General features: G+C 40.1%; 1 protein-coding gene across 2 annotated transcripts; it reads left to right on the forward strand.

The window, feature by feature from the left end:
* Positions 1 to 23,350: 23,350 nt before the first annotated feature.
* On the forward strand, positions 23,351 to 103,823 carry Pkib (cAMP-dependent protein kinase inhibitor beta). 2 transcript variants are annotated; one of them, XM_051164406.1, is made up of 5 exons: positions 23,351 to 23,445; positions 61,596 to 61,663; positions 84,507 to 84,611; positions 98,032 to 98,208; positions 103,116 to 103,823. In XM_051164406.1, the coding sequence occupies exons 3-5, from the start codon at positions 84,527 to 84,529 to the stop codon at positions 103,181 to 103,183; spliced, it is 330 nt and encodes a 109-aa protein (XP_051020363.1). In that variant the 5' UTR covers positions 23,351 to 23,445; positions 61,596 to 61,663; positions 84,507 to 84,526; the 3' UTR covers positions 103,184 to 103,823. The 2 variants fall into 2 exon arrangements, with proteins under 2 accessions (XP_051020363.1, XP_051020364.1); XM_051164407.1 differs by lacking the exon at positions 84,507 to 84,611 and having other exon boundaries at positions 103,116 to 103,811.
* The last annotated feature ends 40,356 nt before the right edge of the window (positions 103,824 to 144,179 follow it).

Consider the following 144,179-nt stretch of genomic DNA (forward strand, 5'->3'; position numbering starts at 1 on the left):
ATGAAGGTGCCATCTCAGATAGCGGAGAGTAATGCTTAAATTTCTTCTCAGACATTATCACCTCCCTAAAGTTCTATTCTGAAGTATCACTTCCTCCTCTTCACTTCCCTACATCTGACCCCAAAGAAGTCATGTGTGCCCAAAGCTACTTATGACTCACAATGGGATATTTTGGATGCAGGAGACAAGATCACAAATATTTAACTAAGAGGACTGGCTTTGACAAACTCAGAGCTAGAGAGGAGACACTCGCTGGGGCAGTGAGATGGCTCGATGTGCAGCAGCCTTGCTGTGAAGCTTGGCAGTCTGAGTTTGATCCCTAGAGCCCACACAGTGGAGGAGAGACCCAAGTCCCACCGGTTGTCCTCTGACCTCCACGTTCTTGTATGTCTTGGAGTTATGGGATAATGTTAATTTTATGCTTTTTAAACTTTTGCATCACATGGGAAAAGTTGGAAACAGCAAAAGTCAACCCAGATCCAACTAAATCCTTTAATGACATTGTTAAGTTTATGTTTTAGAAAGTTCCCAAACAAGTTTTCAAGAAGGTAGCCTTTGGCCTCTGAAATCTCTGGGACTCCTCAGAGGCCCCCCTTTTAGAAGGCTCAGCAAAGACATCATAGCAAAATGACTTAACGTCACTAGGAAATACAACGATAGTTTACTCTACCTTTTGTGCTTCAGGGCATTACATTTTTCAAACTTGGTTTCAGGGTCACTTCCTCCCAGGCCTCTCTCAATGAAGGATCTTCTAATCTGCTCCAAAATAACCCTCTTGAACCGCCTTGAAATCTGTTACTGTCACCATTGAGCAAATGAGGTGTGGGAACTTTGTTGGAATTTCTAGTTCTTTACCTTTAACAAAGAGAACGAACCAGGGTGTTTTGCTTTTTGAAGATGGCTCCATTAGGTCCTGGCATCTACTTGAATGCTTCTTTGAGTGTCTGCCAGCCAGAGGGGAAAGGAGCATGGCTAACACTGTTTTAAGTAGTTCCTTCTCCCTTCTGAAGGATGCTTAAGATGTCTCCTACATGGAGACAGCTTATAAAACTATTTCAACCTTGATGCGAATGTCAGCAAGGTATAAGAATACTACTCTGGCCCCTTTCAGTTTATGTTTTAAGGGATAGATGGAATATGACCCTCCCATAGGCTATCTTTAAGCACCAGGGAGCCACACCAGTACTCTCTAATGGAGGGTGGTGAAAAAGAGGACCACAGAATCCCATTTTCTCAATTATCAGCACCTGGACTTGGTTGTCTCCTAGGTATAGGTTTCCTTGTCTTGGGGCTTTTGTTTCTAATGACAAGTCACTACTCCAAAGACGTAACATCACTCTGGGAAGTTTTACCTTCAGAATTTTATTTATACTGAATATAATGTTCTAAATACTTCAGAAGCATTGATAAAGCCTCATGTGCTTATCAGATATCTATAATATCTCAGCTTGCCAAATGGATTTGAAAATCTCTCAGTTGGCAGTGCCATCCAGCCTGCCTAATCCCATGGCCTTGGCAGATATGTGTATACTGCACTAAAAGCATACATTCAGATCTTAGACCCTGGTGCTTATGAATGCGATCTCCTTTTAAAAGAGCTTTTAAGGCAGCGATTCTCAACCACTCTTTCACAGGGGCGACCTAAGACCATTGCAAAGCACAGATATTTACATTTCTATTCATAACAGTAGCAAAATTACAATTATGAAGTAGCAGGGAAAATTTTTGGTTGAAGGAGGAGTCACCATAACATAAGGAACTGTACTGAAGGGTCTCAGCATTAGGAAGGTTGAGAGCCACTGTTTTAATATAGAAGTAAGGTATGTGTGTCTAGATGAAGTCATCTGAGCATAACAGACTGGACCTTACAAGTGTCCTTCTATAAGTGCAGAATGTGGACAGTAGAGGAGAAATCTGGGGAAACATGATGAGAGGGGCAGAGAGAAAATAACATGCATTACAAGCCAATCTGCATCAAGGGTGGCTTATGATTGAAAACCAAAAGAAGTGACAAAAGAAAGGCTTTTCCCCCAGTGAAGAGAGAGAGAGAGAGAGAGAGAGAGAGAGAGAGAGAGAGAGAGAGAGAGAGAGAGATCCTGTCAAATATGCTAGTTTAAACGAATGAGGTTTTAACAATTTGTTATGGCAGCCCTAAGAAGCAAAAATGCTTGCAGAACCAGAGTGGGTTGTTGGTAACTGTTCCCAACTTCCACTCAGCTCTCAGACAGCACTGCCCCAGACAGGACAGAACCCAGAATGCATTTGAGACCTTACACAACCCTTCTCCTTGAAAATTTTGGTGTCCCATTAAAACGAAATTTCCTATTATAAGTGGCAGAAGTTTCATGCTGCTTCGTGCTTCACACCTCCTTCCCCGTCGCTCTCTGGTATTGAACTGCTAGCCACCTCTCATGACAGTCTGTCACCCATTTGGGTTCTCCCTCTCTGGATGTGCACTTTCTCCCTCAGCTGCGGTCTTCCTTCAACTCCAGCTCTTTCCTCTACATCTGGGGATGTCTCTCACACCATGATCTAATCGTACACGCACAGGCACCGTTGTTGGTAGCTCTAGTGTCTATGTGGATACCTTACTCCGCATCTCCTTGGTCATTGCCATAGTCTGCCAGTCTTACCACAGCTTCTCCATAAATTACGCCATCACTCTTCTGGGTAAACTTCTGCAAATGCCACCCAACCTTCTAAGCACAGCCTTTGTTTTCTTGTCTGTATAATTTAGGGAAATCCCAATGCTTTCGTTTCTCTTCTTTCTCCACTTTCACCTTCGCCTGTTTTCTATCTTGTCTTCACTTTACTGCGTATCCCCTTTGCTTCATCTACTTTAAGACCCAGCACCCACACTTCCCAACTGTCTCTCCACCATCTCTTTACCACATCTCTTGATACAACTAGAAGCCAAACTGAGCTTTCTGTGTTTAAAGTCACCATCTAACACAATTTAAGGCGGTCGTGGGGGAAATACTATTACCTTCAATTCGTGGACTTGAACTGTCCAGTGGCAGCTGCTGCAGACCTTCAAGTTGTCCACATGGTGGCATTGGCATCATTTAGACATAAGAGGACACAGAAAATCTTCCATCTTTTTTTTTTTTTTTTTTTTTTTAAAGTCGCTGCACGTAAAAGCAAACAAAGAAGTCTGTTTGGTCATTTAAAAACTGCTCATTAAATAAGGACCTGTCCCAGGACCCCCATCATTGAAGAAGAAACCTAAATTCTAAAAGTTGTCCCCTGACCTACATATACATGTTGTGGCACCATATTACTTATGGTAAATAAATAAGCAATATAGTACAGTATTTTTTAAAAAACTTTTCTCTAAGCATCTATTTTTTGTATTTCTTAGGTGTTGAGGACACCATATCATGAGATTTACCTTCAGATAATTTTAAATATGAAGTACTTTTTTTTTTTTAATTTTTTTTTGTATGTAGTACTTTAAAGGCTTATCATTGGGGACTAGTTTTTAAAATCAAATTTGTTTCTAAATACAGGTTTTTAAAAACAAAACAAATTGTGAGTATAAGGACTACAGTTGCCCAATTATAAAACTTTGGTTATTTTCATATAATAGCTCATAAGTTCAGATATTTTGCCTTCACACCCCACCACAGATCCCTAGTGCAATTAGCTTTAGAATAACTAGATAGCACATGTATTACACTGTGGACTAATACTGGGACTCAGAACTGTGCCAAATAGTCATTTTCAAGCTATGTTTGTAACAGAACAATGCTTGATCTCTTTTATGGATACATTGTGACTATGTAAATGTTTTTGGGGGGAGGGGGGAAATGCACTTATCCCAACATTTAGAGAACTCACATCACGTTACCAGGATGTAATTTAAACATGCCATTGATTCTGAAGGCAGAAAGACACGAGTTTTAAAATAAGCTTGGATCTTTCAAAATGAGATTTATTTATTTTTATTTGATGTCATATGTGTTTTGCCTGTAAATATATTTGTGTATTAAATGCAAGTAGTGTCTTGGGGACCACAAGAGGGTGACAAAACCTTTGGACTGGAGTTTCAGCCAGTTGCCAAGTACAACAAGAGTGCTGGGAATGCAGTGCTGGTCCTCTGCAAGCGCAGCAAGAGTTCTGTACTGTGGAGTCATCTCTTCAGCCCTCTCTTAACTTTTAAAATCAAAGTTGTACATGTGTACTGGTGAATACACACATGTGCATGGGGTACATGTGTCAGGCAGATTACAGTTTATGGGAGTTGTTTTTCACCTTCTACCGTTCAGGTCCTGGAAATCAAGCTCAGCCCACCATCTTTGGCGGTGAGCATCTTCCCCCTTTGAGTCATCTCACAGGCCAAGGTTTGGATTTTCCTTTTTCACCTCATGCATCTGATGTAACTTTGTTGAGTTCCAGTCTGTTATCTGCAAATAGAGACATTACTTCATGCATACTTTGTAGATACAAAAGTGAAGTTTTTACCTGCTTATATTTTAATGTGTTACAGTCTTTCTGTAAATAAGGCCATTCGGAAGCAGTCACTGGGGAAGTGGTATCTGAGACCTGGAGTATCTGCAAGCCAGATGCAGGATAATGCAACAGCCCGGAGCTGAAAAGACTTGCAATGCTGATGAGGGATGCTAGACATCAAAGGCCGTTGGGACTTCTAGAAGAGACCACCTCCTCCAGAAGCCGAGAGCGGTCTCCTTAATTTTGTTAACATCCTCTTCCATTTCCTACAACTTTTAAAGGGCATAACAACAGTCCTTTAAAACAACAATAGTAAGAACTTTATTTTTCTTAGACTGACAGTCTAAAAGGGAAGCTTGATAGACATTGATTTCTGCTTTTCATTACACACACACACACACACACACACACACACACACACACACACACACACACACACACACACACACACAGTGCTCTGCACAGCGCCAGACTCCAATGTGGTAAAAGAATCCGCGAATAAACGCCAACATTCAGCTTCCAGGTGCAAACAGAAGTACTTTCTCCAAACATCCCTTCTTAGATAAAGTGCAACCTCCTGTCACCAGGACCCCAAGCCCTGGAAAGGCACACCAATCCAAGAGAGGGATAACAGCACCCAGACAGACAGCCAGAGATGCGCGACCTTCCCGCAGTTTTCTCCAGCACCGAATCCAGAGGGAGCTGACTGACTCAGGTTCTCTGTAACCGTGCATACTGAGAGCTTTTCCCTTAGGAAGCTGGGAAGAGCCACTGTTGCATTTGTCCCCTGGGGCTCCGCGGTGGCCGGTGCTGCTAGCAGGGCAGGTCCTGCCGAGCGGAGCCCTGCTCCCGGGGGCGGGACTGAGCCGCTCCCTCCGCCCCACTCATTGCCGCCACCGCCTCAACCTAGCGCCCAGACGCCACCGGGTCCCACAGCAGAGGCGGCGGCAAGCTCCAGCCGCGTCGCAGCTCGGTGCCGGTGCCGCAGAGAGGCCGGCAGGCGGCACCGCGAGGGACCTGGCCCAGCGCCGCCCGCATCTCCTGCGCGCAGCTGGTACGTACGGGGTAGACTGCGAGCCGGGTGTAGCTAGAGTGGGAGGATGGAGGGAAAGGACTCGGCAATCTGGGAGACTGAGCGGGCGAAAATGTAAGCGCAACTTTGCCGTTTTCTGTCCTGTCTGAACACACGGAGGAGGAATTCAGAGCAGATCCCGTCCTTCTACCTGAACCAGGTGCGCCTGGTAGGTCTGCTCATCGGCTTTTGCCTGCTTCGGCACTGTAAATGGAATCTCTGGTTGTAAGTTGCTGAGCCTTTCTCTGGTCGCGCCATCAACGCCACGTCGTTTTCCTTTGGCCTCGTTTTCCTAGCGCCTGGCTGCCTGGAATGGCCACCAGCGCCTTAGAAGTCTGAGTTCCAACCCGCCCTAAGCGTCCAGAGCTGTGACATTAGCCAAGTCACCTCCTCTTACCGGTTTTCCCCCATTCCTTGATAAACTATGCCTGTGAGGTAACCAATGACCACCACCTGGTCGCCCTGAAGCTATTTCAGACTCTCCCTGCTACTAGGACTCTAGCTGATTAAGGAGGAGGGACTCAAGTGTCAGGTGGTCCCTGAGAGGCAGAAGAAACCCCAGTCCCAGTCGAGGCTGGTCCTGGCTGCTGTTACTGCAGCCTTTTGGGAGTTTCTTGAAGGTGCCTTCTGAAAAGGGTGACCCAGTCTTATGGACCTCTCAGATCCCACAACTCAATTTCCTTCTTTAGCGCAGCTGAGAAGATAGTGGCATTCTGTCTGAGAGATGCTATCAGAGTGCATTCCTGAATCAGGAAAGCGCCCTGAGGAACAGGTGCTGGACCCAAGGGTAGTAGTTAAAGTAAACAATGCAGTTAGCAGCGGGGCTCTGCTGGACCAGCAGCAGGTGACTAGGATGCTGATGACTCCACTTAGACACATGATCAGTCAGGAAAGGCATACCAAAATGAAGCACTCTCACCGGTGGTTGCATACCGAAAAAATATTGGATTAGACCTACTCTTGAGGGTTGTTTTCTCTCTGTATACCATAACCTTTAAAAAAAATCTTGTCTATCCGCTTCACAGGATATCCCTACCTCCTCCTTACTGATGTTTAAAAAAAATTTCCTTGAATTTAATACTCAGAAAGCTCAGAGTTTGCCTTACTAAATGAAAACTAGTGACCACAACTCTGTGACGCCAAATATTGCACCTCCAAAACACTGTGTCTTGTGACCGCCAGACACTGATCAGTGTCCGTCAACTGACACTGTCTCCAGGGAGCTTATTTTCCAAAAGAAGCATTTGACAAGCCCAGCTGATTTAATTTTAAACAAAAGTCTAATTTTGGGGAGACAAAGGCTCACAGAATAGTTTTAGTAATTTATTAATTTTTTTCTATGACTTCACCAAAGTATCACAGGTGAGGGGTGGGAGAGTGGGATGGGGCAGGGCGGGGCGAGCGGATTACTCAATCTAGAATATTTTAGGATGTGCCAAATTCCGTTCTTGTTAAAGAATTTCCCCCTCCTCTTTAGTCAACGTGAGCATATGTTTAAGTTAATGATGGTTCCACTTATTTTTTTTAACAGTCTTACAATCATTTAAATTCCTATGCCATTTGCATTACAGATTTAGAAAGTAAATTCATTGAGATATGGACTATAAATTTATACATCATAAATTTTACCCTCTTTAAAGGTAAAGGATTTTTTTGTTTGTTTTGTTGTTGTTGTTTTTCAAGACTGAGTTTCTCTGTGTAGCCTTGGCTGTCCTGGCCTCACTGTGTAGACCAGGCTGGCCTTGAACTCATAGCAATCCTCTTGCCTCTGCCTCCCAAGTGCTGGGGTTAAACCTGGTGGCAAAGGATTTTTAGAAAGCCATCTATCAATGATTTTTAGAACTTCCACCAAGATGCATTATTATATCCGGTTTTAATCTTCAACAATTCCACCATGCTTATTTGTAGCCTTCTATTCCCTTCTAGGAAATTCTGCACCTCCTTTTCAGGCTTATTTTTTTCTAAACTATATGTTTTTGGTTTCTGGCTTCGTTCAGCGTATGATTTTGCTGAGAAGCTGCATTGTACTATGCATCTCCGGTTTATTCCTTTTTCACTGCTGAGTAATTTTCCATTGTGAGAACATACAGTATCTTGTCCATTTTTCACTTGATGTGCATTTGGACATTTTAGTTTTAATTATATAGTCATATGTTATTTGAGAAGATTATAAATCCATATAACGTGGTTGGATTGAGTCCAACTCCCTATTACTTCACTTCCAATTTCTTTCCTTCCACCCACTATTCGCTCCCAATTTGATGTTTTCTTTCTTTCTTTTTTTTTTCAAACTCACTGAGTCCACTTAATGCTGCCTGCATATGCATGGCTGTGAGACCATACAGTGAAGCATGGGTAACCTTCAGGGCACATATTTCTTTAAAAAACTGATTCCTTTCTCCCATCATCAGTTGCCAATACCTTTACAGCTAGGGGTAAGACTTCGTGACCAACTCCCCATTCATGCTGGGGCTTTAAGGTTTGATCTTGTAAAGATCTTGTGCCTGTAGTCACAGCCACTATGAGATTATGTGCAACTATTTTGTTATATCCAGAAAATACTGCTTTATTATAGGCACCACTGGCTCTGGCTCTTACAATATTTCCAATCCTCTTTAGTGATTTATCTCTGATCCTTGAGAGGAGAGGGTGTGATACATATGTCTCACTAAGTGCTGAGAACTCAAAGTCTCTTATTCTCTACCTGTGGATTAGTTGTGGGAGTTAATCACCTCCTACTGCAAAATGGAGCTTCTACGAGGAGGGTTGAGAGACGCACTTGTCTATGGTCATAAGCCTTTAAGTGTTGGTCTAATACTATATCCTTTCGGAATAACAGTAGCAGGTTCTCTTCTGGGGCCTATGACCTACTCAGCATCAAGTTCTTAGCCCCGTATATGGTAGCAGGCATGCTTTTAACAACGTATTTATTTACAGTGTGTGTGTGTGTGTCCAAGTGTGCCATAACATGCTTAGGAAGGTTGGAGGACAACTTGGGGAAGTTAATTCATTTCTTCTACCTTTGGGTCCAAGGACCAAACTTCCATCTTCAGGCTTGGTGACAAATGCTTTTTATCCACTGAACCATCTTCCTGCTTCTGCATTATTGTCAATTTGGGTTATTATGAACCTCAATGCTAAGAACATTCACATGTATAAGTGTTTGTGAGCTCATATTTTAATTTCTTTTTGGTAGATGTTAAACCATGAAATTTCTTGGTTTATATCTCTCTTTTATGGAACTCATTCATTTAACAGCATGAGTTTCAGTAAAAGTTTTATATGTACAAAAATGTAGAAAGTTCTAGAGGATTAAGTGTGTGTGTGTGTGTGTGTGTGTGTGTGTGTATCTGGTGTGTGAGTGAATGAGAGATAGATGATAAATGATTGATGGATAAACAGAGAGACAGACAGATGATAGAGACACACACAGAGGAAGCTTTCTTTCAAAGTTAAAGTTCAAGTACACCAAACTACTCTGAAAAAAATAGGTTACATTTTCCACTAATATTTCTTGTTCAAAGATTTATTTTAGGCAAATGAAAGTGAACCAGGAGGCTCAATCAAGACTAAATTTGTATTTAATACGAGAAAGAAATCCATTTGAAATTTGTACTTTCAGATGTTGATGACACTCAATTTTGTGTGCCTTGACACTAAATTTGGTTGCTTTCCATTCTTTTAGTGCAAAAGTTTCTGCTAAGGGAAAAATAAGATTCTTTCCTGAATATCAAAATAGCCGATGGGATCTACAATAAAAGAAGCCTCTGGCTGGGTGGTGGTGGTGCACGCTTTTAATCCCAGCACTTGGGAGGCAGAGGCAGGTATATCTCTGTGAGTTCAAGGCCAGCCTCATCTACAAAGTGAGTCCAGGATAGCCAAGGCTACACAGAGAAACCCTGTCTGGAAAAACAAAAAACAAACAAACAAACAAACAAACACCACCACCACCAACAACAAAAAAAACAAAAACGCCTCCAAGCCTCCTTAGCTAAAACATCATGCAAATGGTAACTAATTCTCTCCTGGTGCAGATGGGAAAATCTAAGGCTCCTACACTCAGTAATTAAATCTACAAAAATCACATATTAAGAATAAACTCAAGATGAAGCCTTCCTTTTAAAACCTTCCCTACTGGTACATGTTTTTCTAAATCCTGTTCATCTCCCACAGTACTATATACTTTGTATGTAGCTTTTCTGTGTTATTGTGAGTTACTGATATTTCACAAGGAAAGTTCTAGGCCACACTTTTGTGTATACCTGCAAAACCAAAGGGGGTTATTATTTTTCTTCTTCCTAGAAGTAGAACTGATTTTGATAAACAAAACAGAGTTTCTACTTTTTACTCAAATAAGAGAAGTGTTTTGTTTTGTTTTTTTCCAGCTCTCAATGGCAACTGGCAATTCTGTGCATCTGCCCAGGTAGGGTGACTGCTGTGGACATTATAGAAAATGAGGATTTGTGTTCCTTAGTTACTCAGAGTCTTAATATGACAGTATCCAGGAGATGAGTTTTTGGTTTTGTTTCATTTTGTGTTTTTTTTGTCTTTTGGGGGAGAAGAAGGTTCTGAGATGTTGAGATAAGACTGAAGTGGATTGAGATTTGTGTCTGTTCCTGAACAGGAAACAGCGATCTCATCTAGAATCCTGGATTAATTAGAAACAGTAATTTTCAGGCAGGAAAGAGGGCCAAGGGAACAGAGATGCTTCAAGCAGTATGGAGTCAGGACATCGTTGACACTTATGTGCTGGATGGGCAGGTAGAAAGTCCTCCTAGGACCCTCCTCATCCCTTCCCACTTCCTTAGAAGTGCTGACGTTGCTCTGCTGATGAAAGCAAGCACCATTTCTGTGAGGGGCATCATTTAGAGAATGACACAAAAGGAGACACTGAGACCCAGCGCTTATTTCTGACAGCCTTAGAAATAAACGCACAGAAGAAAAGGAGTCCCACACCCTTCCTCTACATTCCTGTAACCTAACCATCACACAGTTGCTTATTTCTGTATTAATTTTTATGCACTGAGCTTACATATCTCAAGGAGAAAAGAGAGCAATTTGTCTTTCTCAACCTCTCTGTCTCTCTCTCTCTCTGTTTCCATGTACACACATGTGTAAATAGGAACGGTTTACAGCTCAACCATCTATATTACTAAACCCTGTCTTGAAACCCCCCCAAAAACTAGTTATTACTTTATTATTTTTTTTAAATGAAAATAAGCACTTTTATTGTGGAGCCTTTGGAGCAAAGTGTAATATTAAACTCAAAATGATGAAATAAGACCCCTTTGCCTCCCTTTCCCAAAGAGGTCTTTCAAATCAAATAAAACAGCCATATTAGAGACATGATGAATTTTTGTTACACTCTGAAGGTTTGTAAGGCGTCTATCAAACCCAAAGAAGAAGTTACAAAAGGCGAAACCGTGTTGCCTCTCAGTTCCTCTGTCCTTGAAGGAGGAAGTCTCACCATGCTGTGTGATGAGGGACAGAAGAAGAACTGTGCACAGGAGTGACAAGTTAGATAGAAAATAAAAACCAACTCATTTGAGCCTTTCACACATCCTGGGGAGCAGAAAGTTATAGAGGTTTTCCACTCTTACAAGTCATAGGTAGGTACAGACTGTGTGGCACTTTAAAGCAGATATTTCTAACCGACAACTAAGTCATTCAAATGAGGAAGGCTAGATAATATTCTGATGCCGGAAATATTTGGAGTCTGAAAATGAAAATGGCCAGGCTGGGGATAACTGAGTTAGGTAAGGACAGAATGCATCTCAGGTTCTTAGTGTGCGATTGCAAGCCGGCACAACTTGTAAGTGTGGCAATTTGAGAACGGGAGCCGACTCGATGAGCATTCTGGGTTATGTCTTCTCCATTGTTTTCATCCTTCTCGGAACCTCAGAATGTGGCCTTATATGAAAATAAGAGCCTATCTTAGGTGCAAAAGATAAATCAGAGACGAGACATATGAGGCCTTTGTATAGACGCTCGGGAGATAAGCATTTAGTTGGTATTGGTATGTAGGAGAGGGTATGATGAGATCCCCTATGGTAAGAATGCAGAAATAGAAGATTAGAAAGTGTCCCCAGGAAGCCCGGGAGAAGCTGGAAAGAGACTTGTTAGAGCAACAAGTGCAGGCAGAGCTTTAGGATGTATATGGAGCTGCAGGTCATAGTTGTAAGAGTAACAGCAGGAGAGTGGTTAAAACAGCTTTTGATTTGACAAGAAGAAAGGCAAGATGAACGGCTTTGTGAGTGTGAGGAGGAGCACATAGGAGGCAAGGAGATATGTCACAGTGTTGAGGTGACGGTGGAGAAAGTTGGTGTCTTGAGGTGCATAGTGAGATTCATTTTTATTCAGTATTTGAAGAACTCATTTGTGGGAGAGGCTGTGAGTCTAGAAAAGATAAGTCATGGGATCGTTTTCCAAAGGAGAGCACTTACAATAAGGGCAAAAGTGGGAGTCGCAAACATACTGTGTGCTCTTTGACCTGTAACGGAAGCTTGAGAGAGACTAGCTATTACACATTGTCCATGGAAATGGCCGCGTTAGGAAAGGGAAACTACTCTCTGCCAGGCCTCAGACTACATATGTTCAAGGGCCTCCTTTATTTTTCAGATTATGGAGCTGGTATTTTGGCTGCGTCTTCTAGCTGAATAAATGAAGAGTATTTGTTCAGTTCATTATTCACACATGTGGTATACGCGGGTGTATAATGTGTGTGGGGGTATTATGTACACTCACCCACTCGTGTGCAGGTAGAGAACAGAGGTTGATGGCAATGCCTGCTTTTATTATTTTCCTTCCTGTCTTTTGAGGCAGTGTCTCTTACTGTCCTTGGAGATTGCCATTTCTGCTAGGTTAGCTGGCCAGGGAGCCACTGGGATAGGTCTGTCTCTGGCCTGTGTAGAGGGGTTACAGACTCACACATCTCCACAATTTCACGTGAGTGCTGGCGATCTAAAAACGTAGGTCTTGTGATTCTTGCTCAGCATTTTACCCACTGAGGCATCTCCTTAGCCCCTCTCCAATCCTTTAAAGAAAGTACCAGAGGCTGTTTGGTGCATAAATCTAAATCCTTGGCTCCCTGGAAATTGAACTGAATTGAAAGGGACAGCTCATCCATCATACTGGACATTTAAAAAGTCTAGCTGTGGTACACACTCAGCTGGCATTCGTAGTGGCAGTTATAAAGATGGCTACAAAGAAAGTAGAGTGACAATGATGGCGGTGCATCTGCTGTAGCCTTCCGGGTCACTATCCTACATCACTGCTGTAGACCAATTATCTCAGAGTCCCGTACGGAAGTAAACAATACGGAAATTAGACATGTCTGTACTGGTTAGAGGGTGAGCCTTGGCTTTCATTCCTTTGCTTTGGGAAGAATGGGAAAAGGCTTCAAAGAAAGCGAGGAACAGTTTCCCCACACAGTAGACCCCGAGCAGCTCTCTGAAATAGGGTACATGTAAAGGATGTTAAGCATCTAATAAATCCTAGCAGAACTTGTTTGACCTTTATAAGCCATTGTTTGGGGTTCTAATTTGATTTAAAGACCCCTGATTTTGAAAGTAGAAATTATTATTATTATTTAAAGCACTTGCTTTCACTTTCCCTTTAAAGCTGTGGACTGACACTTTTCCTTAAGTCTAAGACATTTCTTTTCCACCCTTCTTTGAGATAACCCTTCACATCTTTTGTGAATGGAGATGTTTGAACCATTAGCCATGCTTTAAGTATTATAACAATTTTCTATAATTGGGAATCTATTTCAAGTTAACACAAAGGGACAAGGGGTTTATGAAACATTAATACTCAGATTTTTAGTCACAGCTTGATGCAGAATTTAAATTATTTTGAAAGAAACCAGCATCTTTCTACCTCTTGATTTTTACTTCAGTATCAAGCTTTACTTAAAAAAAAAAAAAAAAAAAAGCTACCAGCTATTCTGTAATTGTTTTCTAAAGCATAAATTCAAAGAGAAAAAAAATGTATCTCTCCCTAGGGCTTTAGTACCTGTCTCTTGCTCGATCAGCTTGTACCATGAGCCCATCTTAGAAGCAAGTGCAGTGATGGAGGAAAACAGCCCAAGCTTTCTGGGCAGATGTGAGTCATGCCACAGCTGAGCAAATAGCTGTGATTAGGGACTTGTGAAACTTTGATTAATCTGGCCGTGGTCTCAGTGTCATTCTTGGAAACGAGTGATTCTGACAGAGTGTGAGCAGAGAAGGAAGACTCCTTAACGGAAATTTTGAACAAGGAAAATCCTTAATGACATCTTCTAACCTGAGGATGGATGGGTTAAAATGAAGTCAGAGGTGCAAAGGAAGGTCTGGTCGTTTTATGTGTGAAAACCATGAATATTATTAGCATGTAGGTTTCTAGTGACACTTATTTGGACTGAATAACAGTAACTTTTAATATCTTGATATTTTGTTGTATTATTGGTCTTTTAGATTGCAAAGTAAGCTTTATAGAAATCTTGTTCAGTATAATCCTCTTTAATTATCATTAATATATTTTATTATATATATTCTGCATTCAAATAATTTAAAGAGAAATAATAACTGCGAAAGAGAATCTTTCTCCTTTAAATAATTATGTATCTGTGGCTAACACTTGAGAAAATATGCACAAAAATTTTGGAGATAATAACTCAATAAGCTGCAAATTAAAAAGTTTGCTATGTAGCCACCTCTACTTTTAATTAGTCATGTGATAGCACACAAATGTCTTATTTTTCGAGACCAGTTTTTTTCTCAACATGATTATACCACTATGAAGAGATTGAGTTTAATTGCTCATCATAAAATCAGCACAAAAAACTGCTGGTAAGGGTTGTAAAAACAAAACAAAACAAAACAAAAAACCTTAATTGAGGTAAAAGGCTAACTAAACTTAAATAACCAAATGCCCATTTAAAATCATCCTCTTAGTTGCAGGCGTCTCCGTGTTTTTGTTAGTGATACATGTGAACATGAGACTCCGCCTTCTCTATAGGGTGGTAAGGAGCCTGTGTCCTCACAGCGGGTGATCAAAGCTAACAAACCTAACTGTCCATCTAGCAAAGAAACAGGAAGTGATGAGACACTTCAGAGACTTCAAAGAAGAGAAAGATAAACTTGAAGGTTAAGCAAAGAACTGCACAGAAGATGTAGCAACTGAGTGGTCCTTTAAGCACTCAAGGAAATTCCATGGGGAAACAAAACAAAACAAAAAAACAACAAAACAAAACAACAACAACAAAAAACCCCTCGAGTTAGAAGGTAGCAGGAACAAAGGTACAAATGCAGAAAGAAAAAAAAAAAAAAAAATAAGGGAGAGCTGTGAATATTCAGGATCCTGAGAAGGTTAAGAGTAGAAGTGGAGATGAGGCTGTTGTGGAGGGTTTTAAATACCAGAAAGAAGACTGGGGCTAAATTTGCGGCTAATGTTAATGAATATTGTGTGTTTGTGAACCTGAATCCATTTTAGCTGGTTGTTTATATGTGAACAAATCTATGAGTGATGTGTGTGTGTGTGTGTGTGTGTGTGTGTGTATTGCTAATAAAATGTGGTATTAATTAATATTAGCCACAAATTCAAACACAAAACTTCAGTCATGTATATGTATATACCTTGTATATATGTTCAAATGTACATACTATATATGTGTACATATAAACTTACATATGTATCAGCCTGAAATTTTTGTGCTAATTATGTGGCTATTGTAAATATATATAGTCTCTCTCTATATATTCTCTACATATGTATATACACATAGAGATACAAAAATATGTGTATATATGTACATATATTACATGTATAATATATGAGGCTGACTATAGTCTACATATCATATATATTCACACATATAAATCAGAATGAATATATATCAGATTAAATATATATGTGTATGTGTGGTAGAAAGTATTTTTTATAATTGTAATATTTATATCCATATATGATGGAAAGAAAATGATCATTGGCAGAATCTGTAAAATAATAGAGGATTCTGATCTATTGCCGAATAGGTAGAGATTAGTGCTATCAAGTGGCCGTCCAACAAAGGTAGTGCAGAAAGAGTGAGCTTGAGCTAGCTCTGGCTTCAGGCCTCAGCTCTACTACCTATTTGTCCTAGTTTCCGGCATTTCTCACTTTTGCTCCTTCAGTGTGTTCACATTATAGAGATAACAGCATTTGTTTGTCGTCACTTCCCCTGGCATCTCCTTCGTCTTGTGACTGTAATGTTATTGTAAAGGTCTGTTTAATGCTCATAAGGGTCTAGACTGGGTCTGGGAGGCACATGCGGATTGAGGACTAATGGTGGAGAATGAAAAATATTTACCTCAAAAATTTAAAAAGATATTGTAAAGTTTAACCTGCAACCCCAAAACAAAGGTATGTCTAAGGCACAACACTATCTGTACTTGAACATGGTGACTATAGATTAGCTCCAAGGAGGAGGAGGAGGAGGAGGAGGAAAGGTGACTGTGTGTCTGTGTGTCCGTGTCTGTGAAACTGAAGAAATCCCAAGCTTAACACAATCTAGGAGTGGGTTCCAAAGACAAAGGCTTCTTATTTTTTTTCCCATTAAAGGCCACAGAAATGTAGAGGAATAACTAAATCTGGTGGCAAGATTTTTTTCTTTGAAATTTCATATCCATCTTAAAATGTATATAATGTATATCCATTTTGTGTTCTAACCTATAAACATATCTATGTTATTTTGAAGTGTATCTATTTTAAGCTATACGGTACCATGCACAGTTGTGTAGATACTTACCACTCATTGTTCGCCTCTGATTCCACACACCAGTGATCTGGCAACAGCTTCTAACAGCACTGGTTCCTGAGTTAAAGACACAGAGCCTTCCCAGGGCATGTGCTTCTCTCAGTGAATTGCTCCTTCTCTACTGAAGAGTTGGGGGCATTAAGGGGAGAATGAGGACAGGTCCGAACACGTGACTGGATGGAGAAAGTTCTCAGGTTTACTCATAATGTGTTGCCTTCAAAGTGTAGGCCAGATCTGGAAAAATATGACGAATTTAGTTTTTTTGAGTTGTAGTGTGTGCAACTATGGTGACTTTGGGACAGAACATCTGAACGTGGGTTTAACTATACATAAAATTTTTTTAAAATTACATAGAAGTTGCTAGGTCAAACTAGAGTTCTGCACTAAAGTATTTTGCAAATTTAAAATTTCTCTCATCTTTCTCTCTTGCTCTCTTTCTCCTTCCTTTCCTCCCTCTCCTTCCTCTTTCTTCCTGAGAATCTTACTATGTAGCCACAGCTGGTCTCATACAATATGTCTTCCTCAGCCTCCCAAATACTGGAATCACCATGGTGTGTCATCATACCAAATTCCAAATATGTCAGGCATAGTTTTCCATGGACATTGGCATTTAGTTCTTGTTTCCAGACTTTTCTGTGAGCAGAAAGTACGTGAGAACTTTGGAAGGTGTGCTTTCAGTGTGACTTAATAAAGATTGGCTCATTTATTATTTACTTTAGTACTTAGACTTTTGTTGTGCCTTTTGCTTCAGTTGCTTTAGTTTTTCTGACAGATTCCGTAAGTCTCCAAGGAGAGAGTTTAAATCAAGGATACATTTTAAGTCCCCTTCACGCTGGAAACTAACTCTGCCCTGATTTTTATTTAGCGACAGCGGACAGCTTCCTGAGAAGTGTGTGTGTGTGTGTGTGTGTGTGTGTGTGTGTGTGTGTGTGTGTGTGTTATGTAACTAGTTATAGAACCAGGTGACCCTAGCATCCCATGAACCTGGCCCACTTGAGAGCCACTGAGCTGTGAGTACTCTTGGGAATAGCTGGGGCAAAAGCAGCACTGTTGCCTAGCAGTCCCTTTGGAGCCATCATAAGGGACTGTTGCTGAGCAACCAGGGGCCTCTTAGTGCCATGTCATCCTCCATGGAGTTTTAAAGCAGTGGTGGGTCCTCTCTTGACAAGATCAGAACCTCCCTCAGAGGCATGGGGCTGTTATCAGTAAGTGTCTGACCTTATCATAAAGGATGGTAACTTATATACTATGGATACACATGCCATTTATGGAATTGTTTCTAAGTTGAATTAAATATAAATTTGGGGAAGAGTATGTAGCAATGGCAGAGGGAATTCACACACAAACTTTGTGGCTTTTCTGTCCTTCAAGCTTGATTGTAAGAAGCCTCCTGGGCCAGCAGGATGTAGCTTTTCATTGTGCTGCATGGAATAGCTAATGTTCCTTGTTATTATTATTTAGCCAGGCAAATATTTACATTTGAGAAAAACTAGCAAGCTAATTCTAATCCTGTCAAGAGGCCCTAGAGAGTCAAGTACTTGATTCAACATAATTTGCTCCTAGGATTTGACATACAGTGTTGAGTTTTCTTTCTATATAGAAAGGTCAGAAATTGTCTTATTTTATTTTTAATGTTTATATAGTACATACGGTATCCTATAAGAGTTGATAAAATGTTGAAACTCACCAGATCTCTGAAAAGGGCTGCTGTGTCTCTGTGGAGCCATCTCTTTGACGATTCAGGCAAATGTCCCACAGACTAAGATTTAGCCCTGATGATAGGGTGTGATAATTCCCAGGCTCCATCAGGAGTGGAGTCCTCACTCTCCATTTGAACTGTTTTATTTTTTGTAAGTTCTTAAACATTTTAAAAATGCGTCCTAAGCCTTGCATACAGAGATCTGTTTCACACATATTCATTTACAGTGATTCGTGTAAGACCATACCATTAGAACACCACGGAGGTACTTCATATTATTAGTCACAGGCAAGTGTAGGGTGCTCAACACGGCTTCTATCCTATGTACATTTACATTTGGCAGGAATGGTCATCTGTCTTAAATAATTGTTGATGAAATGAGACATAGGGAATAGTTATGGCTTGAAAGTTTTCCATGTGACTTAAAATATATTATTTAAACTTTAAGAAGGTATTTGTCTATTTTAAATTAATGTTTAAGGTAGCACAAAGCAAAGGATATTTATGGCATCATATATACTTGTATATGTTATGAAGCATATATATTATACATATGTACATATATACTTTGTTCTAATTCATTTCCTTCCCACGCAGCTCCCAACCTCTTACTCCCTCCTGCAGATTCTCCTGCTCTCTCCAAATACCCCATCTCTGCTTTCATATCACATGAATTCCGTTTATCTCCTCTAATCTCCCTTAAGATATCTTTTTTTTTTTTTTTTTGATGGATGGTGGTGTCACACACCTTTAATCCCAGCACTTGGGAGGCAGAGGCAGGCAGATCTCTGAGTTCAAGTCCAGCCTGGTGTAGAGAGTGAGTTCCAGGTGAGCAGGGCTACACAGAGAAACTGTCTCAAAAAAAAAAAAAATTAAACAAACAAAAGGAGAGACATCTTTGTCCTCTCTCATAGTCTATTTTTTACTTTCATAACACAATGTACACAAATATATTTATATGCATATATTTGGATAGCAAAGTGTGATATTTGGATTTCTGAGGAAAGCTTATTTCTAATTCCATCCATTTTCTCATAAATGTCAAGATTTCCGTTTTCTCTATGTCTAGACAAAAACTCTATTGTGTATAAGCACCACATTTTCTTTATACATTCATCGTTCATAGACAACTAAGCTGATTCTAAAAACTATATACAAGGTACTTGACTCTTAAAGGCATTTTATCCAAGGTAGCTTGGTCTGTTCCAGAAAACTTAGTAACTTGGCCAAAGATAGTATGGCCTTAAAGTCAGAAAAATCAGTCTCCAAAGCCCATGCATTTGATCATTATTTCCTGCCACAAACACTAGTTGTTGTATGAGAACACTCAAGTCAGTATTTACAATGAATTTGGGGAACTAAGTTGCTTGGTTTATGATTTTACTCTCCTCAGTAAGAATCCCTTTGATCAAATTTCTTTGTCTTCATCAGAGCTCTCTGCATAGAAGAGCAGGCTCAGAAAGCATCTAGCACTCCTTCTTCTTCTTCTTCTTCTTCTTCTTCTTCTTCTTCTTCTTCTTCTTCTTCTTCTTCTTCTTCTTCTTCTTCTTCTTCTTCTTCTTCTTCTTCTTCTTCTTCTTCTTCTTCTTCTTCTTCTTCTTCTTCTATATAATAGGAGAGTATATTTTCTTTGGAGCAAGATGTGAATGAATGATAAGTGGCTAGAAAATAATTAGTGGGAATAAATAAGATTTTAAATAGTTTTTGGAGTCCATCCTTTAAAAATATTTTAGAACTTTGAAGAGTATAAAGATAATCATTTATTTTCAAGAGAAAAATCCTATATGTGAAAAGATATATAAAGGCACAATCAAAAGTCCAAAAATATTATGTCTCATGGTGTCCAATTTTAGAGTTGGACAAAGCTAATCTTAAATCCTGGCTTTGGGATTTGTTATCTGTGTGACCTTGAGGATAGATATATCATATCAAGCTTCGAAAAATACTCATTCTGAGATATTATGATGACTAAGTGGAATAAAGCGTAAATTGTTTGCCATGGCTCATGATACAAAATGTAGAAGCAACTTGCATCACTAATATATAAACAAAACGTAGTATACAGATTCTGGTATCATACAGCCTTTAAAAAGTAAGGGAATTTTGACATGTGCTGCCACATGGGTAAACCTGGGGAATGCCATGCTAAGTCACAAAAATAACAGGTTTGTAAGAAAATATAGTCTAAAGCAGAAAAGTGAAGATAATTACTGGGGACCAGGGAGGGCGGGGAGCGGGATGGAGATGGATGGAGATGGTTGGTCAATGGGCATAGAAGATAACGTTTTAGAGATAAATTGTACAACTATATGATGGGTATAATACTCAACTATTGGCCTAAGCTGATTGAGATGGTAATTTTATGTGAATTATTCTATAGTAAAGCACAGAATTACTATTAAATTAACTAGTCTGTTAGCATTAACTAGCTAGTTAGTATTAATCAACTAGTCTGATAAAAATCACTTATCCCATGGATATATTCATCTTTCCCCATTTGGTTTGTGATTCCCAGTGCCTTGTTTAAGGATTAATTACATAAAGCAGTAGAGGTTTCAAGGCAAGGGGACATTACATTTATTTCATCCAGTGTCAGCTAGACACCCATAAAAATTTTACCTGAACTCCAGCAGAATAGAATGTTCGTGCAAGGTCATAAATTAGAGGACGGAGAAAAGTGCATTAATGATCTTTTGTGTGAGCTTTTAGGCCAAACAAAAAGTGTCTTTGAGGTGAGGCCATTATATTGAGTATATAGAAACTGAGCTGGTATTTTTTTCATTTGGAAGCTAAATAAATGCCATGTTATAAATAAAATTTTAGTTAATCTGTACTTAAATGATTAAGGTATATATTTATTTAAAAGACATTTTTTTTAATCTCTCTGGGTGTGTGTACTGGTATGTGTGTGTGTGTGTGGTGTGTGTGTGTGTGTGTGTGTGTGTGTGTGTGTGTGTGTATGTGCAGGTGCCTGTAGAGGCCAAAAAAAGATAGCGGATCCCCTGGAATTGACGTTTCAGGCAGTTGTGATGGGAGTGCTGGGAACTGAATTCTAGTCCTTTGTGAGAACAAGTTCTCTTAATGGCTGAACCATCTTTCCAGCTATTTCTATATTAAATGTTTCTATTAATTTATTGTATCATTGACAATGTATTAAAGAAAATGGTTGGTACGTGTCTCCTAAATGATACTTTACTTTAGTTACAGTTTCTGCCGTTTTGAGTCCTGTTCTTATTTTACTTCTAACTGACATGCAACATGACGTTGCATGTGGAAAGTTATAAGCTCAGGTAATTAGCACATACATTATCCTATACACTTATCATTTCTGAACTGTGGTCGCTTCCCTTGCAGTGGGACATCAGAATCTTTCCTTTCTAATGGTGACTTTCTACCCGTTCCGCAGTATCTGTCCACCCCTGGTTCCATTGCCTCCTATCCTCTGGTGACTGCTCCTCCCCTCTGTACCTCTATGAGACCCACATTTTTAGATTCCAGACATGCGTGAGAACTTGAAGTGTTTGTTCTCTCCACTTTAACTTCAGGGTCTTTTTGAAACACAAGCTCACATAAACATACTGCTCTGCTTTGGACGTAGAAGCACGCTCTTTAGAACATCCCATCCATCAAGGGAAGCAGGAAGATGTAGGAGTGTGAACAGATTCCTTCCCAGGGCCCCGGGCAAGATCTAGTGATAGAAGAAACACATGTTTTGCTTTTCCTAGTTCTTGTTCTTTAGGGAGATTAACAGCTGCACAGTTGCTACTTCACTGTAGAAGACCATCCTTGAATCCCAGAGTAGTCTAGAGAGACAGGCAGGTTGCCAAGGCTCCGTCATTTACCTGAAGCAAATGTGATGAGGCTCCAAGTCAGTACCTGATAGATGGATGATTCAGAGCCAGTACTTACATCAGTCTTCGTGCCTTTGTATGCCAATGCCCTTTTGATGCTCTTAATGCCCATTTGTAAGCTCCAAAAAAGGAGGAAATGATGGAGAAAGAATCATCAAATTTCTTGAAAACCAACTTAAAAGAATGGCCAATGCAATGTATACTTTGTGAGAGAAAGATACTTAGTCTGAGAGTCATAGTAAAATATCATTACATGTAATTCACACATGAGAAATTAAAAGTTTGATTTATTAACATGAAATGTCTATGGAGGGTGGGTTAAAGGAAGAAAGTCTTGGAGCAGATGGATTGGTGAGGGCTGTCATAATCTTTGCAGGGGATGATGAGCTGGAACAAAGGTTGTGCAAGGGGGAAGTGGCCAGGCTTATGATGAGTACAGAAGAAATGAAATGGAAAGAATGAAATGCAGATCCTGAGTCTAGAACAACTGGGACTTGGGGCTGATTAACAGGGCAGGGAAGAGAAGAGAGTAGACAGCACTAGTCTCTAAACTCATAGTGTAAGACTGGGCACTCTCCTTGTATAACTATACTAAAGTTGGACAACACGGATGAGTAAAACATTGATGACACCAACTCTAGGTTTAGGACAACAGTGATCAGCTGATCTCTATAAAATTAAACAAAACAAAGCGTTATTTTTTTTTCCAACTGGGACTATCCTGTGTCTGTTCACATACATTGACTGTTCAAGTGAAGGGGGCCTATTTTCCCAGACTTCAGTTGTAGCCACATCTATCACATATGTATGGAAATGAAACTAATGGGCTTGATTTGTGTGTTATTAGCTGTAAAATGGTGACATTTTATGTAGAAAACATGAACGAATACAAACAGAAAAATTGTGCAAGTGGGTCAGCTTGCCTACTCACAGCAAACCTCCAGGTTAATGTTAGACACTGGGGGCATTGTGTGCAAGCTCGATTTTATTGGATTTTTTTCTCTCCAGAAATTCCAATATTGTGTGAAGTGATTGAGGAAAACAATGGCCTTCCTCCTTGGCATTTGGATTCAAAGACATTGTCTCCAGGGATACATCGCCTTTTCAACCCCATAGTTGAGGAAGGGTGCTGCTAATCTAGAGAATAGATTTAAAATGGAAATTTGAAAATATGATTTAAAAATGTGTTTTCATTTTAACTGTTTAGTAAGCTTTTCTTACACAGTTTGAGACAAAAACATAAGAAAGGTTGCTCAGAAGGTAATGCTTTGTATAACATATTCATATTACTTATTATTTACATGTATATGAATCAGAAACTACTTGCTCAAAAAAATTGTCCACATACTATAAGAGAAACAGAAAAATTATGACAAAAAAAATCTTTTTTCATTTTTAAGTGACATGTTTTTTGCTTTAAAAAACTACTTGTTCATTTCAATAACGGACAAATAACTAGAGAAATTTACCTTTATAAGTTTCCATCCCATTTTCTTTCCTTCAGTGGTCATGATATACTGAAAACCACTCAAGACAAATCTGGAGAGGGAGAAAACCATAAAGTCACTGAGACCACATTCAGGCAGCAAATATAAAGGTAGGTAAACTTTTTGTCCCGTTGGTCCTTGGATGAGGTTGTCACTGAGTGTATCGTCATTGCTATAAAGCCAGAGGACAGGGAAGAAAGGGTAGGGTGAGATGGCTTCAGTTTAGAGAGTCACTCAATATTATCTGACAACAATTTCTAGTAATAAGTTAATAGCAAGCAATACACACAGAATACTCGATATGCATATTTCCATTTGGTATCTCCTGGGGGCTGGGGACAGTATGAGAAAGAGTATATTTTGATATTTCTATTCTTTTTAGCTGTGCTTTCAGTGAAGGCCAATGACCCATTAAAATCTTTAAAAATTCTAGCATTTAACTCTCTAGAGTAGTTCATCATATTAACGATTATTCACCTTGAAAATATTCTTCTGAGAGACCACAGTAAACAACGCATGTCAATTATATCTTGTTTTGTTTGTTTTTTGTTTTGTTTTGTTGAGATAGGGTCTTGCTATGTAGCCTGGGCTGGTCTTGAGCATTTAAATAATTTCTGGCCTTCGCCTCAGCCTCATAAATGTTAGATTGCATAACTATTTTCAAAGAAATGCTCTTGATGGTGCTGACAGGTGGACATACGGCTCAAATTAATACATTTTGAGGAATGGGAAAAACAGGATCTCTAAACCACTTATGTATATGTGTCTTGATACAGAGACATAGATGCCCACGTTTAAGACATGTATTTGACAGGCATGCTGAAAATTGAAGCCACCTTCATATTGCAATCTTAATAGTATTTTATAATAGTGCAGTTTGCCTTGAGGCCACTCTAATCCTTAGTTCTGTGTTCTGCCATCTGGAGTGAGAAAGTTGTGCTTCCATTAGAGTTTACATGATGTTAGGAAGACAGTGAAATAGTCTTTGGCCTGGGCAGAAGTGGTCCACTCTCAGATCCCCAAGAGCAAAGAACACTAAGATAGTGGGAACAGGTGGAAGACACTACCAGGGCCTTAGCCTGTTTTCCTGGGTTTCTGGAGACGAGTGTGTACTTGCTTTTTATCTACTAAGATTCAAACTCTGGTGATTGGCTCTATATCTTATTGGAAATTTTAATGTCAGTTTTCAAACTTGTCAGTGAAGAATATCACCATCGTTGACATTTACTTTTTATAAGGAAATGATTTCAGTAAAATAATTTTGTGAAAAAATGTTAATTTCTACAGGAGCCATTCTAATCTCTACAGTGTGGAAAATTATAAAATTATAAATGTTTGCTTTGCACTTGAACAGTTAGAGATGATATGTGCGATGATTACTGGGTCAGTATAGTGGGCTGAATGCTCAAAATTTATAAACAGAATCCACTTCATTCTCATGACAGCTCTGGGAGGCAGTAAAGAGGGCTGTGCCGTCTGTAAGGAAGGCTGGCTGGCCAACTGCACATATTTAGCCAGTGGGTGGTGAGGTTGGCTATGAGTCTAATTCCATCTGCTGTTAAACCTATGTCCTTGGCCAGTGTGGAGAGCAAAAGCTAAAATACTGACTTGAAAGGAGCATAGCATCATACCTTCCTTAGACATCTAGCTTGCACTGCTGAAATATATACTTTTAATGGGCACATTGTTTCTCTACCCAGTAAACTCTGACAGGAGTAACATATTTCACAAATTCATTTTACAGTAAAACACTAAACTCTAGAATCCCCCCAAAAAAGTGACAAAAGAGGGGGAAAAAAGCCAACTTCAAAATATTAGCTAAAGAAATTACAAATCACAAAAGAAAAAAAATACAGTGAGTGTATGTGTAATTGAAATGTGATGGTGTTCAAAGTTGAAACTTTTATTTAAATCATTGTATAGTGATAGACCAAAAAATAATACCTACATTTTTGACTTTCTTTTTTTTCACGTTAACTGACATTTAATGAAACTGTATTTATAGAAGATGTAAGATCTCAGAGCAATATAATGATGCAAATCTCACAACCCTTATTTATTGATTTGTTACATGCTCTTTAGAAACAATCATAAGGTTAGCTCCCATTCAAGCTATAGTCATCTAAACTTTATAGTCAGCCTTTACCAGCTTAAATGCACTTTTGACTTTCTAACAGACTCCAAATGCTCATTTTAAGAAAACACACATGTATACCACTGAGTAAGTTAAGGTAGCAAAAGCAAAAGTGGGGGGAAGGAGAAAAGAGCTGGAGGTGACAGGAGATTCACAAGACCAGCAGAGCCAACTAACCAGAGCCCAGAGGGGCCTGCTGAAACTGAAGCACCAACCAAGGACCTTGCATGGACTAGACCTAGGCCATGCTGCCAATAGACAGGTTTCATGTGGGTCCTCTAGTAAGGGGAGCGGGAGGCTCTTTCCGATATGGACTGTGATGCCAGCTTTTTGATCATCCCCCCCTTGGTGAGACTGCATTGCCAGGCCACGGGGAAGAAAGCTTGCACAGTCCTGATGTCACTTGATGCGCTGGGGTGGATGGGAAGGGAGGCTCCTCTTTTCTGAAGAATAGGGCAGGGGAGAAGGGGGAGATGGAGGGAGGGTGTGACTGGGAGGAGAGGAGGGAGGGGGCTATGACAAGAATAGAAAGTGAATTAAAAGGAAACAAACTTAACACACACACACACACACACACACACACACACACACACACACACACGCACACACACACACACACACGATAGCAGAAGCTAATTAAAACATAGACTATTTCCAAGAAATCAGGGGGAAAAAAAAACCCAAAAACCTCTTAAAGGTTGACTGTAAAAAGTTTGATCACCTGAATTTAAGCTCACTTTATAAATTCTAATGTATAAAATAGAAAGAGAAATTATTATTACCTGTGTTATAAACGATTTGAAATTCTTTATAATGCATATTTTTAAAATTTTAACTTCTCAGAGGTACTAGTTGCTATCCCTTTCCATTTTAGGATCTTGGAAACTGAGACCCAGGGAAGCTAAACAATTTGGCCAAGTTCCCACAGACACTAAGTAGCAAAACTGAATTAGCACTCCTGTGCTTTAACCCTTGAGTGTTTAGTCTTAAATACTGTACATTGTTGTCTCTTAAAAGCTGTAATGTTGCCAAGTTATAATTATTTGGGAAAATAGATCAAAATAAAGAGTATCGGAATAAAAGGGCATAGTTTTAGGGTTAGAAAAGATAACTGGATCAAACAGTTTACTTTTTCACAATAAATAGACAATATGATAAAATAATCTCACTTGTAAATCCTGCATGCTTATAGATAGTAGCATAGGAAATATATAAGAATTAAATGACGAGAGTAACAATAGACTGAGAAGCATGAAACAAAGTCAGCACTGAGAAATGTTTATATTGCATTCCTGAGTAAGAAGAGGAAATGCTGTATAAGAGTTATCTACCCCATATTAACTTATAAATTTAATATAACTTAATTTGTAACCTTAGGAAGAATTTGGGGGAAAGCTTGCTATTGGAATGGAAGAATGAGTGGCTTGAGAAAGAAGAATTTTGAGGAAAAAAAAGATGGTTTAAGAATTTGCCACTTCTGGGTATTAAAACACATTAAAAGGTATAGTTAAGACACTGAGCTACTTTGCCCCCACTAAAATAGAAACTTGGAGGATTAGTGATGGGTGGAATGAGAAATAAAAGCTCTGTAGGCTCCTGTATTTGAACTCTTGGTCTCCAGATGGTAGCACTGTCTGGGAAGGCTATTGAGTCTTCAGGAGGTGCACCCTTGCTGGAGGAAGTATATCACTGGAGTGTGGGCATTGATGATTTATAGCTACACCCCCCACTTCTTGTTTGTACTCTGCTTCTTGTGTGTGGTTGAAACGTCACCAGTCAGCATCCTGCCCCCACTGCTGTACCTTCCTGTCACCATGCTCTTCCTGTCTTTGTGGATTCTATCCACAAAATTCTTCTCCTTAAAGTTTCTCTTGTCATGGTATTTTATCAGAGCAACGCTAAAGTGACTAATATAGTAGGAACTAAATTAATTTGAAAATCCCACACAGAGCAAATATATAAAAGTCACATATAATACAGGCATTTCATTTTGATAAGGTCTTGACTATTCAATGACATAACAATAATTGGTTAAAGTTTGGGAAATGTGAATTTTAATATAATGCATAAGTATTGAATAAAAATTGAGAAAAGAATAAAATGATGAGATAAATTGGAGGAAAATAGATTGGTGAATGACTTTGTGATATTGTATGCCATGGTATTAAAAAAAGAATCCATGGCTGAAGAGTGAAGGATTGAATTGTATTAAAGCTTCCTTATATGTAAATGAGCAGGAAACACAAACAGCATGACCCTAACAATGATTTTGTTTTGCTTATTTTGAGAGTAGAATTAATGAATCAGTTAAATTCTAATATTCTAAAAATATGATCCTTTAAGGCCTAGCAAAGAATAAGCCCATGGATAAGTTGGTTTTTCACACTTTGCAGCAAATATCACCAAGGACACTATCAAAGGATGGACATGTTAAGTCATAACATATCCATATATATATATTACATATGTATATATAAATTATATCTCACTTTTCTTCATATATATATGAAGAAAAATGAGAAATAATTGGAGGAAAATTGATTGGTGAATGCCCTTGTAATATATATGTTTATATCATGTGTGTGTGTGTGTGTGTTCAGCTAAAAGTAATAACAGCATTCCAAGCAACAACCTAGAAAAACAGCAAATTTCCATCAAAAAGACCAACTAAATTTGAGCTACAGTATTCAAAAGAGTGGGGGATTTTTAACTGGACATTTTTATAATTCTTGCTCATCGGTGCATATTTTAAAAGTTATTTGTAACATCTTTGAATAATTCAAGTTTTGTACATGTGAAACTGTGTCATAACTACTAAAAGTGAGACCATTCCAGTCTTTCAAATGCAATAGATAACAGCAACGGGTGCTACCATGATAAAGTTTGAAGAAAAACAGCCCGTGGCTTTTTATTGTAAAGTGCAGAGTAACAAAGATGGTTACTTCACCTCCGTCTAGAGCAGCTGTTCTTTTTCAAATACTGGGGCCCCAAAGCAAATGTGGCATAAACATACGCTGCAGGTTTTAAGTGTTAGGGCTCAGCAGGCAGAAGCACTTGCCACCCAAGCCTGACAACTTCAATCTCTCAAAGCCACAGTGAGAAGACTGAGTTCTGAACATAGTCTCCGACCTCCACGCACATATCACGGCACAGGGTGTACACACAACAATAGTTACATTAAAAGTTAGACAGGATAGAAGTATAAAAGCTTTCTAACAAGCAACAGCACCCTGCACTATTACAACCAATTGGCCCTAATAGTGAAAAAGGGAACACATTCTTACGCCTGAGGTCCTGTTGGCATACAAGCTGGATTCTGGAAAGAGTGACCAATTGGCCATGGCCTTTCTAGTCTTTCTGGTTGGGTCCATGTCTTTGAGCTAAGCGTTGGTTCTTGGCCACTATTGTTCTCCCTGAGAGCGTGCATGCTGATCTGTGCCTTTCTGCCAGCACTCTCTCAGCTGAATGAACTTCTTGTTCTTCTCCTCTGTGTTGCTCTCTTCTTTTTGGGCTTAAATTGTGCTGTGCTATGTATTTAGTCATATTTCCTCACCTTTCTTCAGTGGTCATTGTCCCTTAGTTGAATTTGATACTTTAATCATTGTAATCAACACTACAGTGTTTCCTTTTTGTCTGACATAGCTTGTTAAGGTTTTCGTCTTAGGGTTTGGCCAACAGCTGTCTTATGTATCTTCCTACAAGACTTTTTGGTACTCTGAAAGTTGAATCCATGACAAACATATCCTTCTGGTTCAGAAGACATGCTTGAAAAATGTCTGAATCACAAGAAAATAGGAAAGGAATGCATTATTACTGCCTTTGCAATACTCTTTATGAATACACATAGGTATTTTGTTTGTTTAAAGGGTGTGTGTGTGTGTGTGTGTGTGTGTGTGTGTGTGTGTGTGTGTCTAGTACCATAAGAATGAAGGTGTCCATGGAGACCAGAGGAGAATTTTGTTGGAGTTCATACTAGTGCTTATAAGTCACTTGAAATGAGTGCTGGGAACCAAACTTGGGTTCTCTGGAAGAGCATCATTGATCCATCTCTCTAGCCCTGGACAAAAGTATTTTAAACTAGGTATCTTTCTCTTTTTTTCTTTATCTTAGTAAGTACTTTTAAAACTTGCAGCAGAAAACTGTCTGAAAATTAAAAATAAAAACTACAGAAACATTTTTATCTCATGGGTAAGAAAAGAAAAGAAAAAAAAAAAAGACTACCATTTCATTTTAAATGCCTAACAAAATCAAGCACACGCTCGTCTAAAGATAACGGAGCCTTGCTAATCTTCACAGTTGCCAGACTGTCACTTTTTGAAGACTGTAAAAACCAGCAGTAGCAAAAAAGGTCTGTCAAGTAGCAATTTGTAGAATGGAAAGCGGAGAACAAAACAAGATAGACAACAAACAAAAGGGACGTGGTAGACACCTTTGTAGTAGACTAAAGTAGAAAGGGTCAAGTTTAGCAGGCTTTCTCTGCTATCAAAGTAAGTGCTAATTTACTATATGTAGTATGGGAATGTCTTTTTCTTATTCCTTCATCCAACAAGAAGTTTCTGAAACAGTGTCCCATTTGTCCCCTGCCTGGCACTGTTATCTGTGATTCAGCTGTGCTGAACCTAAGAACTTCTGACTGATGGCTTTAAGGAGACCTCGGGTAGCTTCAGATCAGGAGTGCCCAGCAGTTTCTATGGATACATGCTAACTACACTAGGCTCAAGAATATAGATACAGTGGTACAGAAGTCAAATGTAAGATTATTCTTCACACATTTTGTATATTTCTGCTTTAATATGTGGTATTGTGCCCATATAACATAATTACAATACAGGATTTACTTCCCATACTTTGAAAGTGATATTGCAGACTGTTTAGGATCAATAAGTTACACAAATTAATTGTTAGTTGAGCAAATCATGGTCATATCAATTACTAGTCTTTTTATGACAAGAATATACATCTTAGGAGCAACAGATAGATATGATTCTATAGAAAGATAAGGTAAAATAGTTAGATAAGGCCTTCAAAAGCCTCAGAGACATAATAAATATGGCACTTAAAATGTTTTTTATTATTTTAAAGATTCATTGACAATGAGACAGGTAAACTCTGGCAACACCTAGCCTACCTCAAAGAGGATGATGAGCATCAAAGAACCTCCTTATGGAGATGGCTTCAAGCCACTGGGAAAAATGTCCTCATTTCTACCACAGACAGAATTCTACCTGAGCAAGCTTGCAGAGTCAATGGCCAAACTCTACCAAGACAGGTTAAGCAAGTCCTCAATAGTTCCTGCCTCACAAATACATTTGGCAGATATATTGAGCCAGAAGGCTGAAGATGATGCTCCAACATTATAGAGAGTTTTGTGTGACTGTTCAGGTAGTAAACTGTCTCTGTCATCTTCTCATTTGGGAAGCTTCTAACCTGCACCCCCTGTGTACTCAAGTAATTTTATTCCTTCTCAGTTCTCTGATTGGGTTGAAAACCAGATAGTTTTACAATTAATCATTTAGGGGTTAAGATGTTTTTAGGTGTAGATAGATGTTTTAAGTTGATAATGACAAGCTGTGATGGAGATTGATTTATATTCAGAATTTTAGACACACCAAGATAGGAAAGATGTCTTCTTCAAGGCTGCCAAATACAAATAGCCAAAACACTAAGAATGTAACATTATATAATTCCTGATTGTTTCATGGTTCTTTTTTGCTGTAGGTAGTTTATTGTATATATGTATAATAATACAAATAAATATTAAAAATAAATATTTAATGAAAGGAGAAAATAAAAAAATATGTGAAAACAAACATCAGTTTGGTGTATTCAAAAAGCAAAGCTAGTCTGAGTGGATAAAATCAGAGGAAAACATTTTTGCTTTTTATTCAGAGAAGGACTAGAAGCTCAGACCACTAAGACTGAATGTAACACAGGAAGTGGATAAGTGAGACAAAAATACTGAAGGGGGAAGTGAGTGACTACCAGATGTCACAGAAACTAGTTCCAGTGTTAATCTAGACCATCTGGATGAGAAGGGATCCCATGAAGAACAGGCCACCAGGCTACTTTTGAGTTAAGCCAACGAACCTTCTAACTTACCTCAATCTTTAGCTAAATTAAACATCTCTGAGCCCTCGTTTCTGTAGTAAAGAACCAGTAGTGGCAAATGAGAATGGAAAGGTATGACTCAAGATGATGGTGAGAACCAAATAAAATGATTGTTAGCAAAGCAATTCAGAATGTTTAGATATGATGGGCACTTGATAAATGGTACTATTAGAATAAAGGAGTAAGATATCATCTTGGAAAGTACTTTTAGATTGCCTGCAGCAATCTAGAACGTGAAGATGACACCCACTTAAGCTAAAAGTCCTTTCCATCAGGCATTCGTGAGAACGAAATCTTTCTAAAATGTTTTGAAAAAAGCCTGTAAATATATACCAGTAGAAACTGTTCTATTTTGTTAGCATTCCCTTGTCTGTGATTAGTTTATGGTCAATTTTAATTTATTCTTAGCTCGGCTTGTTGTTGTTTTTGGATTATGCCAAGGGATCTAGATTGTCAACTCTAGTGTGTTAAATCAAAAGAGCTCTTGGACAAAGACTGTGTTACAACCCGTTCAAAGGCAGCACGCTCGTGCATGTTTGGGTGAGTTTGAATTTGCTGGAAGTTGGAGGCTGTGTGTGCTGCAATCAATTCCTGTTTATCAGTCATGCTGTGGCAATCAATCACTGAACAGTTTACACTGGTCATTGAGAAACCCGAAAGGACTCAGGTGGTTGAGCTGCTCTCAGATCATTCTAACAGAGGGCAAATAAAGCAGTTAAAATAGTCTGTTACCGTATTAACCCAGTGAGCTGTGGCTGGTGCTCAACAGTCTTGCCAGTTACAGTAGATGAGCCAATACGCCTCAGCGTTTTCCTTTCCCAGTCTGCCTTCGGTGAGCTCACTCTGTGTGTGGAACTCTCTCGATTGTCTTTAGGTAGGAAGTGCCCAACTTCATGATAGCTTGATTTTGCAATTTTTCCACTTTATGACGTGAAAGGGACACCCATTCATTAGCAACTGTATTCTGAACTCCGAATGTTAGTGTTCGCAGCAATGGCAGCATGTATTACAACACTGGCTATGACAAGCAGTAACAGTAAGTTGCAGCTTCCTGCCAACCATGCAACCATGAAAAGAACAATAAGAACTTTACAGTGACATTTCCACGCCTTAGTGTTTCATAGGTTAAATGTGCAGCACAATTTTCGACCTACAAGGTTTTCAACTTAATTTTATTGTAACACAAGCCCATTGCCAGTCAAGTCACTTTTGTAAATTGTTATCTTGGGACATTTAAGCAACATAAAGAGTAAAGAATAAAATCAACTCCTACTTCTGAGAAGGGGCACATTTCATTGTGATATTTCCTGACACTCCCTTTTTAATACGGTGCAACCGTTAGTCAACTCAGAAACATCATGAGCAGCGTACATTGTTCTCATGCATTTCTGTAATCGGCTCAATGTTTTTTTTTTTTGTTGTTGTTGTTTATTTGTTTTCTGTACTTTAGATTTACAAAAAGGATCTATTTCTTTATACGTTACGTTTTTAAGACCACTGAGGTTCTGCCTTCCAAGCTCTGTTCTCTTTTAGGAATTTTGCATCACTTAGTGAAGCAGGCATTTTGTCTGCTGTTCCTGTCCACACATCTGCTTACCTCTTAAGAGGGTTCATGACAGCTGGGTGTCATTGCTGGAAGAGTTAGAAGGAAGCATCCTTATGAGTTACTTTTCTTGTTGTGAACAAAAGCTGTGCATGAAATAAAGAGGGGTTTGTTTGGCTCACAGGTTTTTGAGTATGTTGCCCATCAGAGTTGGGGAGGCATGGGAGTGGGGACATGAGGTGTCTTACCAGAGTCGGGGGGCACAGAGTGATGAATGCTGATAAGCACCTCACTTTTGCCTTTTTGTTCAGTCTGGAACTCTGGTCCATGCATTGAAGCTATCCAAGTCAGGTAAATTTTCTTGGAAACTACTTCTTAGAAACCAAAAGGTGTGTTTCTATCGTCTCTTTATAACTACTTAACTTGACCATGGTGATTAACCCCCACAGTGTCCTAAATTTATGGGTTTCTATATTGTGAATACTGAAGCCATTTGAAGATGATAAAAGTTAAAGTAGATGGGAAGTTGAAAGTGTGACTAGATTTAGACCAGGCCAGATGAGTCATATGGAGAATCAGACAGTTAAGGAAGTGAGACCATAAGAGGTGAATTGCCTCTCTCACAGTAAACAGAGTTCTTGTGTCTGGGGTTTATTCCCAGACCTTTGCCCACAACCCACAACCTTTGCACAGGCAAAATGAAACCAACAAGCTTGATGTGTGACAGAAGTGTAACTCTGGAATCAGATGTCAACGGACCACAGGCCTGTATCTTGTCAATTGATTGGCTGTGTAAGCAGGAACACCTCAAAAAGCCATACCCAAATGAATCGAGCTGGCTGTTGCCAGCCAACTCACTTCTTGGCTTTTGCATTTGGGCTGCAGGGCAGAGCTCTCTGTCCCTCTCCTAGTTTCATGTACTGCCTGACTCATGGATCTTCAACACAACTCTATGTCTGACTCGAGGGGCCCCGGACAATTTCTGTTCAATAAAAGCTAGTTGATGCAAAATATTTTCAAGTCCACCATGATCCCAAAAAAGATGAACTTACAAATGGCTCTGACATTTTAACTAACCGAGCATGTCTGTAGCAATGTTCAATTTTTAGTGGGATTGGTTTTTAAAAATTTTTTATTGACCATTTTTTTTTTTACTTATGTAGCCAGGTTAATGATGGTCCTCTAGCTCACAGCCCAAATCTCATGAGGAAATAGTTCCATGGGATAATATCCAGAAAGCTTTTTTAGTCCATCCTTTTATTTATGATGTTGCTTATGTGTGAACGAATAGAATGTAATGGATCCGTGGAGCTCCCTCATCAAAATAATGAAACTGTCTGCTATTCTGATTTCAGAATGGCTGGTAACCATATAGCTTCAGCTTACCACGTTTCCCCATTTGACTGCCTCTTCTGCACCAGGAATCTGACCTAGCTAACCTCTTTCCTCTGGATGAAACACTCTATCTCATTTGTCCCAATGCAGAGGAGAGTAGATTTTGACAAATTGGAATTTACTGGTCATGAGAGTCTATAGCCTTCCTGGGGACTTCTCATCAAAGTACTGCCTCACAGTTGATTTGATTTGGGGTTAAGTAACAGATGGAACACGCCTATTTCTAGTGAGGTTTGGGTAGGCCAACATTCTTCTGGAGTCAGAACCATCTGTATCAGCGTAAAAAGCAGAAGTTTGTAGCTCCAACCCAGGTCTGTGGTTTCCTATAGCTGAAGGCCTCCTCGGCAGTTCTGGACAGTAGAAAGACACTGACTTTGTATCATCAATGGCACATGGTCCTGTGGCAAAAGTGTCTTTATTTCATTTTGGTTTTAAACTTTGACACTGGTAAAACTCCTAAGATTAAAAGGAATGTAACTAATTTTAAAATTCAACTCACTTCAAAATTGTTCATGATTCTCCAAGATGTTTTTGCATATGTATAAAATAAATAAAATCATTGTTGTTGACCAGTATGTTAAAAACAGAATTTTAAAACACTAGTGTATTCTGCATAAGTTAAATAGCATGGTAAAGATAATAATCTGTCATGGGTTAAGTATCAGGTTTAATTTAGATTCTCTTTAAATAAATTTATGAAAATTATAACTTATAAATGCTCAAGAACACAAAATAGGTCAATAAACTAAGTGCCAAATTATTATCTTGCCTTGCAAACAACATACATGTTGCTTTAGTAATTATTAAAATCTCGACTGGTAGAAAACTGTCCATGTAAATGTACAACCTTAGAAGGTCAAGGCAGTAACTAAAAAGATGACATCATTGTCCCAGAGTGACATCATTGTCCGCAGCTGCCCATGAGCTGGTTGTTGCTATTTGTCACTGAAGGTATATTTTCCGACCTTGGAAGGCACTGTGGGTATTTTAGCTGCTGCTTAACAAGTCTATCTATGGCTGTGATTGTGGAAGTGTGGCTGAAAGGACAGTCCTTCAGGTCACATTCTCATTGCATTTTTTGAAGGCTCACTCTTATTGAATTTGCTATGGGGCTACATTATTATTGATATATAATGGAAAACATGGTTTAACTCTGTGAGCTGATTCCAGAGAGGCTCCAATATGAACCTCTCAAGAGGTGTGTGGAGTCTGTTATCATTTAAGTGCATATGCTTAGCTTAAGATTATTACATGAAGTTGTGATTACAACAGCAGGTTTAATTTCTTTTTTTGTTTTTGCTTGTATCAATTTGGAGTCGGCTGCCTGCCTTCTAACACAAGAAGAGCATTGAGACTCCATGAAGATTTTTGGGAAAGAGTCTGAAAATTGTAAATCAAGTTTCTTTCCTACCATGCTTTGTCACCATCTGGCTATCATGGTCTCTGATATCACTCAGTGCCAAGCACAGTGCGGAAATTGAGTCATGGGTTGCTAATCTTGAGTTTCCCTTGTTCCTCTTTTGAACTTCATGGACTCAGCAAATTATTTACTCTTTATGAGCCTCAGTGCTATTATCCATAAAATAGAACTGATATTAGTACTTCAATCCTAAGGTTATTAAAATTAAATCCATTGTTGTTTATATAGTATAGAACGTTTCCTCATTTGGCCATTTAATTATTATTATTTGGTGTTACTTGCTATGACGTTTGTGAAGTTTTTCCAGTTTGGAGGTCATATATATCATTTTAAGGCTGTTTGTTCCCAATGCACCTTTAACTTATTAAACTTATTTGATCAAAACATTGGATGCAGACTCTTAATAGAGAGTCTAACACTGATGATTGTATTTTTCATTTTTTTTTTTTTTTTAGAAAAACCAAAGAGTATTTACAGGACTAAAAAATTGCTGTAAGATGCACAATAAAATACTTATATATTTCATAGCTTCATATATGATGATGATGACTGCAAATGCTTTGAAAATAGTTTTCTAATTGTGTGAACATTTTGTTTCCATGCTAAAGAGCTAATATTGTGTCCTCACATACGTGCTTTGGATAGCAGGCTATTTGAAGTGCTAACTTGATGACTGATTTTTTTTTTTTTTTTTAACTCCTGTTTATCTGTTAGAACTTTCCACTCTTTATCAGACTTCTTTAGTACAGGTTGGCACATGACTTATCATTTGCTAGTAACTAGCAAACCATTTGTTTCAATTAGGATTGAAACTTGCTCAATTGGAGTATTTTCTCATTTAGAAATAGGGAAGAGAATAGTATAATATCCCTAGGAGAGCTTGGGGGAGGAGAGCTGTATCCGTTTGTTTAGTTTAAAGATGCACCATCACCATCAGAGTGCAAGAAGCCACTGGAATTGGAATTTATTTTAACTGATGGGAGAATGTCCAAGTAAGTCCCTATCAGGGAAGAAAATGATGGCAGCAGAGGTGGGCCTGACAGCCAGGAGGTCGGAGTCCATGAGGACCAGGCAGGCTCAGCAGATGGTATCCCAGCATGTGGGTCGGCCATGGTGACACAGAGTCTGGAGGCAAGGTGATATCTGGGCAGATAACCAGAGAGGTCTGGTCATAGATTCCGAGGCCCCAGGGTTGAGCCTGGGTGGATGGGATAGTGAGCCATCCAGGATGCTAACGCAGCTGCTACATTCTGTGAAATCCCCATGTCATAAAAGCTGTGATATTTCAGGTTTGGTAGTTATGAAGATTGAGGGTTGCTGGAGCAAGGAGTGGGAAGGTCTTCCTAGATACTGACACTGAAATTCTTCAACATTCTTCACTTGATTCTTTCCCAATAATTGCAAAATACCAGTGTATTAGTCAAGGAGGCATCCTTTATTACTAACAAGGGTAATTCATGGGCAACTTAGGATCAGCCTGGCAAGCTTCATCTAGGAAAGCTGCAATAGCTTTCGAACACAAAATTCAGGACAGTTGGAACTGATGGCATACAGCCAAGGTTAAGAGACATGTGGAACATGGGCGTGCTATTCCTGTGCTTTTTGGCGTTATTTTTGGGAAGGGGTCATGTATCAGAGAAAAGAATGGAGGCAGGTGGTTGCTGCGTGCTGAAGCCTACTTGCAGAGGAAGAGAATCACTGGAAGCTGCTGAGTCAATTTCCTTATTACGCCATGCATGTGACTGGCCCTTTTCCTGGCAGGGAGGGAGTGTCACACCATATTCTTTTGACTTGGGGATATTCTGTATCTAGCCTAGGAACAGGACACTGGACATTGAATCACCTGAGTTTTAGGATACCCATCTTCTATTGTTGGGCTCAGACCTTACATATACTGTATCTGTGGTCAATGGAGACCCCTCAAAACAACATTCAAGTATTCTCATGATTTGTGCTTTTAAGAATATTTATTCATTCATATTTGTATATTTGAGTACCTTCATGTATTGTATGTGCATCATGTGTGTGTTTTATGCCTGTGGAGGCCACAAAGGAGCAACAGATCCTCTGAAACCAAAGTTATAAATGATTGTGAGCTCCCTGACATGGGTGAGAAACTGACCCCAGGACCGCAACAAGAACAGCAAGTATACTTAATCTCTGGGTCATCACTCCGATGTTGTATTTATAGTAAAAAAAAAATATTTTTAGCTTACTATAAAGTTTTAAAACTTAATCAGTTTTTCCAAAGACTTTTTAATATGGGGAAAAATCTGTGTTATATTTTTCAAATAGACTATAATGGTAAATGTGGTTTAGGGAGAGCATTCACTCAGCAAATAGCAGTTAAGTGATTATTTGACTACGTGCATCTCATGGAGTCTAATTCTGTTTTGAATTCTGATTCTGACCTTCTATACAGCTTTGGGGCAGGTTTTTCACCCAATGGTGCTTTACTTCCTCAGTTTCTCCGTTCTTCATATAATTCTGTAACTTGGTACACCTCAGGGAATCACAGTGAGAGACAGCTTTCCTTTCTATTGAAAATCTCATATTTAAAATCATTTTCACATTCTCAGCTCTTACGCATCCTCACAACATGAGCATAATTGTGTCTGTACAGGAACACTAGAGAAACAGATCCAGAAGGGGAAATGACAAGGAATTGCCTTAAGGGACTTTGGGAGCTGGCAGGAGGACTGGCCAGCAACTCTGGAGTGATAGTTGGAATGTCTTTCCACAGATCGATAGAATTTCATCTTAACAGACCTCCATTCTGCTCTCAAGCCCGTCACATGATTGGCTCTAGCCCACCCTGATTATTGAAGATAAACTTTTTAGAGTCATTTGACTGCAGATGCTATGACGTCTACAGAATACCTCACAGCAATACTTAAGTCAGTCTGTGATAACTGAGGGCGGTGACCTCAACCGACTCATGGAGCTGTCATCAAAGTCCAACCCTTGTCACCTTAGCACCTCTACACCTTTTCTTAAACCACATTTCATCTCAGGAACAATGAAGAAGTCATTCTTCTGTAATATGGTACAACTCTTCTGAAGCATGCTTTTGTAACCAAAACTATCCTAACCCGTTCTGGCAAGCGTGTATGCCACTGGGTGATATTTACTATTCTTTCCATCAGGTTACTTAGACACTATGATACAACTATAACAGCTATAATAAAGGTTAGGTGGTAAATTCTTGAAAGGGAAGATGAAAGCAAACCCATACACATATAATAAAATAAGTACTCATAATTATACCTTTTTTCTAGAACTGGATACACAGCCAGAGCTTGTATGCTTTAATACAAACTTCTGTGCCAACCACTCATTATTTCTTTTGCTCCCAAGCAGGCATCTCAATACACTCTGTTTCTTTGTCTGGTAGAGTGAGCCACTCTATCCTTCAGGGATATACATTAGAGAGAAGCTATGTCCACTTGCATATAGTACACACATATCATGCACAAATGTCTATAAGGCAGAGTCAAGCTTCTCTTTCTGTCAGTGTGTTGTAGACAACTCTTGATGAAGCCATATATATGAGCTGATAGGAAAGAAGACCAGACAGTAGTGTAGACTGTGAACACGTGGGCTAGTTCCTGATGTAAATCATTTGTGTCATTGGGACTTGCTTGTGTTCAGTCTTATGCACAGGGCTTCCATTTAGTATTGACGTTCTTTTGTACTAGTGTGTCCAGTAAGCTAGTTGCTGATGCTTTCGGTAAGTTGGTGGCTCATGATAGACTTATTACTGAGACTTAGTTAAAAAGTTAAGCAAATGCTAGTTCTCCAAAGGAAGGTGGTTATTTGTGAAAGAATCCTCAGGGTTCACTGTGACTCACTTGTAGGGTCTGATGTAGGCTCCAAACAGCATCCTGGTCAGCTACTGACACTTAAACCACCATCAGATCTGATAAGTCATAAGCCCCAAATGACCGAACACAGAAGCCTGGTCTTCCTGCAGAGCCCTCTCTTACTCCACGCAGCTTTTGAGATCATGTGATCAGTGGGCCAGAGCAGTACGCGTAAGTTTAAAATGCGCTGCTTTCCAAATCGATTGACCCACTAGGCACTGTGCTTCCTTTGGGAGGCCATAAGGGGCAAGTGTGACCTCCATTTTGCCTATGATGGAATCTTCTAAAATGCTTCACACTATGAAGACTCTGGGAACTCAGGGTGTATGGAAAGGTCCACATGGGTCAAATAGGTGAACTTCCTGGGAAGGGTGGTGGGAACTTACCGCTGTATTTCTTGATTCCTTGAGGATGCCATGAATCTCTGCAGAGCATCAAAACACCTGTTTTGTTTTTTCCCTTCTGGTTGGCTTTTGTTTTGCCAAGCACAAACACCGGTAGGGTTTTCTACTTGAGTAGTCTTACCCCAGGCACACAGGTTCTTAGGCAAGGCTAACCTCCTCAGACAGTGTAGAAGGCTTCCTCCTAGTGGCAACAAAAACCCACCAGCATTGAGGAGGGTTTGCTGTTCCGAGCTTCACTGGGCTATCCCATATGTCTCCACCCTAAACTTCTTCATACTATTCCTTCCCCCCAGTGATTACTTTCTGAGAAGGAATTCTATGTGGTAGGGAATTTATTTTATGTCATAAATAAACAACATAGAAAGATGAGGGTTTCAGCTTGAAACATAATTATAGGAGATAAGGAGTTAGCATGGGAGAATACATTGATTTCCAGTCATTTGTGCAGAGGAAATTGCAAACTTAAATTAATGTTTTCTTTCTCTGTTTTAGAAGTTAGCTAGGATACTCTTTTGTTTGACTAATGAATTGTGAAGTCTTAGTTAATCAAAGTTACTCTCATCAAAACTGCATTTAGTACATGTGGCCTACCCAATACAGCATCCCAGTGGCTCTGCTGTGTAAGGACTGTGTGCCAGCGACTGTGAGTGACCAGAAGCCACTCATTGCTGCTGCTCAGCCTATCGAGATAGCATCCTATTCTGTACCAGAAAAAGATCAAAATTTAAAGTATAGTTTCTACTGGAAATATATTGCTTTCCTAAGTCAATTTTAGGTTGGAAGCTTTCTCAGTTTAGGAGAGAAGACAGACATAATCAAACAGACATTCAAATATATGGTTACTCATTATAAGTGAGTTTTACAGGAAACATAGATTGCTACAGAGAGTAACCTTAGTATGTTCATGTTTATGAATATAATTTGCTTAAAACTAAATGATTCTTATAAGATGTTCCATGGGTAAATATTAATTTTAGATTTTATTCTCCTACCTATAAAATAGACAACAAAACAAAACAAAACAAAACAAAAACCCAGCTGTTTGTGTTTTGTGGACATTCAGGGCTATGAAACTTAAAGACTTAAGAAGAAAATGTGTGGAATTAGCAATTGTGAACTCAAAGACAAATGTGTTAGTTTGTTGTTTTCTCTCACTTGACAGCAATCCTCCATTTGATGGTATTGTAAGTTTTGTTTTCCTGTATCTGTAATATTTTTGGAGATTTTCTTCTTTTAGGGTAACTTCAAATGTATTGTTTTAAAATTTTGCTTATGGGGCTAACGTATACACATTTGTCTGTCTGGCCAACAAAACTTTTGCTTCTATGAAATAACAGATCTGGTAAATGTCTAACAAATGTTATATAGATATTAATATTTAAGTAGTTTTTTAAAAACTGTGCACTTGCATAAATATCACTTGATTAACAAAACTGCACTAAGATTTTTAAGCACATTGTACCTTAGTTGAAAAATAATCAAATTGTAGGCATTCAGTGAATTTTGTTTATGCATTCAATTAATACAACACTTGAATTTGAGGGCATTTTGTGTATATTTACCCTCACTTGTCCACTCACCTAGCTGATTCTCACTGACCTCAGTGCAGAGAACCACCGTGTGAATCTCTAGGCATGTAGCCAGTCAGCTAGGGACCCAGTTGAGAGGAATGGGGTGGAAGTAGGGGGGAGGCCTGGGAAGGGACTTGGAAGTCCTAAGGAGAGGACTTGAAGAGGAACAAAAACGTCCTTAAGTTAAAGGTGTGGCACCAAGATTCAAAAGCAGATATAAAATACAAATAAAATGAGTCATTCTGTTGAAGGTAAGATTGCCAGTGGTTTTGTTTATTTACTCTACCACACACTGTAGATCTGCCAGGTCTCCCTGCCTCACTTACTTCCTCAGAGGCTTCTCTGACCTCCCTATTAGATTAAAGTTCATCTTGACATCTGATGTTTCAACAGCATAATTTCCCTCTTCACATCTTTTAGTTAAACACGTAGAATATATTCTGGGTTCTCTTTTTGCTCACTATGGGATTATACCTACCAGCTCCTCGTTAAATGAGTGAACAATTACCCATGCTTTCAATTGATTACTTTATTACAATAGTTACTTTTCTCCTCAAGATGACAAAAATACTGCCTAGAAGCAACGTGAGGGAAGGATTAATGCCCACGTTGGCTTATGGCTTCATGTGTCTTAGTCCTGCCACGGTGGGGAAGGCATAGAGGAGGCCTTGGCATTGGAAATCCGTGGCTGTAGCAGTTCACCTGGGCACAGAAAGATGCGGAGAGAGTGAGGCCTCCAGGGACAGGTATACTTTTCAAAGTCTAGTGCCCAGTGACTCTAGCCATCCCAGCCCCTGGATTCACTTCTAAAAGACTCACAGATTTTAGAATAGCACCATTGGCTGCTGCTAAGCATTGAAAACATGAGCCTGTTTGAAGCAGTCAGCCTTGGTGTTTGCCTTTACCCTGTAAAACATGCATCTGAAACTGGTGCTCCTGGCCATATAGTCCTCGGCAGCACTCATGGGGAGTACTTGTGTCACCAAGATGCTGTTAAGTGCAATGTTATGTTTAATCAGTCAGATACCTGCGGACAGTGGGGGCAGGGATGATGTACCTCTAATCCACAGCTATTCATCCCTAATTGTAATTGTAGTTTGTGACGGTGTCTCTGTTCCTATCAACAGATGCGAATGATGATAGGCTAATATCTTAGAACAGGCATGGCTTTAGTTTTTAGTGTAATCGATGGCATTTTGTTTGGGGTCTATGTGGGAGTGAATGCAGATATATTTGGATTCTGTCAGTTTGAGGTTGTCTGCAGTGCTGTGTCTGGTAAGAGTTTCTTGAAATTTTGTTTACAACAATTCCCCTGCCCCAGCGAACAATATTTGTATTTATTGAGCATTTTTTCAGTTGTGTATTTCTGATTTTTAAAAGATCAGGGAGTAAACTAACCTAAACACTGACCTTCAACCACACCTCAGTGTGCTCATTAAACCAATAAATTTCTCTGAAGTCAGTTTTGCAAACGCAGGAGTAGTGTGACTCACGCTGGTGTCATTGAAAGATGTAACTAAAGATTTGGGTCTTGATTAACATTGATATGTGATGGTGCATATAACACTCAGAAATTGTAGTTGTACTTTTACACTCTGAACACTGTACTATATACAATAGGGACATAATCCCCATATGCTGGGCATGCTTTAACCCCAGGTGATGCCTAAGCTATGGATATTACCAAATCCTATATATACTATGTTTTCCCCCTAGATATTGCAAGAACCAATGGTTGATATATTTGTATTGGATTCATGATCTAAGTTTGACTCTCTATACTGTCAATTCTGAGCCTGTGCGTTTGGAACCCTCCGCCAGCCCCAGCTGCTTTTCATTGATGAAATAGGGATGACCATACCTATCTGGAAAATTTTGTATAACAGTGCCCATTTGGTACCATCTTTCGGTTTTTAAAAACAACAATGTAGAAAATTGCTTCTCTTATGCTTTATGTCTTAGCCAGGCTTCTACCCAAATTAGAACTTTAAGTAGTTTTTGTTTGTTTGTTTTGAGAATGTCATAAGTTTACCTTTCTTCCTCATCTTCTCACTTACAGGGGCAATAAGAAAAAGTTCCTAGAAGTCGAGACTGATGAGATGAGGGCAGAATAACATGTGTTGTGCTTTTGCTGTGGTTTAAATGTGAAATGTCCCCCACAGGCTCAAATTCTGAATGCCTGCTCTTTTGAAAGCAGTACTTTAAAGACGTTAGAAGGTGAGGCCTAGCTGGGAAAAGTAGGACAGTGGCACAAGTGCCTTGGCATGTCTTATTCCTCTCCCTTTCCTGAACTACTCTAGGCTTTCTGGCTACCAGGAAGTAAACAGCTCTCCTCCGCCACCAACTCCTGCTGCTGTAATGTTCTGGCCATACAATGGAGTTAAGAAAGCCTGAAAAAAGAATACACAAACCAAAAAACACTTCCCCTTAAGTCGATTCAGCCAGGCGATTCATGACTTACACAGAGGAACTAACAGTGCCCATATAAAAAAGGGATAATACTGTCCGATTTATGGAATTGTTATGAAGATCAGTCAAGGTAGCATTTACATGCAAACTTAAAACTTTGTGTTACACATAGCCATCACGCGATGATGTTATTGCCATTGACAATAATTTTAGCAACATTATGGCCACCTTAGAGTGGGGGAGATGTTTGAGGCCCCAAAACTTTCTTTCTTTTTTTTTTTTTTATTAATTTATTCTTGTTACATCTCAATGTTTATCCCATCCCTTGTATCCTCCCATTCCTCCCCCCCCCCATTTTCCCATTATTCCCCTCCCCTATGACTGTTCCTGAGGGGGATTACGTCCCCCTATATATTCTCATAGGGTATCAAGTCTCTTCTTGGCTACTTGCTGTCCTTCCTCTGAGTGCCACCAGGTCTCCCCCTCCAGGGGACATGGTCAAATGTGAGGCACCAGAGTACGTGAGAAAGTCGTATCACACTCTCCACTCAACTGTGGAGAAGCCCTAGAAAAAAAAGAAGCAGAAACACCCAAGAGGAGTAGACGCCTGGAAATAATCAAACTCAGGGCTGAAATTAACAAATTAGAAACTAAGAAAACAGTCCAAAGAATCAACAAAACCCAAAACTTTCTAAATGAGAAAGTTTAGATATTTTACTTAATGTGTTAGAGCTTGGTACTCATGTATAAAATAGAAATGTCAGTGATTGCTCTCCATTAAAGCTGTTTAGTGTTGAAAGACATCAAATTCCACAAAGATTTTCTGGTAGTACATTCGAAGCACCTGGTGATTTTATGTCAGCAATTCCATTTGTTTGCCTAACTCTAATTTAACAAATGGGTTGAGTGGCTCTTTACCCAGAACCCTGGGCACTCCTTACGTAGTAGTGTATACGCTGGGCAAACAGAGTCATGTGCTGACTAATGGTGATATTACTTTACACAAGCACTAAAATGCAATGAGGCTATCTAAAATTTAATTATGAGCTTTATTCATAAGAAATAAAAACTAGACTTTGTCAAAGAAAGTCATGTGGACTTTCTGAATGAGCAATGTTTTATTCTTGTATTTGTTACAGGAAATGGATGGTTCTAAACACTGAAAATTTACTTCTGATATAGATCTATAATAAATACAAATAGATAATTAGTACTTATTAACTGATTTGGTGAAGATAATAATATTTACAAAAACATAACATACACTTTTTTTGTTTTTGTTTTTGTTTTTGTTTTTTTTGAGACAAGATTTCTTTGTGTAGCCTTGGCTGTCCTAGACTCACTTTGTAGACCAGGCTGGCCTTGAACTCACAGCAATCTGCCTGCCTCTGCCTCCCGGGTACTGGGATTAAAGGTGTGTGCCACCATGCCTGGCCATACACTTATTTTTTAAAGTCAAAAAAAGTTACTTGTACTGTTACTTTTGTTATCACTTATACCAAATACCCAGAAAATGCAACTAGCAAGAGGAAAGTTTGATTTGGGCCCATGGTTGCAAAGGATGCAGAGTCCACCATGGAAGGGACAGTAGAAAGAGGAATATTATTAGCAGAACTCCTTGAATATCTGTGAATCAGGAAGTCCTGGATCCCATCTCATGAGATACTGCTGCTTCCATTCCAGGTGGACCTTTCCATCGCTATGAAACCTATGACAACATCCTCCCAGACACACCCAAAGACCTGTCTCACTAGTGGATGAGATGGATTTTAATACAGTCAAGTTGACAAGGGAAATTACCTGTCAGAAAGAATTACAGTATACTGTTAGTATTCTTTGCAAAGATGTTTTCAGTTACTGGCACCTGGGATATTCAACCCTAATGATGCTGGGTTCCTCTCAGAGGAGATTAAAAAAAAAGTTATGCCTTAGAGGACAGACATTATGAGTGACCAAGATACTAATGAATAAGGTGTGAGATTAGCCTGCACGAGCGCTTGGTTCTTTGTGTTATCTGAAAGTGCTCGAGTAGCCTCCCTTCGCACAAGTATTGAGTAATTTTAACTCAGAGAGAGAAAATATAATTCTCTGTTGTCCCTCAGGTTGAGACTAGAGTTTCCATGTTTGAGAAGAGACATATTCTTAACTAGTTATTTAAACACCCAAGCTTAGTAAGCTCTCAGTGTTGAACTTTTCTTAGTGTGACGTCTGTGTATGTGACATGAATTGAACCAAAAGCTTATTAGGAAGGAGGCGGGGTCTGTAAATGAATATGTATAATATTTTAAAAATCTGTCCGCCAAGAGATTTCCACTCAAGACATTTTTAGAGGACGTATAGGACCCTGACGCAGGGCCCCGGAAGGGGTAGTGTATGCCTTTAACCCCAGCTCCTGGAAGGGAGAAGCAGGGGGATCTCTGTGAGTTTAAGGCCATTCTGTTCTACTTAGTGGGTTCCAGGACAGACTAGAGAGACCCTGTCTCAGAAAACAAAACCAAACCAGCAAAACACCCTAAAAAGTAAATAAATAAACAACAAAAGTAAGTGAATAAGAAAAAAGAAAAAAAATGTAAACCAAAAACCCTTTTGTCTGAAATGACACAGGAGAGACAGCCAGCAATAGACTGTACACCAGAGAAAAAGAAAAAGAAAAATATTTATCCTGTGTGCCATATTAAAATGTTTTTTCAAGAACATAGAAGTTATCAGTCACGTTGGTTTTCCCGTAAGAATTAACTAGATGTCAAACAAATTTTTGGGTGAATAAGGTTAAATACAGCCAATTGCTGGAATTTCTTAACATAGCAGAGCCTGGCAAACTTTAATGTGTAGGAGAAAACTCTTCTTAAAACATGGTGGGTTTATTTTACACAGTTTCCTTCCAGTGGGCAGACCATAGGCCAGACAGAGAAACTGGGGTTGTTTTGTGCCTTTCAAAACAATATGGCGTGGTGAAAAGAACAGTGAATGTGCCAGCTTTCAGAAGACCTGGTCTAATTTTGCCTTAAGTCACTCCAGCAACTCACCAAGACAAAGGCATGCCAGTGCTCAGGTCTGGAATTGGACAAGTGATATAAAAAGAGGTTAATCTAGGGTCCTAGAAACCTACAAGAAGAACATTATGATAGGCAGATTTGGGCCCAGGGGTCCCGCTCAACTATAGCACCAGCCAAGGACAATACAGGCCATAAACTTCAAACCCCTACCCAGATCTACCCAATGGGCAGGACATTCTCCACAGTTGAGTGGAGAGTGGGGTCTGACTTTCACACGTACTCTGGTGCCTCATATTTAACCACGTCCCCTGGATGGGGAGACCTGGTGGCACTCAGAGGAAGGACAGCAGGCTAACAAGAAGAGACTTGATATCCTATGAGCATATAAAGGGGGAGGAAGTCCCCCTCAGTCACAGTCATAGGGGAGGGGAGTAAGGGGAAAATGGGAGGGAGGGAGGAATGGGCAGTCTTGTCTGGTCCCTGATTTTAGAGGAATTTCCTTGAGTATCTCTCCATTTACTTTGATTTTGGCTATTGGCTTGTTGTATATAGCCTTTATTATGTTTAGGAATGTGCCTTGTATCCCCGATCTCTCCAATACTTTAAACATGAATGGGTGTTGGATTTTGTCAAATGCTTTTTCTGCATCTAAAGAGATGATCATGTGGGTTTTTTTCTTTAGTTTGTTTATATGGTGGATTACATTGATGGATTCCCATATATTAAACCATCCCTGCATGCCTGGAATGAAGCCTACCTGGTCATGATGAACGATATCTTTGATATGTTCTTGTATTCGTTTTGCGAGTATTTTATTGAGTATCTTTGCATCTATGTTCATAAGAGAAATTGGTCTAAAGTTCTCTTTTTTTTGTTGGGTCTTTTTGAGGTTTAGGTATCAACGTGACTGTGGCCTCATAGAAAAAATTTGGTAATGTTCCATCCAATTCTATCTTTTGGAGTAGCTTGAAGAGTATCGGTATTAGCTCCTCTTTGAAGGTCTGATAGAATTCTGCACTGAAACCATCTGGCCCTGGGCTTTTTTTGGTTGGGAGACTATCAATGATTGCTTCTATTTCTATAGGAGAAATAGGCCTATTTAATTTGTTTATCTTATCTTGATTCAATTTTGGCAAGTGGAATCGATCAAGAAAAATGTCCATTTCCCTTAGATTTTCAAATTTTGTGGCATATATGCTATTGCAGTAGGATCTTATGATTCTTTGTGTTTCTTCGATGTCTGTTGTTATGACTCCCTTTTCATTTCTGATTTTGTTGATTTGGATACTATCCCTCTGCCTTTTAGTTAGTTTGGCTAATGGTTTGTCTATTTTGTTGATTTTCTCAAAAGACCAGCTCCTGGTTTTGTTGATTCTTTGAATTGTTCTTTTTGTTTCTAATTTATTGATTTCAGCCCTGAGTTTGATTATTTCCAGACGTCTACTCCTCTTGGGTGATTCTGCTTCTTTCTTTTCTAGGGCTTCCAGATATGTTGTTAAGTTGCTTATGTGGGATTCAACCTGTTTTCTTATAGAATGCAGGACCACTAGCCCAGGGGGGACAGCATCCACAATGGGATGGACCATCTCCCACAAATCACTACTTAAGAAAATGTCCTACAGTAGCATCTTATGGAAGCATTTTCTCAATTAAGGCTTCCTCCTTTCAAATACATCTAGTCTGTGTGTTAAGTTGACACAAAACCACCCTGCATAGTCTCCATTTCTTAAATAGATCTATTTGAAGCTTGAACAGTCTCTATTCATGTTTAATTTTAGTACACGTTGGCAGAACTACATTTGACACTAACATTTCTGTCAATTATGATGATGACACAAGCTGGAAAGGATAATATATAGGAGATTTGATCTTCACCTCAGGCCAAACTGATGAAATGAAATGAATTGTTTGAAATCTCATCATTCATTTTCTTATGTTTTTTTTTTAATTTATTGCTTGAGAATATCAAATAATTTGACCTCATTCTTTCCCCTCCCTTTATCCTCTTTGCACATCCCTACCCACCCAACTTCATCTTCTTTATCTCTCTCTTTGAGTGAGTGTGTGTGTGTGTGTGTGTGTGTGTGTGTGTGTGTGTGTGTGCCTGTGTCTGTGTGCCTTTGTGTGTGGTTGATAAACATAGTGATACTCTGTTAGAGAAAACTGATTTTCCCTTTCACAGTGGGTATCAATTGCAGATAGCTTCTTGGTTTAGCAGGATTGTCTGTGTCTACCTCCCCTCTCAGTGCTGTGACCTTGACGGGCTTGAACCTGTTCAGATCTTATGAGTGTTGCCATAGTTTCTGTGAGTTCATATGTACATCAATCCTGTTGCATCCGAAACACACTGTTTCCCTGGAGTCATTCATCATGTTCGGCTCTTATAGTCTTTCTGCCTCTTCCACATAGATCCCTGAGTCTTGGTGGGAGGAGTTTGAGAAAGACACCTCAATTCGGACTGAGCACTCTAAAGTCTCTCACTCTGTGCAGATTTCAAAGTTGTGGGTCTCTGTGCTAATTTTTATCTATACCAAGAAGCTGCTCTGCTGCAGGCTGACTGAGGCACGGATCTGTGGATGTAGCAGTATGTCATTAGGAGTCATTGTATTGCTATGTTTTTTTAGTAGGCTTATAGTCATAGGTTTTCTCCTAGACCCATGGCCTATCTAGTCTCAGGTTCTTGGTCACTTAACAGGTGTCAGGTATGAGTTCTATTGTGCGTTCAATTCAACTAAATACAAATGGCCACTCTTTAATTAGTATATCTGGCAGGCAGATCACTGTTGTAGGTCGAAGGATTTGTATCTAGGAGAAATTTTTTTTCCTTTCTGGTAGCATGCTGAGTACCTTCTACTATCATGAATACTCTCTGGTATAGATGATGGCTTTAGTTATACACTGGGTCTTCTTCTCAGTTTTTCATGACATAAGTAAATGGTGCATTCAGAAATGGGGCCTTACCACCAGGTTTTGGAGAGCCCGTGATGTTTGGGGGTGGTTCCACAGGGCCACTTTGGCCAATAAATTAACATGATATAGCCCATTCTTGACATTGGACATTGTACTTGATGACATAAGTCTAGCTGGGTTCCTGTCTCCCCTATTATTTGGTGACTCCATTTAGAATCCTTTCATATATGTTTATATTTTAGGAAACGTCTACAGTAGTAGGTTTCCAATTTTTTCCAAACCATCTTTAGTGTTAGCTGTCCCTCTTCATATTCCCATGTTTACCCTTCTGTTCCATTATTCCTCCATATTTACTACTCCTATTCTAGTTTCACCATTACCTCTCCGTGACACTCTATTCTATTTCTTTTTACTTAGTAGAGCCCAAGAGATGGGATTTTATGTTTACTTCCCCTTCTCTGTGCTGGGATTTTGTCTGGTTTGAGCTTATGCAGGGGTTGTCCACGCTGTTACAGCCTGTCAGTCCATATGTGCATTCACCCTGATGTGTCTGGAAAACAGTTTCCTTGGAGTCATCCATTTCTGGGTCTTAAAATCTTTTTGAAATCTATCATTCTTTAAAGTAAACAACTATAGTTTAAACACTTGATTGTCTAAGAACTGTTAAGAAGAGTTGAGAAATATTATGTGCAGCTTATTTTCTAGGAGAAAGTATTCTTTTCTCTAGGAGAAAATATTTAGGATAGGATAACTAGAAATTTCTTTTGGACATGTGAAACATTACATAAATGTTATAGTATAGTGCTATGGGTATGTTTTAGAGTTGGCCTCATTTCTTTCTGATTCAAAGAGAAAAAGCAAAAATTCAAAGAGAAAAGGAAGGGTGGTTACATCTCCCATGAGTAAAGGGTCTGTTTGGACTAACATTGAGCTAAGTAGTGACACTGCAAGGTATTACTGCGTACTTGCTGTGTGGATTTGGTGAAAATTTCAGTCTTGTGGTTCTTATGAATAAACTCAAGGTTACAGACGGTGTTTAACTTTCTTAGTGACACAGAGGTCATCAGTGGTGGAGTTAATGCTGTTCAAAGATGTCTTGACTCTAGCATCTGAATCTTGCTGCTTCCCCAAGACAGTCCAGAGCAGGAGTTCAGTGTCTCAGTTCTTTGCTCCTGACAGTCTCTTGCCATTTCGGTATCATCTCTTTCTCACTTGATTTCCCTGGGAAAACATCATGGGAATACTATTCTAATGCTATTAACATACCCCTTTGCTCTTATGAGTGTCAGTCTCTGTGTTGATACCAATTAGCTGGTATCAATTAATGCCTGCAGGCCATAAGATGAAGTGCTTTTTCCTCTCTTTATAAAGGCAGCAGTCATGTTTACTTAATGGCTCACCATATTCCACTAAGACTTTTTCTTAATTGACTTTCTTAATTCAGCAAATAACTACTTCCATGTTCAATTACATTCATAGATACCAGGGGTTATGACTTTAATATATCATTTTGAGAGATACCAGTCCACTCATGATACAAATTTCATATTTCTGTTACAGTTGGAGCATGGTAGACTGAGAACAACCCCTTAGAAAAACGTGGAGCGTGGGTAGGATCATTCAACTGAAAACCACATAGCCCTTCAACATCTGTGGCAATGGGTTATGCTTTATCATTTATTTTACAAAATAGATGGCTTTTCGTGAGTGCGTGGTTATTCTGGTGTTTAAAGGTCCAGAAGATGGTATTTCAACCTGTTCCTTCTGCTGTGTTGCAATGAAAGGAGGATATCAATTGACACAGTCAGGACATCAGGCTGGGGACATGGTGACAGCTCTTACAACAGTGAAAGAATGACATTAAAGCACTGCTGTCTGTAGGAGCAGCAGTCTTGGGGATTCTCTGTAGTGAGTCACCATTGCAGCTGCTGTTTTTCTCAGAACTAGATAAACCCTGCCATGGATACAGTGCTGGTATAGGAAGTGTACATTCAAGCAAGATGTATTAGACACGTAGTCATCAATTTGGGGAGAAAGACGTTAAGTATATTTGTGTTGGTTTTTTTTTTTTTTTTCTGTCTCTCAAAAAATATTATCCAAATCCCTTTTGCCTTTAAATTTAATTTAATATCTTAAGGTAAACTATGTCTAAGTAAGTTAATTCATTTTCAAAAGCAAATATATTTAGTGTAATGTTTAGAATTTAGCTTGTTTAGTAACCTTTGATCTAAGGAGAATACACCGTTGTAAAATGTATATTAAAACATGTCAATTTCTAGATTTTGACTGTAATGACATCCGTGGTTTTTAACTGTAGCTGAGAATATTCCTTAGACATAGTGACAGCTGTGATGGCAGTCTGTGCAGCTGTCTGAAGTGGACTACTGTCACCTTCTCTTCAGTTCTAGAAAGATCATAGGTTAGAAAAGATAAGATTTTTGTTCGTCAAAAATATTTTAATTAGGGATGCGTGTGTCAGTGTATGAGTGCAGTGCTTTGGGAGCCTAGTGGAGGACATTTGGATCTCCACGGCTGGAATTTAGGGCCAGCTCTGAACCTCACAACGGAGGTGCTGGGAGTCGAATTTGTCTTCTTTGTAAGAGACATGTATATTCTGTTCTCATAACCACTGAGACAGCTCCCTAGCAGAAAGCTTTTGATCTTAGGGCTCATATACATGATTTTTTAAAAAAAATCACCAAAACCACAATAAATTATGACAAAAATACCCCATTCCCCAAACAAAAACCAAAGCTAGGCTATACAGCTTAGTGAAGAAAAGCATGGAAAATAAAGTTGCTTTGCTGATGGACTAAATAAAAGTCTTAACTTCAGTTTACTTTTCAAATAAGGTTGATTCTCACCAAAAGGCCATGCTTAGCATTCGGTCTTCCAAAGTCCCTTTAAAAATGATTCAGAATACGCCGAGTGGTACACTCAGAAGCATGGGGACAGAAGTCAAACATTTGAAGCAAGCTTGGAATGTGTAGTGTAAGGTAGATACAGAAAAATGGCTTCAAAAAGTCAAGGGTCAGGCTTGCACTCAGTGATCACACAGTGACTAGCCATCTTGAGCTACCCTAGAACACACTGCTTGCTATGCCTTTCCCGAACAGACCAGCTTCCTCTGAGCAGGTTACTGATGGCACTAACATAGGGATGGGGCATCTGGTGTTAAAATATAAAGTTAATATAACATTAAGTAGAAGGATCCCAAATGGCCACCACAATAGACTCCATCTGTCCTGCTTTTCTCATATTTGTGTTCTGTGGCTTCTATAGTTGACTTAGTCAGTTGTTCTGTCACTGGTCAGTGTGGCTTTGTGCCAGGTAGTGCTGGAGTCAAATCTTGTTTCTGCTTGGCACTGACTCTTGTAGAACTGAAGGTTCCCTCAGACATCTGATACTATTAGTTCCTTCTTATGTCTTATGTACAGATTCAGCGAGGCAAAATGTATAGCCTCAGCAAAGTCAAGGCAGTAGCAATTTCTTCCTTCCTTCCTTCTTCCTTTCCAGAAAGTCGAGCTGTTTGTTTTGTATCTAAGATACTTGTTGATTCTTTTCTTTATGAATGTGAATGTTTACGTACAGAGGGTAAATCTGTTAGTTTGCATACAACAATATCGGGGGCATATTTATCATTTTAGCTCAATTCAGCTTATAATCATGCATGATATTATTTTGTTACCCAATAGTTAACCCAATATATTTGTCTTTTTCTTCTCTGGATCAAATGATTCCAGATGTTACCTAATTTTTATTTTATTTATCTGTAAAGGTAACTAGTAATAGACCACTTGATTTGTTGACTTTTGAAGGCAAAATAAAATCCTGTCATAAAAAGCTATTATATACCACCCAGCAGACATGTGGCATTTACAAACCAATTATAGTCAGAATGTTACACAGACTATACTGGGGGGAAACTTCTACATTTCCTGAAGCTTGCAGACAAACATTAAGAAGCAGTAACTCATAGCACATGTGAGCCTGCTGCTTGGCTGCTGTGTTTTTTACATGACACCTCATGGGGTCAGGAGAAGAACTTCCCTGTTTGATCTGTGTGGCTTGGAGATCATAGTATAACTCTTTAAGAACACAGCTACCACAGGGTCCACACTTGCCACATGCTGCAGCTTCCACTCATGCACACCCTTCCTTTATGCAGTTCAACATACAAAGAAATTCTCTCATCCGCCCCCCCCCCCCCCCCGCAAGCTTACTTGATGCCTTAATAGCCCCTGTTGCTCCAGTGTTCTGCATGTACTTATACAGGAAAGATCATTTTAGGGGGTGGGCTGTCTCACCCTGGATCCACTTGGAAGAAGAATGAGTAATGTCCAATCATTGTATAAAAAAAAAAAAAGAAAGAAAGAAAAATAAACCAACACTGCAGAGAAGGTGTGGGATCCTAAACATGATTGTGTATAAAGAATTTATAAAACTCAAGCTGAGCACTAGAGCCTAAAAGCTGCAATGAAAACCGCACTCCCACCACTGCAGACAGACAGACCATGGATAATACAGTCGCTATGCAGCAAGGAAGAGATTACCACCAGATTTCTCTTCAAAGGAAAGGAAGATCGGTTTCTCATACAAAGTGATTTAGCATGAACAATTTCAATGGAAAAGTAGTGGTTCTAAAGGAAAGTCCTAGAATCTTCCTGAATGTTCCATGAGCAGCTATAGTGTGTGTTTTGCAAGAAAGAAAACAACTTTACAAACTTGATTGGTCTGAAGTTCATAGTACAAAGAAAAACAGAAATCTTTGCTCTGATTCCTTCTTAAAATAATCGTGTCTTCATTGGATGGCCTCCTCCAGGGGCAGAGAGAAGGGGCTTGGAGACAGTGTAATATCCTTTAGAATGTTGGTTACACCAGAGTACGTGAGAAAGTCATATTCCACTCTCCACTCAACTGTGGAGAATGTTCTGACCATTGGCTAGATCTGGGTAGGGGTTTAAAGTTTACTGCCTGTATTGTCCTTGGCTGGTGCCTTAGTTTGAGCGGGACCCCTGGGCTCAGATCTGCCTATCATAATGTTCTACTTGGAGGGGGAGACCTGGTGGCACTCAGAGGAAGGACAGCAGGTTACCAAGGAGAGACTTGATACCCTTGATACAGGGGGAGGTAATCCCCCTCAGGAACAGTCATAGGGGAGGGGAATAATGGGAAAATGGGAGGGAGGGAAGAATGGGAGTATACAAGGGATGGGATAAACATTGAGATGTAACAAGAATAAATTAATAAAAAAAATTAAAAAAAAAAAGAATGTTGGTTACTGTCAAGTAGCTGGAACACATCTCACAAATGGCATAAATCCCCAAACTATCGCCTTTTTCTTGTAGGAGACAGCTTCTTGCAAACTTTGTATTATTTTATTAGCTTTGAGGCTTAAATGTAAGATGTAGAAACAATTAAAACCGAGGAGGAGGCTCTTGCTTTAGTGTGCCATTTCCAGGGTTAAGCAGCATCCTAGAAGTAGCAGGTATCAAAGCCACAGCATCTCTGCTTCCTTTGCCTTTTATTCTCTCATCTCCTTCTTCCTCTACTGTGAGAGTTTCTTTCAAAAGGAGGGATGCTCAAGTCCTTGTCCTTCCTCCCTTAGGATTCCTGAACTTGAACTTGGTTTGCTCAGAGCCTTGATGAATGCTTTTCTATTTCAAGAAATGATTGTTTTAATCTTTCACCAGATATTTATGTGGATTTTAAACATCTATAGACTACATGAAATCCCTTTAAATGTCTTTGCCCGCATGCATTCATATTATTCTGTTCTTCGTCATTTTATACTCCTATGTATTTTTTTCTTTGCTGGTTTTTGATGCATCTTGCTGATTTGTGTGCAAATCACCATTATTCAATTTTGGGAAGTACGTGTTATCTTATTCTGACATTTTGTTCTTATTTGTAAACTACATAATGCTATAATTGTTGATCGCCCATTTTTAATTTCCTCCTTTGTCTGAGTCCCAGACTCCTGGTTCCCGTTATTTGTTGGGTCCCTCCCTTGTCTCTTCTACCATTTGAATCCTGATCATCTCAGTATCCCTCTCCATCTCTCTCTTCTGTCATTCTGTTGCTTCTGTTGTTGCCCTAGTTTCCTAGATGTTGAACCTAGAACATGTTTTCATGTTTTAGCTCATGCTAACCTCACCCAGTATCTCATAGGACTACTTCCCATCAATTTTCCAGGTTGTAAATATTTTCCTTACCATAAATATTTGTTACTTAAAATAAAGCCTCAAAATAACAGTGACTTAAACACAGTGTAAACTTAGTTTTTCCTTTCAGACATTTCTACTTGGTGATCAGGGACATACAGTGACCAGACAGGGTCACAAGTGAGGCTCCTCCCATCTTGTACCACCTTCAGCAAACGGTCTTTGTCCACGTTGTAATTAATGACTCACCCCCACAGATTCAGTGACATTTGAAAGAGGAAGGGACCACTTTCCTTTCTTTCAGAGTATAATGTCGAAGTAAGTTAGAATTCCTTCTCACAACTCATGTTCAATGAAACCGTCTCTTGGGATGACCACACCTAAGAACACAGGAGGCAGAGAAATGGTCTTTGTGTTAAACTTTCCTGTTATTTAGAGGAATGGGGAGGGGGAAGGTATCACTATTCACAGGGGGCTAGCATGTCATCTCTCATTATTCTAATTTTACTACTTTCACCCTCTGGTGGATTTTTATTGCTCATTACTAAGATCACGTCTAGAAACTTTTTGCTTATGTTTCTGTTTGTTCACCATTAAGCAACCCATTTCTTTTAAGGAAAAACTAATTTAACATTAAAATTTGTTAAACTTTGTTAGTGGTCTAAAGCATAAACTCCCTAAGACTCTATAAGTATTATCTTAATCTCTCTATTCTCAGCCCTATTAGAGTGTTTATTCTTTATTAATGCATTTATTCATGTGGTTAGTGTATAAACTAAGCATGTATTTCAGGCCTCCTGTGTATCACATAATGTGCCACTTATTGTTCTAAGCTAATTCCTTGGGTTGAGGGTAAAAAGTGTAGCCATGAATGAACCTGCTTGGTTGTCATCATAACTCCCTTCTGATGGTTGTTTGCCCTGTTGTCATGATCGAGAGGCTAAACACATCCTATGAACAGCCCTTTCAAGCTTGCTCGTACAGTTGGAGTGGTTAATTTGCCTTAGAGTGCTCAATGATACTTATCTGACACATTCCAACATTCATATTTTTATATGCTAAACAACTATTTGCTATAAACTTCTTCATGAAGGAGCTATAATTAGACTTAGTACCTCATGGAAATTGTAAAACAGTAAAATACAAGCTTAGACCAAATCTTACCCTATGTCTAGTTGATTATTTGTTCCAAAACAGCTTATTTCCATCCCCAATCCTACAACTTGATGTATGAATATCTTTATATCAGGACACACCTTTGACTGAGATTATCTTTTGAAATTTCCATCCATAATTTTAGATGCTATGAGACAGAAACTTATGTAACCAACCTGTCATAATTTTAGTAGTAAAGAGATAAAATGTGTTTACTATTTTGCTAACTCTAGAGGCAAAAATTGCCTTGTCTTATATCATTATTTATATACTTATTAAATGAGATCTAGACCTTTCTGGAAAAAAATAAGATATGCAGGAAGCCAATCGTATGGAAGATGAGCAGAAAGGGATGGGGGGGACACTCAGAACAAATGCTTTTAGCAACTTTATTGCATTCAGCTGTGAAGTAGTTGCTCTTGTTCCTGGCTTTAGTGGATCAGATTTCCATAATGGCAAATGGCCATTTAGTTCTCTAACTATAATCTGGTTTGGAAAGAGTAACAGCAGTAGGAAGGAAAATAAGAGTCTCGGACCTGTGGTATTCATAGAAATTCTACATGTGTCTGTCTTTATAGTGGTCTTTTGCTTATGACTTTATTTGAAATAAAACAGTTTGAAAGTGGCTGGGTGATATGCTAGTTAAGATCACTGGTAGATCCCAATTCTGAAGATGTTGTTTCTAACTTGATGGATTTCCACTGACGCATTCTCATTTTGATTTATTTTTCTTATGAAAAATGAGATCCATCTTGGCGAGGTCACTTGCCCTTTGGCCTTCTTGTATCTCTCAGCTATCAAAGTATTATTTTTTAAAATATATTTTATTAATTTATTCATATTACATCTAAATTGTTATCCCATCCCTTGTATCCTCCCATTCTTCCCTCCCTCCCATTTTCCCCTTACTCCCCTCCACTAGACTGTGACTGAGGGGGTCCTCCTTCCCCTGAATATGCACATAGGGTATCAAGTCTCTTCTTGGTAGCCTGCTATCCTTCCTCTGAGTGCCACCAGGCCTCCCCATCCAGGGGACATGGTCAAAAATGGAGCACCAGAGTTCATGTGGAAGTCAGTCCCCACTCTCCACTCAACTGTGGAGAATGTCCTGTCCATTGGCTGGATCTGGGTAGGGGTTCGAACTTTACTGCACATATTGTCCTTGGCTGGTGCCATAGTTTGAGCAGGACCCCTGGGCCCAGATCTGCTGTTCATAATATTCTACTTGTAGGTTTCTAGGACTCTCTGGATCCTTCTATTTCCCCGTTCTCCCATGCTTCTCTCATCTAGAGTCCCAATAGGATGTCCACCCCTCTGTTCTTTCCTGGTAAGTGAGTTTGGAAGTAAATGTAATTCCAGTATGAAACAGTTTATTTTGCTTATATGTTACACTTTATTATTGAAGGAAGAGTCAGCACAGAAATTCTAATAGAACTTTGAAGCAGAAACTATGAAGGAACACGTTCATTGGCTTTCTTTCAAACTTATGTTTAGATAACCTAGGGCCACCTGCCTAGGGCTAGTGCTGCTTATAATGAGCTGGGCTTTTCCATATTTATTAGCAATCAAGGCAATTTCTCATAGAGAAAACACAGGACAATCCCATTAGGACAATCTCTTAACTGAGAGCTCCCTCTTAGATTACTCTAGGTTATGTCAATACATATTTTGTAGTATGTCAATACTAAAAAAAAAACCAGCAATATGAAAATCCCATTTAAAACTTTTCCAGAATACTTGTACTGTTGTGCAAAAGATGTTTAATAATTAAGGATGAGTAGAGATACACTCAGTCTCAACGTTCACTGTTTGTATTTATCATATTATCTGTAGATCTGAATCTTGATATATGAAGAGTCAAAATAACGGGTATAACACCATTTCCAAAGTCCACTGAATAAGTATTTTGGGCATAACAGTCAAAAAGAAGTCAAGAGGAAAAATAATTATTCTATTTTGTATTTCCTGGTTTTTGTCCTGTCATTGGCAGAAGCAGGTAAAATTTTATAGCATTGAAATTTAATTTAATTCTGGAAAGGTTGTAAAATTATAGCGATTTTAATTACCATGCGAAAGCACATATAACAATGCATAGTTATATCGAACCGACTGAACAGTGAATTCCTGTTTTCACTTTCTTCTGGATCCTTGCCAAGGACCACATGCAAATGTTTAAAAAGGGAAAGTGGATTATGAACATTTTTTCTTTATTTTGGACTTTTAGTGATGTTTATAGATAGCATATAAATGGTTAAGTTTATGAATTTTTATCTTCTTGCTACTTTCCATATGACTCTTTCTTGCTTTGTTTTTCTCTTCCTCTCCTCACTTCTTAAATTTGGTTGAAAAATATAAGACTCAATAGAAGGAAAACTGTTCTTGAGTGCGGGGAACAATAAAAAACCATATGAGAAGTTGGGTACAGGAACAAGGCTAACAAACGTCCTCTTTCAATTTGTAAGATTCTCACAAGGTGATAAAGTATACAGCCAGGCAGCTGCAAGTCTGAAAATTACTTCATGAGCCTTGACATTCAACCAATTATTTATTGCATTTCTCCCAACACCTGTGAAATATTGTGCTAGGGATAGGGAAAATGAGTCACCATTCATGCCCTTAAAACATTAAAAAAAAAAAAAACAACAACTTGAAACTTGCACGAGAAGAAAGGTGATCACTGAAAAGAAAGTTATAATGCCTGGGATAAGTACAATTAGATGTAGTTAACACTCTACCTAGTCTGAAAGAGATGTGAAAGAATTCTGGCAAGGGGCATTCAAGCTGACCCAGAATAGATGAACAGATGCAGCCACAAAAGCAAATAGAAACCCATTGCTTGAGTATAACAGTAGAGTTTTAGCATTGAAGCACGCTGCATTTGAGTGAAAAGCAAGGACAAACATAGAATGGAGTTAAATTCTGCAGGACAACTTGTACCAAATAAAGGGGTTTGAGCTTGATTCTCTAGTGATTAGAAACCCGAGTCATGGGGTGATCGTGAGCGGATTTACTTTCAAATGATTCCACACAATATGTAGGTAAAGAACGCGTCTTCAGGAAGCAAGCATGCATATAAGAATATAATTCAGGAGGTTGTTGATAGTTTAGGAAGGGTGAGTGGCACAGTGAATTGGGACCTAAGGATAGTTACTTGCTTTGAGTGGCTAATGTAAACAATTGGCCAGTCACATTCCTCCCACTTCCCGCCCTATCTGTATCAGGTGCTTAAGCCAAGATTCTGGGGCCATTTTTGAAGAGGAATTGACTGCAGGTAGTTTGTTTTCATAGTTAGAAAGAAGATGGTTCTGTTTCTTATCTGTGATTTCCATATCTGTGATGGGCACCCAGCTGCTATGGCTCAGTTTCAGCTATATTTCTGGCTGGGTTGAAACAACAACAATTTAAGAGTGGCAAGACTTATTTGGGTCTAACTGGGGTCACCAGCTAGAGGGATAAAGTTCATCACAGCAAGAAACACAGGGCAGCTGGGGCCATCAGAGGTAGTGGGAGCTGATGATTCAGTTTCTTATGTGTTAATAAAGAAGAGATAGCTAGATGGAGCTGCTGGGACCAGACGATAACATTAAAGCCCACTCCTAATTACTTACTTCCTCTAGGTCCCAGTTCCTATAGGCCTCACAGCCAGATATCAACCTACAACCAGGGACCAAAGGTGCAGAGGCGCATGCCTATAGGAGACATTCCATATTCAACCCAGCACGAGACACGAAAGGTCATGTCTCAAATGTGTGATGCATACCTAAAACCTCTTGAAAATATAGGAGCACCAAATATTTTCTTACATGATCTTTCTGTGAATGTGAGTAGAACCGATGTCTGTGGCGGGTTGTGCCTATGAGAGGAATTTATTTATTTATTTTTTTTACTTAGCTTGCCTTTGATTAGTGCCAATGCAGTAATTACTCCCCAGATTTTGTAGCTGATAGTCTTCAGGACACCTGGTGTTGGGAGGACATTCCTTTCGGCTTTTCTACATACAGTATCGCCATTAACTCATTGGTTCTAATTTTCCTTAGAGAGCCAGGAAAATCATAACATTTATTAGTTGAACCTCATTTTAAAAAAAAAAAAAAACATAGCCAAAATATTCAAATTTGATTTTTAGCTTAATTGTTCTTTTTCCTGGTTCTTCAAAGTGTTTTTCTTCTCTCCTTTTCTATTTTTCAGAAAAGAAAGTTCAACAGCTTCACCCCTCACCTGTTTTAGACATAGCAGCATATTCTAACCAGAGATCTGTAAGTATTCTTTTATTTTTCTGTATTTAGGAAATTAGATACTGATTTTTGGGAAAGAAATAACTCCTTTGTTTGGACAAATATAGTTACAAATATGAATGGGCATGAAAATTGTAAAGATCTACCACTTTTCAAAAATAGCCACAAATTGTTATGAAAGAAACCAAACACCAATCAAAAATCCTTTACCACATGTATGTACAACCAATGAATATTGCATTTATTCTTTAGCCAATTCATTTTTCTTGAGGCAATTTTCATTGTGTTTTTCTCCTATGTGTATCTGTGTGTACACATTTTATGAGACTGATGTGTTACTTAGTGGTCTAATGAGGTGCCTTGTATCCACATAATTTAGAAGGTTTATAACACAAGTAAGAAGGAAGAGAAAAAGGACAGAGCATGAATACAGGTAGGTCAGGGGAGCATGTTTGTTTATTAAAAGCCATGTGGCTTAGCAAGGCAGTGGTGGCACATGCCTCATGCCTCTAATTCAAGCACACCCTCAGAAGGCAGAGACAGGCAGATCACCATGAGTTCAAGGCCAGCGTGGCCTACAGAGTGAGTTCCAGGAAAGCCAAGGCTACACAGAGAAACCTTGTCTGGAATAACAAAAACAAACAAACAGAAAAAGTCATTTGGTTTGTATTTTCCATGCTTAACAATTTTAATCAAATTTTAAAGGCTCATGCTGCCTCTTATATGGCTAAGGTCTGTTCAGTTTCAACACAGCCCTTAATTCATGTTACTGTGTCCTAATAATTATGTTCAATGGGTCAGTTCATAATCTGGCAATCTGACAGACCCATCCTATTCTACTTAGTCAAGAGTTTAAGGTAAACATGCATTTTGACAGATGTGTTATTAGGTAAATTTAGAGCAACCGGTGATGGAAAAACAAATAGAAACCTTCCCTACAATGTTATCTGTAATGATAGCATTTTTACCCCTTATTACTTGAAAGAAAACTGGGAGTTTAATAAGACTTGTTTCACTTAGCACTAACGCCAATCATGGGTGAATATATACTAAGTTCAAGATTTCAGTCCCAGGGACCGTGATGTAAAGAGAGGTCAAGAAAGCAAGGCCACTAGCCAGAGTCCTCACTGCCTGGGAAGCTTGTACAGCACATGTCAGGATTTTACAGCTGTAAACATCTGTGTCTGAGGGTTGTGACATCACTGCTTAGGATCTTTTTAGGGTCCAAGGAGATTCTCAAGTCAGTTACTTAGTAGTTAATCTTCATTTTATCTTGGTTAATCTATGGCTACTATGATGAACTTAACACTTGTTGCAGAGTAGCCAATGTAGCCAGTCAGTGGAATGTGACATATTGTTAACTTGCCTCACCAGATAGGATCTAGCAAATTGTTTAGTTAAAAGGTATATTCAGAAGGGGCACAGGGGCTGTCCCTTCCAGGGACTCTGTGGCCTGCTCTTTGATCACTTCCCCCTGGTGGGTGGCTTACCAGGACACAGAGGAAGAGGATGCAGGAAGTCCTAATGAGACTTGATAGGCTGGGGTTCGTTGTTAGGAGAGAAGGGCTCCCTCCTCTGCCTCTGAGGACTAAGGGGAGGGGCATGGGGGGTAAGAGGGAGGAAGAGTGGGATCAGGAGGAGACAAGTGGGGGGAGGCTATGATTGGGCTGTTAAGTGAATAAATTTTTAAAAATTAAAAAGAGAGAGGAAAAAATAAAAGTGCATTTGACTCTTAAACATTCTGTAGTGGTGTGATCTATTTCCTAGCTATGGGATGTTACTTTTTGGCTTTAATCCATCCACATATTAATTTTCCAAACTTGAAAAAATTATCCAAACTCTCTGATGATGATTCATTTTGAAATTACAATGCAGACTACAGTGTTTCTTTCACAGCTTTTAACAGGAACTAAATGAAATTATGGAATAGTACTACTATATAGAATTTAAGCAAGCCTGTCTTTTGTACGTCATTTTATAAGCTTTGTGCTTTTATCCAATGATGACCTCCTTACTAAACATATATAAACTGTCTCATGAGCTAAGTTAGTGTCTGTGGAGTCACACACACACACACACACAAAACACAAAACAAAACAAAACAAAACAAAACAAACAACAAAAAAACTGTTTCAGGATGGATTCTTGGCCACACTTCCTGTTGTTTTCAGCAAGTGTCTTAGATCCTTACCCTGCAAAGTGGTCCCTGGGCCAGACTTTGAGAAAGACCCCTTTTCCTTTAACGATGATTCTCAAACAATATGGTCATAAATACTAAAAGAAATGTTGTGGTTTGGGTTTTAACAAATGGGTAGTCCTAGATGTCTTCCTCCTAAAATCCCAATTTAGCAAACTGAGTAGAAATTAGGCACTTAAAAAAAAACTGTCTCTGATTTCTATGATTTGTATTACAGCCTCCCTCTGTCCTATGTGGAGCTAGGGAGCTGTATGTGTGCCTGGCCCTGTGTGGTTGAGGAGATATACTTATGTTTGGCAAGTACAGACCAAATAGAGGGAGTGCAAAACTTGTGTTGAGCCGTCTAACTCAAGGCCCATGTGAGAATCACTTGACTGGGACTCTTGGGGGCTTTTCGAGATCAGGGAGCCTGTAAGGACCTGACCTAGGTCTTCTGCACATAGGCTGTGGCTGAGTAGCTTGGGGTTCTTGTGGAGGTGGTGCTGTCTCTAACTTTTTGGTCTGCTTGTGGGACCCTAGTCGTCCTCCTGGGTTGCCTTGGGCAGCCTTGATGTGATGGTATACACATCTTAGTATAGCTTGTTATGCTGCATTTGGTTGATGTCCCTGGGAGGTTTGCTCTTCTCTGAGGAGATACAGGAGGAGGTAGATCTGGGGCAAGGAGAGATGGGGGAATGAATGTGGGGGAGGGGCAAAGTGTAGTTGGAATGTAATATATGAGAGAATAATTTAAAAATATCCAGGTGTGAAACCCAGTAAACGGCAGACTTTCCCTGCTAAAAAGGACTGTGGGAGACCATCTACTTTAGGTCTCTTCTTCATAGAGGAGGGTAGCGGAGTGCTTTGTCCACTGCCACAGGAGAAGGCATGGAGTTAAAATCCTATTTCTGCTCCCAGCTGCACTGTACCCCTTTTATACTAGGCCACCTCTGTCTCTGCCTCTGCCATTTCAGGGACCAGTAACACCAGTGAAAAAACCAGTTTCTCTGGTGCTGAATGGGGCTTCAGAGAAGTCTAGCAGTAAGCAGGTAGGAATTGCCCTCTGACTCACCTGTCCATCTGCATTTGGAAAGTGAGGGTATCTTCTTTATCAAATATCATTTAGCAGGAAGGTGTCCAAGGCACAAGAAAGGGGTATTTGTCCCATGTTCACCTCACTGCTGCCCTCTTGCCTCTTTCCCTGGGTCTCTTCTCAAACTCCACACCTGTGTTCTTCACTAATAAAGAATCCAGAAGGTTTTCCCTACCTGTGGCACATTTACACTATGGAATACTTCACAGCTATTAAAAACAAGGAATTCCCGAAATTTGTGGACAAATGGATTGAACTAGAAATTATCATAATGAGTGTGTTAACCCAGAAGCAGAAAGAGTCAAATCATATGTACTCACTTATATCTGGACACTAGCCCAAGGGGCATGTCCCATAAAAGTCTTCATCTACCAGGAAAGTGGGATAGATGTGAGGACATCCTTTTGGGACTCTAGGTGAGAAAAGTATGTGAGAATGGGGAAATAGAAGGATCCAGAGGGTCCTAGAAACCTACAAGAAGAACATTATGATGGGCAGATCTGGGTCCAGGGGTTCTGCACAAACTATGACACTAACCAAGGACAATACGTGCAGTAAACATTGAACCCCTACTCTGATCTAGCCAAGGGATAGGTCATGCTCTACAGTTGAGTGGAGGGTAGTGACTTAACTTTCACATGAACTCTGGTGCCCCATATTTGACCACGTCCCCTGGATGGGGAGGCCTGGTGGCACTCAGAGGAAGGATAGCAGGCTACCAAGAAGAGACTTGATACCCTATGAGTATATACAGGGGGAGGAGGTCCCCCTCGGTCACAGTCATAGGGGAGGGGAATAGGGTGAAAGAGGGAGGGAGGAAGGAATGGAAGATAGAAGGGATGGGATAACAATTGAGATGTAATATGAATGAATGAATGAATGAATGAATGAGTGAATGAATGAATGAATGAATAAATAAATAAATAAAAAGAAGAATCCAGAAGGAAGACCAGGTTTCAAAAAGGGAGAGGACCATCTCCCAGATAAGAGGACCATCTCCCAGACGAGAAGAAGCTGCCTGCTAACCGGGGCTGGGTTTTCTTTAACATGAGCGGGTTGTCCACGAGAGTAGGACCTCACATACGTTTGTCACATATAGGCTTCTCAACTTGGGGAGGTTCTGTTTGGTGAACTCCAAAGAAATGTAAGTCGCTCAGACATTTGATGTGCTTGCCCAAGGTCTGACGTCAGAAACATGTGCAGGAACCTCAGATGACAGCCCTCTGCAAAGCATACGCGCCTCATGCTTCATCGCCGACTCTTCTTAGCTCCAGCATGCAGTTCTGCGAAAACACGTCAATTTTTAAAGGCATATAACTTGAGATTTTATGAATTGTTAAGTAGGATGCACGAGTTATTTTGTAAATTATTCTGACCTCTCACTTAGACAACTGAAATTCTTTTGTTGTTGTTGTTGTTGTTTTGATGTTTTTCAAGACAGGGTTTCTCTGTGTAGCCTCGACTGTCCTGGAATCGCTTTGTAGACCAGGCTGGCCTCGAACTCACAGCGATCCACCTGCCTCTGCCTCCCATGTGCTGGGATCAAAGGCCTGTGCCACCATGCCTGGCACCTGATTGCAATGTCCTGGAAACTCTTATATTTTACATATGTGCAAGTATGCATGTGTGTGGAGGGCAGAGGACAACTTTGGGTATTGTTCCTTGTCAACTGTCCTCATTTTATTTTGACTGTCTTGGCCCTCACCAGCAAGCACCAGGGACCACCTGTCTCTACCTCATCAGCTCTGCAATTTCAAGTGTGTGGCAGCATGCCTGGACTTTTTCTGTTTTCTTTTTCCTTGGGTTTTAGAGACTCACCCCAGATTCTCACTCTGATACAGAGGGCTGAGTCTGGCTAGCAAGTACTTTGCTGATAAGTTGTCAGTCCCTGCAAACTCATTTATTTTTTAAAAAATACGTTTAGTGAATGTCTATGATTTATACGTCATGTACCAAAATCCCTCTCCTCCTCCCAGTAAAATAAAACAGACAAACAAAATGTCTTGTCACAGAAGCTGTAGTGTATCACGCAGTATAGCCTTTTGTCCACATATGTTTACTTTCAAAAATGTTCATTGCTACGAGTCATGGGTCTGGTTGGAGGCCTACACTATCGTTACTGGATCCTCACTGGGACTGCTGTCGGATATCCCGTTGTTGCTGTGTGTCAAGGAGATTCTTAACCTTTGAATATGCAGGTCCGGCCCCTTTATGTGTTCCAGTACATCATACATGGGGTAGATGTTTGGGTGAGGTTCACTCAGAGCCCTGGGTCAAGGCCCACTCCTTGTCCTCAGGGCAGGGCCTGCTCTCTCGCTCACATGTCATCATGCCAGGGCCAGCTACCCTGTTCCTATGTCATCATGGCAGGGCCATCTAACCCACTCTCCTGTCCTCAGGGAAGGGCCTGCTCTCCTATTCCCGTGTCCTCAGGGCAAACTCATTTCTTTATGTGTGTGCGTGTGTATGTGTGTGTGTGTGTATGTATGTGTTCAGGTGTCTAAGAGTACATGTGTGTGCATTTGCTTGCAGAGACCAGAGGTTGGTGCTGGGTGTCTTAATATCCACTGCTTTCCACCTTGACACAAGTCTCTTTTTTTAACCTTGATGTCATCTACTCAAGTAGGCTTGGCTGGCCACTTAACCACAGGAACCCCACATCTCTGTCTCTACAGCAGTGCAGCAGTGAGGTTACAGACTTCACCATGTTTTGGTTTGGTTTGGTTTTTTTAGATTCTGAGGAATTCTGGTCCTTGTGTATAGGCAGCCATCGTTTTACTGGCTAAGCCAATTTGCCAGCCCCTTAGCTCATTTCTTGACTCCATTTTTCCCCCTTTCCAATCTGCTGTTTGCTGCAGCCATCATGACCTTTCTGAAATGCAGTTTTAAGTGTCCGCTGTTTCTCGAAATCCTTTAGTGACTTCCTGTTGCTATTAGTGCACACCTACTCCTTAGCAAGTGGGGGTGACTCGATTCCTACCACATTGCCCCTGTAACTTGTGCTGTCTGTTACTATCTGTCCTGTGCGTTGGCCACGTGGCCTTTCTTTTTTTAAAAAATGTTATATGTATTTTATGTGTATATGTTTTATTTTATGTGTATGCATTTTATTTTATTTTGTTTTGTTTTATGTGTATGAGTCTTTTGCCTGCATGTACATATGCACACCATGTTCATTACTTAGAGGTCAGAAGTTAAAGATGGTTGCGAGACACCACATGGGTTCTGGGAACCAAATTTGTGTCTTCAGCAAGAATAGCAGCTTTTAGCAGCTGAACTGTCGGCGTCTCCAACATTCTTCTTACAGCCATGATATGTGCCACTTTGTTCTCTCCTCATGAAATACTGTTGTTTAACTTCTGAGCAAGTGTTATTCTTATTCTTTCATCTCAGACTATTGATAAGTCTGATATTGATGTCGAGGTCCCATGTTGTTTGTTTTCTTGAGACCACTGTGGTGGTTAAACATATACGGCCTGTGTTTGTGGCTGATTATGATACTTTCTATAAAAACAGCTCTAAAGCTTTGTATCAGGCATATAGCTGACACACAAAAATATTCTCCAAATGAACCAATAAGTAAGCAGCTACCTTATATTTGATCATCTGTTTCGAAAATTATTCAGAATTTTGAAGCAAGCAAACAATAAAGCCCAAATCTTTCTTTTGCTTTGGTAAAACAAAATGAGTTTTAGCCACTTAGAATACTGGTTTTTAATACCCAAGCGATATAATATTTCCCTTGATTTTATATTCTAATTGTGTTTCCATTTCTGAAGTCAATTTGCTCAATAAATAAAGCTAATTTAGACAGCATATGGGTAATTGCTAAACTGACTTAAAAAAAAACTACACCCATCAAATCTTGGTAACAACAACAATAAAACAATGCATCACAATTAAGGGTACCGACAAAGGATGGAAACGTCTCATAATTTGATTTTAAATGCCACATCTTCATTGCACTTGCAAATTAAACGAGGCTTTTCTGCTCCATCTCCACGGAAAATCACTCTGAACCTGCAGGAATGACATTTTCACATTCTCTAGATTCAATGGGAGATGCAGACCTTGAGACAGAAATGTTAGAGATAGGCAGAAGAAGCTAGAATAGGACACAGATTAAACAGGAAGGAACTTACTAGAAAGAATGACTTTTGCAACTGTGGAGGTTAAGACCACAAAAGGTGCTCTATAAACCGAGATGCTGGGAATGCTATATGGCTTAGTCAAAGTCCTCAAATCTCAAAGTCAGTAAAGCTTACAGTGCAACTCGCAGTTAGATGCTAAGAGCTGAAAATCCAGGAGAAGTCTTGGTTGAAGTTCTAAATTCTAAAGCCCGTGAGCACAATAGATATGATACCCAAATGAAGGAAAGGAAAAGTGTATCTGTTCCAGGGAACAGCAGTGTGTTTGCCTTTCCTCGGCTGGTTTTCATTGAGTCCCTGGTGGTTTGGAGGATACTCACCAACACTGTGAGTGTCTTTTCCCCAAAGAGTCTACTCACACACTTCAAGAAACACTTTCCCAGACAAGGCTAAAAGTAATCTTTTACCAGTGTATTACCTAGAGTTGTCTGGAGGATCAGAGCTAAGAAGAGGAACACTAGCTGGGTTAAACAACAGGGCGAGCAATGACTCCTGCAGGCTGGAAAAGCAGAGAACATTGTAGCTTCTAAGGCCAAAAGTCTGGATGCTCCAGGGATCTCAAGCCAGTCAATGATGACAACTTGAAGGGTCCTCAGAGAGTCACTGGCATTGAGTCTGAAGAAGGCCAAAGAAACTGGAGCTTGGTGTCAGTTGAGGATGGTGTCAGTGCTCTGCAAAGTAACTCAAGAGGAAGAAATAAAGGCAGGGACAATTTTCTTTCAATATCTCCATATCCAGGCTATCTTTTCATGGGAACAGGAAGATGCTGCCTGGATTGAGAGATAAATTTTCTCAAAGTTCTTTCCTGGAAACACTCTCACAGCAGTAGATCTCCTAGGTGGCTGTAAATCCAGTCAACTTGTCAATCAAAACTACACATCACATCAGATTTCTAGGTATTTTTTAACCTGGTCAGTTTATACTAGAAATTACATGTTACAAATGCCATTTTGCTTTTATTTTTATGAATTATTGTTTTCAAACCTGAAACTATCGGTGGTACAAGGATGCCTCAAGAAGAGGTAGGCTCTTTGTGATCACAGTCGGCTCATAGAGAAGCAGCTGGTTGGACTATAGAATGGACTCCCATGTTCTTTACTCTATTCTCCAAATATGTTGTTGAGACTCCCTTGGATTGTGGTGTGCTCACAGCCACAGCTGTCTAGGCTATCACTATCCAAGAGCCAGTGGGTGTGGTAGGACACCCTTCAAACCCCAGAGCTTGGGAGAGAAGAAGCCAGCCTGAGCTACCCTGCCAATGAAAAGAAGGAAGGATAAGGACAAGAGAGCCACCACCAACAACAAAAACATCTTATCTAGAACAGTCTGTAATACTAAATAGAAAAGAGACTAAAGATCAGTGGTGGAAAATAGGGAATTAAAGTTGCTATAAAAGATAAGTTTCTGGCCACTGAGGCAAGAAGCAACATTCATGTGTCTAAATATATATATGAGCTCATATCTTACATGCTGCCATTCTTCATACCAGAATTTTTTGTGATAAAGATGAGAATAAGCGTCTGTAAAAATATTTTTTCATCTGCTATATTTTCTCATTTAAATCATCTAAAAGCAAACTAGATAAGACTTGAAGATCGTCTTCCCGTTCAGCCCCAATAGCTACACTGTAGTTAGTGCACTAGAAGGATCTCTACCTATTTCTGCTGCCCTCACTGAGGATTTCTGTAAATCTGAAGGCTGTAACGAATCTATTCTCAGTTCTTCCTGTCACACTTTTGTCTGCGTTTAAGGTTTCTTGACGTTTCTGTGGCCCTCTCTTGTCTATGTACAGTTAGGATCATCTTGAGGTTCTGCCTTTATCACTCTGAGTTAGAGATATTATAGGCATGGGTAAACTTGGAGCATAGCAAAATTTATGTTGTGCGTAGTAGGGGAAAAGGGTAGTTGTGGGGCAGAAGGTGATGTAGCAATAGCTTAGTATTTGTGTACATTCCACTAGGGTCTCTCCCACTGGCTGCATCTGTTATTCCAGTTGTTTGTTTACCTTTTCCAGGCAAAGTTACATCGTCATGTCTTATCCCACTGGAATCTTACCATGTCCTCACGAGGCCTGATGTTTGAAAAAAGTCTTTATTTTTGAAAGAAGAATATTTAAGAATGATTACTATTTTATCTATGGTCCTGGTTTGGCCCATATGTCCAGTGATGTTTAGACTGAATTTGAAATTCACCACATGTCCACTTAAACTAGCAACCCACTCCTCTCCCTCTCTTTGGAACCATGAGTGTTTATTTTGGTCTTATTAACTAGATGATAATGGAAGGTCTTTCTAAGTCCCAAGATTCTTGGAAAATGACAAATGGCTCTTGGATTATCTCATTTTTGTTTTCACTGGCTGCCTTTATTCACATCAATTCCATTAAATTGGACAAATGAAAGTGGGTTACATATGTGATCATCCTTAGGACATATATATGAAAACTTATGTAAATATGGCTCTCAGTCTTAAAATAAGTCTGCTAAAACATTCCTAAAGATTTCCAAATTTTGCCACACACTTGTTAATTCTTCTGTGAACTGCTGATGTTCACAGATCACTAAAACTGTATTATGAAAAAGTAGTCCCTTGGTCTCAGTCTTGGACTGTGATGAAGCTGGGGACTGTATCAAGTGATTGCATTACAATCAAGTGCACTAAGGAGGAGATAATGCAAAAATGCAGACAATAAAAGAGTTAAGGTTTGTAAAGGAATACAGATTCCATGTATAGTGATAATTATTATATATATGTAAGAAACAGAGATGAGTAACCTAACAATCTCTTGCAAATAAATCTAGAGGTAAGTGGTTTTTTTTTTTAAGTTCTTAAAAGGATTAAGTGAAGGAAAATAATCTTGGACTCAAAGGCAAAATGTCCTTGTTACTTGGTGTCAGTTAAACAAATGTCATGAATATAGAGAAATACTTAATTTCTTGCTATAATTAGGATTTAAAATACATCTAAGAAACATGATGTGTCTAGCTGCATAAAGCTTTCTAGAATTTACTGTAAAACAGACTTAGAATTTTAGTCATGTCAATGAACAGTACTTTAGATTTTAGAGCAGTGGTTCTCAACCTGTGGGTCGCAACCCCTTTGGGGACTCAAAGGACCCTTTTACAAGGTTGCCTAAGACCATCTGATAACACAGATCTTTACCTTAAGGCTCCTAACAGTCACAAAATTACAGTTATGAAGTAGCATCAAAAATAATATTATGGCTGGGGATAACTCCAGTATGAGGAACTGTATCAAAGGGTTGCAGCATTAGGAACCTTGAGAACCACTGACTTAGAGGCTATGTGAGGAGATGGAAAGTATACTCTGTTTATCTCTGTGACATCCTAAAAATCTACTAAAGAATGTAGGACAACAGGGGTCCCACTCAAACTAAGGCACCAGCCAAGGACAATACAGGAGGTAAACTTTAAGCCCCTACCCAGATCTAGCCAACGGCCAGAACATTCTCCACAGTTGAGTGGAGAGTGGGATATGACTTTCTCACGTACTCTGGTGCCTCACATTTGACCATGTCCCCTGGAGGGGGAGACCTGGTGGCACTCAGAGGAAGGACAGCAGGTTGCCAAGAAGAGACTTGATACCCTATGAGCATATACAGAGGGAGGTAATCCCCCTCAGGAACAGTCATAGGGGAGGGGAATGGGGGGAAAAGGAGAGGGAGGGAAGAATGGGAGGATACAAGGGATGGGATAACCATTGAGATGTAACAAGAATAAATTAAAAAAAAATTAAAAAAAAAAAAAAAGAATGTAGGGCAATACGTGCAGTAAACTTCAAACCTTTAACCAGATCTAGCCAATGGACAGGACATTCTCCACAGTTGAGTGGAGAGTGGAGTCTGACTTTCACAAGAACTCTGGTGCCCCATATTTGACCACATCCCCTGTATGGGGAGGCCTGGTGGCACTCAGAGGAAGGATAGCAGGCTACCAAGAAGAAACTTGATACCCTATGAGCATATACAGGGGGAGGAGGTCTTCCTCAGTCACAGTCATAGGGGAGGGGAGTAGGAGGAAAGCAGGAGGGAGAGAGGAATGGGGAGATACAAGAGATGGAATAACAATTTAGATATAATGTGAATAAATTAATAATAATATATATATAAGAATGTAACACATGAAAACATGTTTTAAAAAAAAACAAACAAAAATTTAAGCATTTATTCTGTTTTTCAGTATTTCCACATATTGACCTAGGGGCTTCTGAAAATGTAAAAAACATTCTTCTTTGCATATTCAAGTATTTTCTGAGTCCCACATGCCCTAGAATTTGAGGATTTCTGAATCCATGCTTTCTAGGGCAGAGTGTCTATCTGGGTATTTAAAACTGAGCTCCTCTTGAACTAAAAGTCTCAGGGAAAATGGGCTGGTGACAATGTAACTTGTACCAGAATATATTTCATTCAAGGCAAATGAAAACCATTATGTACATAATAATTATAGTTGTCTTTAGGTTCATGCTTTTGGTGCAAATAATGATATAGTTTTTGCAAATTTTACACATACAGCTTTCCAAACTGTAAACTGTTAAGGTTATTATAATTATTATATTTAGCCCGTAGGTCTTAAAGTGAAAACAGATTAATTTTCAAATGCTTAGAAGTAAACAGACTATGTTTTAACCATTTGTCCTTCCTTAACATCCTACTATTTTTAACGAATGGCTAGAACGTTTAGGTGAGTTTGATTCATGCAGGTTTGTGGACCACGAGTGTCTCAGTTAAGGTTTCTATTGCTGCAGCAAAACACCATGGACATAACCAAGTTGGGGAGGAAAGTGTCTCCGTGACTTACACTTTGCCATGCATCACCGAAGGACGTCGGGACAGGAACTGGAGGCAGGAGCTGACACAGAGGCCATGGAGGAGTGCTGTTTACTGGTCTGGTCAGCCTGCTTTCTTATAGAACCCAGGACCACCAGCCCAGGGATAGTATCACTCACAATGGGCTGGGTCCTCCTACATCAATAACCAGTTAAGAAAATGTCTTACAGCTGGAGGCATTTTCTCAGTTTTCCTCTATTCAGATAATTCTAGTTAGTGTGTCAAATTGACATAAAACCAGTCAGCATGATGAGCCAATGAGATCACAGGCAGTGGCTACTTATATATTTACTAGAAAGAAAACTAAAGACACATAGGTATCCCTGCAAGCGCTGAAAGAGCATTACACAAAACGTACCATGGAAACTGAAACTTAAAGAGGTTAAGAAATCTCCTCATGTCATGGATGTGGACGTACTAGGAGCAGAAGTCTAATTCCCTTTCCAGACCTGAAAATAGGAAAAAGACAGAAATTTGTTAATTCCTGAAAAATGTTTCTCATCTTGAAAAAAAAACAAAACAAAACACTCTGTTTCTCCATTAGTTAATCGGTGGAAGTTCTGCCTCTAATGATTTGGCTCATGGATTTCAGAATTTCGAGTTTAGTTTGTGGTGAACCACAAAGGAAGCATAACCCTTTCAATGAATGGGTGAGTGAATGAGAAAATGAATTGTTTCCCCACAGTTGGTCTGGACAAGATGACATAAAGAGGGTTCTGGAAAGATCGGGCGGGGGGGGGGGGGTATTGCAAGAGCAGAAAGAGGCAAAAGTTAAGAAAAAGTTCAGTGCAGTTGGTCTGGAAAAATTTAGCCAAGAATAATGATCACATTAACTAGGTATTGTAGTTCATGTTTTAATGAAAGCATGCGCAACGTAGCATAAAGTGGTCATGCGTGTCTCCCTTCACTGCTTTCACACATTTGGTCTCTGCCTGTATTCTTTTATGAAGCTGATCAATGTTAGCCACACTTATAAATGGTTTTTCTGATTTATTTGATTCAAGTAAGAAAACATCTCCAGGAATCCTCTCTTCCATACCACCTTTGGCTTACTCCATGTTTTACATTTCTCTGCTTGTACTAGGAGCACAGGTCTAATTCCCCATTGATCTCAGCCAATAGAGATTCAGGATGGCCAGGCTCCCTTTAGGGCAAATGAGCTTCTGTGAGAAAGTCTTCCTGATGTTTTCAGTACTCTGAAACCTGCTCTTGTCTTCCTGTTGGCGCTTGTTTGTGAACGCTTGTTTGAGAGCTGATTGTAATAATGCTAATTTGAAGGTTGATAATTGTAATGGCCTGTGCTACTTTGTCAGCTTGACAGAATATAGGCGGCAGGCCTCTGTGTATGCTTATGGGGGATCTTCTTAATTACATGATTTGAGAGGAGAAGACCCACCTACTATGGGTGGCACCATTCCCTGGCTGGAACGCTGGGCTGTATAAATGGAGAAAAGCACTTGAACAGCCATGGACACTCATCTTCGTCAGCTTCCTTTCTGTGAATAAGATGTGATAAACTCCTTCAACATCCTGCCATGTTGATTGTCTGTACTCTTGGACTACAAACTAGAATAAACCTTTCTCCTTTAAGTTGCAGCATGGTTTTTGTTTGTTTCTTTTTCGTTCTAGTTTGTTTGCTTTGGTATGTTCTTCAGTCATTTTAATTCAGAAGGCTTTGGGAGGATTTTCCTATCCCAAAGCTCTTCCTTATCCACAACCAAATGCCAAAGGCATTGTAATTAGAGCGATATGATGACTCAAAGTGTATTTCTTGGTTCATGTGAACTGCCCAGAATATAAATGTAAAGTGGTTAAAACATCAACAGATATTTTATTCTTTCATCAAAGTCACCAAAACCGCTCTGTCTATAAAGACAGGTCTTTCAAATAATGAGAGCGATACAAGGTCAGTTGTTTTCAAGTTCACTTAGAACATTCCACTGAACCCCAGACGTCCATGGTTGGAGCATAGAAAGTATTTGTTCCTACCTTCTACGAGGCTGTATCTCTCTAGGAGGCCAAATGCCCTACATAGTGTTTAGTGACAGTGATAGTAAATTGTTTTATCAGTGAACCTCATGACTAGTTATGAGAACTAAAGGTAGAAGAATCCAGAGGAAGGCGTCAGCATATATATTGATGTAACAAGTTTAAAAAATTTTATTTTTCAACTTAATTCAATTTTTAATTCACTACAGAGAAAATATTCCTTAGGTCTGATATTAAACTAGGAGGTGCCCAAGGCTGAGGATGTGCATTTCTGCATGTTGTTAAAACCACCAGTTACAAGCTGCTGAGCAAGCGACACTCCCTCTAGATGTGGAAACAAATTGATCAGTGCATTCTGGAAAAGCAAGTAGGAGGGAGTGCAAGGTGTAGTGAGAAAGAATGCAGTGCGTTTTAATCTTTATTCTAATTCAGTTCTCCAACTTGTTAACTTCAATTACCTACAGAGATAATAATATACATGATAACAGATACTCTAAATCAAAAGCTCTGGGGAATGCCTGGGAGTCTATATTGATAACAGCTGTCATCATAGAGGGTCATACACAAACAAGTTTGGCAAACACTGCCCTTATTTTTCTGGCATGAGATTAATCCTCGGCAAATAGTGCTCTCTTGGTTTTGTTTTTTCTCTACTCTGGTTCTGTCCCTCCTCTTGTATTTCCCTCTGGCTCTCACATTAAGATATTAAAAAGACCTCAGGAAGAGCTAATTTGTTGTAAACTCAGTTTGTCTGGCTCCAGGCTGGCACGGGTGGGATGTCATTTTCCTCATTTTGTTTGTCTTCTCCTTTCTACAAATTAATCGGGCGCCAAGGTGAGAATCCAGTTCTTGGTGGAACCGCGCAAAAGAAAGAGGAGGAATTAATTCACACTGTTGGCATCAGGAGATAAAATGATGATCTTAGCAAAGCTATAAAAAAAAAAGTATCTAAAATGAGAAAAGTCTGACAAGGGCGCTGCCAGGGCAGACAGGTGCCGGAGTGCGGCTGGATCGTTCAGTAGCTACAAAAAGGATGTTCAGGCTGAGGTGCGTGTAGCTGCGAGAAAGCCATCAGCTCTTAGTTATATGTTTCAAAGGGAAATCACAGGACTTGCCAGCGGGTTTCCTATAGGTTTGCCTTGTTGTAAAGAAAGGACTCAAAGGACTGGCTAGTTGCATTCAGTCCCCAGCTGCCAGGCACTGAGAGCATCAAACTGATTTCCTTTGCTGCATTATTTGTGTCTTTTCTTCTTTTTTGGAAAAAAAAAAAGTCTTTTTGTAAGATATAAATTATTTTAATACTTTAATAAAAACTATATGGATGAAGTATATCAATAATAACTCTAAAATAACATTTTTTAAAAGCTCAAGGTTATTATAAACAAAAGTTCACATTGGTCTTATATTGTTTTTAACAAATGACTTCTGTTGCCTATTGTGAATGGAAAATAAGGTGGAAGGTAAAATTAACTCATGTAGAAATTACACAATGATTACATTATAGAGAAGTTTCCTTTCTCTTTATTCTATGAAAGACCTTTAATGAATTGGACATGTGTATTCCCATTCATAAACTGTATAATAATTAATAAGTAGCATAAAGGATATATATTGTATTTTAAATTATAATTTTTTTCATTTCTGTGACTTTCCTTTTTAAAATATATTTTATTAATTTATTCATATTACATCTCAAGTATTATCCCATCCCTTGTATCCTCCCATACCTCACTCCCTTCCATTTTCCCCTTACACCCCTCCCATATGACTGTGACAGAGGGGGGACCTCCTCCCCCTGTATATGCTCATAGGGTATCAAGTCTCTTCTTGGTAGCCTGCTATCCTTCCTCTAAGTGCCGCTAGGATTCCCCATCCAGGGGACGTGGTCAAATATGGGACCCCAGAGTTTGTGTGAAAGTCAGTCCCCCACTCTCCACTCAACTGTGGAGAATGTCCTGTCCATTGGCTAGATCTCGGTAGGGCTTCGAACTTTACTGCATGTATTGTCTTTGGCTGGTGCCATAGTTTGAGCAGGACCCCTCGGCCCCATTATAATGTTCTACTTGTAGGTTTCCTTTTTAAGAGTAAATTCAAACTGAATTTGGAATCACAGGGGTGGCTGTGGAGGCAGGGCTGCCGATGTGCCTTAGTGGTTAGGGGTGCTTTCTCTTCTTGAAGGAGACCTGAATTCAGTTCCCAGAGGCTGCACTGGGCTGATTGCAACTACTTGTAATTCTTGCTCCAGGGTTCCAACATCCTCTTTTGGCTTCCATGACCACTGGCACGTGTACACACAAACACACACACACACACCGGGGGGCGGGAGGAGAGGAGAGAGTTATACACACAGTTACAAACACACATACAAATAAGTAAAATGGAAATACTGTGGAGAATATTTGGGTCATAGAAGGACAGTTTCAGTTGAGGGGATTCTTGCATGTGACAAAAGGCCCTGCTAGGTAACTGTTAGGTAGCTCATCTAAAGCAAACTACTTCTATTTTATTCTAATCTCATCAAATTTATAAGGGTCGATGGAGACTGGATAGCACCTAATGAAATGACTGAAAATCCATGTTCTAGAGTCACATATAAGAATCTGGAATCCTAACATAGGATAAGATTCTTAGTGTCTGGAAAACTCAATTTTAGTCTTCTCATAATTATGAGTTTTCTTTCATATAATGATTACATGAAATAATGCAATAAAGCAATATACAGTTTATAAATGTATATAAAACAACTGCCTAGTTAAAGGCCCACTTGAGAAGAGCTGCTAAATTTCTATGGCTGATAATAATTTAATTATTAACTGAGATTTCTTCCCTTGTTAAACCTCCCTTAGTGTTTTGTATGGACGCTGTTGCCAGAAAACATTACACACAATCTAGAACAGAAATTCACCCAAGTTTCTAACATTTATTAAGTCGGAAAGAAAAAAAAAGAGCTGCTGTCTTGAGAGCCATAGTTATTTCTGACAACAGGCTGGCTTTAACTTTCTGAGATGACACTGGAGAACTGAAAGCAACCCTTAGAGGAGGAAAAAGCAAACAATGACACGAGTTAGGTTTTATAGGTTCTGGGAAGAGAAATGAATGATTTACCAGCTAGTGGGAGGACTTGTGATGAGAAGAGAAACTGCTATGGAGTATTTGCCGAGCTCCCCAGGTCTCCAGCCCTCTTGACTGAGCAGCAAAGCAACAGCAATGGAAATATTAATGGAATTAGCAAACCCGAGAGAGAGAAAATTGCAGCTTAATTCCCGGGGGGAAAGCTGAACACAGTAGAGAAGTTCCATAGGTACCTTGGCCCTCAGAAGGCAAAGAAGTAGTGGGGAACAGAAACACCTCGGCGTGTGAGCTTAAAGGCCACCTCAGAGTTTCCAGGCTCCAGTTTCGAGCTGGTAGAGACTCCAAAATGGTTCAATTGCTTTCATGCATCAGTAAGAATTGTTTAAAGAAACATTCACCTCCAAATATTCTAGGCTGTACTAGAACATGAAGCTACGTATGTTTCAACTCAATGTTAGGGTTACACTTGACAACTGTAGATTGTAAGTGTGCAGAACAGAATAAGTTATACCCCACTGAGGGTTGGTACGAACACAGGATGTATGTGAACATAAGTCCTTTTCTTTTTCTATCCTTCAGGTGTGTTTTCAAGAGAGAAAGAAAAGTGATATTGGTGATGTGGGATTGTCTTACTGTATTCACACCACTTACAGGAAAAGCCAAATGCCTCCTGACACTAAAGACATAAAGCTGAGCACGATTTATCAGTCACATATAGGGTCAGGGTGGATATAGCAATGGGTGCAGAGAGGACAGTGCACATGTGTCCAGGGCCACCTGTAACCACACCTGAGGATCCAGTGAATAAGCAGACTTGTGGATTGCAGAGTTTATATCTAAAGATGTGCAGGTGCCAGTGTAGAGGGAAGGCTGTAATTGGTTTGCCTGGGCAAGCAGGCAGAGAATGGAAACCTGCTGGTGCAGGCTTATAAGAAGCTATGTTTGGAGTAGTGTGAGGGCTGGAGAGATAACTCAGTGGTTAAGAGTGCACCTGCTCTTCCAGAGGTCCTGAGTTCAATTCCCAGCAACCACATGGTGGCTCACAGCCATTTATAATGTAATCTGATATCCTCTTCTGCAGATAAAGTGCTCATAATGCAATAAATAAAATAAATAAATCTTAAATTAAAAAAAAAAAAAGAAGCTGTGTTTGGTCCCTTTGACAAGGACGTGTTTGGCTCAGAAATTTTATTTATAGCAAGATAGTGAGAGGACTTGCGGCTGGGCCCTTTGCAAATTATTATATCAGATGTTCAGGGTTAAATTTTTGCATTGTGCCGTAAGTCATGCCTGTCATCAGTGTAAATGGGTTGGTTTGTTGTTATTTGCTTGGTTGGTTTTGTTTCTTTTTGTTTTGAGATAAGGTCTTAATATGTTACCCTGGGTGTCCTGGCACTTACTATATGGACCAGGCAGGGTTCAAATTTGTCGCAATGCTCCTGCATCTGAGATTATAGACATGTACTTGTCTACTAGTCTGCCTAGTCTGCCTAGTCTACAACATTCTATAACTAGATGATAACCAGTGCCTTTAGGAATAAACAAAAGCATTGCTATTTGGATGCAAAGCATCTGCCAAAGGAAGGACCAAATATTTTGAGATGGCAATCAAAAACATGAACTTTACTACGCATCCCCTTCTCCAGCTAATAATGACAACTTAGAGACCTCTGTGACACAGTATAGACTTGTCTCCAGACACTAATTAGTGCCTGTGATGATAATGACATCCTGCAGAGGTTCTGTGTTTTCAATAGGAATCTTTTGGAGAGACCATTAGGCTTCCTCGTCACACTGGTTGTTTTACAGGCCTAATCATCTCTAGATCTTTATGGAAGGTTGAATTCCCACTACATGTCTTCTTCAAGTTCCCAGCCTGAGTATACTAAGTTACATGCTTTCTCAGGCTGCTAGTGCTGTCCAGGACTCCTCATCAGATAAGGAATATCCTGTTGGGGCTTAAGTTGTGGTGTAAGCCTACTAGGAGAAATGTCTTAACCTGATCCGTGCTTTGAGTATCTGTAAAGAAAGAAATTCCCCCGTATTCTTTTCCTGAAGGAGAAACTCTGGGTAATGTTCTGCAAGTTTGCAAATGTGTTCAGATGGGCCCAACGGCCAGGGCATCCAACGCTAAGGTGAATGCTGGCAGTGTGCCCACTGGAGTTAGCCTCTATCCTTTGTTAGAAATGTTTTGGCTAGAAGACAAAAATAAAGAGCTCTTCATGAAGATTCCTTATGTGTAATAGAAATATTACCACTCTATTCACACAGTTTATCCAAAGAAATTTGTCATATTGCCAAGAACATTGAGAAATAGATAAAACATTCATGGAGAAACCATGAACATCTTGGTGTCTGGCAGGCAACAGAATAAAGAAAAGACCACCCCTGCTGGGGAAAGAACTTGCCAAAATGCCCAGAGGTGACTTCATTCTGAATCTAGGATCCCAGTAGATATGGCAAGCTAATGTGATATTGCTTCAATGACTTAGGGCAAATGAGTGCTGGATGCTTTTGGGAACGGGATCAAGGGATATGAGGTTCTCGTCCAAGACTTTAATTACCCTGTCTGCCACTCTACTAGAATATAGTAAGAGGGCAGAAAAGGCATGTTTTTTTCCCACTGGAATCCCAAGGGCAATTGATGACCATCCTAGACAACCCAGATACTGGTGGTGTGCAATGAAGTGGTCTCTTGTAGGTACTAGTGGGTTGCTTAGCACTTGCAATATGGACAGATTATCTAGTTTGGGGCTTGGAAGAATTCCTTTCAACACAGATCAACTTTGTAGTAATATTAATATTTCTAAGTGAGTATGTTGTCTTTAGACCCTAAAGGAGAATGATATGTGCTGTCCCATTTACTTTTCTATTGCTGTGATAAAGCATCCTGACCAACACAACTTTTAAAAGACAGCATTGAATTGATCTTATGGTTCCAGTGGTGGTTTAGAGTTCATGATGATAAGGCAAGGACAAGGCAGCGGGAACTGCTGAGAGCTCACATCTTGATCTCAAAGCAGGAAGCAGAGAGTACACCCTGAGAATGCTGCATTTTGAGTTTCAAAGCCCAACTCCACTGGCAAACTTCTTCCCACAAGACCACACCTCCAAATCCTTCTCAAACAGTTCTGCCAACTAGGGACCAGATTTCAAACATATGAACCTTTGGGGGCCATTATTGTCCAAACCACCACAGATGTTGAACTTTTATTCACCGTGTAGGTGCTGAGAATGTCAGTATACATCCCTTGACAGTGTTAAGCAAGACATGGCATATGGGTCAACAAGTGACTTTCAGGTATTTAATAGAGAGGTGAAAAGACTTTCCCCTATGCCTGATGTAGTGACCCATCTGCATTTATAAGCTATTTTTGTCTGTTTCTATTTTTTTTTTCTTTTTGTAAGCACTTGCCTGTAGGGCACATATGCAGTGGCATTGCTGCTCATGGATACCATAAATAGCTCAGATAAGGTGTACTGCATCTCTTTGTAAGTGGAAGCAACTGTGAGCAAGAGGCCATTGAAATGTGTGGCAAATCTGTCCTCTTAGGTTAATAGAAGTAAAGTATTTGTAAGTTATTTATTGGATGGAGTCAGCATTTCTAATTATTAAGTTGTTAGATATATGGACCTTTAAGGAATGGAACCTTATGTTAAGATGCAGAACCCCACTGTAGAACATCATACCATGTCTTGCTCCCCAAGATTTAAGAACAGGTCAAATAGGTCCAATTATGGTAAAGTGGAGAATCAGTCAGGATAACTCATCAGTTGTTACATAATAAGCTTTAATCCATGAAGACACTATTTTGAGTTAAGTGAGCCACGCTGATTGTGTTAGCATGGGGTAAGGGGTGGGAGAATCAGGATTTCTCACTCTGTCAGACAAATTTGGGTCAAAGATTTCATTTAATTTGCATTGGGTCAGAATGTGTATACACCCACCATGTGATATTTTTAAGGTAATTTTAAGGGAATTTGGATAAGATGGTAATTCTGATGATCAGGGCAATAATAAGTTGTTCTTTGTTTTTATGTTTATTTGTTACCCTAAGACTGAGGAAAATATTATGTTCAAGTTTAGGAAGCACTTCGGATTTACCTGCTAGTGGCCCATTTGTCTGTCTGTCTATCTATCTATCTATCTATCTATCTATCTATCTATCTATCTATCTATCTATCTTCTAGGTGGACTGCTCTATCTGTCCTGCAGCTCACTTTGTAGGTAGGCCAGGCTTCCTCAAATTCAGACATCTGCCTGCCTCTGCCTCCCAAGTTCTGCCATGAAAGGCATGTGCTACCACCACTCAGCTAAAATAATTTATTTATTTTATTTTATGTGCATTGGTGTTTTGTCTGCATGTATGTCTGATTTGAAGGTGCCAGATCCCCTGGAAATGGACCTATAGATTGTGAGCTGTCATGCAGGTGATGAAAATTGGATCTAGGTCCTCTGGAAGAGGACCGATGCTCTGAACTGCAGAGACATCTTTCCAGGCCCCCTTATAACTATTTAAAGCCACATTAACTTACCAGTTGGTACATTTCAACAGGAATCACTATAAATTGTAAAGTATATTGGAGAGACACAAAAGTTCATGAAAGCCCTTTACCGTTAACTGACATATTCTTTCAGTTAAGATTTGGATTTCCAGCTAGGTTAACTTGTGCCATTTTGTTCTGGGTTGTTTTGCTGTTTTCCTGTGACTGTATCTTTTTCACTTTTTGTCAGGGTTGTGAGCACAGGATACATTTGGTAGAGGTGGAAGAGGAGGCTCCCCCTTCACCTTTGTCTTATTTGTAAGTTTTTTCCTGGAATCTGTATCTTCCAGCTTACGGGCAATAGCTGTAATCGTGTTAATAGTTGACTTGTATGTTTAAAGACATTGTGTTTGGATTAATGTCTATACCAGGTGCCGTGAGTATGCCAAGGGTGTGTCCTGCAGTCTGCCCTGGATGTTCCCCTCCCACCCCATGGATTGGGATCTTGTTGCCACAGAAGCACAGTCAGAGATGTGATGCAGGGAAAGGCTGCTAGATCTGCAACTAAAACTTGGTTAAGACCTCCCTCCTCGACAGCCCCACATTTTCTATTATATGGATAAACCCTCCTCCTTTTTATCTTTCACTCCTTTTTTAATGAAAAAAAAAAAAAAAAAAAAAAAACCTCTCTGGGAATGTTTTTGGTTTCTATCCAGGTGACATTTTATACTTGAACTTCTGTGTCTACATAGCCATCTGTTGCACAGACTTTTGGGTGCAGCTATGGGGAAATGTTCAGGAATCTGTTGGCCTGCATTGTAAGTGGCTGCCTCTTCCTGCAGGGAGTCCTAGTCATCTTCTTGGGATAGAGGTCCATGTCTGGCAAAGTCACCTGTCTAGGGCTTGCATGGGGTCTTGGGCTTGTAATTGCAAAATTAGCTTTTTGGTGTGCTTTTAGGCAGCAGTGCTGAGCCCAGGGCAGTGGGTTTTGCATCCCAAGATTGGTTGAGTGCCAAATGCTCCATCCTCTCCCTACCCCCTTTTTGTTTTCATCAGCACCTGGGCCACAGGCCACCATGGATGTGCACCCTGATGCCCTTGGGGGTCAAAAGAAAACAAGCGACAGCAGCAAGGGAGGCGGCAACCCGGGAGCCCAGCAAGGTCACTACCCCTGCATGAACAACAACTGAAATGCCATGCTTAATTCTCTGCAGGATGGTGGTCTCCTTCCTTTCCACAGACCTTTCCAAAGGGTTGTCCCTTGGCCTGTCCCTTGTATGTACAACGACAAACAATATCTATATTGTAACCTTGAGTAACTCATGACAGTGTCCAGAGTAGACACGGTGACCCGAGAACTCTAGCCTGAACCTAAGTAAGCAGGGCTGAAGTTCAAATCGGTCAAGGCACTGCCCTTTGAAGAAGAAGCCTCAGAGGACTGACCACCTGTCCCTGTCCCACAAGCTCAACCTGACATCATGTGATATCAGGGGATGATGAACAATATTCATCTTGGAGGCAAGGGTTTCATAGCGTGGAAAGAGACAGCGATGGTTGACAGGAACAACATGCTTGCCATACAGTCCACACACAAGTCAGAGTCCCCAGCGACGAGAAGTTCCCCTTCAGCTTTTGCCATATCTCAGAACCAGTTGGCCAACAGCAATTACTTTTTGCTAACTAGATATTCTTTAGATATCACCGATCGGAAGGCTATACAGTTCCTGACACCAGGAGTTTGCATTCGTTCCTATTCATCCTACTGGTGAGGCAGAGAACACCTTTCTGGAGACCTGGCAGTGGCTGAACACACCTGACACGGGACAGATTGAGATCCACAAAAGTTTGGGCTCGCACATGCTCATCGCACAAGGCCAAGAACACTGCAGGCCATGCAAAGGCTTGGAGAGGGTGGAGTGAATGACTAGGAGCTGTAACCAGTAATGAGAATATGCTGTGTATGTATTCCCAGAGAGGATAGGATTTGCCTCGTGCTAACTAGGAGCTAAAGTCTGCTCCCTGGGAATAGGCAGGAATGGTGCCTGCTCTCTGCAACAAGCCCCTTTTCTGACCACGTCCCCTGGATGGGGAGGCCTGGCGGCACTCAGAGGAAGGATAGCAAGTTACCAAGAAGAGACTCGATACTTTAAGAGCATACGTAGGGGGAGGAGGTCTCCCCCAATCACAGACATAGGGGAGGGGAGAAGGGGGGAAGTGGGAGGGAGGGAAGAATGGGAGGAACCAGGGGAAGGGCTAACAATCGAGATGTAATATGAATAAATTAATTAAAAAAAAAAAAGAATGGTTTAACTAGGATTTCACTGTGACAGCAGAGGAGAGAGAGACACATGCCATTAAGTAAGTCAAGGCCCGCTCCATTTTACCAGAGGTTGGAGCCGCACATACACACACAAACCACACCTTAATTTTCATGCTATAAGCCACGTGAAGGAATGAATCCCATAGATTGCCCTGAATTATCTGAAAGTATGCAGACAGAATACATTTTAATGGGAAAGTGAAGGGTATTGAGCTGAGGACTATCAAGAATATGAAGTAAAAAATGAAGACCTGTGATTTAAAATAAGTATAATGCATTTACATATTTGACCAAACACTAAAAAAATTTTTTTCTCTCATAATTTAAAAAAAAAAAAAGTTCGGGAAAAACAAAGCAGAGGTTGAAAGGGTACAATTGTTTTTTCCTCTTTTATGCATAGCAAGGGAAAGATATGAAAATTATATTCATTTACAGAGGGAATAAGAAACATTCTAAGGAATTTTTATTAAATGGATAAAATAATTACTAGAAAATAAAATAATTTATATATATATATATATATATATATATATATATATATATATCCTATATGTCAACTTATTTATCCAGGTGACTTTTATGAACATTTTCAATAATTTAGCCATGTCTCCTGCTTTTACTATTGCCTTTGTTTGGGGTTATAGCTCTTTAAATTAGAATATATTTATTCTAGAAGTTAACAAATGCTGAGTAAAGTTAAGGGGATAAGGAATTGAGGGGAGATGATCTTTATTAGTCATATTTTGTAATTATAACGTTACTCAGACTAAATATTATCTTTTAAGCATTGTGAAACAACTGTGTTGCAGGGTATTTGATGACACTGTGAACTCTGAGATTGTGAACTGGGAAAACCTATTTCTAGTTGAGGATTGGTTAGACCCTAGCATGAACCTTTAATCCAAGAGCTTTCTGTTTATTGTAAACAGGTAGTTGTGGTGTGGCCCTACCCTAGTACACACCTTTAATCCAAGAGCTCTCTGTAACAGGATAAGTAAAGCCAACCATAGATGAAGAGGCAGAGCAAGCAGCCAGCTGACAGGGAGTGAACCATAGAGAGTGAGAGGAAGTCCAGAGGACAGAGAGACACACAGGTATACGGGAGATAAACCTGTTTTTTTGTTTTGATCCCAAGTGTGGGAAGAGAGCGGGATATTTACCACTTAGATGTGAGAGAGCAGGATGTTTTTCCACTTAGAAGTCCAACCACTTCATGGGGGGCTTTGTTGCCAGCTGAAAAACATCCCTGAACAGACTGAGAGGAGATATCTATATCTATCTATCCCTATATATAGATAGATAGAGAGATAGAAATATATATCCAAAAACAGGAGGCAGAGCTTTTTGTTATGACTTGGTTTTTGGCTGTTTATTCCTGCACTTTGAGAGGCTCCTAAAGAGAACTGCTCCAGGGAAGGCTTCAGCGGCTTTGGGCTCTGGCTAAGGCTTCTGGTTCCGGTTGCTCCAGGTTCCAGCAGCAAGTTTGTTGGGATTGCTGGTCGGCTGAAATCCTGCTGATTCCGCCAGGAGAATCAGTTCCTAGGAAGTGACACCCAGGTTTCAATCCTGTTTTCCTTAAACTCCTTTCCCTCTTATTTAGGCTAGTCGGGTTGGAAGGGAGGTAGACCTGTTTAATAAGTTCATAATAAAATATTATTTGTTAAGAAAACTGAGCCTGCACACAGGAAGTAGAAGAGAGGCTACATTCAGTTTGAGGGGGTTTTTCAGACATTGTAGTTAAGGAAAAGGGGCTTTTTCTTCCTGGGAATGCTGAGTGGAAAGGCAGCTGGATGCTTTCTCTGCTTCTCTGAGCTAGCAGGCTTTCATCCCGGCGGCTGGCCCCTGAGTCTTTATCCCAATCGAACGTTTGGGATTTTGTTTAAAAACAAGTCAATTGAAGATTTGGACCCAGCTTAACTACTGATGACAGCATTAAGACAGTTTATTGCTGAAAGAATGTAAGAAATTTCTCTTTTAGGGAGAGACTCTCTCATGGGAGGAATTGAGGAAGTGTTTTCTGTGACAAAAGACTTTTCTGATTCAGATGTTGGAGAAGGTCGCCAAGATGGAAGTGATGTGTGTGTGGGAGTATTGCTCTCTAGGGATGTCACAAGAATTAACCGTTGTGTCTTTATAATCCATGTCATAGGCTGTCCCTAGAGATTACCCACAGACTGACCTAAGAGGGCCATTGGTGTCCATAACAATGCTCTGTCGTAGCCTTGATAAAATAATATAATTGACAGCTTAACACATTTTATTTGTGTAGTTACTAACTAGGGACATTTAGAGCCATTGGTTGCTTGAGGCCAAGATGGTAAAACAAGTTATATTAATCCTACTTTAATAGTCTTTAATATTAATAGGAGGAGGAATTTAGTTATAAGAGAGCCTCATAGTTTTGCTAGAAGTCAAAAGACAATTTAAAAATTGCGGAACCAGTTTCAGGAATATTCACTTTTAGATAATCAGACTTTCAATTTCTCTGTGTGGGCTACTTAAATGAAAGGATCACGTCTGAAACAGGTACGACTTCGTGCGGGACTCATGCCAAGGCTCAAAAGTGTGTGTTGAGCTGGGCATGGTGGCACACACCTTTAATCCCAGCACTTGGGAGGCAGAGGCAGGCAGATCACTGTGAGTTCTAGGCCAGCCTGGTCTACAAAGTGAGTCCAGGATGGCCAAGGCTACACAGAGAAACCCTGTCTCGAAAAACAAAACAAAACAAAAATGTGTGTGTTGAAGTCCTCATTTGAAATGGTTTTCTGTCAAATAAGAGCAAATATGAGTTACTTATAGAGGCTGGGACTAGAAGGTTAAGCCCTTTTTAGTGCAAAGATGGGTGAACAAATGGGACATAGGATTTTTTTTTTTTAAAACAGAATTAATCCACTTTATTTTTCTTGGAAAAACTTATGTGGTAGCCACAGCTGGAGCCTGGGGCCTCTGAACAGACACTCTGGTGTGGGTTTTCACAAGATGATCAGTGAATTCCTGATAAGGAGACTTGGTGAACACAGTTTCTTTCCAGAGGTCGGTGTCAGGTAGCTGTAGGTCTTGGAAATGACATCAAAAGTGGCCTTGGCAAAGTTGCCCGGGGTGGCAGTACAGCCCGTGGCTGATGTGTAGCAGTTATCAATACCGGCCATCATAAGTAGCTTCTTGGGCACAGGAGCTGAGACAATGCCAGTGACTCTGGGGGCAGAGATGAGACACACCAAAACAGAGCCACAGCGGCCTGTCACCTTGCATGGAACAGTGTGTGGCTTGCCAATCTTGTTTCCCCAGTAGCCTCTCCGCACAGGGACGATGGAAAGCTTGGCCAAGATGATGGGCCCTCGGATAGCGGTGGCTACCTCCTTGGAACACTTAACACAAGACCAACGTGACCATTGTAGTCCCCAATAGCAACAAAAGCCTTGAACCTGGTCCGCTGGCCAGCCCATGTCTGCTTCTGCACTGGCATGATCTTGAGAACCTCATCCTTTAGGGATGCGCCCAGGAAAACAATAATCTCGGATTCCTTAATGGGCAGGGAGAACAAATAAATCTCTTCCAAGGACTTGATCCTTAAGCAGGCGGCCCAGCTTGGTGACGGGGATCCACTCCTTGTCTTCGGCTTTCCCTCCACGAGTCCCGCGGCCTCGACCACGGCCATGGCCTCGGCCACAACCGGGGCGCCTAAGACCGCTGCTGAATCCTCCGCGGAAGCCACCTTGCCCTCCTAATCCTGGGCCTCCCGGTCCTCCGGGCCCTCCCCCTGCACCAGCGTCTTCCTTCTTCCTCAGGAGGATTTTTAAATAAAAAGTTTCTTATAAGCTATACTGACATATAATAAGTAGAACATTCTATTGTGTGATATGTAGGTATAAAATGGGTTGTATTGATGGACTTAAAAAATGGCCCAAGAAGTTAAGCAAATGTATAGATTCTTAAATTTGCTTGATAGGGTAGATAGTGCATTGTTTAATTTGCATCACACTGCAGCAATTTTCCTTTCAAAGATGAATGCGTGTATGCATGCACATTATTAAATTTTTCTAAAATGAGAGTACGTGAGTTAAACTGTTCACACTTAAGTTGCTGCCTTAAGTTCCTTTGTGGTGGTAGAGCAGTTTCCTTACAGCTTTTGTCCGTGATGTTGTCTTCCTTGTTGATAGTAAAATCATAATAAAGGGGACTCTGTTAAGATAATGGAGCTGGCCTAAAGCATCAGGGGTTGCATATGTACAACAGACAGCTTATGACTGTTATGCTACGACTTTAGGTCAGGAAGTTTCTCCAGTTTAATATAAATGACCTTGCAGAGAAGGCTTGTGTCAGAGCATGGGTGCCTGGCTGAGGATAAAAGTTGATGGCTGTAAAAGTTTTGCTTTAATTATGACTCTGCAAATAACAACTAACATTTGCTAACCCCCCTCACCCGCTCCCCCCAACAAGGCCCTGCATTCTCCTAGCCTATGACCTTCATGCAGAGCTGGTTGAATATGTTAGTATAACAAAATTTATGTTGTCATTGATAACTCAACTTACAGTCTTATGTTTTTATCTTATTCTTTAGAAAACATGAAGGCACAACATGGCCCAGTAAAGGAATCTCCTGAGTGTATACCACCATAGAGGTAGCTGTGCTTGCTGTGCCATGTGCCATAGTATTTATTACCCTCCACTTCAGATCATGTTAATATCATAGGTGGTCCTGCTTTGAAAGAGTAAGTGTCATGGTGCTGGAAAGGCATTCGGATATATGTGTGACTTCATCTGGAAGATTGTTGGAGAATAAAATTAAGTCTGGATTTGAATACAACGGTCTTAGTTGCTTAAAAATTATCTGTGCTAGATCAGCTTCAATATGCATGTGGATATATGTTGAGAATTTGTCACTGCATGCAAGAATCTAAGCATTGAAAATATTTTTGTCCTACACTAGAGACTTAGGTATACCACAAATGATGGGATTTCAAAGAGTGATATTTCCAAGTCAACATGTAATTTTATGCAAATACTTTTAAGCCTTACCCAGAAATGGTGGTGTCATTTGACTAAACAGATGTGTTAAAGGATTCCCATCTTTTTTTGTATTACAAATTTTTTATTTTAAATTTAATTTTATTAATTTATTCAGATTACAACTCAATGGTTATCCCATCACTTGTATCCTGCCATTCCTCCCTCCCTCCCACTTTCACCCTATTCCCTCCCCTAGGTCTATGACCGAGGGGGCCCTCCTCCCCAACTATATGTTCATAGGCTATCAAGTCTCATCTTGGTATCCTGCTTATTCTTTCTTTGAGTGCCACCAGGCCTCCCCACCAAGGGAAGGTGGTCAAATATGGAGCACCAGAGTTCATGTCAGAGTCAGTCCCCACTATCCACATAACTGTGGAGAATGTCCTGTCCATTGGGTAGATCGGAGTAGGGGTTTGATGTTTATCATTGTATTGGCCTTGGTTAGTGCAATAGTTTGAGCAGAACCCCCTGGACCACAATCCACCCACCACAGTGTTCTTCTTGTAGGTTTCTAGGACCCTCTGTGTCCTTCTATTTCTCCATCTCCTATATTTTTCTTACCTAGAGTCCCAGTAGAATGTCCTCACATCTATCCCAATCTCCTGGTAAGTGAAGACTTTCGTGGGATATGCCTTTTGGGCTAGTGCCCAATTATAAGTGAGTATATACCATGTGAGTCTTTCTGCTTCTGGGTTAACTCACTCAGTATGATCATTTCTAGTCCTATCCATTTATCCACAAATTTGGGATTTCTTTGTTTTTAATAGCTAAGTAGTATTCCATAGTGTAAATGTACCACAGTTTCTTTATCCATTCTTCAACTGAGGGGCATTTAGGCTGTTTCCCGATTCTGGCTATTATGAATAAGGCTGCTATGAACAGGGCTGAGCATATTACAAATTATTTTCTGTTTTTAATTAATTAATTACTTACAGCATGAATACAGTTCCCCCATCTCCGCTCAGTCCTACACACACACACACACCCTCTCCCTACCCCATCCACTCCTCCCTTTCTCTTCAGAAAAGAGGAGGCCTTCCATGGATTTCAACCCACCTTGGTTTATTAAGTTGCAGTGAAACTAGGCACATCTTTTCTTATTGAGGCTAGAAGAGGCAGCCTAGTAAGGGGAAAGGGTCCCAAAGGCAAGCAACAGAGTCACAGACAGCACCTGCTTCCAGTTTTGAGTCCCACATGAAGAACTAGCTGCACAACTGGTACATGTGTGCAGAGAGCCTAGGCCCATCCCATGAAAGCTCCCTGGTCGGCACTTCAGTCTCTGTGGGCCCCTGTGGGGCCATATTAGTTGATTCTGTAGTTTTGTTTTATTGTTTGTTTTTCTTTGTTTTGTTTTTTTTTAGGTTTTTTTTTGTTTGTTTTTTGTTTTTGTTTTTGTTTTTTTGTAGTGTCTTTGACCCCTCTGGCTCCGACAATCCTTTTTCCTCCTCTTCTGCAGGATTTCCCAAGCTCTGCCTAATGTTTGGCTGTGAGTTTCTGCAAAAGGTGAAACTTCTCTGATGACAAGTGTGTAGGCTTCTGTCTGCAAGTAAAGTAACAGTGTCAGGGGTGGGCTCTCTCACAAAGCTTGGGTGTCAAGCTGGACCATTCCCTCTGTTTCTGCTCCATTTTTACTCCTGCACGTCTTGTAGGTAGGACAAGTTGTAGGTCAGGGGTTTTGTGGCTGCATTGCTGTCCCAACCCCTCCATTGGAAGCATTGCCTGGTTATAGGAGATGGCTAATTCAGGCTCCATGTACTTAATTTTCTAACATTAGAACCTGAGGTTAAGAAAGGAAATAAACTGCGTCTCATCTTAGCACACTCTAGTTCCTCTTTGTGGCTTGTGGGATGGTGTAGGGCAGACATGTGATTAAATGGATATCTGATTTGTTGATGCCCAAAGAAGCATCTATTCTGCTTTTTCCACCATTCTTGGAGGAGCTCTGTGTATACAAAACAGAAAAATCACAAACTAAGGACCTCTACCAACAGAGAACTGAAGAATGCCAGCATAAAGTATGAAGATTAGAGAGAGAGACAGAACCTTCCTTCTCTTCTCCCTCCTCCCCACCCTCTGCTCCCCTTCCCTCCCCTTCCTTCTCCTCTCCCAACCCCTCCTATCCTCTCCTTTTCTCCCCTCTCCCAGCCCCTCCCATCCTCTCCTCTCCTCCCCTCTTCTCCCCTCCCCTCTTCTCTCTCCTCCCCTCTTCCAGCCCCTCCCATCCTCTCCTCGTCTCTCCTCCCTCCCTCTCCTCTTCTCCCCTCTCTCAGCCCCTCCCATCCTCTCCTTTCCTCCCATCTCCTCCCCTCCCCTCTCCTTCCCTCCCCTCTCCTCGCTCCTCCCCTCTCCAAACCCCTCCCATCCTCCCAGTCTCCTCTCCTTTCCTGTCTTTTTCTTTTCTCTCTGAAAAGTGTTATTGATGAAGCTTCACACACACTAAGCCTGAATTCTCTCACTGAGCTGAACCCTTAGCCCCTAGGTGTCAGCTGGGACTAGTATCTGTCTTCTTCTCTTTGATTTTGGAGAGGAAAAACACTGACTTCCCAAAATATACTTTTAGAATTCCTTTTTTAAAAAATTTGAGGTGTTCCCCCCCCCCACACACACACACACAGGTTGACTCATAGCACCCTTTCAAGAACTAAGTAAGAAATTTATTTGACGTGTTATGCACAGAATAAGTAGTAGTTTCACTGAGGGATATAGGATGACAGTGAGGGATTAAGAAAAAGAGGAAAATATCAGCCTGCTTATATTCTCAGCTTCAAACAATGATATCTGAGGAAAGGCTAGTGTGAGAAAGAAGATGCACTGCCCAGTGTGTAGGTAGAGAAGCTGTAAAATCAATTTGTAGCTGCACTTTCAACAAAGAAACACTATTTGCTAGAATTCTCATAAGTCTACTGGGAGTTCAGTGATTACTCATGTGTGTGTGTGTGCACACACTTTTATGTGTATATATGCATACACTATGCAGATATGTATAAATCTAGTACTCTATGTAGCTCGAACATCTTCCTATCTTCATTTTTGCTTATGTTTTATTCTCCATACTTTTGAGATTGCAAAGTGTGCATGTGTACGTGACTATATCATGGCTTTTCGTGTGAGGTCAAGTGTGTCCAGGCCAACACAAAGGGCCTTCCCTCACTCGGAATACAGGGCTTTGATGAAATCTCCTGATATTCGAATGACTCCAGCCCTTGAAAGCAGCACAGTTGACAGAGCAGAGCTCAACTAGAGACCTCTGTTAATTCTGAACACGAACAAGAAAGAGGAAGCTTGGCTAGTGAGTCAGCCACCATGGTTAGCAAACATTCATGTAATTAGCTTTTTAAGCTTGCAAAATTAAAATGCCTAGAAGCTTATCTCGGGTTTATTTCCTTTGGCGGCTGCATTACATCATCTTCCTATGAATTATGTTTTTTTAAATGTCACGAAGCATTAAAAAAAAGAGCTGTTGTCTGTACATACACCATTCTTAACAAAATATAAAAGTGCTACCATCTAGGAAGACATAGAAAAATAAAATGACTACTTAGGGAAGGGAGGAATAATACTGCATGATTTGCTGTTTATTTATATGCTCAAAATATTATTGCTTGAACTTTCTGTGTTGAGTTGTCTGCTGACTCATGATTGGTCTTGCGTCAATCTTTCTATACAATAAAAGTTATATATGTTCAATTTCACAGATTAGAATGTGTCAAAGGAACTAAAAACTGGCCAATATTGTCCTTGTTTTGGCTGCAGTTTCCAAATAGTTCTCTTTCTTTCTCTCTTTGTACAAAATTGAGATGACTTCATGTTCATCATTTTCCCCTTTTTGTTCCCATGATACAAATACTACTTTTACATCTCAAAAATGTTCTATGGACATGCTTCTGTGGGTGGAGCTGACATGTTCTCCTCACCCTAGCACTAGAAAATCAGTAGCATGATGTACATGGTTTATTCATATTATTTTCGGTTATGTCCAATGCCTCAGGGAGAGACTACTGCCAGAGAATTTTTAAAAGTCCGATACCATACCCAGAATCCAGGGTCCCACTGCAAGCTCTCTGTAAGCCCCCAACACTTTGGGCCAGAAAGATAGAGAGCTATTCATCGTAGAATGCCCCACCTTCTCATGGTTCTGAGGCCTGAGATGATGAGTTGCCTGGCCTGGCAAAGTAGGTTTCTTGGTCAGCCTCAGCACCAGGCTCTGAGAGGAGCTGAAAGCAAATGTAAACTGAGAAACAACAGAGCAAAGCCCCTGAGGAAGACAGCCTGGCTGCTGGCTTTCTCTGGCCAGCCAGTTCTGACTCCTCTTACGCAGTAAGATCATCATTACTGAGTCTAACTGACATGCATAGTTTTGTGATGTTTTTGTTTAGAAAATTGAAGCATGGTATAATAAATATAAAGGTAAAAAGAATAGCTTCCCAAATAGCAAAGACATTAACCCAGGACCAAGAATTTTGCTTCCACATTGATGGATGTAGCCACGTTTTAGACACTCTCTTTTAATATTCAAGTTGTGATTTGTATACAGTATACAAGATGTAAACAGAACTACATGTTTTTTTTTTTCTCTCTCTCTCTCTCCCTCTCTTGACACAGGGTCTCTCTGTGTAGCCTTGGCTGGGCTTGACTCACTTTGTAGACCAGGCTGGCCTCGAACTCACGGTGATCCGCCTGCCTCTGCCTCCCGAGTGCTGGGATTAAAGGCATGTGCCGCCACCATCTGGCTAGACATTCTTGTTTGATATAAGATTTTTTAAAAAATCTTTTAACTTTCTTACCTTGTTAAGAAATGTAAGCTGGATGTTGTGGCACACACCTTTAATCCCAGCACCTGAGAGGCAGAGGCAGGTGGATCTCTGTGAGTTTGAGGCCAGCCTGGTCTACAAAGTGACTCCAGGACAGCCAAGGATACACAGAGAAACTCTATCTCAAAAAACCTAAAATAAAGAAATGTATTGTTTGATTTAACATGTCCGACATTTAAATATTTAAAATGATGTATTTAATATTTTTATATCTTGTTATCTTCAGCTTTAAGGCTATGTCCTTAGATAGTCAAGCATGAAATCAAGGTCTGGTCCACCAAGCCATTCATAATGTTTTTGCAGTTATGCGAAGAGATGTTGTTTGGACGCACACATGCAGCTAGCTGCATATATCATCAGGACTTTGTAACTTTTCTTAAAAATCTGTGTCATCATGATTTCAGGGTTATCTGGACTACACCTCTACCCCATATTATGTTAGGAGTTGTGCAACTTTAAGTCAGTTATTGAATCTATCAGTCCCAGGGGGTACATCCATAAAATGGGACCATACCTCATTACTGTATAGAATTATAGTGAAGTTTAAGTGAGATAGATTAAAAAATATCTATTGTTGTTACTGAAGAAATGCTAGTGTCTCTGTTAGAAAATTCAAGAGCTCTATAGCAGGAAGATGCTTCTTGTTGGGATTAAAGAGGACACACAGGAGGGAGGTAAAATAAAATGTAGTGAGAGATGAACAGTGGTGCAACTTGTCAGTAGTCAATTGTTCTCACAGGAACAAAGAGATGTTTACATGCCATCTCTCTAGTTCTCCACAAAGACAATCCTGTGAATAAGATGGGCTAATTGTCATACCTGATTTGTAGACGTGAAACTGTGACTTATAAATGTAAATGAATTTCCCAATGTCACCTTGGTAGGCTGTAATCAAGTAGGTTCCTTTGAACTAATAGTCCAGTGTTCATTGTACGTCTCCGAGCTGTCAATGCCAGACACTTGTCAAATATCACACAGTTGAAAGTCTCATTCCCAGATTGTGTCCTCAAGCCTTATCTGATGCTTTTAAAAGGAGACTAGCTAGCACAGTGACAGAAGGTGTCTTTTAGGAGCAGTCTCAGACCGCCACCACACTCCCGAGGAACACATAGGGCACCACATGATGAGCAAAGAGCCACATCCCTTTTCCAGATGCAGCATGTGTGCACAGGCTCATTTGGAGATTAGCATTTTCTGAATCTAAGTTGATTGTCTAAGAAGAGCCACCCTTCAACTGCTGTGAGAAGGCTGGCTTGGTTTCTTCTCCAGAGTTTACTATGTCATAAACACCAAAGAGGTTTTAGTCCATCCTTTGTTGGAGACTGGGCCCATTTGTGCTGTGAGATAATCTCTCAGAAAGCATATACCTTCTGTTGTTCATCTGAGTACAAAAACCATGCAAGGGTGTGTGTGTGTGTGTGTGTGTGTGTGTGTGTGTGTGTGTGTGTATGTATATATATATACACACACACATCTACACACATACATATATGCATATGTACATATATATACATATATACATAAACACACATAGACAAACACATATACATTGTGTGTGTGTGTACATATATATATTCACATCAGCATTCTGACAGCCTTGCTGGAACCTGACACAAAATACCTACTCTGTAAGCCTGCTGCCGCCATCACAGCTTCCTAGTTACAGTTCAACATCAATTCTTAGGAAAACGTATAAGAAAAAAAAAAAATTATGTGAAAGAGGTTCAGTTTAGGTTTTTCAAAATACGTAAAAAACTGCTACCTCCCGTACAACAAATGAGTTCCTAGGAATTGTGAGAGAAGGGACCATGACTAGCAGGATAAAGGTGGATTCCGGAGGTGCTCGCAGTGATGGGGCCCACTCAAAGGCAAGGAAAACGGTGCCTAGCGTAAACACGAGTGCACTGAAAACTTCATCTGAATCAGAACAAATGAAGTCACAACTGTGGAGTGAAAAGCCGCAGATATAAAGTAGAATGCTATTTCTAAAGAGTAAGGAAAAGTGCTTTGTTTATTCCCCGCAGTTACAGCAATTTGATTTCAGCCCAGAGAAGGACCAAAAATAAATACTCCGGGAGTGGCCACAGCAGCCTGTTCTCATTGGTTTCCAAGCTCTAGTTTGGCCGATTCATCCGCAGAAAAGCAGAACGAAAGTCCAGGCCTACTGCACCCTCAAGCGTTCAAGTGGTGCTTTGGGATCCGGGGTTATTTATAGCAATCTGGTTCACAGAAGTACTTCCTGTGCTAGTCAGCAAATGTTCACGTGGGCATCCTAGAGCCACGGCACAAACACTGTGTGAGTGGGCCACCAGAGATCCAATCTTCAAGCCTGTAGTGGTTTTGATCTTGCCATCAGTCTCTGGGATGACCCTTTACCTCTGAACAAGCTTTTTTTTGTTTTGCTTTGTTTTCTTTCTTAATGTGCACATTCTATCTATAGATGCTGTGATGAGGACAGATTCATCAGAGATGACGGATGTGGAATCTGTGATCAGCAACTTCGCAGCTTCAGCAAGGGCAGGCCGCCGCAATGCCTTACCCGACATCCAGAGTTCAGTCGCTACAGGTGGATCGTCAGACCTCCCACTCAAGCTGGGGGCATTGTCCGTGAAGGAAGGTAATAAAAAAAACCCGGCATATCTTTTTTTTTTTTTAATCTTTTTCTATAGAGCAGCCTCTTAACTTTTCTTTGCATGTTTGTTTGTTTGTTTGTTTGTTTGTTTTGAGACAGGGTTTCTCTGTGTAGCCTTGGCTGTCCTGGACTCACTTTGTAGACCAGGCTGACCTCGAACTCACATCGACCCGCCTGCCTCTGCCTCCCAAGTGCTGGGATTAAAGACGTGCATCACCACGCCCGGCCCACGTATTTATTTTTATATATCCCTTTGTGGAACTGGGGCTTGAACTTTGGGCCTCAAGTATGCTAGGCAAGGACTTTTCCACTGAGCTTCACCCCAGCCTACTATGTCCTATCCAGTTTTTCTCAGTATGTATGTATTTTAGCAATAGCATCGTATTTTAAAGAAGGAGGGGGACACAAGCTTGGCTAGCACATGCCAAGTAAAAACTGATGGATTCAAGTTGGGTAGGAAGAATGGGGAAAGGTGCATAGGTTAAGGACATGCCTAATAGGCAGAATCAGAAGGAGCTACTAATGAATTTACGTCTTGTGGAGATGGAGGAAATGGATGATAACCCCTAGAATAATTAAGTTCAATGTGACAGCATCTACATAGAGAGATTATCTTGAGGTGAGGGCCATTTTGAGAGTTAGACAATTTGGAGATCTCTGTATTAAAGATACACACTTTAAACAGTTGAGCGTGTTCACTCAAAATACATCTCACGCCATAAAGGAAAAAAAAAAAACATTTGCTTATAGATGAAACATACCAACTTCTTTCTTTTCTTCTGGAGCCTAGAACCTAAGTGGCTTGCACTTGCTAGGTAAGTGCTCTATTGCTTAACTAAATCTCCAAACCCTGAAATGGCCCCATTTCTGGTAAGCCACATGAGCTGTTTTATCTTTTCCGTATATATGGAATATCAGAATGTAAGAAAGAGAAGGGGCCCAGGGAGACCACCGTTGTGTCGCTATAGTTACTCATAGTTAAGCCCTGATAGTTAGGAGACACACTGAAGCTCAGAAAGCAGGGGAATCCCAGTGTCTAGCTCTGAGACCGTTAACCTGAGCACCAGCTTTCTCAGCATGTGGGTCATGAAGATTCTTCTCAATTCAATGTGTTTCCAGAAAAAAAAAATGTGTGTGGGCAATGAAGTTTAGAAATTCAGGTAGACACTAAGTTTTCATTTGCGAGTGGTTATCTTTGCATATAAGATCCTCTAGAGAACCCTGAACAGAACAGGCAGGAACTGCTGGGTTCCCCATCCTTACAGTGATACAAACACGAGAACAAAGTAGAATGACTTTATAAAAGAGTTCTCCGAAATCCTTGTTCGGGCATGTAAGAAGCTAATTATGTGTCGTAGCAGGAACACAGGAAAGACTGGGAAGTAGCCGTCCCCTTTGTCCTTCCAGCCAAGAACTAGAGAGAAATGAATGCTAGTACTCAGCTGGCTTTTTCTGGCTTACTTTTTTATCCACTCTGGGATCCTATAAAGTGGCCCTGTCCGTCTTTAGGGTCAGTTTTACTCACAAGTTGAGCCTCTTTGGAGCTGCTCCCACATATACAGTCAGAGGTGTATCTCCTAGGTAGTTCTAAACCGACTCAAGTTGAGACTGAAGATTAACTGTCGTGCATCAAGATTGCTCTCATAGAAGGAGCTACCTGGATGACATCACCACTAGGGTATCTAACAGTAATATCAAATATAATAATGGGCATGAAAAGAAACTTTGGATTTTTCCTTCTCAAATCTGTTCATCCTACACTTTTCCAATCTCAGTGAGGAGCTAGTTCACAGCTCCAAATTACTGAAAGCAAAAATGTTGACTCATCCTTGCTCCCCTTTCCACCTTAAACGTCCTGCATCTCATCCTTTAGCAAATACCGTTAGCTGCACTTTCAAAACTGGCTCATAAAATATGCCATTTTCCCACCCATTACGTACGATATTGATGCTTCACGGATTCCGTCTCAGGCTTTCTCTCTTCTCTTTGCCTCTTGCACATTGCTGCCCTTTGACTTTGCTACTGTCTCACCTAGAATTCTTTTCGTCATGTGATACCCTCAGCGCACTACCTCCCCTTTGCAGATCTTTACCAAAATGCCTCCTTTTCAGATGTTTATTTTCAGCCAACTCTGTATCAATTTGCAATGTCCAGGCCTGAAGACATTTGACAATTCCTATTTTCTACTCCTGATTTAATAACCTCATGAACTCTTTTCACTCCTCATAAACCATACACTCCACCTATTTTGTTTCTTGTCAAGTTCATATCACTCACCGGATGATACCTGAGTCATGTGCTTAGCTTAGTAACTTTTTTTTTTTAAATGGAAGTCTCCCATTGTAGCCCAAACTGGCTTAAAACTATATAGCTAAGGTTGGTGAATCCTAAATATATCCCATCAGACTTATCTTCAAAGATGCTATAGATGGTTTTGTTAGGAGAAAGTTCAAGGGAATGATTGAAACTTAATTTCATTTAAATGAAGACAAACAAACATAGAACATTTCAAAGGATGAAAGGAAAAACTATTGCAACTGGGCTGCATGTCTTTCATCACATCACTGGGAAGGCAGGGGCAGATAAATCTCTATGAGTTTGAGGCTAGCCTGATCTACTTAGTGAGATCCTGTCTTGAGAGGGAGGAAAGGGGAGGAAGGGAAGAGTTTAAAGGTGGTAGTGATTTTAAGTGAAGAAGCAGGAAGAAAGGGAAACTTGGTAAAATAAAGAGCAGAGAATGCCACTGGGGTCAGCTTCTTTTTTGAATTTTTATTTATTTATTTTTTATTATGTATACAGTGCTCTGCCTTACATTATAGATGGTTGTAAACCACCATGTGGTTCCTTGGAATTGCACTCAGGACCTATGGAGGAGCAGACAGTGCTCTTAACCCCTGAGCCATCACACCAGCCCTGGAGTCAGCTTCTTTATGGGCCTGAAACTGATAGGAATTAGAGCCAAGGGAGCCTTAGGCTTTGGCAGTAAGAGTTGATTGCTAGGGCCAATGGCAAAGGTGTGATACAGGGCACTGAACAGGGTCCTGCATTCACAGAAGGTTGTATTCACTTGATGCCTTCCTCTTCCTGCGTAGCTTATCAGTGTAGCCGCTGCATCTTCACCTTCCAGTGAGTGCTAACAAATTATGTAACCATTTCTGAGAGGCACATCTCCAGTTATTATGGGAGAGCAGAAACAATAAGGCCAAATTAGGGGAGAGTTTAGGCATTCAGTCATAGGAAGGTGAGGAAGTTCCCACATGATGGGATTGATTTTATATTTTTGCTGAAGGGCAGAATGTAGGGGTATCTCCCAGAAGCAATGGAAATAGAAAATATAAACAAGGCACAGAAAGTGTGTCACAGGACAGGGAAATGACTGACGGCCTAGCACTTGATCTAGGCTCATGGTCTGTGACTTCCCACAAGTCATTTAACCTGCTTCTGCTTTAGGTTAGTACCGTGTAGAGCAGCGCCTCTCAACCTTCCTAATGCTCTGAGCCTTGAATACAGTTACTCAGGTTGTCCTGACTCCCAACCATAAAATTATTTCGTTGCTACTTCATAACTTTAATTTTGCTACTGTTTTGAATTGTAATGCAAATATCTGACATGGTATCAACGGGTGGAGAACCAGTACTGTAAGGTGGGAGTATAATGGCCCCCTAGGAGTCCGTCTGGCATGTAGTAACTATAGACCGTGAAGAAAGTTGACTAGGAGAGAGACTTAGAAACTACTCAAATATTTCCTCTCTGTGCTGCTTCATATCCATGTTGAGGGGCAAAATATGACCTAGCCAGGATAAAAACTACTTGGGGAGACAAAGCTGAAAAAACAGCTTCCATTCTAAACATAGCCAATGGACAACTGACTCTCCTGGTGGTGGTGGCAGGGGTTGGTGGGGGCGGATGCAGCTGAACCTCTGACATGCACTCTGGTGTCCACAATTTGATCACTACCCCACGACAAGTCAGCCTTAGGGCCACACAGAGGAAGGTGATGCAGGCTATCCTGATGAGACCTGTGGTCAGGATAGGATGGCCCACCCTGTCAGAGGTCTAGGGGAGGGGAATAGGGCCGAAGAGGGAGGGAGGGTGGGAACAGGAGGATAAGAGCAAGGGGAGAACAATCGGAATAGAATGTGAATAAATTACAATAAATAATATATGTTAAAGCTATGTTTCAAGCTCCGATCAGAGAAAAACCACACTCCTCCCGTGTGCAGGGGCACGCAGGTCCTCCGCACCCTGGTCCCTCCGAACCGTGGAGCACTCCTGCTGCCGTGATGTTTGGACCTCGGTGTTCCTGGCTCAGAAATCTGTGCAATTCCCTGAATTGTTCACTGGAGCCTCCAAACGCGGTCCACACTGCTCGCCGCCATAAAGTAGAACAATATGATAGGCAGATTTGGGCCCAGGGGTCCCGCTCAAACTAAGGCACCAGCCAAGGACAATACAGGAGGTAAACTTTAAACCCCTTCCCAGATCTAGCCAATGGTCAGAATATTCTCCACAGTTGAGTGGAGAGTGTGATACGACTTTCTCACGTACTCTGGTGCCTCACATTTGACCATATCCCCTGGAGGGGGAGACCTGGTGGCACTCAGAGGAAGGACAGCAAGTAGCCAAGAAGAGACTTGATACCCTATGAGAATATATAGGGGGACGTAATCCCCCTCAGGAACAGTCATAGGGGAGGGGAATAATGGGAAAATGGGGGGGGGGAGGAATGGGAGGATACAAGGGATGGGATAAACATTGAGATGTAACAAGAATAAATTAATAAAAAAATAAAAAAATAAAAAAAAATTTAAAAAAAAAAGCTATGTTTCAACTTATTTTTCATATGAATGGGGAATCTTTTTCTTTTTCTTTTCTTTTTTTTTTTTTTGCAGATGTTAAAGAGAAAAAAGATGAGAAAGACCAAGACCAACTGAAAAAGCCCCTAAATGAAGAAAAATGAAGCCTTAGAATCTATCAAGGTTGTTGATTTTATGCACATTGAGAGACGTAGTGGCTATGCATTCCGAGGTGTTTGGTTTGGTAGTAACGGGGTAACATCTATGGCTTTAAGTAATTTGGTTATGATGCTCTGTCCTTAAACTGCAACCGTCATACACCCAAATGGGTTATTAAAAGGTGTCACTTTAAAATTGCACCCAAGGAAGAACACATTGTTTATACACCCAACAAAACTCACTGTCCATCCTGGGATTTGTTTGTCAAATACACGTACAATTCTGTTCCTATCGAGTTAGAGAATTTTTCTTGATATGTATAAACCAAAACCTAATTTAATACTTCGTAGAATTTGTAGGAAATTATATTTTTTGGTGAGATGGAATTAATAGTAAAAGATCACATGTATAAAATGTGTTTATTTTTAGTCAAAATTACACCATATTTCCCCAAAAATATTAGGAGAGATCTGGAAACATTGTAAAGGTTATGACAACATAAGCATCTCCAGGCTGATTTTGTCTAATATTCTTTGCACCTAGCCTGTGTATACTGTGATTTTTTCATATGGACCCACAGAATGTAAAATTTGTGAAAAACTGTTTATCTGAAACATGTGTGTTGAATAAACTTCATTATATTCCTTACCTTGGTGTATGTGTGCATCTTGTCTTAATGTGGATTGTACAAGGTACTATGTTCTTTTCTTTAGACTGTTTCTTATTCTCTGGACTTTTGTCTATGTGAAATTGTTGCTAAAGTAACTTTATCAGGAACGCTGATCATTTGTATATATTTCCTAAAGTAGCTAATGTAATAGTAATCACTTAATCTGTGTAATACTATAAGTTAAAGTAGAAAATACATGCTTGTAATGTATATTTAAATATAGATTTTTTCTTTTCTTTTTAATTGAAAATAGATGGTTCTCTCATATAATATATCCCCCCCCCAATTCCTCCCCACACACTTCCCTTTTCCCTAGGTCCACTCACCCTCCATTTCCCTTTCAGAAAAGAGGAGGCTTCCAATAGACAACAGCCAAATGCAACAAAACAAGAAAGAACGAGACAGGGCAAAAGCCCTCATATTGAGGCTATACAAGGCAACCTAACAGAAGGAAAAGAGTCCCAGGAGTAGGCAAAAGAGCCAGAGATTCACCCACTCCCTTTGCTAGGAGTCCTATAAGAACACCAATCTAACAGCCATAACACACACCCAGAGGACCTGGTGCAGACCCATGCAGGCCCTGTACTTGCTTGCTTCAGTCTCTGTGAGCCCATATGAGCCCTGCTTAGTTGATCTGGTGAGCTGTGTTCTCTTGTGATCCTCCATCCCTTCTGACTCTTATGATCTTTGGTCCCTCTCTTCCACAGAGTAGAGTTGTTTTGTTTAAGAGAACAAAAACTAAACCAAAGCAGTAGCAAATTTTAACCTTTTTTTTTTTTTTAAACAGGTTAGTTTAGAGCAGTTTTCTTAAACAGAGTTTAGAAAAAAAATATAATTCTGAATCTTATTTTTTTAATGATTTATTTTTACACATACACATGCAATTATATTTTGGTTGATTTTTGACAGGCTCCACTTGACTATATTAACTGAATAAAATTTCACAGTAGAAATTCATAACTGATGCAAAATTTCTTCATTTTGTTTTCTGAAGTAGGTTGGGTAAAAAATGAGGACACAACTGGAAAGGTAGAGGTGACAGTCTTTCTACCCTAAATGCCCTCCCGCTTGTGACTGTACTGACAAAGTTTACCTTTCTGATTATGTAGACCAAAGGCAGATTTCCAAGAGCTTCATTGTTGTCAGCTCTCAAATACATTTCTATTGGGGGAAAGAGGTGGGGACAGAAGATGCTGCTGGAATGGACTGGACAGAACTGTCTTCAGAACTGTGTAGTCTTCAGCCCCTACAAAGGTCTCCCCAGCAGTGTTGCCTAGCTTTAGCTCTCAGTGTTGCTGATGTTGAGAGACTAGAATAAGAGGATGAAGTCCCTGGGTCTGGATTTTAACTCTACATACTAGCTATGTGATCTTGAGCAATGAAGATACTGTCTGTACGTTTTTCCCTTTTATCCTCTGTGGAATAGCACCAATAATATTCTACATTTTATAGAGTGACTGAGGTGATGTTTTGGTCATCAACTTAACACACCTAGGATCACCTGGGAAAGGCATCTCTCTGAGAAATTTTCTTGATTGGCTTAGCCTCCGGGCATGTCTGGGGGGATGGGGGTGGGGGACGGAGATCATCTTGATTACATGGATTAATATGGGAAGACACAGCCTGCTGTGCGTGGTTCTATTCCCTAGGTTTGGGGGTCCAAGCCTGCATAAGAGTGGAGAAAATAAGCAGAGTGGAGAAAATAAGGCACAGATGCATGCTTTTCCTGTCTGCTCTCCACTGTGGGTATGATGGGCCGCTTCAAGGTCCTGGTGTTGTGCCTTCCCTCGCAATGATGGGCTGTAACCTGGAGTTGTTACCCAAAATAAACCCTTTCTCTCCCAAATTGCTTTTGTTGGGGTAGTTCATCACAACAATAGTGATAAACTGAGACAGTGGGTGAAAGCAGAGATGAGATCTCGTATGTAAAGCACTTGAATAATGCCTGAAAGAAATGTTTTGGTAAATGTTGGGTATCACTATTCTTTACCCCCTTGCTCTTGGTCTCATTCATGGGTCAAGAGGTGGGTGGGTAGCTCTGATTTTACACATGTCCCTAACTCATAGTGTTGGGAGAGTAGGTTACATTGGAAATACATTGAGATAGTTACCACGCTAATGCAGATTCAGTCATGTGAGTAAGAGTCTGGTGGGTGATGAGCACTGCTTTTTAGGGACGAGTCACTGCCACTAGGGTTTTATGACAGCTGCCCAGCAAAATAACTGTGAGTCAGTATTTAAATGAGTAAATTTTTTCTATAAAAACATAGAAGGAAAATAAGTAATGTGTCACAAATAATGTCATTTTCTTTCACTTACACCCAAAGTGTGTTTCCTCATTATTACATGTAGTGATAAAATATTCTGGATTAATGTGTCTCCCACAGCAGAATTTATCATAGCACACACAGAGGCACACATATACAGATGCACATGCCACATTATATGCATGCATTTTGTCTTCTACAAGGTATCAGACTTGTTGACAAAGAATATAGAGAAAGATAATATGTTTGTTATTTCATGGAGAAGCCAAGACAAAGGAGAATTAGAAGTCAGAAGTTGTTTAAAGACAGAATTGAATTTTCTCATCACCTTTTCCCCCCCTTCAGTGTAAAGAATATTATGTTTTAGGAAGTAGGCATTTTCAACAGAAATTGCTTAGCTGGGCATTTGTAGCTTATTAAGGAAGCCTCCAACTCATTTCTGCATTGTCTTTGTATAAGCTGCCTGCTTGAGTCAATTATTCGAAAGTAGTAATTAACATTGTCAGATACCAAGGCTCAAACGGAACAACAAAGTTATCAAGTAGCTGTCCAGAAACTTAGCCCCGTGCAAGGAAGAACAAAAGTAATCTGTTCTGCGTCATGTGCCCAGGAATATTTTTGTGAGCTAGGTAGGGGAAAGTTTGAGTCTTACCAGAATGTGACTAAGGGATGACCCTCCTACTGCAAAAGGAAATGATGCAGTATCTTCAGCTTTGCTAGCCTAAGAGGTCTGAGCATCTGGAGTGGATGAGAGGAGAGGGGAGAGGAAAGGCAGGCATAGGAAAGGGGGAGAGGGAGGGTGCCTGGGGAGGAAAGAAGAGAAGGAAGTATGGGTAAGAGAAGGAGAAGGGAAGAAAAGGGAGGAAGAAGAAAACAAAGAGAAAGGAAGGAAAGGAAAGAGGGAGGAGAGGAGTGTGGGAGAAAAAGGGAAGAGGAGAGAAAGAGAAACGGACCAAGAGAGGAAAGAAAAGAGGGAAAAGGTGAGACCATGACGGACAGAGGACATGGGGGTGGAAGAGAATGGCTTGAAGAGAAAGAAAGTGAGGGAGGGGGGTCACAGGGCAAGGGAGAGGTGAGGACCTAATAAGCTCACCAGCCTGTCCCTGTTGGTGCATCTGGCTGGCGTCTTCCAGCACAGCTCTGCTGTTTGCTCTCATAGCTCTTCTTAATTATTTTATGCTATCTGCTTCAATTTCTTCAATGTGCAAACCGCAGTGAATTGTTATAAGGATGAAAGAACCAAACACTGGCAAAATTCTGAGTGCCTACATACGGTGCCAGACACGCAGCAAAAATTACTGCCTTTTGCCAGAACATTGAGGCATGCCTCAACTTGAAGGCATAATCTGTGAGTAGGCTTCCATGCTGCCTGTCAAGTTTTTCCTCCCTCTTCCTCCTTAGTCTTTTCCCCTCTGTCACCTCACTTTCTCATCTAAAACTAGGGCTGCGTAACTAGAGACTTTCTTTTTTTTTTTTTTTTTTTTTTTTCTACCAAGTTATTGATGACAGTTCTCAGAACATTAAGCACCTGCTGCTATTCAAAGACAGGGACATTGGCTCAAAGGACAGGTTGAAGCAGGAGCTGTGCTCACCTGTTTGGATCACTGAGCCTAAAGCAGTAAGAACAGTTAATGTGCCCATGTTCTTGAGAACTGGTGTTTGCTAAACACACAATAGAAAATAACCATACAAAATGATTGCTTCCGGTTCTCACGTGTATGTGAATAAGATGAATTCGGAGGGTGTCCTTGAGAACTCACGGAATAGCGGCAGTAAGCCAAGGCAAAGGTCATGAAGCCAGGGTGTGTGTGCACTGCCTGCTCCAAACCAAAAGCTACTTTGTCCACATCTGTTCTGTCAAGAGTTTTATTAAACCTGCCTGACTCCTAGGAAAACTGAAAGGCGGGTATACAGGGAGAATCACACAGGAACTATTTCTTCACTTGCCGCTCCCCCCAACACACATGATTTTATATGGAAAACACAATACTCACTTATCATTAATTTCCTAGGATGCACTAGGTATGGAAAATCTGTGGGAAACCCATGGTTCTCCGTAGATGACAAAATACTTTCCCGAAGTAATGGGAGAGCGTCTAGGTGCGAAGGACTGAGTGCTACAGTAAGATTCCAGGTGGCTTTGACTTAGCCATCGTAACAATACTGTTAGTTGTTAACTGAGCCAAGCAAGTTAAGAATTGCAGGCTGAGGGCTAGAGAGATGGCTCAGAGGTTAAGAGCACTGCCTGCTCTTCCAGAGGTCCTGAGTTCAATTCCCAGAAACCACATGGTGGCTCACAACTATCTATAATGAGATCTGATGCCCTCTTCTGGTGGGCAGGCACACATGCAGGCAGAACACTGTATACATAATAAATAAATAGTTAAAAAAAAAAAAATTGCAGGCCGATAACGAGGGCAGGCAAAGCAACAGTAAACTGAGAAGAATAAGTTAAAAATTCTCCACTAGCCTCCATCTCAAGCCTGTCACTGGAATTTACTGCCTCTATCTCACCCTACTTAGAATTTACTACCTCAGACCCCCATTCACCTAAAAGGTCACCTATTGTTAGCCTATCATTCATGAACTAACCAGTGTCACTAAATTCTACTTCTGCATATGGTATATTAATGCCTGACTCTTGCAGAATGGGGTTTTCCATCTCCTCAGAGCTTGGTGGACCCCAGTGTGTCGGCTCAATAAAATTCCTTTGCTTTTGTATCGACTCTGGACTCTGACTCTCAATTGGGCTTCCAGGAGTAGACTCTGACGGTCTGAAGTCTGGCACTACCACCATCCTGAACCCCTTTTGAGTTGCCTAGGTCATCTCGTGCCTAGTGCACAGAACACACTGACATTCTGAAAGTATATCAGGCACCTTTGGAGTACTGTGACAAAAACACCGGCGATAACTCAAAAAGTGAAAAGGTTTGTTTGGGCTCAGAGTTTCAGAGGTTTGAGTGCAAGGTCATGGCAGGGACATGTGGTCAGGAGCTGGGAAGCAAAAAAGAGAGAAGGGGCCGGGTCACAAACCTAGTTCCTTCATATGTCCTACCTCCTACCACTTTGACTAGTACCAAGGCTACAATGAGTAAATCCTTCAGGGGATACCGGTGAAAAAGCTGCAGATAGTGTGTATGTGGAGGGGGATTGGGGGGAGTTGGCAGGGCAGGGGTGCATAAAAGCAATTTGGTATCTACTGATGAATTCTTTTGTTTTGTTTTGTTTTTCGAGAAAGGGATTTTCTATGTAGCATTGGCTGTCCTAGACTCACTTTGTAGACCAGGCTGGCCTTGACCTCACAGCAATCCGCCTGCCACTGCCTCCTGAGTGCCACTGCCACCACCGCCTAGCACCAGCAAACATTAAAAAAAAAAATTCAGCATCTTGAGTGCTTGAGCCAGTCTCATCTGCACTGTGTCGGTATGCCTTGGAGGGGCATGTGTTTCCAGCTGTGATTGCGCAGAGCCTCTGGTCCAGCTGCTGAGGCTTTAAGGAGCTTCAGAGAGTAAGGGGTTAAAAGCAATTAAAAACAAAGAATTTAAACCAGGCATGGTGGCACAGGCCTGTAATCCCAGCACTTGGGAGACAGAGGCAGGCATATTGCTGTGAGTTCAAGGCCAGCCTGGTCTACAAAGTGAGTCCAGGACAGCCAAGATAACATAGAGAAACCCAGTCTCAAAAACCAATAAAATAAAATAAAATAAAAACTAAAATGACAACTAAAAACAAAGGACTGAAACCAGGCTTGATGGTGCATATCTGTAATCCCTCTCGGCACTTGGGACACAGGCAGATCAATATGAGTTCGAGCTAGCCTGGTCTACAAAGTGAGTCCAGGACAGCCAAGGCTACACAGAAAAACCCTATTTCGAAAAATTAAAACACAAAAGGCAAACCAAACCAAACAAACCAAACCAAACAAACCCACTCCTTAGACTCCATGTACCTGACTTTGGAGGTTCTGTGATCTGTGAGAGTTCGCAGAGCACAAAAGAGACGTTCAGATATTCCTGCTTTACTTAAAAAAAAAAAAAAAAAAAAAAGCAAAACACACACATACCCCCCCCCAAATCCAACCTGAACTGGATTTGCAATCACGTAAGGGATTTAAATCCCCCTCCTTTTTTCGATATACTAAAGTTATGAGACAATGTTATGGGACAAACGTGGATTTGGGTAAATTATATTGCTTCTTGGGTAAATTGTTCCCAAAATTGAATTCTTATATAGGAGAATTCCTAAAATGGACACGAGGTGGCGATCTCACTCCACCGCTAACCCAACCAAAGCCAAACTTTACCCAGGTTGCATTAGGATTCCGGATTTTTGTTGGTGGTGTTTTGCTACTGATTCTGTTGTGTGTTGATGAGGATTATCCGAAGGAGGGGTGGAATCCCCAAACGACAGGATTTCAAACACATTTCATTTCTTCAAAGATGTTTTATAAAGTACTCGAATCTGGCTGGTGATTTCTCTTTAATTTTAGGAAACACTGTCCTTAGGTGTCAGAAGAGGGCGCTATAACGCATCTTTAAAATATAGTTAGGCGTGTAGAAAGGTTACAGCTTTTTTTAATCAACAAAAAGTTTCATTTTTATGTACAAGGGCTGCTGACTTTTTTATTACTAATTCAATACGGTTGTGCACAAATGCTTTTTTCCCCATTAAAATCAAATTACAAACATCTGAATTGTCTAAAACCTTAACATTCAAATAGGCCTTTGGAGCCTTTTTCAAGTGAGAAGCACTCTTTTCCGATTGAGGCTTTGGAGTTCTCAAGGCAGCTTGAACGCAAGTGAACAGTATGTGAATGGCTGGCTTTGTCCTTGAGTTAATTCAGAAAATCTTCTACCACTGCGCAACCCGTCCACGAACAAGATGGTACTCACGAAGGAAGGACATGAGGTTAATCAAGTGATTTGCCTGGTCCTCCCAGGGTCGGGGAGTGCGGGGGTGGGGGGCGGGGGAGATAGCTTTTTCCCCACTGTGTGCTGTGTGGGAAAGTGGAGTGCACAAAGGGGATACTGGCCAAAAAGTCTTGGCAAGAAACTCTAGGGGGTTAGAGGTCCCGAGTGTGACTGCTGGTGCCTCTAGAGTCTTGTCCCTGGACAGGACACATGCAAATGGGTAGCCAGGGATGAGGCAGATGGCAATATCTAACACTGGGCATTAACTATTTTCCTGAATGCTTTGTGTATAATTAATTCTGACAATAGCCCTGTGCATGAAAGCGGGAAATGCTTGTCCAAGATCACCAACGTAAGGGACAAAGCAGTTTAGAAGCGAGGCAGGCTGGCCTCAGTATATGTGCTTTCAAACTGTGACCTTCTGTCAGGTCCCCAAATAGCAGCAGGTCCCTCCATCACACTTCCCCCATGGGTTCTTTTAATTTCTGGAGCAATCCTATGGTGTGGCATTACTCTTGTGCCTGTTTTGCACCAGGGGAAACTCACAAATGACTTAAAGGGCTAAGGTGATCATTGATGTTAAGGATATGCTTAAAAAGAAGAATGATTTGTTTTAACAAAGTCCTTTTGAAGTTGCAGAATTCAGTTTGGGTTTCTCCCCCTCGGGTCTATATTGCTTCCATGAGTGTCTCCCTCTCCATGTTCCCAAGAGCTGCGCTGTCTGTCTCCTAAGACACCACTATACCCATTAAATGAATATCTTTGTTCTTGGTTCCTGTTAGCTGGGATTTAAGTGCACGCTCGCGCGCGCGCGCACACACACACACACACACACACACACACACACACACACACACCTATGCAGGGTCACAACTTACTTCACTTCCTCTGCCCTAACGGCTACACCCTGTGATAATTCTGGTTTTACACAAGGTTGCAGGGCCGTGACCCAGATGTCTGCTGGCTTCCTGTCCCCAGCCTGTTTTCACTAGCATTCCTTGTTACTTAACACAGACAAGCTGGCTGTAAGTCTCTGACTCAGGTGTCTGTCTCCCAGTGGTAATTAGCAAGTAAATAGTCTCGCTCCTCAGACCAGCGCATCTATGTTCCAAGAAAATGGAACTTTGGAAGACGAACCAGGAGGTGGTGAGGCGACAGTGACTCCATAGTGACCAGAGAGTTGGGGATAAACTGATCAGTTTCTTTGCAGACAACGAGGCCCAGAGGCTGGGTAAATCTGTCACCAAGAGCGACTACATCCAAAAGAGGAAGGAAGGGCGGTTCTCTTTCATGCGTGTACTCTTTCATTGTACGTTCTTAGAGTTTCAGTTTTCTTTTGTTCGTTTCTTTTTTCGAGACAGGGTTTCTCTGTGTAGCCTTGGCTATTCTGGACTCGTTTTTGTAGACCAGTCTAGCCTCAACCTCACAGGGATCCTCCTGCCTCTGCCTCCAGAGTGCTGGGATTAAAGACATGGGAGTTTCAGTTTTCTCATACATAGACTGAAGCCATTGGAACGTCACCTAACAACCTAGTTTTGGTACTCTGAATTTTTGACTCATTTTGGAAGATATTTTGAAAGAATAAAGCAGGAAAGATTTTTCCTGCTCTGCTTATTTCAGTTTTTCTAATCTGAGAGGAGACAGGGCATGTTGTCTGTGAATAGAGACTGACGATTCTTTCACATGGGCTGGCCTTTTTCTAGCGCTTCTTTTTCTAACTCAAAAGTAGTTCTACTTGGGTTTGAAGGCCCAGACTTAAAGTCTGATGTTTTCCTGGATTGCCTGAGGCCTCTAGCTTTTCTGGAGCCAAAGCCACTCCTTAGCTAATGTCTTTTATTGCTTAATCACAGGTGGTCTGAATTAGACTGACAAAGAGCTTCTAGCTTGTTTACTCAGAGACTTCAACCGGTGGTCATTACCAGCTCAGTACAGCCATCCTCTCCTCTCTATGAGGCCCTCACAATCAGAGCTTATTGCTTGGGACTGTAAACCCACCCTCAGACCATTGGTAAAGGCTAGAGGGTTTTACTAAGGTTATGTGTCCCTCTGTTCATCAAAGAGAGAAGGAGAGAAAAGAAAGAGGTCTCACAGGCATACACCCATCATACATACATAGACCATACATACATCACTCAAAAGGTAGATGAAACAAGACACTTCAACCAACAAATCCCCACAAGCTTATATATGATGATGACGTTGACTTCAGCTAGCATTTCCTCTGCAGAAACTGCAGCAAGTACAGAAAAATCTTTGTTGACCAGCTGCTATGGCTGTTTCCACAGCATTCACCCCGCAGGTACACACAGACAAACGTCCAGACATATAGACTTGTACATGTTCATACATATACTCAATGGACAAATACAAAAGGAGCTTCTTCCATACAGAGAGACAATTGACATACATACATGTAACATGTATGCAAAAACCAGACAGATGGACACATTCACATGGAAACATATTATCTATGTACATATTTATATATTTCTAACTCATGAATGATGCAAATTACAGTGAACTTCAACCATATGTGACGACAAGGAATAAGGAATTACAATGAAACAGTTTGTGCTTTTTGACATTAAGGTTTGTACTTTTAAAAAAAATTTTATTTATTTATGTATATGAGTGCTCTATGTCATTGTATACCTGCAGGCCAGAAGAGGGCATCAGATCATATTACAGGTGGTTGTGAGCCACCATGTGATTGCTGGGAATTGAACTCAGGACCTCTGGAAGAGCAGACAGTGCTCTTAACTGCTGAGCCATCTCTCCATCCCTAAGGTTTATACTTAAATAGACATTACTCAGTAGCCCCAATATAATTTGGGATCGTGGGAAGTTTAAATCAACTTGCCTAAATTTACGGTGCATATCAACATTCATGGTGCCATCTGAAGTCACAAATCTGTTTTAAGGTCGTTCCTATACTAGTGAAATTTATGTGTCAGTGACAAGTGAAAACTCACAGAACTCCTAGCAGATTTAGTTATTCTTCAGGAAGGGCTAAAAAAAGCCACTCGAATCAATTTAGGAATTATTATCAAGAATGATAAAATCATCCTTCTAATGATTCTGAAAGCATCTGGTGGCAGAGAAAAACAGTTACATCAGAGTATAGCCAATAAAGAATATATACTCTCTGGGGGCTGGAGAGATGGCTCAGAGGTTTAAGAGCACTGACTGCTCTTCCAAAGGTCATGAGTTCAATTCCCCTGCAACTACATGGTGGCTCACAACCATCTCTTCTGGCCTGCAGGCAGAATGCTGTATACATAATAAATAAATAAATCTTAAAAAAAAAGAATATATACTCTCTATCTATCTATCTATCTATCTATCTATCTATCTATCTATATACATACACACACACATATGTACAGCAAATACAAGCAAGGAAAGGCAATGAGTAGCAAGAAATAATCTAGAGATAGCTCTCTAGGGACTTGCTTCCTAGGTCACACACATCACTGGAAGTAGTGGGCCACCTCCAGTTAGCTCACTTGCTTGCCTCCAGTCCATTCCTGCACAACTGGCTCCTGACAGACGGCACCTCCAAATGATGCAGTCAGAGGAAGGTTAAACTCAGCAGGAACGGCAAGTATTTCAGATGAGAGCTGCTGAGTAAAAGTGTAGGTAGAGAGAAGGGATGACTATAGTCCACACAGAAAAAAGTGGTAAAAAATACAAGCTTCAAGGTTGGAAATGAGATTCTAAGGAGATCCCAAAGGCACAGAAGGATCAGACTGACATCTCACCCCCTCATCCCCTGCCCCGCTGCCACCTTGTAAACAAATGAAAAAAAAAAAAAAAAAAAAAAAAAAAAAAAAAAAAAAGATCTGGAAGGTGTTAGTAAAATTTACCCCAACAACAAAATGCAAACCCATAATCTCATGATACACAGACTTGCCTGCTCAATACTCACATACACCACCTCCTCCAGGACACGTGGTCCATTTATTGCATGTTCATCTTCCTTACCCTGGTTGATGATGTGTTAACAAAAGCAGTCTCTCCCCAGATCAAAACTTCCTTCTCTATTTGTTTTAGAATTGTTTGAAATTCCCTCAGCCATCGGAGAAGCGGGCAGATGACAACACTGGATTCTGAACTATCGTTGGCTCTAACACTAACAGTTCTGCATTTTAATACACTGGGACACAACCAGGATCAGGTAGCATAAATAAGTAGGATATCTGTGTTCAAGGAGGATCTTCTATGAGTTGTCTGGATAGAAGCAAGCAATAACTGTTAATCCCACAGATGTAAGGAGAAAGACCACCAACCCAAATGATGGCCAAGTTAACACAAGCATTATTTGTTGACACATCAGAGCTGAGTCTATGGTGTCTCCCACTAAGGCAGGGCTCCTAAGACCAGCCCAAACCAAATTTTCAATTCCTTTTTATTGGGCCAAACCCATAGAGTGGTGGGTTTTGCATGTAAGCGTGGTTACAGAAGCAGAATGTAAGCATAACAAGGTGGTCATAATAAGCAGAGGCATGCTCGCTATTTCCTAGGACAGAATGTAGAACCACTTGCAGTTAAGGTTACAGGTGGGACATTGCCCTGATCCCTTCAAATCAGAGATTTAATTACAAACAGAAACAAACATAATTTGTCTTTGCTATAAAATGGCTTTTAAGCCCAAAATAGAGGCAGACAGATGGTAGTTGACAACCCAACTTTAAAGGCAAATACTTGTTTTTGGTTGCTTTTCTAAGGTAAACTTATTGGATCATTAGTGAGAGAAAAGAGGACAGGGAAGAAAACAAAAGGAGAAGAAATACTAAGAGAATATGAAATAGGAATGAGTGTCAGAACCAAAGGGGAAGATGAACCAGTGCTAGAAACAGAAAATGATAGGAAATAAAGCTACATAAATTTCCCCAAAAAAGCCAGTTGCCTAGCACACTTAACTGGGAGAAGTCCTCTTTTTCATGAAGGATTGCTGAGAGACACACTGATTCGATCTCTTGGTTCTATTATTATCAACTGGAAAACAAACACGTTTCAGGCACTACGCGCATTATGAACACTGAAGTGCCCATGGCCGGCTTCTAAGCAGAAGTGGTCATGTCTTTCAATGTAATAAGAAAATAAGTTATAAGGTGGAAACCTAGGAATGTAGGAAAAGTGAGACAGACTTTGAAAATTCTACCCACCTGGGAAGGTACAGTTGCATTTGGAAAGGCCAACTAAACCTTGAAAAAGGAAGTCGGGAAAGCAGTTAATTCTGTTTTGCAAAAAATTGCCTTCTTTATACTGCGCCAAACCAACCTATCAGGACAAAATTCTTACTATTTATATTTGTAGAACTCTCTAGCTGTGCATGGTGGGGTGTAGTGGGTGGGTTATAAGAAAAGTAGACCAGGTGCTTCGAGAAATCATCTTGTTTTGCAAAACAGAGATAAGAAGGAAAAGTGTCAGTATTCTGTTCAGTAGAATTACACTTTTGTTAAGCTGTCTTATTTTTTTCTTTGCATTCGCATGAAGGAGAGTTGCAGTGTCATACTTGTTCTAATCTGTGGGATGGAGCTAATCCTATATCACAAGCATTTATAGACAGATTCAAAAGATATAACATAAAACATAAAAGTCACATTGTTAAGCATTTGTTCATCCTTATAATGACACTGCTTTGGCTTTCAGTTATTATAGAGAGCAAATAAAAGCTGAAAAAAATTCATGCCAGTACCAGCACCAAAAGAAACATGATACATAACCTCCAATAACTTATCTGGATTAAAGTAAAAATCAATTACAAAATAGGAACAATGGATAAACAGTTACAATCTCTTTTCATGTATTTTCCTGGGTCCAGGTAGAACTGGGAAAAATAAGTGTCTATACTAAGGCACCATGTATTTTGCTTATATCACTGAAGTATAGCTTATGTGTATAGGTATAGATTCATATATGCATAGATATGCACATACACTCATCTAGACTTTATGCTTCAGTGAACAAGAAAGCTATTTGTAAATTGTCAAAATATTTACTTCAGGTTTTCCGGGGCTGACTTCTTTCTTTGCCTCAATTTCCTGAGGACTCCGCAGTGCTAGCAGGAATAAGCCACAGTCCATCACCGCTTCCCTTTGTGGCAGTCAATGTCCAGAGCTCTCTACCTGTGAACCCACCAGCCCCACTGGTTTGGAATCAGGTGGAGACCTTCACTCTCCTTCCTTTCCACCATTGCAGATTCCCGAAGCTCCTCACCAGCCCCTCAGCGGACCACGTACAGGGGTCTTGCCTCTCCTCTCTGATCCTTCTCCCTGGGGAATCAGATCCTCATGGCAAACCTACCTTGTGCCTTCCTCTGGACCCTCTCAGCAGCACCCTCAACCAATCCTCATTCCTAATGTCTGGCCCCTAAAGCCTAGTAACACATTTATCCCCAGAGGCCACACCAGGCAGGGATTCCCAAGGTCTCCTTACCAGGGAATCTTCACCCACCACACTCTCCTAAAATGTAGAGAGGGCAACAGAACCCAAGGAATGGACCACCCATCTCAAAAGGACAAGACCATATCAACAAATAGAATTACAATCACCCCAATTCAGATGCTTAGACACCAGCATAAAAACAGAAAAAGAGCCAGGACAATATGTCTCTACCAGAACTCAACAATCCTACTGCAACAGGCCCTGAGCACTACAACATAGCTGAAGCACAAGACAAGAACATCAAAACAGCGATTGTGAATGCACTCAAAGGCCTTGAAGATGATGGGAACAGATCCATTAATGAAGTCTATAGAAACACAAACAGAAAGTGGAAGGAAATGAAGAAAATTGTTCAAGATCTATGTTCAAGACGTAGAATCACTAAAGAAAACCCAAACTGAGGAAACCCTGGAACTGAAAAATTTAGAAATTCCAACAGGAACCTTAAAGGTGAGTTTCACCAGCAGAATACAGAGATGAAAGCAAGAATCTCAAGCACTGAAGATAAAATAGGGAAAAATGGATACTTTGGTGAAACACAATGCTAAATCTTAAAGAATCCAGACAGGTACAAAACTTACAGGAAGTATGTATGGGGCACTCTGAAAAGACCAAATCTACAGAAAAAAGGAAGAGAGTAGGGAGAAGAAACCAATGTCAAAGATGCAGAAAATATTTTCATTAAAATTATGAAAGAAAAATTCCCTAACTTGAAAAGAAGAAGAAGAAGAAGAAGAAGGAGGAGGAGGAGGAGGAGGAGGAGGAGGAGGAGGAGGAGGAGGAGAAAGGAGGTGCCTATCAAGGTACCAGAGGCATACAAAGAATACCAAATAAACTGGTCCAGAAAAGACCTCAAACAACTAATCAAAATACTCAATGTAAAGACCAAGACCAAGAAACATATAAAGAAGGACCTGTTAGAATAACCCCTGGCTTCTCAATGAAGAATCTGGAAAGCCCTGGACAGATGTTTTACGAATTCTAAGAGACCATAGATGCTAGCCTAGACTACTACTCCCAGCAAAACTTTTTGTCACAATAAATGGAGAAAGACGTTCCACAATAAAATCAAGAGAAGGAAACACACACACACACACACGCACACACACACACACACACACACACACACACACACACCAAAATAAGAATCAACAAACTTCTTTTTAAGATGAGGAAAATATGTTCACTTACGTAGACAGTATGAAAACAAAACTATAAAAATTCAAACAACATTTTAAAGCACAAAATAAGTGACTAACAAGGATGCACAAATGTTTGACAAATAATAAAAATAAAAAGAGCTGGCAGGAGGGCTCAGGGTCTGAACGCACTCTACACTGAAGCCCAACTATCTATCTATGTGATAGCCCTGGAATTGTGCATGTGAACAGCTGCTCTATGTAATCCCAGCATCCCTACTGAGAGATGGGAGGAGAGATGGGAATAGCTTCTAAAACCCAGTGGGCCAACTAGACTGGACTATGCACTGCAGAACTAAGAGATTCTGCCTCAGAAATAAGGTGGAGGGGAATAACAGAGTCATGGCCTACATAAAATATCATGGATCATCAGGTAATATACACATGTACAGCTGTATCATACATACTTGCACACACATAAACACAACATTTTACAGTAAAAATTTGAACAGAATACAATTTCTTTTCTTCTTTCTCTCTCTTTTTCCCTTCTATTTTCTATTTAGCAAGATGAATAATATGGAGTAGTAGGTCAATTTATTAGCTCAAGATGAAGACAAACTGGATGAAAATGGTCATGTAACACACACACACACACACACACACACACACACCACACATGCACACACATTGTGAGGTAAATATATATTCCTTACTGTAAACAGGAAATGGAAATAGTTTCCATCTCAAAAAGTGGTTAAAGGTGTCATGACTGAAATGTTAATGTGCTTAGCACAGTGACTAATAAATAATTAATTCAAATAAATCATTGTTACTTATGTAAATTGACATGTAAAGCAATACAGATATTTGAATAAAAAATTAGGTAACACTGATGACATATTTAATAGACTTTGACATACATTGAATAGATTTGTTTTGTTTTTTAATACAGAGTGAACCTAGAAATTCCAGTTTGGGACTGAAATTAATTGCATTTTCCTAGATTTTGCTTTAGCAAAGGCTAGTCAGTTATAGGCCTTTTTGATTCAGTATGTCATTCCATGAGATAAATTGTGCATGCATACACACACAAACACACACACACATACACACCCCTACATGTATATAAAAGAACAAAAGTAAAAAACAATTTCTCATGAAATGTAAAGGAGTTTCATAATAAAATCTACATTTAATTATAAATAATTGGTCATAAAATTCTACCTAGCAAAATTAAATTCATTTCACATGCATTTTCTGCTACTAAGTTGATTATTTAAAGCAATTTGTTGTAAAATCTATACAATTCTTAAGTACCTGCCACCACCACCACCACAACAACAACAACAAGACTCATGGCTTAAAATCAGTGAACTATTTGATTTGTAAATGTGCTGGTATTTCTACTTACACAAAATAGATGACTAGTTTAGCCGCATTGCTTATTTCTCTGTGTAAAGTAAGTTTTTTTTATTAGCGTAGACCTGATTGGATGAAAATAACTCCTCTGGTTTAGAGAATAGCATGTGGCCTGGGTCGGGCCACATTCCAATTGATCTAGGTTTATCAGGTAGGCTGAAGGGCCACTCCTGGAAAGGCAGGCTTATTTTAAGCCCTGATAAAAAGGGTGGAGTAACTAACCCTTTAATGACATGTTATACTTTTGCTCCCCAGAATTCTTGTCCCAAATGCAGTAATTTTCAGGGATTTAGGCCTTGTAAATTAGGCTGCTTTTCTGCATTATTCAGAAACATACAACTTCTTTTTGTCCTTTCTACCTATTTTCTAAATATGTTTTCTTTTTCTTTTTCTTTCTTTTTTCTTTTTTCTTTTTTTTCCTTTGGTTTTTCAAGACAAGACAAGGTTTCTCTGTGTTATCTTCGCTGTCCTAGACTCGCTTTGTAGACCAGGTTGGCCTCGAACTCACATCGATCTGCCTGCCTCTGCCTCCCATTCTTTTTCTTTTTTTTTACTTAATCCTTTCCTTCTATTTGTTTGTTTGTTTATTATTGTCTCATATATTACATCCCAACTGCAGTTCCCCTTTCTCTTCCTCTCCCTTTCCCACCCCCACCCCTACATATTTCCCTTCTCCCCAGATCAACTCTTCCTCAGAAGTGGGCAGGCCTTCTAAGGGTATCAACCAAACATGGCATATCAAGTTGCAGTAAGGCTAGGCACCTCCTCTCATATTAAGGCTGACAACCCAGTAGGAGGAAAAGGGTCCCCAAAACAGGCAATAGAGTCAGAGACAGACCCTCCTTCTACTGTTAGGAGTCCCACAAGAAGACCAAGCTACACAACCATTACATATGTTCTAAGGGCCTACATCAGATCCATACTGTCTGTCTGTCTGTTCCAGTCTCTGTGAGGCCCCACGAGCCCAGGTTAGTTTACTCTGTAGGTCTTCTTGTAGTGTCCTTGACACCTCCTGCGCCTACAATCCTTCCTGCCCCTCTTCAGTAGGATTCCCTGAGCTCTGCCTAATGTTTGGCTGTGATTATCTGCATCTCTTCCCATCAGTTGCTGGATGAAGTCTCTCTGATGACAGTTATGCTAGGTTTCTGCCAGTAAGGGAAACAGAGTATCATTAGGAATCATTTCACTGACTGTTTTTCCCCTTGTCCTGTTCAGTTCTGATCTAGCTCTCTGGACTCTCCAGCCTCTGGTTCCTGGCCCTCCAGGCAGTGTCAGGAGTGGCCTTCTTTTTGTGGCATGGATCTTAAACTGGAACAGTCACTGGTTGACCACTCCCAGAAGTTCTCTGCCACCTGTACCCCAGCACATCTTGCAGACAGGACAAATTGTAGGCAGAAGGTTTTGTGGCTGGGTTGGTGTTCCAAGCCCTACAGTGGAAGCCTTGCCTGGTTACAGAAGATGTCTTGTTTAGGCTCAATATCCCCCATTACTAGGAGTCTTCACTAAGGTCATCCTCATAGATTCTTGGGAGTTTCCATTGCTCTGGGTTTCTACTTCGCTCCTAAATGTTCGCCAATTCCAGTAGTCTCTCCCAGTACTCTGTCCCTCCCTCCTCCTCCCACCTGAATCCTCCTGTTCCCACCCTACTAACTCTGTCTACTTCCCCTTCCCAGACAGACCCATGTGTCTCTCCGTGAACCCTTCTAGTTACTTAGTTCCTCTGGCTCTGTGGATTGTAGCCTGATTATCCTTTACTTTACAGCTAATACCAACTTATTTTCTTTTTGTTTTTGTTTTGTTTGTTTTTTGTTTTTCCAGACAGGGTTTCTCTATGCTATCTTGGCTGTCCTGGACTTGCTTTGTAGACCACGCTGGCCTCGAACTCACAGCAATCCACCTGCCTCTGCCTCCCGAGTGCTGGGATTAAAGATGTCTGCCACCACGCCTGCTTAATACCAATTTATAAGTGCGTATAATATCATGATTGTCTTTCTGAGTCTGGGTTATCTCACTCAGGATTTTTTTTTATAATTCCATACTTTTGGCTGCAAATTTTCAACTCTACATCAGAGAGAGGGTTAATATTCAAAGTATAAAGAACTCAAGAAACTAGGCACCAACAAACCAAATAATCCAATTAAAACATTGGGGTACAGAACTAAATAGAGAATTCTTGACGGAGGAAACTCAAATGGCCAAGAAACACTTAAAGACATATTCGATGTCTTTAGTTATCATGGAGATGCAAATAAAAATGATTCTGAGATTCCATCTTACACCTGTCAGCATGGCTAAGATCGAAAGCACAGGGGACAGCTGATGCAGGCGAGGATGTGGAGAAAAGGGAGCACTCCTTCATTGCTGTGGGAGTTTGTGCTTGTACAGTCATTTTGGAAATCAATATGGCAGTTTCTCAGAAAATTGGGAGTCAATCTACATCAATATCCAGCTATACCACTCCTGAACATACCCAAAGGAGACTCTATCTTACCACAAGGACATTTGGTCATCTATGCTCATAGCAGCTTTATTGGCAATATCCCCAAACTGGAAACTACCTAGATGTCTCTCAACTAAAGAATGGATAAAGAAAATGTTGTACTGTACAAAATGGAGTACTACTCAACTGTTAAGTGTATTCTCTTAACCTTTTGATCCTTTCCCCCATCATGTGGGCTTCCTTACTCTTTAAAAGCTCTTTCCCTGTCCCATGGCTGCTTGTCTGCCCTGGGTCTGAACTTCATGCCAGTTTTTTTTTTCTTCTCTCCCCCATTCTTCTCCTTGAGGCAGCTGCTGGAATCTGCCCTGTGTTTGTTTATATATATATATGTATATATAACATTCTAATATACATATTTACAAAAATAGAGTCTGGTGATGCTTCTTGATCTTCTAATGCATCAGGTGATTTATGTTAAATGTGTAGAGACTTCTCTCTATCAACCATATTTCAATAAAGTGCTAGTAAAAACAAATTAAAAATTTTTTCAAGTATCCCATTTTCTACTACTTTTTCTCATGCAGACTATTGTCTGTTTATTTATTTTTATCATTTAAAAAATATCTATTTCTCAGAGGAAAACAATGAAATAATGAAGCGTGCCCTACCCTTTCTGAGCCGTGCCTCCTCTAGAAGGGGTACATCATTAGGGAAATGCAGGTCGAGCCGATGGAGAGACCAACAGTGGCTTTCTTCATGTTATGTATCCATCACTCTTTTAGCCCTGGACCCTGTGTTTGTGGACACTACTCCAGTCAAACAGCTCCAACGTGGCTCAGGGGTTGCCACACTGTGTATCCTGGTCAGAATGTGTCATGTATTTCAACACTGAGAATATGAGCATTCAGCATCTTCCACTTCTAACTGCAGTTTCCAAACAGTCTGTCATCTTGAGCTATATATTTTTTTCTGGAACCTAATATGGCATAGAAAATTTAAAGCATTCACCTAAACTTCTGATGGCAAGACATGCTCAACTCACATTGCATTTAGGTAAAGGGAGAGAGAAAAGTCATGTTGTATATCAGACTGTACAGCAGTTAGAGGTGAACCGATTGTCTGATGAGGAGGTCTAGGGGTTTCCGTACGCTGCTCAGCTCCGGCTACGTGTTGCCTCTGTATCTTGCTTGCTGCATTCAAGTCCATGTTCAGGTCAGCGTTGTCAAGAGGGTTCACATTGTTTGGTTTGGCTTATTTCTGCTGGGTTTTGACTTTTCAAACTAGGACAAGACGTGCGACAGGGAGAGATGATTATCTATGAGCTTGGCTGTGTAACTCCCTGTTTAAATACTATGAGAGATTATTTCCTTCCCTGCCCACAGGAGTTCCAATAAATCATTTCTGAGATGATTCAGTCCCTTTGGATGTTATTTTAGTAGATCATCTTGGCCATCTGGAGGAACACTTGCATTGGCCATCACCTGGACTGGTTCTCCTTGCTGCTGTAAGAACCCAGAAAGGGCTCATTGGAAACCAGAGTTCAACTGAAGGAGGCTTTTGTAACCATGTCTATCAAAGTAGCAACTCAATGAAAGAGACAAGTACCTTGCTTTCTAATTTTGAAAGTATGATGCTTCCCACAGTTATTAAAGAACACAAATCCTTGATAATAACCACAGAAATTAAGTAACAGCTGACAGCTTCCTTTTGTGTGTGTATTTTCATGAACATTTGTATTATTGAAAGAAAGGTGCCTCTGTGAAAGGGTCTGATAGTCTGTGAGAGGATATAATGCCATATCTCTAGTATCCATCCTCATGACCAATACAAGGAAAATATCTTTACATATATTCTATGTCCTTAAAACAAAGGCAGCTCTGTTTAAAGTTCATGAATATTTGTGCCTATTATTAATCTCTCTTACTATAGTTTAGGTCTCCAAGCCATAGTAAGAGGCAGGAGGCATTGCTGTGAATGTAGGGAAGACTGTAGAAGGCAGTAGAATTAAATAATGAAGAAGACACACTATCACAGAAAGGGAAATATACAGTAGATTCTTGCTCCCTATCAGTTTATGTGGGACATGGCTAAAATCCTAGAACTAGGGAGACTGAGCCAGAAGACCAACATGGCCTATGAGCTATATTCTCAAAATAAAGAAATAAATGAACAAATAAATAAATAAGATGTTATAATTCCAAGCATACTACTTTTTTTTTAAAATCACGTTAGGCTCAGTATTAACAACTAATACTTAAGAACACTCACACATGTCAGACACAGTGGTTGAGGAACATTTTATGGCATTAAGCAGCTTATGTTATTTCAGCTGTAACAAGAATGGTAACGCCAATCTGACTGAAAATTGAACACATAAACTGTGAGGGATTCTAATATTATTCACACATAAGACTTATGCAAATGTTTGAAAATAAAGTAAAATGTTTAATGTTCATTAACTTGTAATTTGTATTTTTAAAACAATAGTATGATTATCTTATAAGGAAAGGAATATTTTGAAAAAATTAAAATTATATATTTTGCATTTAGCTTACCTTTTTAAAAATAAAAGCATTCTTAAGTTTATAAACATTGAATGTAATTGTATAGTGTCTCTTCATCTTTTACAACAATTGCTAATAAAAGAACACAAACCAACAGGCATGGTGGCACGCACCTTTAATCCCAGCACTTGGGAGGCAGAGGCAGGCAGGTCACTGGGAGTTCGAGGCCAGCCTGGTTTACAAAGTGAGTCCAGGCAGCCAAAGTTACACAGAGAAACCCTGTCTCAAAAAACCACAACACACACACACACACACACACACACACACACACACGAACATAAACCAAGTGAAAAATACTACAGCATGATTACTTGTTAAAATAAAGTTAGCAGTATGTTATGTATAATATGTAAAATAATGTTTAAATTATGGCTCTTGCCTTTATTAGTCATCTATACTTATGTTGACAATCTGTCAGAGAACCAGATATCTCTGAAAGAATAATTTAGTTTTCAGTATGTTGCTAGTGTTCAGTCTCATGAAATGATAACTACAGGTGTCTTTGGGTTTATTGTTTAAGACATGTTTGCCACGGCAGGGAGATGACTCAGATGCTTACTGGCTCACGGGTCTTCTAAAACTCATTAAGGTTAGAGACAGAGTTGAACAGAAGAAGAAACCCGCTCTAGAGTTAGCCATGAGAGTAAGATGCCCGTAGCAGCAGCGCCTAAAGTCGTTACTCTAGAGCAAAGCCTGTGCTGCAACTGACGGATGCAAACAAAATGGAAATATTAGATTAGATGCAAAGTCCCTTTTCTTGTTCTTCTGGACTGTTGTGTTATTATGGCTCTCTGTGGTTTTTTGCTAAACATCTTGATAGTCTGATTATTACCTGATGTATCTCTATCCCACCCAGCTAAAAGTTCACAGTTCACAGTAAGTGACTTTTCCATGAGCTCATTTCTGTGAGAAAGTCAGATATAATGCACATACCTGTTTTGAATTTGGAGCTCCTTAGAATAGATCATCAAGCGGATATCAGTCAATTCCTCTTAATCTAGATGAATTCAGCATTTTCGGTTCTTTCCTATCTGCTGCCTCATCTGTGAAGTGATTTTTATAGTGGCCTACATCATAAAGCCTCTGAATTAAATACATGAATATATGGAAACAGAGTGGTGCCTGGGCCAAAGAAAGACTTTTGTAAGTGTTGTTGCTCCTTCCCCTCTCACAGCCTCTGTCGCCCTTATTACATGTACATTACAGTGGCGGTGGTGTAGGAGCACTGTGCTGTGGAGAGTATATGGCGCCCTGCTTGTGAAGTAGTGTACGAAGGCTTTCCCACTGAGAGGCTGCCTTCCTTTAAAGTTTGCAAAGGAGTCAAGTCCACATCCTACCCACAGAGTTTTCTGGTTTCACTTTACCCCGAGCCATTTCTACATGAGAGACACTTAGCTTTAATTTGCATTTCCATGGTTGCCAAGCATGGTGAACATTTTTAGCTTTTTAGCGAATTAGTCATCTTTATTTCCTCTTTTGAGAATTCTGTTTAGATCCATAGCCCATTTATTTGGTTTGGCTTCTCTCTCTCTCTCTCTCTCTCTCTCTCTCTCTCTCTCTCTCTCTCTCGGTCTCTGTCTCTGTCTCTCTCTCTCTCTGTCTTTCTGTCTGTCTGTCTGTCTCTCTCTCTGTCTTTCTCTTCCTTTCCTTCTCCCACTTCTTTTTATTGTTGTTGTTGGTTTTTTGTTGTTGTTGTTGCTGTTGTTTTTGTTGCTGTTTTTTTCCTGAGATAGCATTTCTCTGTGTAGCGTTGGCTGTCTTGGACTGACTTTGTGGACCAGGCTGGCCTGGAACTCACAGCGATCTGCCTGCCTCTGCCTCCCGGGTGCTGGGATTAAAGGTGGGTGCCACCACATCCAGCCTTCTTCCACCCTTTATTCCTTGAGTTTATGCACTATATATATTAACCCTGTATTGGATGTATACACAAAGATTCTTTCCAATGCTGTGGGCCTCCTCTTCTCTTAATTGATTGCATTCTTTGCTGCACAGAAGCTCCCTCCTATGCCTCAGAGTTAGAGACTATTAAAAACCATAGTGTTAGGCAAGGGAAACCTCCATTTGAGTTGTTGGCCAGGGGCCCAAGAGACTCCCAATATAGAGTATTGTGATCACCCCCCGTTGCTTCCCACATACCGAAGGTTGCTGAAAACACCACACACATCAGACACGGGGTTTGGAGGAACTGAGCTAGAACGAACATGGAAGCCTCCTCTCTGACGGTAGCTCTTACAGTCTCAGAAGGTACAAGGTGCAAATGGTTGAAGGAGAAAACAGTAGGCAAAGAGTGCTTGAGAAGGATACTGACTTTGACTTTCACTCATCACACACCTAAACATACCTGTACACACAGATGTGCTCACATACAGACATGAAGACATGTACAACAAAAAGTGGATGCCAAATATATTGTTCACCTTTTCCTAAGTGTTGCCATTGCCTTGAGTTATTGAACTGCTGTGGGAATCCACAAAGCTGCTCGGAACTTTGTAATCTTTAAAGGACAGAATTTATTTCACATCTCATACTTCAAGAGCTTTGCTGACTAATTTCTTTCCTTATGTAGACTCCTGTGTATCTTCCCAGTAAATTGGATGCGTTCAGCAATTTGCTACGATCTGCTTCCATTTGTGTTTCTGTTGTTTATCTGATACTGTTTTAAGTGAAACTGATACTGGCTATAAAGTTAGACTTTACCCCACATGCCCATTTTCTCTAATCTGTAATTTCAATATGACATGTTTCTCTGAGGTACATGTTTGCCTTGGACATGTGTAACAGAGGGAGACAGTGCAAAAGTTCCTCCGTCTTGTATTCTTCTTCAGGCCATTTCACGTTTACCTAGAATTTCATCGCATCGATGGAGAACCCAATGAAAATTATCCAACTCCATTCTAGGAGTCAAAGGTCAGATTGTCCTTGCTAATTGATATCACCTTGTCTGTCCAGAGCCCCCTGACAGATAATTGCTCTTAACTTCAGTTAAGCTGTCTATTTCTGCAAAACTCCCTCAAAATGACAGGATATCATTTTTTTTTTCTTCAAAAACCCTGTGCTCTGAACCCTTGGAGTTATACTTATATACCCTAATACCTAGGGGTGGTCCCAGATGGATGGGAAAAAGATTTTCAGTTGGCTATAAACTGTGTCTGAGTGGTCATCTCTAATGGGCTCCTGCACATGTTGGGTACTGCTGTTATCCCCAATCCTCACTTATGTAAGGAACATGATTTTGTGGGGCTAGCAAGATGGCTCAGCATGTTTGGCCCTTGCCCCCAAACCTGATAACTTTAGTTTAATCTCTGAGGCCCACTGGAAGAAAAAGGGAACTGATTCCTATGAGTTGTCCTGTGACCTCCATACATGTCACGGCATGCATGCTGACATCCCCAAATAATAAATGTAATTCTTTTAACAAGAAACATAGCTGGGAGTGGTGGTGCAAGTCTTTAATCCTAGCATTCTGGGAGGCAGAGGCAGGTGGGTTACTGTGAGATCGAGGCCAGCCTGCTCTACAAAGCAAGTCCAGCACAGGCAAGGCTACACAGAGAAACCCTGTCTTGTTGGGGGTTGGTCTGGTGCTGTGTGTTTCTGATGCTAATTACTGGCCCTCAAGCTCTGGTTGCCACCCAGATGAACAGTACACCTATCCTTGCTCTACCTATTTAAAGTTGATCAGTTGATAAAAAAAAAAAAATAATGCTGAAGTTTGGGATTTGGCAAAAGAGAGAGAGGCAGATTTTGCGGTTCACAGGCCTGGGGTCAGGAAACGATGAGGCAGAATAGGGAGAGGAAACAGGTACAGGAGGAGGAAGAAAGAAGAGGTTGTGATGGGTTAGCATGGAGAGAAGCACATGGCCAGATGGGCGTGGATGGAGGAAAGCAGCCCAGATGGAGAACATTAGCAAGTGTCTTCGGATTACGGACAGGAAGTAGCCCAGATAGGAATGATTAAAGCAGATGGCCTGAGGTGGGGGATGGGAAGTGATAAGGGTAGTTTAGAGGGTTAATATCTACCCAGTCCCAGGTAAAATGAGGCTATTCTAAAATACAACAGGTGACTGTATCTTTATTGATTATGATAGCAGGTTAGATATTGCCACCATAATAATTATAGGCTAAATTTAACAATAAACATTATTAGCTGTTTTTAAAATTTACTACAACACTATTTTAAAAAAAAAAAAAGCTTTAAGAACATCAAAGTAGGTCTCCAATAGAAAAATATATCAAGTACTTTTTACTATGTCTCCATTAATGCTGAGTGATACGTTCACTGAAGGTTGGTTTTGGGTTGTTGAAAGTGTCATATTTCATTTGATAACCAGACAAGTTTTCATGTTTCTCCCACATCAGTTGGTAGTTTCATGGCTTTGGCGCCCACACACTCGGATTTCCTTCTCTATTCCAGACAAACCACTGTGTAGCTTTCACATCCTTCCACCTACTTCACTTCCAAATTTTGTCCCCATTTTCTTCATCTGCTCTAAAATCTCAGGCCTAGAGTTTTGTAACTCAAAAGTTTAGTCATGTTCCCCTCCAGAGCACCAGCCCCTTAAACTCACTACTTGCTGCTTTTCAGTGATCACAAGAGGTTCCTCAAAGTTGACTTTGAAAATGCAATGAGATTAGGGGAAAAAAAAAAAAAAAAACGGCATCGCAGTCAGAAGATACATTTGATAACAGCACAGTTTATTATTCTATTGCGCTGTTGCTTACGGCATCAATGTGATGCTGTACCAGGCCTTAAAGCGGACTCCGAAGGCCCAGTGCTGTTGAGACCACCACGGCGCCCCAGGCTTACACTGATAGGAACTATGGTGCCAGTCACTGACTTCTACCGGAAAATAATCACCAGCTGCCCAGTCATTTCTCTACACAAGTTCTGAGACAGCTTCTCTGGCCTTCCCTGGTGCTGTTAGTAGCAAAATACTCAAGATGTTGCAGCCTTTAAAGGGCAGAACTTGTTTTCTCCTCGTCTAGGAGGCTTGAGATTCCAAGATCAAGGAGTCAGCAAGCTTACTGTTTGGTGTGGGCCTATTTTTTTTTTTTTAATACGATGCCATCTGATTTATGCTTCCACCCTTCTGACTTAACTCCCTCCAAAGATTCCATTTCTTTCCTCCCCCCCGCTTTAATCTCTTTTTTCTTTTTTATGGGTTCTTCTCTCATACAATACACGCCATCCGCAATGTCCACACAGAAAATCTATCCAGACAGGAATTGCAGCTTCCTTATCCCTTCTTGTGACACTGGTATCTATCTTTATTCCACAAACCTGATGCAGGGATAACATCCATTATCCCTCCAGAAAACCTGTGTGCCTCCAGCTCTCAGTCCTTTTAAATGATCGAGCTCTGTGAAGGGTCTAGCTGTACTTACACTATCCTATTTATTCCCTTTAAATCTAGTCTTTCAGGCTGTGCAAAGCACTGTTATTAACCACATACCTGACCTTTAAGTTACTCAATGTGACTATTGATTCCACCTTGTGTTGACACATTTCCCATCAGCGTTTGACAGGCAGCTGTTCCGTGCAGCACGTCGAACTTGTGAAGTGTGACACGGGCCTTGCTTTGGCTTTCCTCCCACTGCTTTGTTGCTTTCGTTCCTGAGACAGGGTCTTGCTGTGTAGTCGAGGCTGACTTCTAATTCCTGATCTTCCTGCTTCAGCCTCCAAAGTGCCGGAACTACAGGCATGTGCAAACATCCAAATTTTTCAGGTTTCTTGTCCAGATCCGTATATGTTCTGGTTTGTTTTGTTAGAATCAGTCTTTTAATTGTGACCCTTTGAGTCCATACTCTGGATAGATGGCAGAACAACACCCCTGGATTTTAAGAGGGCTTATAGCTTCTGGTTACTGTATATGCTAGTCCCACACTTATCATGAACATTCTCATATACTTCCCTTATGAATTCCATAGGTCTGAGCTTAGAAGCCTACTTGACTTAAATGTATAGTGAGTAATTCAAACTCATTTCTGACTGAGAAGTTGTGATTACTACCTTCCCACCCCATGTTCTCTTAGTTTCGGTATAAAATAAGAATTGTGGTGCATTCTGGTGCTCCAGCCAAAAGTCTTCTCCTCTCCCCTAAATCCCCTCTTTCTCCCACAGGAGACAAGGTCGTCATCCAATGGACTGAAGATGAGTGATGTCTTCCAGGGAGGATGATTTGGGATTAGAGATTTTGATGCTTATGGGCTACTTGTATGCTCTGTGTGCCCCCCGCACCTGGCCTCTCTAAATGCAGCAGTTGCGTTTAGCTATTAAATGTCATAGATTTGAAATGTCATAGAGAAGTAGAAGAAGAGGAAAGAAGTTCTTCATTTGTTGGTCTCAATTCACTTAATAATTGTAAGTTACACTTCTTTTTTAGAAACTTTTTTTGCCATTAGGTAGAAGTGGGATAGGTAGCACTTGAGTCCTACTACGGAAAAACAAAGAACTATTCTCCAGTATGGACTGAGCATTCTCCCCCAGTGTCTTTAAGGTCTCCCCCTTATGTGGTTTTTTAATTTGGGGGAAATGTTTTGTATGAATTCCAGTGAGTCAGAAAATGACCTAATACGCCTCAGATAAGATTATTTGTAAAGTTATTAATATCTAATTTTATGTAAGATGGGCTAGAAACTGACCTCTTACTAAGATGTGGGCATGGATTGATATTAAGCCTATGTTAGTCACTCATCACTGTGTCCCTAGAATAAAGTAGTCTATAGAAAGTGATACTCTCAGTCAGACATAGGGGCATATATGCCTTTGGATCACAGTACTCAGGGAGGCAGAGGCAGATCTCTGTGAGGTCAAGGCCAGCCTGGTCTACCAAGAGAGTTCCAGGACAGCCAAAGCTACAAAGAGAAACCCTGTCTCAGAGAAAAATAAAGCAAGCAAACAAAACAAAATACAACAACAACAAAAGTGACATTCTTCCTCCTCATTCTATTTCAATTTATGAGACTTACTATCTTGTGACTTCATAAATAAAATATCTAATTTTATATAAAAATAACCATACTTAAATAAAAATTAGAAAAATCTATAGAACTGAGCGTATGTCATTATGGGATTTATTTTCAGTGAGTAATGGAATTGTGAATTCACCTAACCACAGGGATGCTCGCATTCTCCCTCTAAATATGTAATTGTATTAACCCCTTCAATAGAAAATAGTTCTTATTATTTAAGTTAAAAACTAAAAGAAGCTAAGCATGCTTCCTAAAATAAACTCCTGATAATAGTTTGCACAATTCAAGAATGAAGAATGAGGGCTCATGGGTGTTAGTCTCTTAGTGTATGATTTTTGTTAGTCACACTCTGAATTACAAATTCAAGCCACATAAGTGATTTTAAAAACAGAAAAGTACAGCCAGGTGTGGTGGCACACACCTTTAATCCCAGTACTCGAGATGCAGAGGCAGGTGGATCTCTGTGAGTTCAAGGCCAGCCTGGTCTACAAAGTGAGTCCAGGACAGGCAGGGCTATTACACAGAGAGAGATGCTGTCTCAAAAATACAGAAACCAACCAACCAACCAACCAACCAACCAACCAACCAACAAACAAAGAAAAAACAACAGAAAAATGCTTAGGAATGTTTACAACAAGGTTGGAAGGATGGCTCGGATTTAAGAGCACTTACTGCTCTTGCGAAGGAACTGAAGTACTACCTCCATACGTCAGTTCAAAACCATCTGTAACTCCAATTCAAGGATACTCAATGTTATATTCTGACTTTTGTAGGCACCAGGCATGCATGTGGTGGACATATATATAGGCAATCACTGATATGCATGAAAATAAAAATAAAAAAATACTTAAAAAAAGAAATTTCATAAGACAGGATGCTTTGAAATGTGACTATATATTCATTGTTATTCAAGCTAACCCTCTTACATGTATAATGGACCATGAAATAGTGCCTAATCGTGTTATGAATCCATCTACAATTAAGGCAATCTATAAAAAAATTATTTGTCTTCATCTATCTTTAACTCGTCTTGCTATGTTTTTGTTTTATAATGTCCATGCTCATTTCATGTCTCATAGTGTTCGAATTAGCATACTAATTAGAATATGGATTAGCATATGAACATACATGAATCATGTGGACAAAGGACAAAGTGTTTATTAATCATGAGAAACAGAAAATGTTGGCAGCCATGCTTGAAGGACAGTAATTAGTAACCCTGCACTTAGTCCTTTCTTCCAGCACTGAGGACCAAACCTAGAACCTCACAAGTACCAGGTAGGTGCTGTTCACCAAAGCTGCATCCCCACTCCTGAAGTTTTCTCAGGACCACACTCCTTATTCTGGTCTCTTCTTGGGATTTTCCTTTGTTGCAATGCAGGGCTATAGTTTACACACACACACAGACAAGTCCCACACCCTCTCAGCCGTCAATCCACTCAAACACACTTATGAAACATGTTCTTTGTGTAGACAATAGTACAGAGTCCAGAAGTTCCTCCTGGGAGTTTCCGGAACTGGTAACATAAGCAAGAAAAATGTCCCTGGTATTTGGCTAATACTTACCCTCCTAGGGCATGTGCTAACTATGCAAATCCCTTCGTTGGAAGATCTCTGGCACTGCTCAAACTGAAAGTCTAGACATGCAAACTAATTTGAGCTAATTGCTGTTTAAAACTGTCTTAACAATAAAAGTCTAGACTTTGCCCTCTATTTCTTCTACTTTTGATGAGTTAAAATAATGTGACACATTGTCACAAGCTGAAAAGTCCACAGTATGTGATAATGATTATACTGTTTCAGATATTGGTTATGGCTCCAATTTAAGCAACTTATTTGAGTAGAGCAACACACTTAAAACTTACACGAACTGGTTTGACAATAACACCTATTTTAAAGAAAAGCAACCAAGGCACAAAAAGTTTACTAATTCAGTTTATTTTTATATGCTAAAAAAGTGTATGAAGTGTACATTTATATATATTTTAAAAGTACATGGAGTTTATTAATTCTTTTTATATGTTAAAAAGTACATGAGTAAAAATGATAGTCAGTGGTAGGCAGTTTGCTTAAAGAGACTATGCTGTGACCCATGAAGCTCCACTTTAGCCTACCCCTGCTTCATGTGCAAAGCTCAAGTTTGATGGTATTTTAACTCTGACCCTAATAAAACATATGATATATATTTTTACTCATTGCATGGATTTTGCTTAACAAAACTACAACCGGTTTGCTTTATGTAAATGTCCCCGAATTACTATGTCATAGTTAGCTTCACTTACTTGTGAACTTGACACATCTGGGAAAATGGACCGCCTCATAAAGAACTGCCTCTGTCAGAATGGCCCGTGGGAGCCTTTTCTCTGCTAACTCCTGCAGGAGGGCCCAGCCCACTGTGGGTGGCACCATCATAAAAGCAGGCTGGGCTGTACAACGAAGATAGCTGAACCTAAGCACGGAAAGAGCCTGCAATCAACGTTCCCCCGTGGTTTCTGCTTCAGTTTCCTTCTTCAAGCTCATTAGCCGATTTCCCTTAGTAATGGAGTATCACTTGAACGTATAAAATGAAATAGACCTTTCTTCTCCCAAGTTCATGGTGTTTATCACAGCAACAGAAACCTAACTAAAACATTCTAGATGGGTTTTTACTATAGTTTCACGGAAAACCAAAAAGAGATAGAATCGTGAAGGTGAGATGTGACGCTTGACTACAGAATGTGCTGGCGCTTTAAGAGTACCCTACAACAGATGAAGTCGCTGTTGTTTCTGCCCATAAGTTTTCCCTCCTTTCTTACCCATGTATGGATCTAATTGATCTTGCTGCTGCCTGGGTACACGCTTCTGTCAGTAAAAACTTCAAGAAGCCATATCTGTGTGATCATAGACCTCTCTGCCTTTTTCATCGGTCTCGGGGCACCTGCAGATGGAGGAGAGGGGACATTATCACACACTGAGATTGGCTTGTTCTGTAACACATATAGTAAATGTAGCTATTTAGAGCATGCTGTTTAATAGCACAATGTTTTGACAAATATACAGGCCCAGAAATTCCCCAAAGTGGTCAAGACAAGAACACACTCTTCACTCCAAAAATTTCCCTCATGCCCTTTCAAGAAATAACACGGAATAAGAAGACTTGAGCTTTTCTGTGCCCGGTACAGGATCATTGTCCTAAGACAATCTTGTCTATTAAGAGTCTAACCACCTCCCCTTCCTGAGGGTCCTCATTTGCATGACGTAATTTTTACTTCTTTACTGGTAAGATGTGTGGCATCATATTTAAAATGAATTTCTTATGAGCAGTGTGTGTGTGTGTGTGTGTGTGTGTGATGCTGGAAACTTGAGAGTTTGTACATTCTAGGCAAATGCTCTCCCACTGAGCAATGTCTCAGACGGGATCTCACTAAAGAGTTCGCGCTGACCTCAAACTCTTTATCCTCCTACCTGGCTCCCAAGTGCTGAGATTAAAGGCATATGTCATCCTGTTACTCTTTGGTTTTTTTGTTTTCTACTTGCCACACTCTTTGTTACCTTTGTTCCTGCTTTTTTTTTTTTTTCTTTTCCGAGACTGGGCTACTTTGTGCAGTCTTGGCTGTCCTGCCTCAAACTCACAGAGGTTTACGTGTCTCTGTCTTTGCAGTGCTGCCACTACAAGTGGGAGCCACCATTGTCCCAGCTCCTGCATCTTTTTTGAATTAGTTGATTTTCTTGCCTGCTTTGTTTTATAGTCATTCTTGACTCATTTAGCATTTTTTTCCTTTCACTTTTGACTCTAAAAAAAAATAAGATTGGAGACTATTTTGTATTTATTATCCAATTGATTATTTGCACATCTTTTTTTTTTTTTAAATAATAGTGGTTCTTTTAGCAAAGAGCAAATGTCATTTTTTTTTTTCCTAACAGAATGTTGACTCTTTTTCATTTATAGGATTTCCAGGCTAAAGTTGGGTTCATTTACCTGAAAAACATCAAACACTGATGTCCAGCTCTGCCTCCCTCCCCCAGTTCTGTCTTTGAAAACATAAAAAGCATTAGTATCTCCAAGTGTTATTTCAGTAGAGTTGTTTTTTATTTGCCTTGAGTTAGAATCATGAAAGCACCCAGTGATTGCTTCATGAGGTTAGGTAATGTTTTCCTACAGGCAGACTGCTAATATACACAAAGTTCAAAGAGCACTCATCTGGTCAATTTAGGTGTCCATGAAGTTAAATTCTAGGACAATAAAGAAGAACCAAAAAGATGATCTAGGGGAACACTGTCACTTCCACATGATAAATGACTAGTGAGCCCAGGTAAATAATTTGTCTAAGGATACATTCTGTGCTTTGAACCTGCCCAGCAAATTTCCAAAGTCATAAAGACAATCTTTTTATAATAGGATTCTAATATAGGACGTTCAGAGATTAGTATATTAATCTGAGTACTGGATTTAACAGATTTAAGATCAACATCACAAATCTCCAGGCTGTAGAGCTTTGTTCAGCATTGTGTTTAGTGTGCTCATTGTTACAATCCTTTAAGAGAACAGCAGGGCTGAGGACACAAACCTATCTAGAAATGCATATGTTACTGAAAGAAATATCAAACTTTTGAATAAATGGGTTAAGATCTCCTCATGGCTAAACTAGAAGACTATATATAATAGTGACATGATATTTTCAGAAAGTGTATACATTTTATTTCAATTTTGATTTGGGGAATTTTAAAAATAATATTTGTTATTTATAAAGTATTCTGCCCCTGTGTGTGCCTGCCCACAGATCTCATTACAGGTGGTCATGAGCCACCATGTGGTTGCTGGGAATTGAACTCGGGACCTTTGGAAGAGCGAATGGTGCTCTTAACCTCTGAGCCATATCTCCAGCCCCGATTTGTTGGATTTTTGACAAGGAGCTGTTCAAACAAAATCTTGATGTGAGATACTGCTATTTAGATTTGTCCCTTCTTTGAAAACTATATGCATGTTTGGTTTTGATGTTGGAAACCCAACAGTAACAAACAACATCAGGCATAGTCTCCTTCCAGCTGAACTGCGTTCTGCTTAAACCCAAGGTCCTTTGGTTTGGGACTGTGTTCATGCAGCTGTATTTTTCTTCTGTGGTAAAAATCATTGCTTTACTATACTTGTCACTGTTCAAAGTCTGAAGCTAACCATGAAGGTGACCTTGAGCTTATTTCAGGGGAGCAACTAATTGTCTCACAATAAGACTTCACTGAACCTAAAAGAAATCCAATTTCACAGGAAAATGGGCTGACAAGTGCACTGCCCAGTGGAGTTTATTCCTGCAGATAAGCTACACATGTTAAATGTTATAAGGAAAGTGTCACTTAAATAGGTTTTCAAAGAAATCTGTGCTCTATACTCTAATAAAGAAAGATTGAACCTCTGTGGCATTGCTTTTTGTTGACCGGCTGTCTTAAACTTACTGGTAAATAATATTGTAAGACTACTGGTTACTGTTTAAAATTTAAGCATCATTTTCTCTAGTTGAATACTTCCCTTATCTTTATATTTATTAATTTGAATTATATTTGATTCAAAATATCAGTAGGGTTAAAAAAATGTAGGGTTTCTTTTTTATGTTATTTCAAATGGTGTGACATACTGACATGTATTAGTTAAACTTTTCATCAGCTACAGAAAAATATCCTCAGAACTCATTATATATTATTATTCCAATTGTTTTGATATAGTCATTGGTAACATCAGTATCTATGTTGCACTTCTCCCATTTCTCATGTTTCTGTTTGTTATTGATAATGCCTCTGCATTTTAGAAATTCTTCACAGGTAATATTCTAGTCATTTTTGTCTTTAGCTTGATCTCATTGCTTCTATTTAGGTATTATTATTTCTAAATCTTTTGATCAGCTTATTTTTAAACTTAATCCTTTTCCTGCTGTTCATCTGACTCATCTTCTTATAGCAGTCTGGTTTCTCTGGAGAGATTCTTGCTTCTGTTTTATGGGAATCCTGTACATCTATGATATGCTAAAGACATTTGGAGTTTGTTTCTTTGGAGGAAGTTATTTTGTCTTGATTTGCTTTAAGAAATTATTTACAAGACTGTATTTTATTGTCTGTCTTCAATGTAATATTTTTATAATAATAATAATAATAATAATAATTATTATTATTATTATTATTATTATCTTATAGCATGCATTTGATTATTTTCACATTTTTAAGGTCAATGATTTTTTTATTTAATTAATTTATTAAGATTACATCTCAATTCTGTTTTTTAAGGTAGCTACTGATGTTTTAATTAATGTAAATGATAAATATTTTTAAAAGAGCTTGATACCTCTTGGCAATGTACATCTTAATTCTTATCCCATCCCTTGTATCCTCCTGTTCGTCCCTCCCTCCTGCTTTCAACCTATTACCCTGCCCTATATCTGTAACCGAGGGAGACCTCCTCCTCCCACTAAATGGTCATAGGCTATCAAGTCTCGTCTTGGTAGCCTGCTTATTCTTTCTCTGAGTGCCACCAGGCCTCCCCACCATGGGGAAGTGGTCAAATATGGGGCACCAGAGTTCACGTCTGAGTCAGTCCCCACTCTTCACTCAACTGTGGAGAATGTCTTGTCCATTGGCTAGATCTGAGAAGGGGTTCGATGTTTACTGCAAGTATTGTCCTTGCTTGGTGCAGTAGCTTGAGCAGAACCCCTGGGTATTTTCACATCTTTTAAAAAAGGGAACTATCCATTTAGAATAGGATTTGTTACAAATTATAGGAAGGTTTTCCCTGTGCTATCTGCTGCCTGTACAATAACTGGAAGCTCTTCTTTTAAATGTTTAGTGTAGGCTTATGGATCAGTTACCATAAAGAAATAATCATGAAATTAATTTCTATGTACCTTTGCCTCTCTTGCCCAATTCTCTGACTTTTTTTTTTTTATTAGACATAGCTGTCATTTGTGCTTAAAGTTATTATAAATCTGTTGTGGGTGATAATACTCCCATGCTGACCCCATACCCTACTTCCAGCTTTTGGAGTCTTACAGATGTGGTGTGAAGGAAGTGCAGGTTGGGAGACAGAACTCAACTTGAAATGTAGTATTCATGTCTGAAATGCCTAAGGGAAGGTGCAGTGGGATGCCTGGTTTATACTGTCTTACCAGCCCATAACCAGGAAGCAGGTGGTGAAACAGAACAAAGAGCCCCTGTGTTACCTTAGGTCTCTAAAGTGCACCCTATGTTAGATGATGATAACAACAACACAAAACCCATGGAATGTGTCAACATATCCTTTACAAAGGTGATTGAGAAATTAGGAATTTATAGCAAGTATTTTTACATAAAAAACATTACCTGTGAAATACCTGAAGGCGACATAATAAACAGGTGAACATTAGAAGGATTCTTTTAAAACAGAAAAAAAAAAATGAGAACAATAAAATAAAGTCGTAGTAACATTTGACTTTGGATCGAAGCATTTAGACAGTGTAATGATATAAGAAAATTTTAATTGAAAATAAAAAACCTTAAAGTACAATTATATATGTTATGCTCATTTACACTGAAAATTGTCCTCCAGTGAATTATTAAGAATAATAAGATACAGGCCAGTGAGATGTTATAGTGGAAAAAATGTCCCTGCTACCATCCCTGTTGATCTGAGTTGAAAAGGAGAACTGAGGCTGGAACATTGTCCTCTGACATGTGCCCTGTGGCATAGTAATAACAACAATAATAGCATAATAAGTTATTACAAATATATAGAAATATAAATTATTATAAAAATAATACAACACTTAGTAAGAGTGTAATAATAAAATGCATGCACATGTAGAAAGATTGACCTAAAAATACCACTGAAGGAATTTTTTTCCCCCAAACAACCATTTAAAGAAGTATTTTCCTAGACTTGCGTGCCAAAGCACATAAAGGCTACCATAGCTGTGGCCAAAGGGACCAGACGATGTCTCAAACTAGAGACAGATATTCTAAGCCTCATCCACATGGTCTTGGTTTTCCAGGCATTTAACATGTAAGAGTCATGTAGATACAAAGTCTTCACTGAGGTTGCAATAGGTGGCAGTATTGGATTTTCCTACAAGGATATGCTGAGAGACCCATTGTGTAAAGGAAAACCTTAGATAAAGAGAAATTGCAGGGCTGGTATAAAGCTAGACTGGGCCAGGCTACTGCATCATAGCAAACAGAACTGGAGGACTGGACCTACCAAATCTGTCACCAAGAGCCTCAGATAGAAGACATGGAACTGCAGGATTTGATATTTGATATTTGACTTACTGGGTTGCGTCTAACTTTGCCCCAAACTTTCCTGTCCCTGAAACAGGAGGATAAGCACCATAAAAGTTTTAGAAAGCCCCTGAAACTGACAAGTAAGCAAAGAAGACTCTCAGAGAAGCCAAAATGCTATGAAAGCCCTGAAATTAGAATGGTTTCCTGGAGGAAGTAGAAACCATCTGAGCTACCTGGAGGAAGATTTGACCAACCGAGGCACCTGGAAAGGATACTTTCCAACCTGTCGGTGCTGCCTGCAAGCTGTAGAGTGGTCTCTAGGGTCCCAGCTTTGCGAGCTGTTACCCATGCTGGAGTGGGCTTTGGTGACGCAGCTATCTTTGAGTCATCTCTGAGTCTCTACATTCTCACCCATATTACTGTAAGTAACCCCAATAAAACTCATTGGCTCATTAATCTGTACTTTGGTCTGTCATGGCTTCCCTATCTGGGTTAAAGACGTGTGTTACATCTCCCCAGTAAAAAAAAAAAATGTCACCAATATTTAGTTTCTTCATAAAACGAAAGAAAGAAATACACATCTCTCTGAAATGATATAAAACAACATGAAGGCAAGCCATAACTTCAGGCTCTCACGAGGTGACAGCAGCAAAAGTCTGGATGCTACACTTGAACATACAGCTTGCAGTTTAATGACATCATGGCAATGGCAAGGACTCCTTTCATACATGGACAGGTTTTGCAAACAATGCCACCTACTCACTTTCAATTTTCTCTTGCATGTTACATATTCTGCTTTGATTAAAAAAAAAAAACCATAAACAACTGGGTGCGGGGGTGCACACCTGTAATCCCAGCACTTGGGGAGGGAGAGGCAGGTGAATCTCTATGAGTTTGAGGCCAGCCTCATCTACAAAGTGAGTCCTGGACAGCCAGGGCCACACAGAGAAACGATGTCTTGGAAAAACAAAACAACAAACAAACAAACAAAACCAAAAACACCCAGCATACACTGAGCAGGATTCAGACATTTTCCAAAATTGCTACTTACTTATAATCTGTAGATTACATACACCGATAAAGTATAGTTTATGGAGTCATGCTTCACTGTAAGGTCATTTGGAAGAAGATACAAATATACAAACATCACTCTCACGTATGGTTTGCTCAGATGCCATCCCTTTGATGATTGTACATTCTTATAGGTACCAGTGGCAGCAGAAAACACTTTCAGTGACTGTTTGAGTTCTAGGAACGCTTTAAATTACTTAGGTCTCTCCATAGAGTCTCTTATATTAACCTTCAGATATAGCCATCTTAACACAATGTTAAAAATTCCTTAAAATGTCTTCAAAACGTTAACTTTTTCCACATCAATTACATATTAATGAGGTGAATAGAAAACTTAGGAAATTTTGCCATTTCTTAAATTATGCAGTTAAAATATTTGTAAAGTCATTCTTGCATGATTATAAACACTTCCAAAACCTAGATAACTGCAATGTTTCCATTTATCTTGTAGTTTTAAAGGGTTATTTTTTGCTATTACTTGTTTGCTGTATATGTGTGTGTGTGTGTGTGTGTGTGTGTGTGTGTGTGTGTGTGTGTGTTGAAGCCCTTTGCACAGTCCAGGGTGGTCTTCTGGGCTTTGAGGCTGTCCTCTAGTCTCCTCCTCCTGAAGGCTGGCATCAAAGTCATGAACTATGACATTCAGTTTTATGTAGATTTGGAGGTCTAACCCAAAGCTTCCTGCATGGTAAGTACATAAACTGATGATGTGAGTACTCCATGGTATGGTTAAGGGGAAGGTTATTTTATTGTAGATATGAGGGGGAGAACGGCTAGAGGCATCTAGAAGAGTTCAGAGAATAGCGAGAGGAAGTATTAGACTGAATATGGCCAGAAGACTGGAATTGGCCATGAAAGATGTAGGAACAAAGCAGAGAGGGGTGGGGGGAAGGAGGAGAGTAAGAGATGAAGACAAAGAGAGGGTAAAAGAGAGAGCCAAGAGCATACATAGCCAAAATAGCAGGGTTATAAGGAAAATGAGAAACTAGAGGGAGGGAAGCTGAGCTGGAGGAAGTGGTGGGGGGAGGGTGTTGGGGGATGAGGTGGGGGGGGGTGTAGAGGGGTAGCATGAACCACTGAAAAGAGCCAGATAGCCAGGATGGATTCTGAAATGTGCAATGGGCATTTGTGATGCTGAGGGAGCCTAGAGGCCAGCATGTGCTTTGACATGCTAATAAGCGTCACAGACAGCCATTTGTTCCTTCTGCCAGTGGAAAAGGAAATGGCTCCTTTTGGGAGAGGGGGACTGTCTTCTCAAGTTTCCTAGGAATGCTAGCTTTTTTTTTTTTTGTCTAACTGCCAGAATTTGGGGAAATGGAGTTTCCTGAGTTTCCTTTGGACCTGAGAGCATGCAGGAGCTTTACAAATTGAGTGATGTCCCGAGCCTCTAAAAAGTTCTTTGCAAATGAAGAAAATATGAATTAATGGCACAGTTTCAAAAGTATAATGCTGTGCTTTCCAATCAGAAGTTTCGATGACCTCTTTATGGTTTATAATAATGCTTCTCCCTAAGTTCTACTCACACTTGCTCCAATACATTGCCTAGGAAATAATATGTTGCAAGGGATGAAAGTTTTTCTGGAAAATATTCATGTAAAGTTCTCATATAAGATTGTTTCTTCTGCAAAATGAATATGGAAATATCCTATTTATCTGATGGCCCAACTGGACCAGAGCCTTTGTTGGAATAGGATTTCTCAATGTCTTCAGAAATGTTCTCTTAAAATCAATAGAGATCATCAAACTTTGTGACATGTTGGCAATTTGTTTTACTGTTGGAGCAGACTTATATTACAGTGCAGCTCTGCACAATAACCTTAACCTAGCACATTTTACCTTTGGGATTCTTACAGACTATGGTTGTTTCTTCCTTTCTAAATATTACATAATGCTTTCTCCCAATAAAATGGCATTTTAACAATTCTTGGTGGGTAAGGATGCCACAGTGTCATTTGTGTTGTGGGCTTACTTAGGAAAATCAGAAACAGGTTTACTAAGATGATTCTGGCAATGTGCAATGGAGTGGTTCATCAAGCCTTACATGCACTGTGTATAATTTCATCTAAGCTTTTGGTTTTCTTTTTCTTTTCTGTCTGTCTTTCTTTTTTTCTTTTCTTTTCTTTTCTTTCTTTCTTTCTTTCTTTTTTTCTTTTTTTTTTTTTTTGTTTGTTTGTTTGTTTGTCAAGATAGGGTTTCTCTCTGTAGTCTTGGCTATCCTGGACTCAATTTGTAGACCAGGTTGGCCATGAACTCACAGAGATTTATCTACCTCTGCCTCCCTGAGTGCTGGGATTAAATGGATGTGCCACCACACCCAGCTAAACTTTTGTTTTTCAAAAACCTCATTTCACCTCTATCAAAATATTTGTGGGAAGACTTGGGATTGACAGGAGTACATATATCCTAAGGTATTTCTAACAATGATTGAGTTTTAAAATCTACTATCCTCTCACAGTATGACCAGACATACAAGACCTTTATTTTATTTTATTTTATTTTAATTCCGCCCTGCTGTCTGTGAGAGATGAAGTGTAGTTGATTATCTTGTCTGAAATATGATCTTTCAAGTCCAAAGTAAAATCCATTTCCCCCAAATTCTGGCAGCTAGACAAGAACCACCATTCCTTAGAACTTTGTAAAGTTAGCTCCCCTCTACCAAAAGGAGCCATCAGCGGAAGAAACACATGGCAATCTGCGGTGTCCATTAGCTTAGCAAAACACAGGGCTGGCTCTTAGGCTCTCTCAGTATCATTAGTACCTGTTACACATTTCAGAGTCCATGCTGGCTATCTGGTTCTTTTTATGTCTTCTTGCTTCCTACTCCTTCCCCCTGCCCCATCCTAGACTTCCTCCAGATCATGAGTTTCTCTCTCTGTAGCTTCTCATTC

Source organism: Acomys russatus, chromosome 21, assembly GCF_903995435.1.
Source record: "Acomys russatus chromosome 21, mAcoRus1.1, whole genome shotgun sequence".
Lineage (NCBI taxonomy): Eukaryota > Metazoa > Chordata > Mammalia > Rodentia > Muridae > Acomys > Acomys russatus.

What these genes read in the sequence shown, in the direction of transcription:
- Pkib (XM_051164406.1), top strand. Translation starts at nt 84,527, where the DNA reads ATGGATGTGCACCCTGATGCCCTTGGGGGTCAAAAGAAAACAAGCGAC. An exon ending in CAACCCGGGAGCCCAGCAAG is followed by an intron (nt 84,612 to 98,031) that starts GTCACTACCCCT and finishes TTCTATCTATAG; the next exon opens with ATGCTGTGATGAGGACAGAT. An exon ending in GGCATTGTCCGTGAAGGAAG is followed by an intron (nt 98,209 to 103,115) that starts GTAATAAAAAAA and finishes TTTTTTTTGCAG; the next exon opens with ATGTTAAAGAGAAAAAAGAT.